Genomic DNA, 112,170 nt, shown 5'->3' with positions numbered 1-112,170 from the left:
CTTCCTGAGCTTGGGGAAGGATGAGGGGGGGCACAGCAAGGCTGGGGCTGCGCAGGGAGGTGTCGCCTCTGGCCAGAAATCAAGGGGAAAAAAAAAAATAAAAACGGAGTTTTTATAATATTTCTGCAAGTGGCACCATTCCCAGTTTACCCAGTGGGGTGACAGGAGTTGGGAAGGGGTAGGGCAAGCAGACTGTCCCTGCAGAGGGGTGGGCATGGATGGGCCATGGTCCTCCTGTGCTGTGGGTGCTGCCAGGGTGGGATCAAGCCCACCCCACACCCGGGAGTGCCATGGAGAGCCAGGGAAGGAGCTGGATCCTCTGGCCAGGCGTCGCCCCCCGCACCGCAGCCAAGCCCGGACAGGCAGCGGGATGTGGTTGGGAAACTGAGGCACGACCAAGCTTGCGGCAGGGCTGCGGTGGGGGGTGTTGGGGTGCCTTGACTCAGCCCTTGGGATGTGGCTGGGGTGCAGGGAGAACTTGGGGTGGCCAGTGCCACCCCCAGGGTGCGCAACCCGGGGATGAGCCAGTGCCACCAGCGTCCCCAGTTAACGAGTGCCTGATGGGGTTTGTTGTCCTTGTCACAGGGACTTTGCTTTCTCCTTGCAGCTCATCACACCTTCGAGGCCATCCCGGTTCTGGGGACGGTCACCGGGAAGGATGCAGGCAACTGGGAGCACTGGGCGATGTGGGGAGCCAGTAGAGCTGGAGATGTGGATGCTGTGGCACCCCAGTTCCCTGCCCCCATGACTCCCCAGTAAGGGGTGCTGGGCAGACTGGCTCCCCACAGGGTGCTGGGGAGGGGTGCTGTGGGGGCACTGCACCCCAGTGTGGCCCAGCCGCTGGCTGGTGAGTGGTACTGGGTGAACTGGGGAGCAGCACGGAGACAAGCACCCTCCAGCCAGGCAGCATTCACTGTCCCAAATGGATCCCAAATACCAGGCCCGAGCAGGACAGGACCCCCGGGGAAGGCATCTTGGGGGGGCATTTTGGCCCACAGACCAAGAGATCCCCCCACTTTCCTCCCCAAACCTCTCTGAAGCCCCCCCCACACACACACACAGGCAGGGTGCACAGTCCCTAGGGAGAAAGGGACAAGGGGACCATGGCAGGAGATGCCCCCCCCCCCCCCCAGTTCCCTTCCACAGCAGTATGTCCACTGGGGCTGGGGGAGGGGCAGCGCTGAGCTATTGGGGGACTCTAACCCCACACCCCCCACAAAGCAGGCCGCCACTTGTGCCCCCACCTCGAGAAGTGTCCCCCAACTGTCCACAGCACCAGCGACCCTGCTGGGGTGGGTGGTACCAGGCACATCTGGGGCTCTGTGTATGGGGGGGGGGCGCTGCACATCTGGTGGGGGCCCCCAGCGGAGGACGGGGCGACGTGGGGACGTACTGCCCTCTGGTGGCCGCCGCTGGGGACTGCACCCTGTCCCTCCCTGAAATGGGGAAACTGAGGCATAAACCCAACCCCTACACCCCCTCCCCGCTCCCTGGGGTCTTTCTCAGCCCCCCCCTTCACCTTTACCCTTCTGTTCTGCTCTTACCTGTGCACTGATGGTCCCCAAACACCCCCAAAGGGTGTCACCACCTGCTCTGGGTGACACTCTGGAGTGCGGGATGATGCTGGGGTCTTTCTGAGGTGGGGCCAGTTTGGCCCAAAAACCTGGAAAGAAAACGGAGAGAGAGGGTCATCCAGGATGTGACGGGCTGTGGGGGCACGAATGGGACCCCGCAGAGCCAGCAATGCCCTTGGGGACACAGCCACCACAGCCCAGCTGACCCATCACCCCCCCACACACCCCAAGCTCACCAGGACCAGCCCAGAGAAGTCAAAAGGCTCAAAAGGAACCCAAACCCTCCTCGCCGTGCTGGGGGAGGAGGGACAGGGGGGTCCCCCTGGTCTCACGGACACAACCCCAGTCAGTGCCAACCACACCGTGGCCACCCGGGTGTCCCCAGCTCAGGGGGACAGAGTGGGGCTAAAGGTCTCCCCGATGCCCATGGGGTGCCAAGGGATGGATCCTGCAAAGGGACCCTGCGGGATGGAACGGTGCTGAGCACCCAGGGCCAGGGGTGACTCCACGGCACAGGGGACAGTGACCCTGCTGCCACCATGGACCCGCACACCGGATCCGTCCCTTTCCTTGGCACAAACCACCCTGGAAGCGTTTTCCCAGCGGCAACCAACTTTCGGGGCGAGCCCAGGGTTACCCGCCGGGCACGGGCACAGAGGTCTGTGGGACAGAGGGTTGGGTGCTGCTATGAGGGATGTCGCCAATGCTCAGCCCCAGGAGGGGCTCGGGGGGGGGGGGGGGGGCACCCTGCCCGCTCCGGGCTGCAGTCCCACCTGGGTGCCCCCGAGGCGAGCAAGCCCAGCCACAGGGTGGGCACCCCGGGGTGATGCTGGCTGTGCCAGCTGGTTGTCCCTCCCATCCCCCCCCTCGCCTCAAAGCAGATGCCATGGGGCAAAGAGCAGGTGGGTGCGGTGCCGACGTCAAGCCCCTGCCCCCACCCGTGCCACCCTCCGCTGCGAGCTTCCCAGCCCTGGGCGGCTCGGCCAACAGCACCGGGATTGGGGTGAGCAGGGGCACCCCGGGACAGGGACCCCAGCTGGTGACACGGTGTGTGGGGGGGTCCAGCTGCTGGGTGAGCCCCACAAGGCTGGGATGGGGTGGATGGGTGGGCAGGGGTGGGGGTTGTGGGGGACCGGGGCGATGCCACCGTCCTGGGGGTGGTGGATGGCGTGGCAGGGGCCCCAGGTGGTTGGGGACACACTGGGGGTGACACAGGGTACCATGCCCAGCCCAGGACCCCAGAGCAGAAGCGAGGCACCCTCGCTGCCCCCGGCAAGATGGGAGACCCCTTCAGGTGCTGGGACAAGTTCCCATCCCGGTGAGTACCAGCAGGGTGGGGGTGTCCCCACCTTGGGGACCCCCAAGGGCTGGGTGGGGAGAGGGGACCACACTGCAGGGCACAAAGGTCCGTCCCTCCGTCCATCCAGCAGCGAATACGACAGCAGCTCCCCCCTTCCACGGTCCAACAGCTTCGCCCGCCCCAGTGGGAAAAGCATCTACAGTGAGTGAGGGCTGCCCCCCAACCCGCCCCCCCCCCCTCCTGTCCCCCACTTGTCCCCTCCCCTGACCCTTCGTGCCCCCCAGACCAGCGCAAGGACTACAGCCAGACCCTGCTCAAGCCCCAAAGCGATTTCCAGCACCACGTTGAGGTAGGACACCCCCAAACTGCCCCGAGCCCCCCAGCCTTGCCTGGGTGCCCCCAGTTTGCAGAGCAGGGGGTGACAACAGGGCACCCGGTGCCACCCGTGTCCCCCTCAGCACCTGCTCACAGTGCGCCTGGAGAGGGACATCCGCAGCGCCGATGACTGCCTGGAGCACCTGAAGGTGCTGGAGGCTCAGGGACGGGTCTGGGGGCAGGACCTCATCCTGCAAGTCAAGGACCAGGAACTGGTGCTGAGGGATGTAGAGAGCAAGGTACCCCCTGGCCAGGGCACCCCCAAAGTCTGGTACCCCCTGGTCAGGGCACCCAGCTTGGCCATGGCACCCACTCTGCACCCAGCGCCCCCATAAATCGGGTGTTCCCCCAGCTGTGGCACCCCCAGCAGCTCTGGCACCCCATAACCCTGGTGCCCCCCCCGCAATGGGCCTCGCACCCCCCTGGCCCTGACACCCGCTCCAGCCATAGCACCCCATTAATCCCGGTACCCCCCCTTCACCCCCACATGCACATCAGCCTTCCGACACCCCCCCAGTGCTGGCACGCCCCCTGCACCCGTAGCCCTGGCACCCCCTGGCCACAGCACCCACCTTGACACCTGCCCTGGACCCAAACCCCCCAAAACCTGGTGTTGCCCCAGCTATGGCACCCCCGTAACCCTGGCACCCCCCGCACTTCGCACTGCCACAGGTCTGGCACCCCCTTGGCCCCGGCCCCAACCACAACCCTGGCACCCCCATAACCCTGTTGCCCCCAGCTCTGGCACCCCCTGGCACCCCCATAATCCTGCTTCCCCCCAGCTCTGGCACCCCCATAACCCTGGCACCCCCACAACCCTGCTGCCCCCCCAGCTCTGGCACCCCCTGACACCCCCATAACTCTTCTGTCCCCCAGCTCTGGCACCCCCACAACCCCGGCACCCCCACAACCCTGCTGCCCCCCAGCTCTGGCACCCCCACAACCCTGTTGTCCCCCAGCTCTGGCACCCCCTGGCACCTCCACAACCCTGTTGTCCCCCAGCTCTGGCACCCCCATAACCCTGCTGCCCCCCCAATACCACCCCATGCACCCCCCTAAGACAGCACCCCCAAAAACCTGGCATTCCCCTGGCTGTACCCCCCCATAACACCTCCATCCCCATTAACCCTTAACACCCCACAACCCTACAGGCCTCCCACGCCCTAGCCCCCCCTTTAACCCTTGCATCCCCTTAGCCCTTCCCTCCCCCTAGCCACTCTGGGGGGGCTGAGCCCCCCGTTTCCCCCCCGGCCAGGAGGAGGTGGACACTTACCCGCTGGGCAGCGTGCAGGGCTGCTCGGCCATGCTGGGCGGCTGCGGCTACGACTCGGTCTTGGCCATCAGCGTGCGGGAGCGGAACCCCCCGGGGACCAGCGTCCTCCTCTTCCAGTGCCAGCATCTGGGGGTGAGCCCTGAGGGTGGGTAAGGGGCGGGAGGCAGCACCCCGGGGTGGGGGGGTTGATGGTGGTGGGTCTGTGCCAGGCAGAGACGCTGAAGAGCAGCCTGGAGAAGCTGGTGAAGCGGTGGAAGGAGGAGCAGAGGAGTCAATATGGGCACAGGTACGGGGGCGCGTGGTTGTTTGCCCCCTCCCCCCAAATTGGGGGGGGTGGGGGTGTCTGTGGGGGTCTCCCTGGGGGTGGGGGATAAGCCCATGCTGCCCCCACATCCCCCAAAGAGTCCCTCCCTGGGGGCACAGACCCCCTTCTGCCTGCTCCCCCCCCTTGGCAGAGATCCCCCCACACTTTCCCAGGGAGTGGACACCCCCCCCCCTTTTGCCCTAGTACCCCAGCTCTTGGCTCAGCCCCCCTCCCACTCCGTCCCCATGGGCACAGACCCCTCCCACACCTGCACCCCACCCCTGGGCTCAGTCTCCCCTCATCCCCATGGGCACAGCCGCCCCCCCCCCCAGGCTCAGCCCCCCACCTCCTCCCCCAAACCCTCAGGCACAGACCCCCATACCCCACCCTTGGGCTCAGATCCCCCTCCCACCCCACCACCCCACAGACACCCCCCCCATCACTCCGTACCCCACCCCCCGGCTCAGCCCCCCCCCTCCCCATCCCTCCTCTCCCAGGAGCAGCCTGGACTCGCCGCCGAGCCTGCCCCCCCCATACGCGCAGGGTCCCTACGTGGCCCCAAATCGGTGGGCAGAGACCCCCGAGCCCGACTTCCACGCGCCCCCCCAGCGTGGGCTGCCCTCCTCGGACTACAGTGAGTCTGTGGGTGGGGGGTGCAGTGTGCCTCAGTTTCCCCAGGAGCGGGGTGGGGGGCGGGGGGCAGGCAGCGGAGCTGGGACCCTCTGCCATCCCCAGGCTCAGTGGACACCCAGCGGATGCCACGGACTGACCCCCCCGGCCAGGTCACGTCCAGCGTGGACCGCGATGTTGTAAGTGCCACCTCACAGCCACCCCAGCTCCGGTGGGGGACAGCTGAGCCCCCCCCCCCCCCAACCAAGCCAGCACCTACCGGGTCCCATCCTGCTCCTGCAGGAGGTCCTTAACCACGTGCTGAGCGACTTGGACCTCTTCATGGTCCAGCTGAAGACAGCCCTGGGCATGGACGGCACCGCCAACGGCAAGAAGAAGAAGATGAAGAAGAAAGGTGGTGAGGGGGGGGGGGCTGTGTGCCAGGGGGGGTGGGGGTCCCATCCAGGGGTCCCAGCCTGGTGCCAGCCCCTCCTCTGCCCCCAGCTCTGCCCTCCAAGGGTGACTACACAGAGTTTTTCCAGAAGGTGAAATATGGCCTCAACCTACTGGTAGGTCCTGGTGGGCTGGATGTGACACCACCACCACCCCCCGCACCCCCCCGGCTAGTGGGCACCCCCGGGGGGGTCCCTGGGTGCTGCACTGCTGGGAGAGGAGTGTGGGGATGGGGGGGCTGTGTGGGAAAAGGGGGATTGCACAGGGATAGGGGGGTACATGGGGATGGGGGGCTGCGTAGGAAAAAGGGGACTTCATGGGGACAGGGGGGTACTTGGGGACAGAGGGGCTGCATGCAGGTGAGAGGCCTTGGGGATGGGGGGGCTGCGTGGCGATGGGGGGCACTTGGGAACAGGGGAATCTGCATGGAGATGGGGGATCTGCGTGGGGATGGGGGGGGCTACCTGGGAAAAAGGGGACTGCGTGGGGACAGGGGGGTACTTGGGGACAAGGGGCCTTGGGGATGGGGGGCGACGTGGAGACAGCGGGTCTGCGTGGGGATGGAGAGGGGGCGCCTGGGGGTGGGGGGATGCTGCAAGTGGATGGGGGGGGTTGTTTGGGAAAAAGGAGATTGCATGGGGATGGGGGGGGTACTTGGGGACAGAGGGGCTGCATGGGGACGGGGGGGGGGCTGCCTGGGGATGGGGGGGGGCTGCCTGGGGACACCCTCTCCCCCCTCCACGCAGGGCCGGACCCACCAGCATGTGCGGGACCCGGACCCCTCCCAGCTGCTGCACCTCATCTTCACGGCCCTCTCCTTCGTGAGTGCCCCCTACTCGGGTGTCCCCCGCAAAGGGGTGAGCGGGGGAGGGGTGGGGGGAGGGGTCAGCCCATCCCCCCCCCGCGGGGGACACTGACTGCCCGCCCCAGGTGCTGCAGCACTGCCCCAGCCCCAGCCTGCCCGCGGCGGTGGAGGCGCCGCTGCTGCTGCCGGAGGCGCTGGAGCTGCTGGAGAAGACCCTGCACCAGGACCACCACCGCACCTGGAAGACCCTGGGCATCGCCTGGAACAAGCCCAGGTGGGGGGCAACCCCCCCCATCCCCCAGCACCAAAAGGGGGTGTGGGGTGTGTCTAGCCTTGGATGGGGTGGGGGAGGGTCACAGCACCCACCTTGGCTCTCCCCCTGCCCGTTGCAGGGCAGAGTACCCCAACGGCAACCTGGTGCCCCACTACATCCCGGTCTTCTCGGATGGGTGGCTGCCCCCTCCCATGGAGCAGGTACAGCTCGGGGGGGGGCAGGACCTCCCGCCACCTGCCTCAGTTTCCCCAAGTCACTCTCAACACGCGACCCCCTCTCTGCTCCCCGCGCAGTCACCGCTCGCCGGCCGGAGGGACAGTCCCGGCCAAGCGTAAGTGCTCCCTCTGCCCTGCAGATGCTGAGGGCTGGGGCAGGATTTGGCCTCTGGCTGGATGCTGATCCCACCCCCCCCCCCATCTCCAGGGCCCCCCTCCCTGCCCAGGGGCTGGTCCAAGCCCTGTATGAGTTTCAGGGCAGGAACCCGCAGGAGCTGAGCGTCAGGGTGGGGGACACGCTGCAGGTAGAACCCGGGGGCGTCCCCCACTATGGGTGCTCCTGGGGAGGATGCCTCTGGGACCCCCACCCTGCCTGCTGGGGGTCCTGGAAGGGGGTGACAGCAGAGTGCTGCCCCCCCTCCCATCACCACACACCTTAGGTCCTGGACCAGCGGAACAAGTGGTGGCTGGTGCAGAATGGCTGGGGGGACAAGGGCTACGTCCCCAGCAACATCGTGGAGCCCCTGGGGCAGGGGCACAGGGGGGGGGACAGTGCCAGCCAGGTGGGTGTCCCCTCTGCCCTCCCTGCACCACACTACCAGGAAGAGGTGACAGGGGGCTACCCCGCTGCCCCCCTCCCCTTGTCCCCCTCCCCAGGACAGCCCCCCCAACCTGCACCCCAACTCCTCACCGGCGGAGGTCACAGCCTGGCTGAAGGACAAGGGCTTCTCACGGATGTAGGTGGATCTTTGAGCCCCCCAACCCATGTGGCTCCATTTGGGGGGGGGGGGGACGGACGACGGGGGGAGGAAGCCCCGCTCACCCCTTTGTCCATCGTACACCACAGCACAGTGCGGTGCCTGGGGGTGCTGACGGGGTCCCAGCTGCTGCAGATGAGCCCGGCGGAGCTGCAAGCCGTCTGCCCCGAGGAGTGGCGGCGAGTCCTCTTCAAGCTCTCCTCCGCCAGGACATCCCTGGGGGTAAGGGACCCCCAGCCCCACGCCCCCCCACCCACCCCCTCCCCAGGGCTCCCCCCCACCCATCACCCTTCCCCTCCTCTGCAGATGGACCCCAGGGATTGAGCCACCGCGCTGCTGTCCCCACCACGCACCCCGCAGGATGGAGCACCCCAGGCACTGCAGGACCCAGGGGGGGGGGGACCCCACACCCCCAACCCACCTGGCCCCCCCAAGACTGAGAGCCTTGGGGGTTAGGGGACATGTCACCCCCAAAACCACCGATGGCACAAGGCTGCTGGGAGCCCCCCCCCGCTGCACCAGAGGGCACGCCTCCCCCCGGGGAGATGTGCTGCTGGGGCCCCCCAGGGAAAGTGGGGGGGGGGGGGGCGGGCAACGGGTGTGCACCCCTCAAAATGTGTAGCGATGGCTGTGGAAAATAAAGAGTGACAGAACCAGGGTCTGCAAGGGGGCCACCCCACTGGGGCAGGGAGGGGGCCACGGTGTGCCACCCCCCTGGGGGCCCTGCAAGGGACACCCCCAGGTCCCCATCCTGGGCACCCCCCCGCGTGTGCAGAGGTTGGTGGCAGCGAGGGGCCCAAGGGACAGGGCTGTCCCCAGCTCACCCTGCTCTGCACCGTGGGGGGGTGGCAGGGTACCAAGCCCCCCCCTCCCCGCCCCTTTGTCAAAGCAGCCTCATTAGCGGCAGGAATGTGCTAATGAGCAGGGCTCCCTTCCCACGGAGCATGGGGGGGGCCCTGGGGACAGCACAGGGCTGCGCTCATGCCCCCCCAAACCCCAGCCAAGCCAAGGCGGGGGGCTGGGGCAGTGGATGACACCCCCACACCCACCAGCCTCCCCACGATGGGCGAGGGGCAAGCTCAGCACCCCCCACCACCACTCCCCAGCACCACAGTACTCGGGGCGGGGGCTCAGGGTGCCACATCTAAAGCACTTTATTGTCTTGGGGGGCTTCACACCAGCTGTGCCCACCCCACCCTGCAATGGAGGGTGCCGGGGGGGCCAGGTCAGGACCCCCCAGCTGCCCTTGCCCCATGCTAAGCCCCTACTCCTTCTTGTTGCCCCACTTGGCCATCTTGTTGTTGATGGGCATCTTCAGGAAGCGGCTGGACTTCATGTAGGCAGCCACCTTCTCCAGGGCCTGGGGGCAAAGGCAATGTCAGAGACCCCTCCCACCAGGGTATCCCCCCACTTCTGGATGCCCCCGGGGGCCAGGGACCTTCCCCAGGGCAGGAAGGTGACGGCCAGGGTGGCCTCACTCACCCCAAAGCGATCCATGAAGTCCTTGAGGTTCTTGAAGGGCTCCAGGCACTTGGGCTCAAAGATGCGGTTCTGCTCCAGCACGTCGAACATCAGGAAGTCCACGAAGGTGAGCTGGGATGGAGAGGGGACACAGTGAGGACAAACCCCCTGCCCAGCCCCCCTGCCCCCCCTCCAGGGTCTCGGTTGTACCTTCTCTCCTGCAAACCACTTTCTGTCCCCCAAGAAGTTGGAGAAGAGCTTCAGCTTGCCCGGGAGCTGCTCCAGGTAGCCCGGCTTGAGCTTCTCCTGCAGGAGGGAGGGGTAGTGGGAGGGGGGAGGCTGGGCACCCTGCCCCCCCCCCCAGCGGACAGCACCTTCCCCACAGGGGGTCCTCGAGGCTGGGGCAGCCCAAGGCATGGCCAGGGAGGACCCCTGGCACGGGTCACCCAGTGCCGGGACACTCACGAAGTCGGGGTTGTAGCAGACCATCACCAGGCTCATGCGGAAATCCATGATCTGGTTCTCCAGCATGTCCACGCGGAGGATCTCCTCCTCCGTCTCACCGCCTGCGCGATGGGGACACAGCACCCAGGGGCATCCCACAACAGCCCAACTCCAACCTTACTCCAACCCCAAGCCGGAATTACCTCCAACTCCAACCATAATCCAAACGCCAAAGCCCAACTCCAACCCTACCTCACCCCATCCCTGCCCACCCCACCTTACTCCATCCCTACTCCAAGCCTACGCAGCACTCACACATCTTGTGCTTGCGGGCGATGTAGCGCATGATGGCGTTGCTCTGCGTCAGCTTGGTGGGGCCGTCGATGAAGTAAGGGAGCTGGGGGACACACCGAGGCATGGGGCCACCAAGGCATGGGGCCACCCGGGACCCACCCCCAGGGCCACCCCCCGCTCAAGACCACCTACGTTGGGGAAGTCCAGCCCCAGCTTCTCCTTCTCATTGATCCACTGGCTCTTGTCGTAGTCGGGAGCTGGAGGGGGGGACAGGGGGGTGTTGGGTGATGCTGTGCCCCCCCCCCAGAAGCCAGAGAGGTTGAGGGTGGTGTGGGGACCCCCCTGCCCCCCCCCCCTACCTTCCCCACAACTGTAGAGCTTGTCCTCGTAGGGCGTCTCGGTGTACTCCAGCAGCAGGCGGATGGCATGGGCAAGCTGGGGGGGGGGGAGGGCGGGGATCAGTGAGACCCCAAAAAAATCCCCCACCCCCCCATCATGGGGAAACTGAGGTACAGAGGAGGATGAGCCACATCCCATCTGTCTGTCCACCCACCCACCCCCCACAGGCAGGGGGGACCCCACAACCCACTGGGTTCCCCCCAAAACAACATCCCCTCCAAGACCAAGGGGACGCCCCCCAGCTCGCCCCCCAGGAGCAGAGAGACCCCCCCAGCCCCCTCCCAAGGCCAAGGGGACCCCCATATCCCCCCTAAGGAGCAGCGAACCCCCCCCCCCCGCCCCCTCCTAAGACCAAGGGGCCCCCCCCAGCTCCCCCCCCAGGAGCAGAGAGACCCCCCAGCCCCCTCCCAAGACCAAGGGGACCCCCACAGCCCACCCCCAGGAGCAGAGAGACACCCCCCCGGGGGCAGAGGACCCCCACAGCTCCCTCCCAGAAGCAGAGAGACCCCCCCGCCCCCTCCCAAGGGCAAGGGATCACCCAGCCCCCTCCAGAAGCAGAAAGACCCCCCCTCAGTCGTCCCCCCCGGGAGCAGGGGAACCCCCAGAGCCCCCCCAGGAACAGGGGGGAGCCCACGCTGGGGGGTCAGACCGTTCCCCCCCCCCCCCCCCCCCAGCCCCACGCTCACGCCGCGGATGTCCCAGTAGCCCAACACCGCCATGGCCGCACGCGCCGCTCCCTCTGCCCCGCCCCCCTCCGCGTGACCGCGGCCCCGCCCCGCCCCTTCCTCGCGTTGGGGGCGGGGCTTAACGGGGCGGGGCGCGGCGGGGCGGGGCTTAGCGGGAGACAGCGCTGGATGTGGCTGGGGGTGGGGGGAGTCGTGTCCCCTGTGCGCCCCCCCCCCCGTCCTGGGTTACGGGGGGGGGCTCTGAGCTGCCTCCAGGGTCCCTGGGGACCCCTTATCCTGGGGTGCGCCCCCACCCCCGCTTTGGGGAGCAGCCCCCCCAGTCCGTGTGGGATCCCTCTTATCCTGGGGGCATGGGACCCCCCCCTTGCAACCCATCCAAGATACATGCTGCCCCCCCTTGAGCCCCACGGTGTGCATGGCAGTCCCCCTTACCCCGGGGGTCTGTGGCCCCCCGATGGCATAGGGGTCCCCCTTACCTGGGGGGGGTGCATGAGTACCCCCCCTTGGATCACCCAGGGTGCATGGGCAGTCCCCCTTATCCTGGGGGGGGGGGGGGCAGTCTGCATTGGGGTCCCCTAGTCCTGGGAAGGGCATGGGCCTCCCCATGACCCCCCCAATATTCATCGGGGGGGGGGGGGATGATGCCGCCTTTGCATCCCCAAGCTGTATGTAGTCCCCTTTATTTTGGGGAGGGGCACGAATCCTCCCTTGAAGCCCCTCGGACTGCATGGGGGTCCCCTTGGCTTTGGGGAGCAGCCCCCCCTGTCTGCATAGGCACTGTCTTATCCTGGGGGGGCATGAGTGTCTCTGTGACCCCCCCCTCAAGCGGCACGGGTGTCCCCCCTTTCAAGCCCCTAATTTGCATGGAGGCCTCATTATTCGGGGGGCCCACATCCCCCATGGGGGTCCCCATTATGTGGGGAGGGGGGGCATGTGGGAATGGCCTCCCCCCACCCCAGGGTGCAGGAGGGTCCAATAGCCCCCTCTTCCATTACCCCCCAGGAGTCACCCCCAGAAGATGGGGGATCCCCCCACAAGGCGGGGGTCCCCGCAGCCCCCGGCAGGATGGTCAGGGCTGTGCAAAGCTGGGGGTGTTCCACAATGTAACCCCCCCCCCCCCAAAAAAAAAAAAAATTACAGCTTATTTATCCCGTTCCATTATTAGCAAAACCCACCCAAGTGTGCCTGCCCGGTGGGTTCGGACAGGTTGCTGGGGGGGCAGGGGGGTGTCACCATCCCCCAGGGATTTAAAAGACACTGAGATGTGGCACCTGGGGACATGGGTTAGTGGTGGCCTTGGCTGTGCTGGGTTAGTGGCTGGAGCCGGCGATCTTAAAGGTCTTCTCCAACCTCAGTGATGCCACAATTCCACAATTCCATGATTCCATGATTCTACGATTCCACAATTCCACAGTTATACAATTCCATGATTCCACAATTCCATGATTCCACAATTCTACAATCCCACAATTCTACAATTCCACGATTCCACAAACTTACAATTCCACAATTCCACGATTCCATGATTCCACAATCCCACAATTATACAATTCCACAATTCTACAACTCCATGATTCCACAATTCCACGATTCCACGATTCCACAACTCTACATTCCCACGATTCTATGATTCCATGCTCATCACAGCAGCTGGACAAGGGGGGAGCCCCCACCCCCCACCCCCGCAACTTATTCAACAGGGGAGGGGGCTGGGGGCGTGGGAGGGGGGTGCGAGGGGAGCACGGGGGGGGCGGGGGGGACATGGGGGGGACACCCCGCTCACTCCTTGGTGTTGCACCACTGCGCCGTGCGCCAGAAAATGGGGGACTTCATGAAGCGCCCCGACCGCATGTAAGCGGAGATCTTCTCCAGAGCCTGCGGGGAGGAATGGGATGGGGACAGGGACCCCGGGGTGTTAGGGATGGGGACAGGGACCCCAGGGTGTCAGGGATGGGGATGGGGACAGGGACCCCGGGGTGTCAGGGATGGGGATGGGGCCAGAGACCCCAGGGTGTCAGGGATGGGGATGGGGCCAGGGACCCCGGGGTGTCAGGGATGGGGATGGGGCCAGAGACCCCAGGGTGTCAGGGATGGGGATGGGGACAGGGACACTGGAATGTCTGGGGTGGGGATGGGGACACCAGGATGTCAGGGATGGGGACAGGGACCTTGGGGTGTCAGGGATGGGGACAGGGACCCCGGGGTGTCAGGGATGGGGATGGGGACAGGGACCCTGGGGTGTCAGGGATGGGGATGGGGACACCAGGATGTCAGGGATGGGGATGGGGACAGGGACACTGGAATGTCTGGGGTGGGGATGGGGACACCAGGATGTCAGGCATGGGGATGGGGACAGGGACCCTGGGGTGTCAGGGATGGGGATGGGGACAGGGACACTGGAATGTCTGGGGTGGGGATGGGGACACCAGGATGTCAGGGATGGGGATGGGGACAGGGACCCCGGGGTGTCAGGGATGGGGACAGGGACCCCAGGGTGTCAGGGATGGGGTTGGGGACAGGGACACTGGAATGTCTGGGGTGGGGATGGGGACACCAGGATGTCAGGGATGGGGATGGCAACAGGGACCTTGGGGTGTCAGGGATGGGGACAGGGACCCCAGGGTGTCAGGGATGGGGTTGGGGACACCAGAGTTTCAGAGATGGGGACAGGGACCCCGAGGTGTCAGGGATGGGGACACCACAGTTTCAGGGATGGGGACAGGGGTACCGGGTGTCAGGGGTAGGGATGGGGAGTGTCAGGGATGGGGATGGGGACAGGGACCCCGGGGTGTCAGGGATAGGAACAGGGACACCGGGGTGTCAGGGTGGGGATGGGGACCCCAAGGTATCGGGGATGGGGACACCAGGGTGTCAGGGATGGGGTTGGGGACACCAGAATTTCAGGGATGGGGACAGGGACACCAGGGTGTCGGGGTGGGGATGGGGACCCCAGGTGTCAGGGACAGGGATAGGGACACTAGGGTGTTAGGGATGGGGACAGATACAGGGACACCGGGATGTTAGGGATGGGGACAAGGACCCCAAGGTGCTGGGGACAGGGGTGGGAACACTGGGGTGTTGGAGATGGGGACAGGGACCCCAGGGTGTTGGGGCAGAGATGGGGACACCAGAGTCCCAGGATGGGGCCAGGGACACTGGGGTGCTACAGATAGTGCTGGGGACAGTGGGGTGTCGGGGTGGGTGACAGCAGGGTGTCGGGGACGGTGACAGTGGGGTGTCCCCGCGTGTCCCCACTCACCTCGAAGCGCTGCAGGAACTGGCCCAGGTTGCCCTGCAGCTCAGGGCACTCGGGGACGAACATGCGGTGCTGGTCCAGCACGTCATACGCCAAGAAGTCCACGAAGGTGAGCTGGGGGGGGGTGTGTGACAGAGGGGTCAGCCCCCACAGGACCCCCCCAAACCCCCCAGCACCCCCCACCTACCTTCTGCCCTGCAAACCATGGCTGGGAGCCCAGGAACCGCGACAGCTCCCGCAGTTTTCCCGGCAGCTGCTCCAGGTACGCTGGCTTCAGCTTCTCCTGGGAAGGGGGGGGGGGCAAAGCTGGGGTGGGGGCTGCCCCCCCAACTCCCCCAGCACCCGGGGGCATCCCCCCCTGACTGCAGCCAGGCCAGGGATGCACCCAGCGCACCCCCCATGCTGGCCACCTTGATTCCCCTTGTCCCCAGTGGGGTTGGGGACAAGACCCTGGTGGCCAGGGGTGGGGGGCCGTCCCCCTGTGCCCCCCCCCCCCCACGGGAGTACTCACGAAGTCGGGGTTGTAGCACAGCCGGGCGAAGCTCATCCGTAAATCCATGAGCTGGTTCTCCAGCATGTCCACGCGCAGCATCTCCTCCTCCGTCTCACCACCTGCGGGATGGAGACACATCAGCCCCTCCACCCCAGAGACCCCCCCTTGGTGCTGGGACCCCCCCCCCACGTCCATCACTCACACATCTTGTGCTTGCGGGCGATGTAGCGCAGGATGGCGTTGCTCTGCGTCAACTTGGTGGGGCCATCGATGAGATAGGGTAGCTGGGGGGGGGGGGGGCATCGGGGGGAGTCAGCTGTGGTGCCCCCCCAGCCCCTGCCCACCCCCCAATTCCCTGTCCATCACCTACGTTGGGGAAGTCGAGGCCCAGTTTCTCCTTCTCGTTGGTCCAGTCACTTGGGTCAAAGTCAGGGGCTGGGGGAGGGCAGAGAGATGGGGTGGGGGGACACCCCCAGGCACCCATCATCGCACCCACAGCAAATTCGGGGGGGGGGGGGAGTGTGCAGCAGGGGGGGTCTCTGCTGCACCCCAGGAGCAGCCACATGTACCCCCCCATCCCAAGCACCCTGGGCAGGTAAGGGGGGGGCCTGAGCAGGGGGCGAGGTCCAGGGTGGGGAGGGGGCAGGGGGTACCCCCCCCTTGCACCCACAGCAAATTCGGGGGGGGGGGGGGGAGCGTGCAGCAGGGGGGGTCTCTGCTGCACCCCAGGAGCAACCACATGTACCCCCCCCCCCGTCCCAAGCACCCTGGGCAGGTAAGGGGGGCGCTGAGCAGGGGTCAAAGTCCAGGGTGGGGAGGGGGCAGGGGTACCCCCCCAGGCACCCATCATCGCACCCACAGCAAATTTGGGGAGGGGGGGAGTGTGCAGCAGGGGGGTCTCTGCTGCACCCCAGGAGCAGCCATGTGTGCCCCCCCCCCCCCCCCCATCCCAGGCACCCTGGGCAGGTAAGGGGGGACCTGAGCAGGGGGCGAGGTCCAGGGTGGGGAGGGGGCAGGGGTGCCCCCCCAGAGCTGGGGGGAGGGGGGCAGAAGGACAGGCTGCGCTGTCACCCTGCAGAACAGGGAGGGGGTCTCCTCCCCAGCCGGTTTCTGACACAGCACGAACCCGGGTGATGAGGACGCGGGGGGTGAGGGGACACGGGGGGGTGGTCCCTGGTTGCCCCCCCTCACCGGGGCCGGGCCGGTACTGCCTCTCCTGGTAGGGGGTCTCCGTGTACTCCAGCAGCAGGCGGATGGCATGGGCGAGCTGGGGGGACACAGCACCCACCGTCAGCACCCACCAACACCCCCCCCGTGCTCCCCAGGACCCCCCACACACTGGGACCCTCACCCCAATGCCCCCCACTCACCCCACGGATGTCCCAGTATCCCAGAGTGACCACCATGGCGGCACCCAGCTCCAGCTCTGCAGGGAGACGGATGGGAACAGGGCAAAGGTGCTGAGCCCTCCCCTTTCTGCTCCCGTGACCGGGCGCAGGCAGGGTGCCACGGTGTCCTGCCAGCCACGGGGTCAACGGCCACCCGCCGCCCAGGATCCCCCACCCCCCTCACTGTGGGGACCCCCCCATCCCCAAAGCCAAGCCATCGGGGAGGACACACAACCCTATGGTGACCACCTATGGGGCCACCCTCCTGCTGCCTCAGTTTCCCTCTGGGGCCACGATACTTCCTACCACAACCCCCCCCCCCCACCACCACCACGCTTAAATTGAAGTATTTTACTTAAATACTTTATTTTTCATGCTTGGTCGTTTGTGGGGGTTTTTTAACTTTTTCCTTTTTTTTCATGGTCGCCATCATGTTTTCCTGGGAGCGCTGGCCACCAGCTCCGGACCATGGTGGGAGGAAGGACCGGGATGGGGGGACGGGGGGACGGGGACAGGGTAACACCCCACCGGGAAGGAGAAGCCTCATCCAGCCCGATCCGGGCCACAAACAGCTCCTGGGAGCATGGGGGATAGGGACAGATGTCACCTCCCCCGGCCCCTCTGCCTTCCTCCCTGAGGTGATGAGGAGGATGGAGCATCCTCCGCCAGGTACCGACCCCTCCAGACAGCACCCCATGTCCCCTGGGCCACCGGGTCCCCATTGCCGTGGCACCCAGCGGGAGGGTGCGAGAGGAGCCCGGGGGCGCGGAGAGCTCGGGTTTGGGTCCCTCAGCTGCTGCTTGGCTTGTCCCCATGTCCCCGTGGGGTGAGAAAACGGACGGAGAGGGGGGCAGGCAATTAAAAAGCATCAGGCTCTGCGTCCTGCTGCTGGGCTGGGTCCCCCAACATCCCCACGGCCAGCACCGGTGTCCCCCAACTTGTCACCGTGTCCCAAGCTGGGAGGTGAAGCCAGGACCCTCCAGCAGTGCCCACACCCATGTCACCTCCTGTAGCATCATCCCCATGCCACCAAGCCTGGCAGGGACCAATCCAGCGAGGAGACACACGTTAAAAAAATAACAAAACAACAAAAAAAGACCAAAAAACCCAAGAAACGGAAAGAACTCTGCAAACTCCGACCCCCACGGTGGCACCGGCAGGGCGCTGGGGACAGCAGCGGGGAACGTCCCCTTCCCAGGGCGGGAGGTAGCAGGAGGGGGACGGCAGCGAAGCCCTGGGGGGATGTGGGGTGACAGAGGGGTCCTGGACAGAAGCTCAGGGGGGGAGTCAGTGGGTGCCCAGGGTGGAGGTGATGGTGAGAGCATCCTCCTCCTGGATGGTCTCCAGCTCCTCGGTCTGCACCGCCTGCGTGATGAGCATCAGCTCCTGGCACAGCGTCTCGAAGCGGTAGCTCACGCGGATGTCGGGGACGTTGGTGCGACGGATGTCGTTGCCCTCCGGACCCTCCTTCAGGTAGTGGGGACCCAACCAGTAGCTCTTCACCTGGGGAGAGGAGCAAGGGGGAAGCTCCCACAGCTGCCTGGCACCCTTGGGTGCTGCCAGCACCCACCACAGTGCTCGGGGGTCCCGGTGGGAACGGGGGAGGTGCAGTACCTTGTGGGAGAAGCCGCTCATCAGGACGCTGTTGCGGGCCAGCTCGCACATGTCGCAGGAGCTGAGCTTCCAGACCTGGGTGGCGATGCTGTACTCCTCCATCAGCGGCTCCTGGGGGGGCACATGGCTCAGCACCCACCCATGGGCCACGCCCTGGAGAGGATGGGGGTCCCCAGCTTCTCCCACCCCCCTGGACCATCAGCATCCTCCAGAGCCTATTGGCATCGCCTCGCTCCCTGCCACCACCAACCCTGGCCCATTGCCACGGCTTGGCTGGTAGCCACCCCATAGCCATTTTGGGGGGGGTCGGTGGTCCATAACCCCCCACCAACAACCAGTCACCTTGGTGAAGTGGAACTGGAGGGGGTCGTCGGTGGAGAGGGAGACCATGAGCCCCCGTGAGAGGTACTCGGGCAGGGGGTTGCGGTGGTAGCTGAGGAAGAGGCTGTTGTTGCTCAGCGGGGACATGGCGATGCCGATCTGCGCCAGGTAGTAGAGGTACTGCAGGACGGGGGCCTGGGGGGGGGGGATGGCAGGGTGAGGGGGGGTCCCAGCCACGCACCCGGCCCCCACGGGCACCCCGGTCCCCGCTCACCTTGCGGAGCAGCAAGCCATGGGAGATGTTCTCCGAGACCATGAAGCCCGAGACGAGGTGATGGATGGGGCCAGCCTCGCCGCAGTGCGGGCGCAGGACGAAGGTGTGGAAGCCCCTCTTCCTGCAACGGGGGGCTGACCGTCACCGTCCGGCCCCCCCAGGAACCCCCCCAGGACTGGGGACCCCGAGGTGGCCTTACCGTCGGAGGTGGTTGAGCACTGTCATGTTGGCGTACATGTAGTACAGGTAGTAGGAGTAGGGGGGGTTGTCCTCCTCCACCCAGTTGCCCGGCAAGGGGCTGTCCAGGTTGAAGATGTGATGCTCTGGTTTGGATTCGTCATCCACACTGTCGAAGCCGTCCACCTGCGGGAGAGACCAGCACAGGGTGGGACGGTCACCGCTCCAGCGGGAGATACACCCCAGCCCTCAAGGCTGGGGGGTTTGGGTGCCCCTGGTGCCCCCTGTCCCCCTCCCCTGGAGCGGGACGTGGTGCTCACATGCTCCAGGAAGAGGTGCAGCTCCGGGTGTTGGGCAGGGTGGACAGTGGCCTCATAAAGAGGTAGGAAGATGTTCTCCAGCATCTCCTGGAAGTTGGCCAACTGCTTCTTCGTCCGGTAGACATCACTGCAGGGGGACAGCACCCGCTCAGAGCTGGCTGTCCTGTCCCACCCCACCCCACGCCACCCAGCAGTGGGGGATGCCCTTGGTTTCCCCACCCAGGACGTGGCCCCAGCTGAGGGTATCTTCCCCCCCCGTTACTCACAAGAGCCGGGGCACCTGCACGAGCCAGCGGACGTTGTTGGAGTGGACGCGGTGGTTGACGGCCCAGCGGGCCAGCTTGTCCCACTCGTCCCGGGAGCGGCCGTAGATGGAGAGCCGCAGCTCGGCGTTTTGATATTTGCTCTCCTCCAGGTCGGACATCACCTCCTGCCGGGGCCGGAGGGGCAAGCGTCACCCCTCGGCCACTGGGAAGGGGGACGTGGGTGGCATTACCACCGCAGGCAATGGAGGGAGATGTGGAGGGTCACCCAGCAGCGCTGCTCACCTTGATGATGTGGGCAAAGTACTTCCCCGAGACGCGGTTGTCCGTCTTGATGAAGATCTCCCGCAGGATGGACTCGCCGATGGGGTTGTACTTGGCATTGAACTTGTCAAAGCGGTGGAAGGTGTTGCGGTCCTGGCAGCGGGACGCAGATGTGAGCCGAGACCCCTCGTCACCCCCGAGCCACCACAACATCCCTATGCAGAGCCCCCTGGCATCCCCCACCCCACCCTGGGACAACCCCTGGAGAAGATCCTCCACCCTGGCCAGAGATGGGCTGGGGGCCCTGCTCAGCTCCAGGACTCGGAGGCATCCCCCCGTACCGCGTGGACATCCAGCGTGTCCACGCTCAGGTCGTAGGCGGTGAGGTTCATGGTCTCGAAGACCTCCTTGAGCGTCTGCTCCTTGCCCTTCTCCACGTGGACGATTTCATCCAGGTGCTTCTTCATGGCCCGCTTGATGAAGCGCAGGAGATGCTTCTGGTTCATGCAGGACGAGGCGTGGATGTGGGTGTCCACCTGCATGGCCAGAGGGGCTGCTCAGCCCCGAGAGCCTCCAAGCGCCCCAGGGTCAAGCCAGGACCCCCCATCACGAGCCGGCGGGTACCTTGCGGATATTGTAGAAGTCGCGGTGGGGCACCTTCTTCTGGGCCGCCAGCTCCTTCATCTCGTTGAGCAGCACGTGCATCTGGAACTTGGAGCTCAGGTACTGCAGCCGGCGGTAGCAGAAGGATTTGCTGCCCAAGGTGGGGAGGGGGCATCAATTTGGGGGACAGGAGGGAGAACAGCCAACCCCAAAAGGCTGGTGCCCACCAGGATGATGGCTCCGGACCCTCGGCACCCCTCCCTGTGCACGGTGACCGTGAAGACGGATGTGGGAGCTGCACCAGTACCATGTGTCATAGCCACCGTCATGTCCTCTGGTGCTGTCCCCAAGGTTCTGTCCCCACCAAGAGACCCCCCGCAGTGGGACCCTTCTCCTTACATGGGCCCGTTGATGATCAAAGCCATGAGGAAATTCATGTCGGCGATGAACTCCTGCAGGTCGGGGTATGGCAGGTCCAGCTCCGTGCTCCTGGGGGAGGGGGACGGGACATGGAGATGGGTCACGTGTGAGGCCACCACCCGGTGGGCTCCCCCCCGTGTCCCTCGCCACCCACCGCAGCCCCCCAGCAAACTCCTCATGCCAGCGAGCGACCCCCAGGGCTCACTTGTCGGTGAGGTCCTGCTTGGTGTAGACGTGCACCACACCATCCACCATCTTCAGCCCGAAGCCCAGGTCGGCCGGCATGGCCTGGGGGTCCCACATCTCGTAGGGGTGCTGCTCCGCAAACGGGGGGTGCACAGGGGCATCTGTGGGAGACACCCAACGAGGCACGCATCATCAGATGGCTCCCCCAAAGCTCCTCCAGCACCCCATGGCAACATGAAGATCCCACCAGCTCTGGCTCACCGGCGGCCACGGGGGTCTCGGGCACTTCCTCGTAGCCGCGGGTCTCCAGGGGTTTCTCGGAGAGCTCCTGCAGGTACCGGGCGGTGGTCTTGCAGAAGCTCTGCAGCGACAAGCCCATGTACTTCTCCCGCAGGAACAACGCCTTCACCACGCTCTTGGCCGCATCCAGAAGGTCCGTGAAGGGCACCTGGGGGGAAGGACACCAAAAAACCACCACCCCAAGGTGGGGTTGGCACCCTGAAGACCCTCGCCCGGTCCTGGGGTGGGTGGGTGGGGGCTCACCCCGCATTTCTCCTCCCCGGAGATGGTGACCCGCTGGAACTCCCGCTCCAGCAGCGCCTCCCGCTCCTTGGGGACATGGTCCACCAGGTCTTCGCTCTGCTCCTTGAAGAGCCTGTGGGTACAGACAGTGGCCGGTGACATGGTGACATGGCCTGTCCCCACCCTCGTGGCCCCCCCCCCGGGAGAAGCGCCAACCCCCACCCCAGGAATTGCATCCAGCCCCAGGGTGGCAGGAGGGTGACGGTGTCCCCAGGGATGCCACCACCAGTTTCGGGCAGCTGGGTGCCACCCATGGCCGCAGCAGTGGTGGCATTGCTGTCCCCCCCCCCAGATACATCCCCCAGCCCCACATCAGCAAAACGGAAAGTGGCGGGGGGGGGGACAGAGAACGAAATAACTCATGACAGAGACAACTCCCAAGCGGAGACAGGAGGGAGGAGGACACGCAGCATCGGACCCCCTGTCTGGGGTGGGGGGTGACAGGGCCAGGATGGGGTCCTGTGCCACCAGCGGGGTGGGACCCCCCCCCAGCTCATCCCAACCGCCCCCACCCCTCTTATTGCATTAACTCCTTCAGTGCCAGCGAGAGCAGCCGCGCAGGGACCTCCCAGCTCTTTGTCTGGGGGAGCGGTGGGGGGAGGCTGGGTCAGAGTGGGGCTGGGGGGGTCCCTGATACCCCCCGTGTCCCCGGCCGGTGGCACCGAGCCGGACACTCACTGTAAGTCGGCGGCACTGTCAATTTTCAAGAAGTCCTGTTTGGCTCTGAGCAAAATGTCGGGCTCAAGTCTGGGGACAAGCAGGCAGCAGCGGGGATGGGGAGGGGGGGGGGGACAGCCAGGACGAGGCGAGGGGAGGGGGGGGAGAGAGGGGCCGGGGAGAGAAAACACCCCATTAATGCCGAAAACAACGAAAAACCACACAGAAACCAGGAAAAAAAAAAAAATTAAAAAGGGGACACCAAGCGCAACACCCACGGGAGAGAGGACACAGAGCTGGCACAGAGGACCAACAGCCCCCCCTGCGGCACCCGGGGTGGGGGAGGGGGCGGCCTGTCCCGTCCCATGGAGGAGGGGGGGGATGATGGGACCCCCACCCCACCCCCCCAGCTTACTTGACGTCCTGGCTGATCTGGCGTTCGAGGCGCTGCCGCCGCTCCTCCAGCTGCTCGATGGGGCTCTCCTCCGGGAACTCGTAGGGCGCCGTCCGCATCTCGCTCTCGGCCAGCGAGCGGCAGAACAGCTCCTGCCCGGATCATCCCTGCCGTGAGCTGTGCCCGGTCTCAGCCCGGGAGGGGAACGGGCACGGGGCGGGGGGGGGCAGACCCCATCCCCCCCTCCAAACCAAGCTGGAAAGGTGGGGGGGGGGGTGGGAGAGGATGGGAGGGGGAAGAATGGAGGGGAGACACACACACCCCTCTCGTTGACACCCGGCTGCAGGGGACCCACCGACCCACCTCGGCGATCTCCTTGTACTTGCCGTCCATGGAGGTGCGGAGATCCACTGGGAAATGCTTCAGGCAGTGGGGGGTCCCGGGCAGGGAACGCGCCGACTGCAGGGGCCGGGACCCCGGCCCAGCCCGCAGCTCTGCAGACACCCGGACAGCATGAGCTGGGGGGGCTCAGACCCCCCGACCCGGGCTGGGGGGGGTTAATCAGCTCCTCCACAGTCCATCCGTGTGTCCCCCCCCAGAAGTGGGATACTGGTCCCCACAGCGGTGATGGGGAAACTGAGGTGGCTCAAGGGAGGAAGCCCACCCCAGCCCCGCCCCCCCCCGGTGCAAAAAGGGGGCTGCTGGCCCCCTCGGTGGGGTAACGAGCCAGCAGCATTAGTGAATGAGGGGCTTGGGGGGGGGTAGGGCCCTCCTGGCATGGCGGGGCGTAGGACACTGGGGTCCCCCCCCATCACACCCCCCTCCTCCCCTTCTCTCAGCCAGGCAGCTCCATCCACCCCCCCACCCCTCTGCCCACCCTCCCAACACCAGCAATGCCCCCCCGCCCCGTCCAGCCTCCTGCTCCCCCCATCCGGTGCGAAAGCCACAACCCTGGGGGGGGGGTACCCCCAAACTGGGAGGAAGGGGAGGCAAACCTCCCCCCCCCCGAGCAAACAAACCTCATCACCCTGACACCCCACCCCCCCAGAGCACCCCGGGTCCTACCTGCACTGAGGCCACCAGGCTGGGGGGGTTAGTGCCCCCCCCACACCCCCCCCCCCATGAAGCAGCCCCCCCCAGCACCCCCCCGTGTCAGGGGACACCCCTGGGTGCCAGCACTCTCCTCTGCACTCCCCGTACCCACCACCTGCACTGCCAAACACCACTGGGGGGTTTGAAGCACTGGAAATCAGGCCCCACTGGTTAAACTGGGGCCACCAGTAAAAGACCCTCACCCACCCAGCACAGCTGGGGGGGGTGAACCCAGGCGTCCTGCCCCCACCCTACAAGCCCTCCACCCCATTTGCTCCCATAGTGCATCCTCCCTGCATCACCCAAACCAGGACTGGGGGGGCAGGGGGTGCCCCATCACCCACCCCCGCCCCCACATTTCAGCCACCCCCTGCCCTGCCTCAGTTTCCCACCACACAGGTACCCGTGGGTGCCCACCCGCACCGGGCAGCGGTGGCAGCTGGTGGCACCGCAGCAGGGCTGGTGCCCAGTGACACCCAGGGTGCCCTGTGCCACCGGGATATGCCTGTCACCCCATACCACCCACCCGGGACACACCTGTCACCCTGTGCCACCCACCTGGGACATGCCCATCACCCTGTGCCACCCACCCAGGACACACTTGTCACCCTGTGCCACCCACCCGGGACATGCCCATCACCCTGTGCCACCCACCTGGGACACGTCTGTCACCCTGTGCCACCTACCCGGGACATGCCCATCACCCTGTGCCACCCCAGCAGCACCCCGAGCCCCCCCCAAGCCGTGCCACCCGGGTGCCAGCCACAAGGTGCCACCAGCTCCCCCTCCCCCCCCCCCCCCCCCCGAGCACCCAGTGCCACGCTGCCAGCCGGGACCACCCAGGGGGTGACACATGAAGCCCCCCCTGCCCCAACACCAGCACCCTGACCCCCGCGGGGTCCCAGCACCCTGCAGCCCCCCCCTCCCCGGCACACAGCGCCCACTGCGCCACCGCTCCGCCGCAGAGGCCCCCCCTCGGCCCCGCGCTGCCGCGTGGGGGGGGTGACACGCAAGACACCCCGACACCGCTGCCTCCCCCCCCCCCCAGCCCCCGGCATCGGCAGGGCCCGCGGAGCAGCCCAGACGCCACGGTGATGGGCACGCCGCCCCGTCGCACCCCCAGGCAGCAGCCCAGCACGCCCCCCCCCAATATAAACAAATATAGACACCCCCCACCCCGCTTAGCACCCACATCCCCCCCGCCCAGCATCGCCCCCCCCGGTTGGCGTGACCGGGACCAGCCCGTGGGCTGCCGGCACCGCGCCGCCGGGGGGGGGACTCAGCGGGGAGGGGGGGGGGCTCAGCCCCGGGGGGGGGGGGGGCTGTTGGGGGGCTCACCTGCGGGGCTGGGGGCCTGCAGGCTGCCCCGCTTCTTGAAGGGGCACTTGGCCGGGGCGGCCGAGGACATGGCGGCTCCGGGGGCGGCGGGGCGGGGGGCGGCGGGGATGGTGGGGGGCAGCGGGGGCAGGGGCGGCAGCGGCAGGGATGGCAGGGATGGCGGCGGTGGCAGGGATGGCGGTGGCAGCGGGGGTGGCAGCGGGGGTGGCAGCGGGGGTGGCAGCGGGGGTGGCAGCGGGGGTGGCGGTGGCGGGGGTGGCCCCGGCGGGGACTCTTACGGCAGCAGGGCGGCAGGGCCGGGCGATGGCCGCCGCTCCCTCCCCTGGTTGATGATTGATGCAGGAAACCCGGGGCTGGACCAAAGTCCCCGGCGGAGCCCGGCCGGAAGCCGGCCCGAGGAAGAGGATGGGGCGGGAGGAGGATGTGGGCGAGGAGGAGGAGGAGGAGGAGGAGGAAGGTTGTCGGAGCAACCAGTCCTGCTGCGCCGCTGGGCTCTGCCCGAGATGGGTGCTGAGAGCCCCCCCCGGCGACAGCCGTGACCCTCCAAGCAGGGATCGTGACCCCCCCAGGCAGGGATCATGCGCCCCTCGGCATGCATCGTGTCCCCCAGGCAGGCACTGTCACCCCTAGGCGTGCATCGTGCCCCCCGAACAGGCATCGTGTCCCCCAGGCAGGCACTGTCACCCCTAGGCGTGCATCGTGCCCCCCCAGGCAGGGATCGTGCCCCCCCCCCCGGCAGGCATCATAACCCTCAGGCAGGAATCATGATCCCCCAGCAGGAACTGTGCCCCCCAAGCAGGCATCGTGCCCCCCCCCCCCCCAGGCAGGCATTGTGCCCCCCCAAGAAATGGTATCAGACACCACCACCTCCCCCCCCAAATGTCAGTGGCACCTCCAGCAACAGTGCAGCCTCCTCGAGATGGGCACTGTGCCCCCCCGACAGGCATTGCCCCCCCCCGCCCCCAACAGGGTGTCACTCCCTGCCCCCCACAGAGATGGGATCAGCCCAGTCAGAGCTGGGGTACACCCTCCCCCCTGGCTGGGCGCTGCACCCCCCGACAGATACCCACCCCCCCAGGACAGGCACCCCCCTCCCCAGGGCAGGCACCGTGCCCCCCAGCACGGCCCGTCACTCCCCCATTAGACATTGTACCCCCAAAAAAAGACCAAGTACCCCCCAAAACGGGGCATCACCTCCTCAGATGGGGTGCAGCACCCCAAAAGAGGGGGCTCACACTCCACCATCACCCCCCACCAGCCCCTACATGGGGGGGGGGGGGGCTAAGCACCCACAGGGGATGTCCCCATGGGGCAACAGCTCAGGGCTTGACCCCCAGCTCCCCCAACCCCCCCCGTTACCCCCACCAAGCTGGGGGTGCCATCATACAGGGGACACCCCCCCCCCCCAGCAGCTGCAGGGTGCCAGGGGGTGTCACACCCTTGTGTCCCGTCCTCCCCCCGCCCCGCGTGTTCCTACCTGTGCTGGCGGCTCCGCTGCCGTGGCCTCGAGTGTTGGGGGCAGGTTTGGGGGGTGTTGGGGACACGTTTGGGGGGGCTCTGGGCTGTGTCCCCGCCGAGCGCCTGGCCGAGTCCCCTAATCCAGCAGCGGAGCAGGGGGGGTATTTTTAGCCGCTGCCAGAGCGGAGGGAATGCCACCCGCCAGGGCCCGTCCCCCCCGTGTCCCCCACCCCATCTTGCCATGGAGCCAGAGAGGGGACAGCAAGGTGACGCCACCCACCAGGGCCCCCCCTGTGCCAGGCTGGGGGGGCACAACAGCCGTCAGGGAGGGGGGCACGGTGGGGACCCCCAGCCTGAGCTCTGGGCGAAAGCCGTGTCCCCTCCCCAGCAGTGTCCGTCCGCCTGTCTGTGACACTGAAGGGGGGGGTCTGGTATTTTAATTAGGCCCCCTTCATTAGCGCCAAGTTCATTAGAAGCTCAGAAGGGGCTTTGTGTCCACAGGGACAGCGGGGACAAGCTGTCCCCATGCCACTGCGGCTGGCAGCAGGGAGCCTGTGGGGGGGGCACACATGCCAGGTGGGACAGAGGGACACCAGTAAGGGGACGTGAAGACCCCAGTGACCCTGTGGGGTGCAGGGATTTAAGGGACCTTAACCCCACGTGCCAGGGACCTGCAGCACCTTTGGGGGGGACCCGACACCCCAACGTGGGGCTGCCGGCGGGTCCCCCCTGCGGCGCCAGCCCTGCACCCAAAATCAGCCCCACAGGACAGGGTGGGGGCACCCCCCTGCCCCCCCGGGTGTGGGGGGACCCCGTGGTCCTGCTGGCCTGGGGAGGGGGGTGCTGGGCCCAGGGGGAGGAGGAGGAGGAGGAGGAAGGCTGAGCCAGGATCCCATTAAAGAGCTCAGGCAGCAGGAGGGTGAGGGGCGGCACCCAGCAGGGCAGAACTGGAGGGCCTCATTACCCACCCGGGGGGTAATTAAGTCCTGAGGGTAATTAGCTCCCTTTCCCCCACAGGAGGAATCCCCCAGTGCCACCATCCCACCACCACCACCCCGCAGCACCCGGGGACCCCTCAGCTCCCAGGATGGGGGGGATGACACACAAGCAGGGGGCTGACCCCATCCCCAACACCACCCCCACACGTGGGGGGACACAGCCCACGGACACGGCTGGGGGACCCCCAACCCCCTGCCCCCTCCCCAATCCATTCTGGGGGACACAGGGTGTCCCCACATCCCCCCCCTTATGTAAAGCCTTGTGCCCACCTCCCTGAGATGCTCCGTCTTTTTTTTTTTTCCTTGAGCCCTAATCTTTGCCATCTTGGGCTAATTGGATTTCCTGGGTCACATGGCAAGATAAAAAAGTCCCCAAATCCCAGGGTCCAAAAAAATCAGGTTATCCATGGGGAATTAAGGGAGAGAGCGGGGGGCAGCCAGCCCGCGAGGACCCACGTACGCTGCCTGCTGCAGGGCACCCCGGGGCCGGGGGAGCGGGTACCCCCCAACTCAGCCCTTTCGGGTCTTCTTCTTGCTGTCCCCCCTCGCCCACCGCCCACCCGCCGCGGGGTGTGCGTGCCGTCCCACGGGAGACCTGGAAGAGCCTGGGGACCTAGAGGAGCTCGAGGCGTTAGAGGAGGAAGACGAGGCCATGGGGAGCGGGGCCAGCACGGAGGACAAGGAGATGGCCAAGAGGTCCAAGGAGCTGGAGAAGAAGCTCCAGGAGGATGCGGATAAGGAGGCCAAGACGGTCAAGTTGCTCTTGCTGGGTAAGAGTGGAGGGGATGTCCCCAGGGGGGATGCGGGAGATGTCCCCCCGTCCCCAACCTGCCATGGGGGACCCCGCTGGTGCTGGGGGGATGCGGCTGCTGGGGATGGGTGAGGGGCAAAAGGGAGAGCCCCTTCCCCGCAGCTCATTAGCCCTCGTTAGCCTGATGAGTGGCCATCAGCCAGCAGAGGTTCTCCCACCAGCTGGATGTCCCCAGGGCTGTGCCTGGGAAGAGCCAGGGGTGGCATTGGGCACCGCTAGGCAGGTGGCAGGGACCAAGGGGACAGCGTGGGGAAAGGGCAGGGACCAGGACAGGACACCAGGTCTCACCTGGCTGCGGCGCATCCCTGGGGGGGGCAGCGAGACCCTGGGGAGCTCCTGCCACCAGCACCCCAAACCCCACTGCGGGGCGTAGGGCGGGAGGGGACAGCCCTCGGGGGACCCCCCACACCCCACCCAGGTGACCCCACGGGGCAGGGACCAGCAGCGGGGCCTTATCCAGGTGGGGGGGCTGGGATCAAGGTGATTAGCACCCTAATTCTAAGCAGCTTCCTGCACCACCCTAAGCCGCTTACAGCACCAAAGCCACCGCCAGCAGCGCCCACGGTGGGTGGGAGGCGCGGGACCCCAAGGACCCACACCCCGGGGGTCCCCACCACCCCTGGGGGTCCACATGTGTGGTCTGGCACTGGGTGCAAGGGGTGATGGGAACATGGGGACAATGGCAGCAGGGGGTGGGGGTGGGCAGGTGGGGTGTCCGGCCAGGGCAGGCGCAGGGGGGCGGTGGGGGAAGAGGGACCCTGGTCCCCGTGCGGTGCCCATCACCGTGGCACCAGGCCTGTGGTCTGTCCCACCCTGGCCAGCACTGAGGTGTCCCCCCACCCTTTTCCAGGGGCTGGAGAGTCAGGGAAGAGCACCATCGTGAAGCAGATGAAGTGAGTATGGCCAGAGGCACCCGGGGGGCGGGGGACACACACCGGGACATCTTGGACAGGGGATGGCAGGACCCCTGTCACCCCCCCGTACGGTGTCAGGCTGGTGGTGGCACCCTGCTGGTTCCCACGGTGGGGTGATGCTGGGAGGGGAAGGGGTGCCCCAGCTTGGGGCTGAGGCTGCTGTGCCCCCCGCCCCCCCCTCCCCCCCCCCCCGCAGGATTATCCACCAGGATGGCTACACGGCCGAGGAGTGCATGGAGTTCAAAGCTGTCATCTACGGCAACATCCTGCAGTCCATCCTGGCCATCGTCCGCGCCATGTCCACGCTGGGCATCGACTACGCCGAGTCGTCCTGCGCGGTCAGTCAGGGCAGTGGTCCCCACCCCCCCCAACCCACCAGGACGTGGGGCTAGGGCACCCCCCTCCCTGGGGCTGGGGTCCATAGCGACCCCGTGTTGGGCCCCTTAGCCCCCTGCCCAGCCCCAGGGGCTTTTTGGGGGGCAGGGGCGATGGGTGGGACGGTGGCGATGGGTGCCTCTTGCAGGACACGGGGCGGCAGCTCTTCAACCTGGCGGACTCCATCGAGGAGGGCACCATGCCCCCCGAGCTGGTCGACTGCATCAAGAAGCTGTGGAAGGACGGGGGGGTGCAGGCTTGCTTCGAGCGAGCCGCCGAGTACCAGCTCAATGACTCGGCCGCTTAGTGAGTGGGGTCACCGCCAGCTGGCGGGGGGGGGCAGGGACGTATCTGGGGACCCCCCTGGCTGCTCATCACTATTCCCAACCCAGCCTGGCAAAATCAGGCTCCTCCTGCTCCTGGGAACACTCCGAAGCAGCCATCCCGGTCCCACCAGGGCCATCCCACATCCCACCAGGGCCATCCCCTGTCCCACCTGGGCCACCCCGGTCCCACCAGGGTCATCCCCTGTCCTACCAGGGCCATCCCACATCCCACCAGTGCTATCCCTGTCCCACCAGGGCCATCCCCAGTCCCACCAGTGTCGTCCCCCATCCCACTGGTGCCATTCTCCATCCCAGCTGTGCCACTCCCCGTCCCACTGGTGCTGCTGAGCCACAGCTCCACACTGTGCCCCCGCCCCCCCCCCCCCCCAGGTCCCCTGCAGCCCCCCAGCTCCCCCAGGGATGGCCCTGCCTTGGAGTACCAGTGTTTGACAGAGCTCAGCACCCCCAAAAAGCCGGGGGGGGGGGGGGGGGGCAAGGACATGGGCAGCCCCTCGGCAGCAGGTCACACCTCCTCCTGTCCCCCCAGTTACCTAAACCAGCTGGACAGGATCACAGCCCCCAGCTACCTCCCCAACGAGCAGGATGTGCTGCGATCCCGAGTGAAGACCACAGGCATCATCGAGACAAAGTTCTCCGTCAAAGACCTGAATTTCAGGTGGGTGGGGGCACCTCCCCAATCCACCCCCCCTCAGCCCCAATAGAGGGGGTGCACCCAATGCTCCAGGGACCACCAACCCCACCTGGACCAGGGATGGTCGGTTACTGCATCCCTGACACTGTGGAGGACAGGGTGCTGGGACCACCACGCAGGGGGTGGCAGGATCAGATGGGTGACACCCCCCCTCCCCCATCCTTGTCCCCTCCCCAGGATGTTTGATGTGGGAGGGCAGAGATCGGAGCGCAAGAAGTGGATCCACTGCTTCGAGGGGGTGACCTGTATCATCTTCTGCGGGGCGCTGAGCGCCTACGACATGGTGCTGGTGGAGGACGACGAAGTGGTGGGTCAGGGTCCCAGAGGTGCCCGTCCACAGCTCGGCAGCTGAGGGGAGAGGAGCCGGGTGCTTTGGGGGGGTTACGGGGGGAGGGGGGGGGCAATGCGCTGGGCCATCTGATGCTCTGGGTGATCCGGGAAAGGGGATGGAGCTGCGGGATGGAGCTGGCTCCCGCCTGTCACACCCTGTGAACGCGTCAGCGCTTACTCTGGGCCACATGGAGCCAAACCGCGGGTGGTGGGCCCATGGATCTGTCCACGAGGAAACCCCCGAGCCTTCCGAGCAGCCAAGGGCCAAGCAGCTCCTGACGCCGGCCCCCTCCCGAGAGCCACCATCCCACCGGGGAACACTTCCAGCGCCAAACCCACCCCAGCAAGCCCAGCGGAGCTGGACCCGAAGCGGGAGGACCCTGGGAGCAGGGAAATAAATGCAAACTGGTCTCAGTGAAGCAGAATCTGGCCCAGAGGCGCCTCCTGCCTGGCTGTGCCCCCCAGGGGGGCAGGAAAGCAGCAGTGTGGGGCAGTTCCATCCTCCTGCTAAGAGGGAATGAAACGATGGCACCAGCCCATCAGGTGAAATCCTGCGGGTGCCCAGCGAGGGATGCTCCGGCAGAGCCGCTGCTCCGGCACCGGGGGAAGCAGCTTCAGGGGCAGAATCCCAAGAGGAGGAACATGGCAGCCCCTAAATGGGGCGTTTCTCAGAAGAAATAAGGGGTGGAGATGTGCAGAGCAGAAGCAGGCTGCCTTCTCCCCTGCCGAGGGGCTGGGGCAAAGCACCCCTGCTGGCATCTCCTCTGGCGGCCGGTCCCGTGGATGCTCCCGGGTCCAAACACCTTTGCCAGGAGCTGGGCAAGGGTCGGGGTCCGCCAGCCCTGGGGCTTGCCAAGGCCGGGCAGCAGCCCAAGCGCTTCCTCGGCCGTGAAGCAGAGCCTGTGTAAGGCACCTGGGGGAAGGAGAGAGCATCGTTATCATCAAAACCTTCAGGAGAGGCTGTAACGCTCCCTCGGCGCAGGATGGGGCAGGATTTGGCCAAAGCTGGGCCCGCAGGTGCCCTGCTCGTTGAAGAAGCTGTACAGAAAAGCTGCTGCAATGGGAAGCTGGACAAAGCAAAACCATCCCTGTCACCCTTGAAGAACCCGCCCGCCACCGTACCATGGTGGGGGAGCCACACAGCCACCGGCTGGACTGAGCACCAGCTGGATGGAGCCTCATCCTCCCGAGGATGCGCCTGCAGCCAGCTAGAAGCTGCTGTGAAACTGGAGTTTTCCTTCTCCCTGCTCCTTCCCAAAGCTGCGGGTGCCAGGGGCCACAGTGCAGCGAGAGCATCCCACAGCACAGCCTGGGTGATGGGGCTGGCAGCTCAGCACCCTCGCTCAGCACCTTCCAGCAGCCGTGCCACAGCGCTGCGAGGCTTCCCGGGATAATTCTCCCAGTGCGATCACCTAATCCTTCCTTTGAACATCCCAGAAGTTGCCAGGAGGGATCAAAGCATGGTGCTGCCCGCAGCTGCTCACCACCACTCCCTACCCCGAGCACCGCCTGGATTTATCCAGGTGTCTCGCACCACGGCACGGGAGATTTTTGGATGAGCAAGGGGGACGCCGGGTGCAGGCAGGGAACAGGCAGCAGGGCCGTCGGCTGCTGCAGCAAACCCGAACATCCCCGGCAGCACCCTCAGGAATCGGAGGGGGGGTTGGGGGTTGCAGCAGCCAAAAGGGGGTTTGTAAATTAATTTCCGCTGTGCCAACGAGCCTGTTTGCTTGCAGAACCGCATGCACGAATCCCTGCACCTATTCAACAGTATATGCAACCACAAGTTCTTTGCCGCCACATCCATCATCCTCTTCCTCAACAAGAAGGACCTTTTTGAGGAAAAGATCAAGAAAGTCCATCTCAGCATTTGCTTCCCAGAATACGATGGTGAGTCGGCTCGTTGACACTCCCCCCCCCACGCCAAGACCCCCAAACGATGGTCTCCAGTGGGGACATGCATGGTCTCGGTGCAGACACAGCATTTCAGCTTGGGATCCTGTCAGGTCCCTGGAGGCAGGAGCAGAGGAGAGATGTGGCCTCGGGAATGTGTTTGGAAGGACTGAAACGGGATAAAGTGGCTTTTTTTAAAAAAAATTGCTTTGCTAGGTGCAGTTGCCACCCAGCCCTCCTTCTCCTCCTCCTCCTCTGCATGGAGATTTCAGGTCTAGCTCTCAAAAGGGAGCCTTAAGCATCCCCTGGTCCTCAGCCAGCTCTGACAATCATCTCCCATGGGAGCAGCCCAGCATCATCATCATCGTTTCCTCCCTCCGCAGGTCCCAACACATTTGAAGACGCGGGGAATTACATCAAGACCCAGTTCCTCGATCTCAACATGCGAAAGGACGTGAAGGAGATCTACAGCCACATGACCTGTGCCACAGACACGCAGAATGTCAAATTCGTCTTTGATGCCGTCACGGATGTCATCATCAAAGAGAACCTCAAGGACTGCGGCCTCTTCTGAGCAGCTGGGTGGCAGGTACCCGAGAAACGGTTATTGAATCACAAAAACAGGGCTGGGGAAGGGGAGGGGGAGGATGCGGCAGAGCCCGCTCCACCGGGTGATGGGACACGGGTCCCCTCGGGCTTTGCCATCAAACATCACCTAGAACCCCTCGCCTGGGGAGCAGGGAAGGGGAGAACGTGCTGGGATGAGAAAGGACCAGGGAGGGCTCGGAGCCAACCACCCCCAGGGCAGGGTCAGCATCCCAGTAGGATCCAGTTCCCTTCCTCAGCGGGCTGGGGTCAGCCCAGTCGCTATTCTCATCATGTCTTGCACGGAGGGTGCGATGAAACCCACAGATCACAGCCCCAGTCCTGCACCCGAGCCGGACCAAACCATTCCAGCTCAGGGCTTCCCATTGCCACTGGTGCCGCCCCAGTTTGCAGCCCAGCCCTGGCTCCCAGGAATAACCCCAGCGATCCCCACGGCACTCCCGTGCCACGCTCCGCTTCACCTGGCCTTTTAGCTCATCACCATAAAGGTTTAATTAGGATTTAATAACCCTAGTTCTTACGCCTGTGTTTGCCTGCTAGCCTGTGTGGCAGTGAGAATTTCATCCCCTTTCCCCGCGTTCCCAGTGGCTCCTGGCCACCAGCTTCGACGCTTTGTTTTTCAGGGAACCTCCAGCGCTTCCCTTGTCCCTGAACAGTATAATAGAGAAGAAAAAAAAATAATAAATAAAGCAGACAGCTTCCCCGCAGGCAGAGGCAGGCTGCGGCAGGACTGGGGGCACAGCCCTGGCCGCCAGCTCCGCATTGTGCGGTGAACAAAGCTGCTCCCTAAGACAGGCTTTGACTGAGAACCCACTTCCAGAATCAAGGAAAATCGCAAACCCGTGCCAGGGCAGCAGGCAGGGGGTCCTGCCTTCTCCCGGGGCCCCAGCAAAGGCTATGGGGTGTGTGTGTGTGGAATCAGGCACCAGCTCTGCCACTGCCCGGCTCGGAGCATCCTTCGAGCCGATGAATTTTTCCCAGCACCCAGCGCGGTGCAATGAAAAGTCGCGTCTCCAACCCCCCCCTTCCCGTGTGTTGCACCCTCACAGCCTTCGCCGCCTGGTTTGAAAAGCATTTAACCCCCCTTCTTCTTTCTTCCTTCCCCCTAGAAGAGGAAAAGACTTCAATTGCACAGCGCCGTTCTGCTGAGCAGAGCCAAACGGATTAACCAAAGCGATAAAAGTCACTCGACGCCCCCTTTTTTCTATGACCTGCCCACCCAAGCCACCTCCTTTCCAACCCCAAGCACAAAGGGGCTGAAGCTGAACCTCGCACTCCCTTTCATAGCCATTTCCTCTTTTTTTCTTTTTTTTAAAAAAAAGAAAGCAAGCCCTGCTCTCTGCAGCGTGTGCAAGGCAGTGTTTATCAATGATATCTGGAGCGGTTTGACACTAAAGAGCCCACAGGCCCCTGTCCCAGCCACATTAATTAATATTAAGCCATCGGTGCGCATGGGGAGAGCTGGCAGTGTCGCTTCCACGGGCGGTGGGGACAGGACCCTGCCTGTCCTTCCCCACCTGGCTTCTGCCCCTTTTTATCAAACCTGAATTCATCCAGCCAGGAGTTTCTGGGGAAGGGGGAGGCTGCACCCCTGGGATCCCACCTCGGTCCTTCGGCAGGAGGAACGGGGGGGGGGGGGGGGGGGGGTAGTGTGCGCACCCCAAGACTTGAGCAAATTCCTCTCGAGGGTGCAGCTGGGGGGGGGCAGGAGCGCAGGTGTGAGGGGCTGGGGGAGGCAATCGCACCTACAGAAGAGGAAGGGGCTGGATAAAGAGGAAATGGGTTCCTGAAAGGTTTTCATTCTGCTCTTTACAGCTGTATTTGCTCTTTACTGTTTGTAAATAAATCTACGCTGGTACTGTAGGTAAGTCCTGTATCCTCGCACTGTTTATGCAGAGATCACATATACGGCTTCATTTAACTGTAGGAAAACAAAATAAAGGAATACGCATGACGTGGATGTCTATCTTTTGTCCCACTTCCATTTCTCTGGGTCGCCTATTCCCAAGCCCCGTTCCTGTGTCCCAGAGCTTCCATCAAGGAATATTTGACATTCTTCGCATTCATTCCGCAGTCTGTGCACACAGATCTCCCAGTGCGCCCAGCATGGAGCAGGGCCACCGCCAGCACCGGTCAGGGTGGATGCACAGGTGCCACCCAGCCACCACCAACCAAAAAACCTTCCCCCCCACTGCACCCTGCCCACCCCAGCTGCTCCCACCAGCGGGGTGCTGGTGCAGTGACCGGGGAGGTCCGCATGGATTTGTTCCGAAGGTGAGTTATCCCACGCGTTAGCGGGAAGCTGGCTAGGAGGGAACCGTTTCCAGAACGGAAATAAAGACTCCCTGCAGCTGCGAGGCCGTGCTGCTCCTCTGACACCCAGCAGCCACAACGGGGTGGCCACTCAGCACCCACAGGCATCCCTCGAGTATTCCATTCCCTGTTTCTACACAAGTGTCTGGCCAACGGGTTACATCTCCATCACGTCCCAGCATCCAGAGCAGTCATTTTCCCATCAGGTTCAAAAAAGGCAGCGAGACTCGCGCTATAAATAAGCGGTAAACGAACCATCTGCCAATAATCCTGATGAGTGACTGGATGCCTGCCGCCTTCCATCTGTGCCAGCCCAACCCCAGCCTTCGGGAGCAGCAGAAGCAGCTGCAGGGAGAGCACCACCACCCGTGTACCACCCAAAGCACAAGCAATGCTCCTGTCCCATTAGTTACGCCCGCTACCCCTCAAAGCGCTTACCTTCCTTCTCCAACAGCACACAAAAGGGGAGAAGACTCCTGGAAAAAAAAATTCAGAATAAAACTAGAGAAAAGGCTAAACTGTTTACTCACCATTTTAATACTGCCAACAACTATAACAGATTGAAACTGTACACATGACAAACTGGGAGAAAAGAGTCTCGATGCAATGGTTCAGCGAAGGAATGTACTGACTGGTTATGAACATTACTACAGTAAAAACAATGGCAAACAGGAATTTGGCACCACATATACAAAGTAAAGGCATGCTTGTCAATACAGTTTGGGAGTCTCTGAACAGAAAAGGCCATGGTCAATGCAGAACGAGGTGCACCCTTTACAAAAATTGCCCACCGGTTTCAACCGAAAACGCACAAGAACCTAAGTGGTTGATTGAGTAGCTCTGTAGCAGCACGCGCTTCCCATCCAGTTTGGAGCTCGGCATTCCACCTCTCCAGCAGACACAGCCCAGGTGCACGGTCACCGCCAAGCTGCCTTTACGCTTACCACGAGGAAGAAATCTCGATTTAGATATCAGCATAAAGCAGGTTCACCCCTAAACCGTAAGCTAAAAAGATTCGCTTCTCCTGCTGCAGAAGCTTCTTTCAAAAGCCTTGTGGGTGCAGGATGGTAACAAGTCACACGTCAGAAAAAGCCGAAGCTATCGCCATAAGAGCTCTAAGGATCCTTTAAGTAGTTGCAGAAATATTAAATCCTGACCATACCAAGTGTTAAAAACAAAGAGTTCCTGCTAAGAGGAATACTTTCTGCATGATCTGGTCACATGTGCATAGTTAAGTGATTATTTTTGTTGTTGTTTTATTTTTAAAACAAGATTTGTTTGCAAATAAAGAAATAAAATTTAGTAAAGTTACAGTTTTCTTGATGGAAAAAACCTTAAAAACAGACTAGTGGTGGCTTGTTAACCAAAGAAAAGAGAGAAAGCTACATATCGAAGGTCTGGAATCCAGCACCTCAACTTCACAACAGCTGTACACATTTGAGATTACGCCATCCAAACGATGCCAGGATGATCTAGTCACACTAACAGTTGTTCCACCTCGACCTAACTTCAACATCCCATATCAATAAAAAAAGGTCCCTAATACAGAAGATTGTGCTAAAGAATGCAACGATTCTGCATGCTGTTTTCGTTTCCCTGGTCCTGTTCATGCTTGCAGCCGGCCCCATGAGGCAGCAAAGAGTCTGGTTCTCAAAACGCCACACCATAAAAACTGGAAAGGAAAAAAAAAACACACACAATAACCAAATCAAAAGAGAGCATTAGTGAGGTGCGAGACAAAGCCAGCCCAAGCTGGTGCGCAACGCTTAAACGCCACGAGCAGCTCGGCTTTACCTTCTTCCCACGCCCCTTTCCTTCTCAATAGAGTCCACATTCCTTCAGGTTGTTTTTAATGATAACATCTGTAACAGCATCAAACACAAACTGCACGTTCTTGGTGTCAGTGGCACAGGTGAAGTGTGTGTAGATCTCCTTCGTGTCTTTTCTTCGGTTCAGGTCTTCAAACTGACACTGGATGTACGCGGCTGCCTCCTCGTACGTGTTGGAGCCTGAAAAAGATAAGATCCCTTACTTTGGCCAGCAGTTCACAGCTGAGATCTTTTAAGTACACATTAAGCTGCTTGCAACCATCTGCCTTATCCAGCTACAAATCCAAATCCACCATTAACCCCTTCTGGTAGAACTTGAGTCTATTCCCAGCTGCTGGTCAGTGACCTTGGACACATCACTCCCGCAATTCCCCAAGCGCTCCCCGCTCCAGCCGCCCTCCCGGAGAGCGCTGGAAGGGAGCATCGCACACTGGCTACAGCGATGCTTCATGCTAGAGACATGTCGTTATAGCAGAAGAGTGACAAACCACAGGAATAAGCAGGTTTGAAGGAAGGACCGTTTAAAAAAAAAAAATCGAAATGCCTCAAGCAGTGACTGGGTAAAGTATCACATCTGTGCAGGGGCACACAGGGAAAGGCTGTGAAACAGACTCCTGCTGAAACACAGACACACCAGGGCAGACAAGTGCCATGCCCAGGACGTGGATAAGTTTCACAGCCTCTGAAATTGAAGTTAAATCGAAGTATTGTCCTAGTAAGATGTGGAAAATATGGAGTGACCTTGATTTGCCGGAGCGCAATACTGTGCTATTCATACTCCAGCCCATAAAACACATGGATAAAGCCTGTTCCGAGCCAGACACGCATGACCACATCTCTTCCGAGAAAATGAGCTATCAGCTAACTGGACAGCCTGAAGATGCTGCCCAAGAGACAGAGTTAAGGGGGGGGGGGAAGAAAAAAAAAAGCTTTTACATTATCCTGGATTGCACAGGCTTTAACCGACTCATTCCTGGTCCTGGTGCCAGGAATAACAGGCAGTTTCATGAGCCCAGCCTTACCCGTGTACTCTGGGTAGCAGATTGTTAGTGGGCTTTTCTTAATCTTTTCCTCAAACAGGTCTTTCTTGTTCAAGAAGAGAATGATCGATGTGTCTGTAAACCATTTGTTGTTACAAATGCTGTCAAACAGCTTCATACTCTCATGCATCCGGTTCTGGAAAATAAAAGAAGGGTGACGCACCATTCCGGAGTTATTAGGGGAGGATGGGGTGTAGGGGGAAACAGGCTTTACTGCTAAGGCCAGACTAAAGAGTCAAGTGTCACCGACTTATCCCCACTGCCACTTCATCAGGAAGAGCTCAGGCACAAGGTCAGGTCACCTCCCCACCCTGCAGCTCCCCCTGCACAGCTCGTTCCTCCAGAGAGGTGCTCACACCTCAGGGAACGGGCTGCAGGGACAGCTCAAGGCTCCTCCCTGTAACCAGGGCCGGGAGAAAATCTCATTTCTGCATCGTGCTTGTCCGTTTCTGGGGCAAGATACTGTAGGCTGCTGCAAGGAAGCGCCCTTCTTCACAGCCCCCTAATAACTGTAACAAGAGGAAGCCAGAGACACGTCCACCCCCGTGCAGGACAGGTCTGCACTTGCTTCCACCTCCCTTCTACAGTGCCACGCAGCCAGGCACTGGTAACTCCTCCGCAACGTACCATTTCCTCATCCTCAGCCAAGACAAGGTCGTAATCGCTGAGGGCCACGCAGAAAATAATTGCCGTCACTCCTTCAAAGCAGTGGATCCACTTCTTCCGCTCCGACCGCTGGCCACCAACGTCAAACATCCTGGGGGAGGCAGAAGAACCGTCTCACAAGCTATGGAGACCACCCTCCCCGGCCCCCCTGCCGCTCACGGGGCAGGGGGGAGGCTCTGCTAAGGGCTTTCAAACAAGCAGGGTTCAGGGGAAAGGCAGGGACACAGCTTTCCGCCAGCAAGGCCGGCAGCTCCGAGCCCTCCCTCCCTCGGGAGGGTGGGTTTTAAAACCGAAATTCTGTGCTTCAGAGCAATTTCAGCAGGAAGGGCTAGATGGTACCTACATCCCCACCCAGAAGTCTGCCGATTCACCAGGGCATGCTTGTTTTGTTCTGTCTCCTATTTCCTTAGCAACAATCCATTTGCTTGACTGAACTCCAAACACCTACACTCGTAGTCAGCTCTTCCAGTTAATTGACACCGTGCCTGATAAAGGATTAGCTGAAACATACTACCTGCATGCTGCTACCAGGACCCAGAAGTAAAAATAAATAAATAATAATTAAAAAAACCCAATGGGGTTAAGAAAGTTTTATGTATTAAAAAAACCCAATCTGTGGGCTACTTAAGTTTAAAGGCTGCGGAGTAGCTTACAGAATTTGTGTATAAAAAAATAAATAAAAATGTGAGTGTCTCTGATAGCTACAACACCCTGTTCACTGAAACGTTTTGATGAGAAGCAGGATTGCCCAGGATGTTCTGATGGACTCCGACTTAATTAAATCAAGCCGGATACAGGTCAAGATTCAAAAGCTATGAAAGTCATAAACATTGATTTGTTACCAGAGCAAACAGGCAGACAAGACAGCAACTGCCCAGGGTGGGCCAAAAGCAATGCGATGTAATGGTGCCAAACAAGGCAGCCAGAAGTGCCGTTCAGCCAGCTCCCATCTTCCATTTAACGTAAACCGTCCCCGTGGACCGCGGCAGGAGAGATGAGTATCTCTGTGAGGATACAGGCTATTTACTTAGCTTGTATCATCTGCCATTACTCTCCGCTGTTAGCGCAGAGACATCTGGAAAGGAATAGCATCCCTGACAGCTCCGCTTCGCCAGGCTAATCCACATTCGAGTCACAGTTACACTACAGCTACCTCGGCCCGTTATTAATGTCTGAGATTTAACATCAAGGCTTCCGTCACAGGAAAGATGGCAGCTTCAGGGTTTAAGATGTATTAATGCTTTCCTTTGTGGAGCAAATCCCTCCGAGACGAGACACCTCGTGTCTCAGGCTCTGCACATGATCAATAACTCCAGGCAGGCTTGGGAAAGAGCAATTCCCCTTTTTGCATCGGGCAGGCACGCCTCCGAGCGCTCAGCCATTTCCTTCACAAGAAGGGTTGTAATGATTAAACTGAATACGCCTGCTACCTCCCGCTCGCTCTTCCATTAGTCAAACGCGATGATTTTTAAGAGAGCAACACACTGCAGCTGAAAATGCTAATCCTAATACATCACAACAAAAGACAAGTTTTTCCCTGGACGAACCAGAAGCAACGTAAACAGCTGGGTGATGCAAACTGTTCAGGCATTTTTGTTAAAAGAGTTCTTAAGTTAAAACACTTCAGAAGCCAAAATGCTACTGTTCTTCCAAAAAAAAAAAAACACACATGCAAACATCAGATTTTATATGCAACACTTGTGGGTTTGCTATAGCTCTTTAAAACTGTTTTCAAACACAAGCTAAAAATAAGCAAACAAATGCTTATTTAAAGGCTCTGGAGCAACAAAGACTTGAAAACATTGCCACAGATGAAGGGAACTCGCCCAAGATACAGGCACTGCGTTTTCCTACATCCACGTTACAGGACACAAATGCCCACGCCACGGGGCTCCGGGCTGTTTGTCAGGAGCAGGCTCGGGATCCAAAGCGAGGATTTTCTAAGGAGCAGATGAAAAGCGGGGAGGAGAGCTAACTGCAGGCTAGCAGCCGCTACGGAGGTTAAAGGGAGCTCGATTAGTGATACGTAAAGGGACACTGTCAAGATCAGGCTCGACACCCGAGCCCTGCAGGGACTGAATTTAGAAGGCAGAGAGGACAGGCGAGTGCCAGCCCCTGCGGTGCCACGCCAAGGCAGCCAGCCCCCAGCACGCCTTCTGCATGCCCCGCTCCTGCTCCGCAGCGAGTGTCAGTCAGCACAGTCATCTGCAGCTTCGTGGAGAACACCATGCAGCCCAGAGCCACGGCTGTGACTGTGGGGAGAGCTCTCATCTCCCGCATCAAAGGGAGGGGTTAAACTCAAACTCAAAATCCAGGAGTCAGTGTCCTTTTAGTATTTTTTTTTTTGGTTTTGATCCTGTAAACAAGCAGTCAAGTACCTGTGTCTGCGATTCCAACATAAAAGCAGCTGAAAAGAACAGAAGAAGGCAAATAAAAGTCAAACCGGTATCTCCAGTGAGCAATGCCAGTAGAGGGGGAGTGCAACGGAGGCAACGAAGACAGTTACAACAGGGCAAAAGGTTTCGCAGCGCAGGTGTGGGACCCACCACCACCAGCACAGTCCACAGGGACAAGCGCTGCCCTTCACTTACTTGAAGTACAGGTCCTTGAAGGTGAAGTGAGTTTCCACAATGCCTGTAGTTTTAACTCTGGTCCGCAGAACATCCTGCTGAGTCGGAATATAGGTCGGCTGGGATATTCTATCCAAGTCATTTAGGTAACTAAACCAGAAGAGACAACACAAGATGCGCTTTTTTTAGTCTGCTGGCTCACCATGAATCTTTTATGAACTGCAGCAGTCAGTCATTACGGAATTTATTCATCAACTTCACGTAGTACAGACCTCGAACGCGCAGTGAACAAACCCCCTGGGGGCCTACCCAAGGGACGACTTTGTGGGGTGTTTTTAACCCTTCCCCACACGACCTTGCAGCGTGTGCTCGGCAGAGCTCAGCGAGCCGGGGAGCGAAGCCCGATAAGGAGCTAGCACGAGGAGCACTGCTGATGCAGAAGCCATGCCAAGGCTGGTATCTCTTGGGGCAATTCAAAGTAGTCAAGGTCTTTCGCATCAAAGCACAAGGCAATATAGCCAGCGGTTCACTTTTAAAGGGCAAGGAGACATCAAAACGAACCGGGAGGAAAGAATTAAGCATCCAGAACTACCCCCAAACCGGGGGGCTTCGTTCACCTCCTTGAAGAGCAGCAAACCAACACCGCACTCGCCAGCTCCTGCCCGAGGAAACCATTTCCCTGCAGCATCAAGGCAACGTGCCCGTTGAGACCCCGACTAACTCCAGCTACAGCAGATTCCCTTTGAAGTTTGGCTCTTGGGCACAGAAGTAAGAGGTATCCATCATTTCCAGCTGCGGCAGAAGTCCCACTCCAGCCAGCAGCACCTCTGAGCTCATTTTTCCTGTTAAGGGGAAAGCAACGGCCTCCTGCTTCCACCGAAGGAGACGAGGATCACTCCAGCTCTGCTGGGAAGGGACCGGCCGTGCCTTTATCAGGAGCAGGATTTAATCAATACAGTACTGTACAACTGTGAGATTTTAGTGGCTCCACACCAGTGCAATAAACTGTGCCCTCCTAGCCAAACATTATTATTACAGATCCGTTGTCAGCTAGGGATCGCTCCTTCCCGTGCGCCTGAAAGCTGTGTTGGGAACCCCAAATTCCCACTCGCCTCCACCACCAAGCAGGCAACGCACTGAGCAACGTCTCCCTCCCGTCAGCTTCAGCATCTCCTCTGGCCAGGACTGCCAGCATATTTGCAGAGCGCTGGCCTATTTTCCAAACCCCAGAAGAATCCAGCCTACCTGCCAGCCTCCTGCCCGTGCTCGCCCGGCGCCGCGGGGCTTTTCTCAAAGAGCTGGTATCTGCAAGCAGTTTTAGCCCAGAAAGGGCCAACTCCTCTCATTCCTCTCACGTTCAGTGGGATAACAGGTTTGTGAACTGCTCTTTGACCAGAAACACAGCACCCAAAACTTACACTTGGCTTTAGCTTCAGCTTGGTAAAACAGAATTTGGAAGGTACATACATTCATTAGGCTGCTGTTAAGAGAGATTACTGCCAGGGAAATAACGTGCCCAGATTTCACCCCCCAACACCTTTCCTACCAGTATGAGTTTAACTGTGATATGGTGGTTCAAAAGCTGACGGGAGCACTACCCAAGAACTGACCCAGCAACTCCTAACAGCTTGGCTTTGATACGGATCACGCAGCTACCCTGCATCACTGAAGTGATAAAAGCACAAGCTGAAGCTGTAAAGCATCTGCTCCCAATTGCCAGCTCTCGGCACCAGAAATTTGGGCAGTGAAAGTGGTATCATCCCTACTTCAGGCTTTTTAGGCAGCCAGCAAAGAGCGAATGGAGTCAGGCAACTCCCATCAAATGAATTGCAAAGTGCCACTTGAAGGCTGGCACGTCAGTCAGGGGAATGAGGGAATGATCAAGCAGTGCTCTAGCTGCAAGCTGCCTGAAAAAATAAGCTTTGCCAGACTAATTCCAGGGAGACACAAAGGGCAAATCCCATGGAAACGCCTAAGCAGCTGGAAGATCCAGCACAGGGCATTTCTCAGTAGAAGCCCAAGCGCTGGAGCACACCAGCTCCTCCAGCCACCCTCGCCTTGCCAGAGGCGGCTGAATTGATGGGCAGAGACAGGAGCTGTGCCCCCCGTCGCACCAGCCTGCGGAGCTCAGCCCATGCAGATGCCACTAGTTTCCCTCTACCACGGACAGATTTAGTGGAACTTAAAAAAAAAAAACCAAACACAAACCCCCAAGACTGGAAGAGCCTGGTCTGAGCCTCCCAGTTTTGAGCAACTCATAACCCACAGCTTACCACAGTCTGTCTGAAAGTTTAAAGATGTTTCTCACAAATATTGCTTTGGGAACTGAAAACATATTACTGCATCTTCCTACACCCCATGCAGTTTGAATCCCTTTTCACGGTCTCCCTTGCCACCAGGCTTCCTTCATACACTGAGGTTGCAACACTTGCTCCCCACCTTGGATCCCTGTGTGCTTCAACACCACCTTGCAAATACAAGCTTGCAAAAAGACAGTTTCGCTTGGTTTCCTTTCTTTTTTTACCCTTAAAATAAGGGTTTGAGTACAACAGAAAAAATAAGCTGACCAGAACCCTACAGCATAACTCCTGTTTCTCTTAGTGACCCTCCAAGCCTTCCCAGAACATCCCGCGCAGGCTGGCACTGCTGCAATATCTGCATGTGCCATGGTCTGTAGCTCCACTCTGATCAGAAAACCCATCAGCATCAGCGTCGTCCCACCTCACGCTCAGACCGCTCTAAGGAACACCAGCTGCAGGAGAGGGATGTTCTGAAGCAGACAGCTTTCAGTCGCTGAAGCTAACAGTGCTCCCCTCCTCCACACGCTCACATGAACCCTGGAATGGTATTTTCCTAACAATTCAGTCATGTTTCCTTTTAGTGCTGGAAAGAATGCTTTCAAGGCCAAACGTGGCTCTGAAAGCTCTGAAAGATTCATACAAAGCATTTATTATGAACGGCTAGCCGCAGCCGGAGCTGGGGAAGGAGGGGCTGTCACCAACACGCCCGAAGGCAGAGCAGCGAACAAAAGCCAGCCTTTGCCATGGAGAGAAGACAAGAGGGCAGAAAGATGCAGGTTTGGTACCCAGGTGGGCCAGTGTTTGCAGCCACCAAACACCAAGGTTTCAAGAAACATCACCACAAGCACCTCTGCCAGTCTGAAAATGCAAACAGTATTCTTCCTACATAGGTTGACAGCTCACACAGAATTAATCATCTCTAGCCAAGGCTTCCTGCAGCAAGAAGGAAACGGGTGAAGACCTGGTGAAGCCTATATTTTAAAAATGCATTTCTTCTGCAGAATGCTAGAACAGTTTGGGTTGGAAGGGACCTTAAAGATCATCTAGTTCCCATCCCCTGCCATGGGTAGGGACACCTGCCACCAGCTCAGGCTGCTCAGAGCCCCATCCAGCCTGGCCTTGAACACTGCCAGGGATGGGGTACCCACAGCTGCTCTGGGCTGGCCTTGCAGCCCTCACAGTAAAGGATTTCTTCCTAATATCTAATCTAAACAGACCCTCTTTTAGTTCAAAACCCCCTTGCCCTGTCACTACAGGTCCTATTAGAGTCTGTCTCCATCTTTCTTATAATCCCCTTTTAAATAGGAAGGCTGCTATAAGGTCTCCCCAGAGAAGTCCGTCTCCTCCCTCCCCTTTAGCTGGATTTTGGCAGATAAGCAAAGTGGAAGTCAAGGTAACAGAGCAGGATCTCCACGAAAAGGGATTGTGCATTAGCTTTATCAATTTGGATGTTCACTTGGGCCAGCTAAAGCCAGTCTGCAGCACAGACCTACAGATGAAAAAGCTCCTTTCAAAACTCCAAGCTGTTCTCTCCAGGTGGTGCTACTCAAGGGGAATCACAAGGCAGCATCAGGAGGACAATGCCCTGCAAGCCAGCACTCAAGAGCAAAGAGGAAGAAAAAACCCACACAGAAATAATCTAAGTTTTATCCAGCATCATGTCAGGGAATTCAGGCCAAAACCACCACCTGGGAACAAGATAAAATATGCCAGAATAGAAAATAGTTGATCAGAAACTATGCTAATTGCCTGTGAGACTGCAGATAATTACCTACAGTATCTGCAGGCTGGTGTCAGCATGATCATTGGAAAAAGTAGCAAAATCAGCAAGTGAAATATTTTAAAAGCATTATTTACTTGTCAACATTTCCAAGTACCAGACAGAGGTAATTGAAGAGATGTGCAAGACAGCAATATGCCTTCGCATCCGCACTGCTGCACCAACCGAGGAGGTTTTTATTCTTCATAGCTATTACACCACGAATTGTGCACAAAGGTCTGAAACGCTTCTTCACGGCACTGAGTCAAGACTGAAGCGGCGAGGCTCAGAGCCGTTTAATCATGTCACAGGTAAAGAAAAAAGGGAAGCTGCAATAAGTAGAAATACAGAAGTTTGAAACACCCCCCCAAACCAGCAGGCTGGTTGCTAGAGGGACATTATAAGATGATGCCTGGAGGAGACGCTGAGTGTTTACACTAGTGCTTGACCATCCACATTTCAGAGCAAGAATTACTCAACTGTTCTTAGAAAAACATGAAAAAAAAGAAAAAACATGCAAAACACTATGATTCCAGGACAGATCATTTGGATTAGCATCACAAGTGGTTATCTTTGGGAGCTTACACCCACCCGTGGCATATGGATTATGACACACCGTTATTACAGTAGCCTCCTCTCCACCCACCCTGCCTCCTGCCGCCAGGGCAGCTCTCCGATGGGCAGGATCCCTGCCTGCACCAGGGGAAACGCTCTGCGAGGCAGAAAACAGCTGGAAGAAAAGTTTTCAAAACCATTTGATGCTGCCCTGAAAACCGTCACGCTCTGCCACAGCGCTCTTGTTCTCGTTGCCACCTAATTTTCACAAGCAATCACCCCCATGTTCCTCTTTTTTTCCCCTTCAGCAGAGACCTCGAGGTCTGATGTGAAGCGAGGCACAGCACCCAGCCAGCCAGAACCAGGCTTGAAACACAGCGCAGTATTGAATTTCAGCTGGAAAAAATCAGTCATCTCTGGTGGGGCATGTATTTAAAACGCTGCTGACCCTGAAGTTTCAGTCCCATTTGTAGGAGATAGTAAAAGGAGCAAGGAAGTGAAATTCCCTCAAGAGAACTGTGCACAAAAGCTGGTACCTATGTCAGGACCACCACCACCAAACAGGATTGCAAGACATCCACCCTTTAAGCATGGACAAGAAGCTAACTGGGGAACACTGGGAAACAGAGCAGGTCCGAAGCCACACGTTGAGTGGCGAGGAAAAAATAGGGACTGAACGCTCCCTGTGTACGCTGGAAGTTGGGGGCTCCGCAGAAAACAGGTCTTCAACTGCATGGGCACACTCTGCGCTAAGGAAATGCTGCAAGTGGGTTCCTCAATCACCAAGCCGCTGGGCTACCGATTCAAAACAACGCTGCCCTAGCGCAACTCGCTGTGGTCTTAGGACAGGAAGCAAGATTCTCTGAAGCACTTACCAGAAAAAACACCACGTGTGTTATTATCAGGCTGAAACCTCTCTGCTACGCGGGTCCGATGCCAGCCCCTGACAGCAATTCATCACAGTAGCTGTGCCTACACGTACCCACACCAGCAACTGGACACGAGTGGGTTGCAGATACAGGAATAACCCTCTGAAATCCAGTCTCTGGAAGGCATTCAGGTTGAGTGGGCACCTACTAAAGCAGGCTAACACTCCATCCCCCCAACCTGCTCTGCTTCTGACCCCCTTCTACCCTGTTTTCTCTAGCCTGCCTTAATTTTCCTTCTCTTTCGAAGCTGACCATCAAGACCACAACACTGAGGTTCCCCATCTTTAGTTTCCGCAAGCTCCACGCAACCACTTATACTTTCTGCCCCAGATGCTCTGCTCAAGAAGTCCTTAAGCTTTCCTTCTCCTCTCCTTTTCATTAAATTATGCCCTCATTCACCCCCCTCCTTCTTCATCCTTTTTTCTCCCTTTGAATCTGGTTTCCTCCTCACATGCCACACAGGAATCTGAGAAAGCCTCCTCTTGTCAACTCACTTACCTTGATCTAAACCCATGATAGCCTGCCAAGGTGTTACAAATTTAGAAAAATTCTTCCTTATTTTCAAGCTAAAATATGCTCTGCACAGAAAGAGCCTGCAGGCAACTGAGCTGTGACACATCTAAAGCTTCTTTTTATAAAGCACTTCCAAACTAATTCTTTCAAAGGCTTAAAACCTGGCTAAATTGAGAGAAGTTTTCAGCTGGACATCAGGAGGCATGCTTAACCCCAAAATCATCCTTTCAGAGTTTCAAATATTTGTCCTACAGAGACCAAGCACATGATTTAGAAAGAAAAAAAGCAACAACTGTTTTGCTCATTAAAAGAAATAGTTTCCCCTCCCTGCACTAACCTGCCTTTTGGAAACAGATGAGGCATTTAGTCAAAAATCTCATTAACCAGCCAGCAGCAGCCTATTTATCAAGTCATAACTTTCCAATTGTTAAGCACTTGCGTGCGTTTTTGAAACGGAAAAATAGGCAGGTTTATAGCCAGCCTGCAGCGCTGCCCAAGTGGTGTCAGGCACCGGAACAGAAGCACATGAGGGCTGTTAAGGAGAACAGCGACGTGAATTATCGATCTGCCAATATCATTGGAAATTGCTGCTCGTTGCAAATTTGGTAGTGTAACCAGGAGCTCAGTTTCAGGAGATGTTACTCCTTTTGGCAGGGATAACGAAGGTGACATAGCCGATCACCTGCTGCAAAAAGCCCTCAACGCAAGCTGCTAAGGTCTTCCCCTAAATCCAGACTGGCAAACTCACCCAGGCACAAGCCAAACAGCAGAACTGACTTTGACAGGCTAAAGCACCAAGTCAGCTTGTGAGCCCAACCCCCTATACACCAGTTAGACTAGGGCTCCTGCCCACCCCCTCAGGAGGGGACCCTCACCACCCAGCACTGCGCTGCTTCCAGTCACACCAGCCCTTTTTGAACATACTGGGTTAGCTGGGAAGAGCCCAGAAGCAGGGAACGGTTTCTTACTATGACGCAGAGTCGTTAAGCTGATATTCTCTGGATCTGCTGAAGCAGGCCTGAACTCCGGCATCTCTCCATAACCGCTTAATCACACCAGCTAGCTCAGTGGTCATCACTCCTTCCTCTGCGCTTCCAGCTAATACAAACAACTGGCGGGCATCGTCCTGCAAGAAAAGGGGAAATCAAAACAAATTAGGACATAGGTCCATCTGTACCTTTACAAATGTTAGGAAGGATTAACATCAGTAACAATCCCAGAGGTTGAACTAAACAGTAGTTTTTAAACTGGGAAACCTCCCTTATAGTGTTGTACAGTACACCAAGAAGGAAAAATTCAGTTCCAAAAGCAAGTTTTGGATGATTACAGGTTTAAAATTAAAACATTTACAGGTTTTTGGAGGATTATAGGTCCTTAAAGTTTGAGGACTTGCCACTTGCTGCAATAGCTGTCAGAAGTAAGGGAGGCCAATTTCTTCATAAAGCATTTCATCAGGAGATGGGATGGATTGATCAGGATTTGAGTGTTTGCCCTAGAGCATGAAAATTTTTTCCAGCAGTCCTAGAGCAGAACCCCACTCTTCTACAAGTTAACAGGCAGATTTTCAGAGTGTACAACAGGCTGACCTACATCCCACACTGATGTTTATTTCCAGAGTGATCAGGCCTGCCAGCATCCTTTCGGGAAACGTAAGAGGCCTTTCGCTATCCCAGCAAGTTCTCAACTTCAGACTGTATCCTCATGACATCGGCTCCTCTCACTTGAGCCCTAAACCGGACTGCCCAGCGTGTACCCCAGCTTGGGCAAGAGTCTGCTCAGCACGCTGCTCCAAAGGGTACACACCTCCCTAGCACAAGCAACAGGCACCTAAATTAACTCAATCAAGGTCTGAAACACCACAACAGAGGTGGACCTCGGTTACGAGCCTCTGCAGGTACAGCACTTGTGGGTATGGTGCTGTGCTGACAGGTCCCTGCTGTGGTTTGCTGCGAGACAGCTGATTTGGTTTCCCTTGGTCTTTTCCTAGGAAAGTGTGGGAATTTGTTTGTCCTTCAAGGTGGATTGGGACACAAGAAAAATCTTAGCACTCTGCTCTCGTTCTGCTTTTGCAAAGCCAGCTAAGCCTGGGCAGGTCAGCTGAGAAATGGATTTTAGCATCTTCCTCCTTCCAGCTGTGTTAGCTAGGCTGAGCTCACCACTCTGCTTCACCAAGCACGGAAGAAAGGTGGAAGGAAACTCCCACAAAGATTTGGAGCAGCAGCTGACGAACAGCCCAGGTTAACACACAAGTGAAGATGTGCCCTTCAGCCAGGATGCTTTATATCGCAAGATAGCTGTAGTTGCATCACAAAGAAACTGAGCAGGTTAGTTCATTTACTGCATATTAACTGTAAGCATGAGGAATTAGTGCCAGATAGCAAGAGTCACGGGCTGCGCGGCCTGTGCCCTGTGCTGACATACACAATTCCTCTCTCCAAGTTTTCGGGAGTCCCTGCCTTCCCAGTCTGTGATTTTACCACCACCACAGTCAAGGCCTCCCGACTTCAACACTTCAAGATGGTAGAAACCGGAGACAAACACTAGTAACAGCCCAAGGAATCAGCAGAACTGGATGGGGCGGGGGAAGCAGGGCCTCAAATCCCCAAAAAACTTAAGAGGACAAGTATGAGTAGTGAAAGCAATTAAAATTTGGCTCAGCTTAAAAATTAACTGGCACAATGCTGTGAAACACTGCTGAAGGCTGATGTCAAGCAACTTAAACCAAAGCTGAGAATTTTGTTAAACATTTGAATAGTTTAGACAAAAGTTTGGGGATTACTTTTTTTTTTTAGCATTCAAACTACTAAAGCTTCTTACCCATAACCTCGGTAAAATACTAGCCACTCTGTACTGGTAACACATTACAGATTATGAAAGGTCTTTCACTATTGTATCTTGTAACAAACACATTTCCGCTGTGAGTGTCACAGACTGAATTTCCAGGATTCATTAACACAATTCACAGACTCAGACTAAGGGAAATACGTGAAATACTTACTGCTCTGGCAACTTCCCCAAAGTCTATCTTTAGCCTTCCCATGGCTCTTATGATTGCAATGATGGACTGGATAGTATTGCTGTAGACAACCACTTTATATTGTTTGCATTCTTCCTCCGAGTAGCCATCCTCATGAATAATCCTGGAAGAAAACCAAGCCATCACTGCCAAGCCAAACCAGAAGGGCACCACAGATTTTTTTTTTATTTCATCTCGTACAAAAATGCAAGTTACATGCCTGCACTCTCACTTACTTCATCTGCTTCACGATGGTGCTTTTCCCAGACTCTCCAGCACCTGAAAAGCACAAAAATTTCAGTTAGCAACCACGTGAAATTAAAAGGAAAAGCAGAATGTACTCTTCGCAGCTCCCACACAGAAGTTGATGGGGTCTGGAACAAGAGACTGTGTGTTGTTGCTGGTAACAGCTCCACAGCAGCCGTGCCAGCCCCTTGGAAGCCAGGTACGTCCTTCGTGTGTTTTATTTACAGATGCTGACAGTCATTATGCATTCATCTGCTAAAAACCAAACAAACACACAACCAAAAAAAACCCAACCCAAGAATTTCTGAATTTCCAGAGTATACTGCTTGATCACTGAGGCTAGCCACCCGGGAGATGAGGCAGGTTTGAAAAACTGGGACGAGGATTTATCTAATAGACTACCATCCCTCTCTTCCAGCTCAGTAACTACGGTCCAAGGCTGCCCTACAGCCAAGTGCATCAATGTCATCAGCTGCTACCCACCATTACTGGGCTGTGCAAGATAAGAGCATTCCCCTTAAATACCCAGGTGGATGCAATTGCAGATCCTAGAGCATTTTCACAAGGGAACATTTAATTCAGAAGCAATCTTATGTGATATACAGTGGAAGGGTAGAAGAACAGAGCTCAAAAGCACACAGAAATTACTCTTGCAGATCCAGGTGAAGCAGCTTAAGACATTAAAGCCCAGAAACACGTTACCATGTCAGAGCAGGAACACCAAAACAGATCTTGCAAGTTCCCTTGCCCACTCAGCACAAAGTCAGCCAAACATTGCCCATAATCATTCAAACGCATTTTTTTTTTCCCCACAGCGGAAAACTAGGTGCGCTCCCACGATCCATTACTAGTGCACAGTGGTAAGCACACCGGTGTCACTCCTGAGCTAGATACCTTTTGAAACGCTCTGGCAAAATTCAAAGATACCTGTCTAGACTTGAGGCAGCAGCTCAGATGCCCGTGACTCAGCACAGGACCCCGGCACAGACCCAGGACCCTGCCCTACCCCTCCAGCTGCCAGCACTGGTTCCTACAGCCACAAGGCAACTTGGGCATCCTCACCTCTGCACACCCAGACACACCCCCACAGAACACAGAGAGCAAATTTTAATGGATTAACAAGCTCTGTTCTCTATCATCTCCCACAACGCAAGGATTATTATTCTGGGAAACTGAGGCTGAAGAGACCCGTGGGTTTAGCTTGGAAATGACCCTTTGCCAGAGGATGATTTCCAGCTGAAATATCAGACCTGCAGGCTGTAGCACTTGGGCATGTCTGCATTGCAAACAGCCTTCCTTCAAAGAAAGGCAGAGAAACCTGGCTTGCCAAACCTCTGCAGACCTGGTGTGTGTGCGTTATCCCCATCTGTCTGCAAAATAACAGCTAGTTAACCCGCTTTTCGCAGCTTTTTCTCTGAACCACAGAGCATTCAGTGTCCCTTTCCCACAGGTACAAGGCAGAAACCACCTTTGCACACCCGTGCAGCAGCTGACACGCTTGCACAGCTCGGTGCAGCAGACTCCTACCTAACTCTGGGACTCTGAGCCATCACATTATCACAGTTTACTGAGCTCTGCAGTTAGCAGCAGCCGAGTGCACTGCCCACGCACACGCCTGTCCCAGCCATGAAGCATGAGAAAGGCACGCACGGCGTTACTGCACGTCAGCAGAGGCGCAGGTCCTGCGTTACTCTACCTCGTGTGACCGCGCCAGGAGTTCGTTGCAAACAAGCCGGACCAGCCACTGGCTTCAGGGCTCCTCAGCCTAAAAGGCTCACTCTGATCTGCAGAACTGGGTTTGCTGAAGGAGATGGAATGAAGTTGAGCCTGTCTGGATTTGGATAGATGACTCGAGATCCTGGATGGACTAAGAAACCCAACCTCCCATTCACATCAAGCTTCCAGGAACCAAATGTCCCAGCCTGCAGAGTCCACACCACGCGGCAGTGTGCTAACCCAGAATGGCAGTGCTACAAGCAAGGCGAGCTTTGTGGGAAGACAAAAATTTTTAGATTATCAGACTAACAGGAAAACCAAAAAGACCAGCTTTGGGGAATGTCAGGCTGTGAGAACTGGGCTGTGGCAAACTTCTCCACCAGAAGAAGCAGAAAAGCTTTCTGGTGCTACCTTAGGGAAGCACAGCTTCCAGGAAAGAGCTTCCCAAGCCTCTTGCAACATCCAGAGGGGACAACGCTGCACTCCAGTGTCATTCTAACATCCCTGAAGCCTCAGGAAGGCCAGCTCCTAGAAACAGCACCATGAACAGGGTGTGGGAGCAGCAGCGCTTCTTAAAAAGTAGAATTCACTTCTTGGTCTTGTGACTTTATGTCATGTTGGCTGAGGAAGCAAGAAACCAAACCCTTGAAGATAAAGAGGTCACTTTGGAGGGATTGTGTTTGTGACAGGTACGAATTATTCCCTTGCCTGGAATTCTGTACGCCTTTTAGCCTGCTTATTTCACATTCCTTCAGGGTTTTTTCCAACATCACTAGTAAAACCCTTTTGACTGATAAGGGAATAAAAAGTACTGGCAGGAACACCAAGGTGCTGGTTACAGCGGTGGCAGAGGAGGAGTACGCAGCAGCCAGATACGAGCAGCTCAGTCACCAGCAGTGAACACACCGCGCCAACCTGAGCCCAGACTTGTCACTCGCAATCAGCACCTAAGGAGGACAATGCAGCCTTTACAGCCATGCACTTGTATTTCCACTCCCAGGTTCATCCCAGTCAGCTCCCAGATGTTGACAAGCATTCCTGCGGATCCACTGCTGTATTACATTACAACAGAAAGTTTCCCCAACAAAGTCGTTTTCAAGCTGAAGGTGCATTTCCTATTTGCAGTTAGCTTCAAACCAAACATGTGGCCAAATATTTTTACAGCTCTTGGTGGCTGAATAGGGCAGATGCAAACCAGCCTCTTCCCATAGTACGAGCTTTCACAGTAGGACAAGTGCTTTCACGGCAGGCTCTCAGGCTGCCAAATGCCAGGAACCTCTAGTCAAATGATGCCTTGACTCATTATACCTATTTCCAGGTGTCTCAGGGTTGTACCTCCATTGCAGAGTGGCTGGAGAAGGATTTCTGCTTCTTTGGATCAATTTGGCACAAGAGAACAGAGGCAACCAGAGAAACACAACAGTGTTGAACCAACCAGTACCCAGTGCCTCTCCTGCACAGCTCCGGGGGGTGCCACGGCCAAGACATACATCTAAGAGCACCGACACCTTTAAATGCTGATTGCTCAGACAGTGCTTGAGTTTCTGTCTCATCCCCCTCAGGGGACTAACACTAACAGCTGCCCCCACAGTAGGAAAACTGTTCCCAAGATAGGGCACATAGTGCAATTTAAATCAATTAGCCTTTAGTTTAGGTTGAAGGGTTACCAGATTAGAGCCTCTCATGACAAAATACTTCCAGGCTGCCATGTTAAATGTCTGCAAACCAAAGAATTTCAACTTTTAAATTATTCCTAAGCATACAGCAATTCCATTTTTTTTCCCTTCCCTCAAGACTTAAAAAGCTACTGCCTCAAGTAGAGCAGGCAGTATAAACTAGGCTCCACCTTCAAAGCTATTCCAGAAGCATTAACAAGGATGAAAAATAAAGCAAGTTTTAAGCAGAATTCCCCAAAATCTGCTCAGATGTTGGGAGTTTACACCTTCCACCCAAGCAAATCCCAAACCACATGACAACAGCAGGGCTCCTGCTGCAGCCTGCAGCCAGCTACAGCAAGACTGTCTGAAACCAGCAGCTTGCAGGGAATATCTTTCCCTTTAGCAGGCAGGTTTTCTTTTGTTATTGCCTCTTCTCCCAGTTGCCAAGATGTCTGCACCTCTCCTCCAGCTGGCACGGATTTTAATAGAGATGGCATCAAGAAGGGCTTGGGAATATCTGTGTGTTCCTGCTATGGCTTCTTGGGTGCTCAGCACTGCAGCTACAGCACTTGTGGTCAGATGTGAAAATGTTAACGCTCCACAGACTCAGCTCTTCCACCCTGGGAGGAGCACAAAATCTCATTTTTATTTTCCACGGCCACCTTTCATATTCCCTGTATTAAGGTGCCATGATTTGAAAGCTTCAGTGTCCCAAAACAGCAGTGTTAAGCCCAGAGTCCCAACAGCAGGAATTCAGAAGAGAGTTTTGAACACAGCCCCTCTGGCTTTTATTTCTCATACTCATATTTGCTGTCATTTCCTCCTTAGATTATCTTAAAATAATCTGCTTCTCCAGCAGGCAATGCTGAACTTGTACTACCTGTCATTTGACTGACAAAACAGTATCAGATACAATTATGCCATGACAACACAGTCAATTTGGTTATACAACACTAATTCAAACCATACTCATTTAACTCCTTCCCTTCTCTTTTCCAACGCCCCCCATGCTTCAGTGGCAGCTTAGCAGAGCAGCGATCCACGCTCTTGGAGGTTGCTCACCCTGTTACTTCAAGGGGACCAGCAGAAGTAGGAAATGGTGACCCACATCCTCTAACCCCCTCTCCTTACCAACACACGACCCAGAACTGGCTCCTACAGCAGACACTACTGGCAGTCACAGCTACAAGGGCCAAGCAGTAAGTCATCACCTCCTCTGGGATGTTATTCCTAAAGGAGTTTTTCTCGACGTTCCAGGTCCTCACTCAGACTCACCCTCTGCTCCTGCAAGAGCCATCCAGACAAGATGCCTCATTAAACAGTCATTTAAAAACGTCTGCCCTCCAGCTCCGTAATCATTTGCTGGGAGCTCCTGCTGGGGTGGCAGCTGCTTGCTGATGAGACGGCCAACATCAGACATGGTCTCATCTCAACCGCTCAAGAAAAAAAATTAAAAAATCAAAACCATTAACATTGCCCATGTCTATTCTGAGATACTGTAGTACATCCTCCCACACAGCATAAGGCTTTTTCAGGGGCCTCTTTCACTTTACACCTCTGATCTTACCCCCCACCCCAGACAAGGTCCACAATCATTTGCATTTTGCTCTTACTTTCCAGCCCTAGCTTCAACATCTCCAGGTCTCACTTCTGTTCTTTGAAGCTCACAACTTCTCTAAGCATTTGCAGATGTCGGCACCGCACAAGCGGCTATTCTCCTTTCTCCAACTCACTGGAGTGGCTGTAAAGGGTTTGCATGAAGAAATCCATATTGTATCTACTTTGTAAACAGCTTTTAATCTTCACCTTTTGTTACCTCCTCTCATGCAGCTTCATTTACTCCGATGCATGGTGTTTATGCTTACAGCGCGGCTTAAACCTTCAGTCAAGTACATTTAGTTGGTGGAGGGGGGGAGAAAAGAGTAGGAATTTAAATGCTACTGAAACAATGCTCCAACCTACAGAAAACTGATGCTTCACATCAGAAATTAAGATGAAGAGTGCAAGTGGATAGAGTTACATTGAAATTCTTACGGACTCTGCAGGGAAAGCACCCAGCCTCCGGGATCACAGGCAGGGACCAGACGGGGAGCTACAGAGTTCAAAACTCATGAAACACGATGCTGTATCTCACTGGGTTCAAAAAAATATGAGAGTCAGAGCATTACTGGGACATTCCTCACTGTAAAAGGAAAAGCAAACCTTTCCTTTTTGCTCCGATTAGCACAGCTACACAGGGATCACATTTCGTCACAAGAAACCAAGGCTGACCTAAGCAGGGATGTTGTAACTCCATGGAAAAATTGTTTCAGAAGTCTTAACTTCTCTTTTTCCCAAATTAGCAGCAAGGAACCTATTTACCCCACAGCTCTGCTTGCACACCCTAGGCACAAAGGACAACTAATCTGTCACAAAGCATTTGCTGCTTTTTGACGTAGTGGCTTGCCCCACTCCATCGATGCACACTCCACAAGAATTTAGTGAAGCCCTGGTACCTCAACACATCCTTCAGCCAGCAACCCCTCCCTCCAGAGACCATCCGGAGCCAGGAGCCCCCGGAGCTTCCCCCAGACCACCCGAATAACACCCCAAGCCCAGAGGGGAAAGCTTGGCACCCTCAGACAGCGCCGAACGCCCTTCTGCTCAAAGGGTGGCAAGCCCTGTGTGAGGTCCTGCAGCCAGACCCCTTTTCCCTCTGGAGGAGGAAGGGAGAGGGGAGGGAGCCCGAGCAGCCTTCGAGCTGTACTAGTCCTGGCCCTGCGACAGCGATGCATACAAAGGAGGGAAATTATCATCCAACCACTTCCCCTCAGGAAGCCAGAGGCTTTCCTGCAGCAGGAGATGGGAAGCCAAGCAGCTTGGCATGTCGATGCGCTGGAGATTACAGGGAAGAGAGCAACAAGCAAGCTACCAAAACACAGCTCAGAATGGGAATTACAAGTCTATGCAGCTGCACTCTGGATAAAATGCTTGCTCTTAAACCAATTACTTCCTAATTCACCCTGCCTGGGAAACAAGGAAGGTAGGTCAAAGACTCACCTACCTCTCCCAAACACAAGCATCCAGTTCACTGCTGAAGATATTAACAAGCTTATTTTAAGCGCTTTTTTTCCTAGAGCCATATCAAAACTGCACTGAAGTGTACTTCAGGTGAATTTTTTTCCTTCCCCACCCCCAAATTAAGGGGAAAAGCCCTGCAGCATCTGAAAGTTTCTGAAGAGAAACCAGGTCACTGCTGAAACAAATTCTTACTAGAGACACAGAAGTGATGCACCTGGAATATCCATTAAAGTACAAGCGAGCAAGACAAAAATTAACAGACTGACATGTTTCTGATTTCTAGCCTCTAGAGGAGAGCATGCACAGCTTGTAACTACAGCAACAGCCCGCATCAGCTCTAAAAATCTCAGCAGGGGTTTGGCAGAAACTTTGCCAGACCATTCCTGAGGCAGGGTGATGCCGCAACCCTTGCTGAACTCTGAAATCCACTGGAATTTCTCAGCGTTTCAAACATCGCCTCTCAAACAGCTCAGGAATAACCCCAGACATTGCACTTGAAAAGCTGGAAGCCGCAGGGCTGAGCAGACCTGGGAAGCCCACGCAACCCTCTCATGCTAAGGTGCTGCTATGAAGTGATGCTGAATCACCTGGCTCTGGTTAGAGCCCACCTGCAAACCCCCAACACCACCAACCTCCCCTCCAACAGACTAAAAAGGGGCCAAATCAACAGTACAACAAAGCCAAGGAGTCCAGCCCCTAAAATACCAGGGGAGGCACTGCAAGCACGGAGGAGGAGCTAGCCAAATCATCATAAACCCCAGTGGATCTCTCCCTGATAAAACAGATGTTTCCTTTTGTCAACATTTATCCAACATCCCACCCTCACAAGTGAACACGAATGCTTCCCCTCGTACATCAACACACTCCTCAGGCAGTTCTCCACAGTGGTGCCCTCCTGGTTTGTATTCCACCTGGACAGGCTCTTGGACACCCCAGACACCCTCCTGCAGCCCTCGTACCTGTGCAACTGCACTTCTAGAAAGCTGAACTGCGAGGTCTCCATCCTCTCTGCCGCTTCCCTCCTGGTTTCCAGCCTCATCAGGCCAAATTCAAATCCTGACATCCCCACCTTCTTGTGTAAGTATTTCTAAGCAAGGGCAAGCTGCCGTCCCTGCTAACAGTCATCCCATCTCCCCTTGTTGTGATCTTTTCTGTCAAGGCACCCGGGAATGCTCTTGCATATCCCAAGGCCAAGAGGGATTCAACAAGCTACAGACTCAAAAGGAGCGAGTGTGCTGCGCTGGGAACCAGGAAAAGGGGGAAAAGCATTAGAGAAAGGAGCAGCAGCGTCGTACCACTGAACCTCAAAAATACAACTACTGTTAGAAAAAGCAACGGGAACCTGGACAGCTTAGGTCAACACTTTTACAAGAATAACCACATACTGGAAAAAAAATATACGAACAAAATAGGGCATATGGGCTGAGTAAAGCTTAACCTTGGAGGTAACAAGAGCCAGTGTTATAAGACAAGTCACCTGAAGTTGTCACCGCCTCTGGATGAAATAAGAACGGAGGGCTGTTAAAGGAATGCCATTTTGAAAACATAACACGAGCTCTAGGATCAATTCAACCACTTTTTGAACAGAACACAGCATCCTGCTCTGCCTGCTGGCTTACCTGGGCTGCCACTCACACAGGTTCCACCCCCTAGAAGGTACCTGGAAGATGCTCAGGCACAGCCACAGCCCCGGAGGAGGGTTTCCCAACACCCAACATGGAGATGAGCGATGCAAGAGCCACAGCTGGGTGGCTCTGGCCAGTCCAGCCCACAAACCGCCCCGTGGTACCCACCACGGAGCTGCGTGCTGCCACTCTGCTTTCACGTGCTCACAACAGGTCACAGGCTCTTTGTGCCACACGCCATTGCGTTTACTTTCCATATGAAACTAATAACATCCTCATATGAAAAAAATCAGGGAAATAATTAGTCTTACATATATCATTCAGCCATTCAATAGGCCTTAAAGCATTGTTGCATAAGCCAGAGAAATTAAGACTTGAAACCATAAAACTGTAAATGCCTCAGTGATGAACGTTAACCCCTGAGCACCCAAGCATTATGTTTTATAAGCTTTTTTTCTTTTTGTCCTGAAACCATTAAGGCATTAACCTTGTTTCACTTAAAAGCCTTTGAACCCATAACGGTTGCCTTTAAAGCTTCTGCAGAGATTTTTACCAGGTGCCTTACAAGAGAAAGCCTTCAAGCACTTGGCACAGTGACCACCTCCACGCAGGGCAGTGCCGTGCCGAGGCCACCGTGCAGCTATCAATCCAGGAGAGCACACCAAGGCACCGGTGCCAGCACGGGGAGAGACTAGCAACCGACTTAATTCCCAGCATTTAACGCAGACATCGTACCACATCGCAGCCTAACAGCAGCGAGAGACTGGGAAACGCTGGGTTCAAAGCGCCAGCTCCACTTCATGCTGCAACGTGGTTAAAAACACCCCGTGACCATTCAGAAGACCGAGATATTCCCAAGGAATTCCACACCAGTCCTGCCGACCACCGGGCCAGCAGCTGGCCACCTGCCAAAGCGCTGCCACCTACACACAGATCTGAGTGACCATGGACATCACCGAGAAATTGCTTAAGGAGTTACAGTAACATGCACAAAATCAGGCAATTACAGAATTAAAGATTTTAAGGAAGTTTTTTCTTGATAGGATGAATGATAGAAACTGGGAAAAGGGAAAAAAGGCTGGTCTTGGAAGGCAGGCAGATTGGGTTTTCCCCCCTTCTTGCAGGGCTGTTGCATTAAGTCTTAACCACCATGTAAGTCTGCAGAAGCACAGCTAAGTGAGAGGACAACTGGTTTACAACCACTTGTAACTGTGAAGCAGACAAACAGCAACTGTTGATGTTCACTCCTCAAGCACCTCACCTTGTTCTAAATCTACAAGACCATAAACGTCAAAGCAACGACTTCAGGAGCAAGTCTCCTGGGGAATGCAGGACACTGGTCCTACAGGGAGTAGGCTTCTGCACCCCAAAGGCTGCAACAGGATGTGGGAGACAGCACGAACATCCTCAACTTTGACAACGTCCCCTTTTTACCTTTGATGAAAAATAATTTCTTGTGCAAAAAAAAACCCACCAAACAAAACCACCCTATTTTCATCCACAGCCACGTTCAAATAAAAGGTCAGACCGAATTTAGGAGAGGGCTACTAACAGCAGCGCTGCCTAATCCCAACTCTGCAGCGCAGCCACCACTGGCACAGGGAAGAAGAGGCACTGTCAGGACTGAAAGTGCTGAGAGCCACAAACCCAAACACACAAGAAAACACTTCCCTGATGGAAACGCAGCTTTCCATTCCCACCACAAAGTGGCCAATTGGCCCAGGGGTGCTAACTGTAAATACTAGCCATGCCGTTCTCCTCCATGAAGCCAGCACCAGCTACACTCATGGTAGGACACCGTAACAACAGCACCAATGCTGGCAACCCGTGTCCTCAATGCTCAGCAAGGGAGACCCAAACTCCCTCCTCCCCAACCAAACCGTTCCAATTCTTTCCAAAATCGGCTGCAAACACCTTATCCCTCTTCAGGAAAAAGCCCCTCCGCTGCAGTTTGAGCTACACAGCGAAGAGCCAGCCTGGGACTTCAGGTTTGCAGTTGTTTTTGCAGCTCTTTGAACAACACTCCTGGGAGTGTTTTAAACTAATTGCGCCTGCTGTTGAGCAGCGTGGACTCAAGACACCCACTGATAAGCAACACGTTGCCGCAATGTGTCTTTTGGCTGAAGATCAAATGAACGTCTCTCCTGGCTGGGTCTCCTGGGCACCTCTTTCTCATCAACAGCTCCTTATGTTCAGACCTATGTTTTTATGTTCTTTACATTCAGACGGAAGTTTAATCATGAGGCGCAGCTTCCAGCAAAGCGCTGCAGTGCATCACAAACGTGGCAAACACCTTCCCTAACCTGTTGTGAGAGTCATCCTGAAGATGCATCCACGGCATTTTCATCCTCCAAATGCCATGGAGTAACACAGCAGTACCAATTGTTCTCGGGCAGGGTTCACACAAGCTGATGCTCTCTGGGATATGGGTTAAAAAAGGCACCATCCGGTCTGCTCGGTTACTGGCATGAGTGGAAGGCAACAGAGAAACAGCCAAGCAAGGCCTATAAAATGGGAGTTCTATCTGAAAGCAACAGATGACTTGGAAGGGGTGGGAACAGTGGGAAGAGGGGTTTGGAAAAGATTTTCATTAGCCTGGTCTCCCAAGTATCAAGTTTCTTCTTGTGATGTGACTGTTTTTAAAAAAAAGTCAAACATCCCCTGAATTTCATGCAGGGACAACAGTCCCGAGTTGTTAAAAACACTTATCAAAATAAGCAGCTGGGTAGGGAACAGACTGTTAGTTCCCCCGCTGAGGGAAAAGCTCATTCCTCAAACACGAGGGAGCTCGTGGTGGACGGAGACCCCAAAACACAAAACCACAGGAGGCTGAGCTCCACCGGCGCCTCGGCTTGCCCCAGAATTCAGATCCTGTTCGGTGTTTGTTTTTAAAGATAACCCAGCCAGTGCCACCCTGGTAACGAGAGAAGGTTAAACGAGGCAGAGAAGTTACCAAACACCAACTGAGAAAACATGAAATAAGAGACAGGCATCGGATCGCCGCCATGGCTGGTACTGCGGGGGAACAAAAGGTGACGGCACGGAGGCGTGGTATTACCCCAGCCTCACCACCCAGTCTGCAAAGAGCATACTAGAAAAATAATCAGCATCTGTCAGTCATTTCAGATGCAAACCCTGTGTAAGTCACTAAGAGACCACTCTTCAACCCTGTCGGTGTGAGGAGCGAGCATCTCATGCATCTGAAGTGGGGAGCATTGTGTCTTTACACCTATAGTTACTCAAAACTTAAAAAAAAAAAGCCATGGTCTAATTAAAAAATTCTTCTTCACAGCACACCCTCCTCTTCCAAGAAAAGTTATTTCAGTGCTCTGCCTCAATTTAATGAAACTTGAACCATGTCCAGAGGGCTCTTGGAGGATAAGATGAAATCCCAATTCCCCAGCCAGTCGCTCCATCTGCAGCTGAGCTGTGTGTTATAAATTATCTGTCCTCAGCTCCCAGCACTGGGCCCAAACACACTTGTCTGTCTGTCTTTACACAAGCACACGATGTGCACGCCACCCAGGTGGCACCAGGCAGAGAAGTCCCATCCCACAGCTGGCTAATGGCATGGGATGTGACATCAGGCAGAAAACAGAACTTTGCACCTACGCAGCACCCAGCGTGGCATGACGGTCTCTTTTTCCAAGCTGCAGTTGCCCTGATTAAATCACAGCTGACACCTCAAAAAACACCGAAGGTTAAGTCACCCTGAAGAATGATTGTTTCTTAGATAAGAAACACTTTGCCTGCCCCGCATTTGTTTTCGGTGGATGAAGGGCAGAACTGAAATTCAAGCAGAAGGCACACAGATCCTGCATCAGATGCTCAGGTGGGAAAACGTGCCTGTGAGCTGCAGCTCTGACACCTGAAGATAGGGAAATACCAGCACCAAGCCAGATACCACCTCCACCTCAGCAGAGGACAAGTGCATTGGGTCCTCTAAGAAGTCCAAAGCACAGCCAAGAAGTGCCACGTCTTCAGAGAGAAGATCTGACCCGTTATCAAATCGTTTCAGGCATTCTCTGCTGGGAAGCGGTCACCAGATGGCTGTGATGCTTCTGCGTGAAGATCACGATGTCTCTGATACCAAGAGCACCTTTCACAACCCGAGCTGGGAGTCAGGCACCCAACTGATCTCATCACAGCTCCCACAGGTTGCCCCTGCAAGCTAATTGGCTCAAGGTATTTAATTTTTGTCTTATGAAAACGCAACACGGGGCTGAGCCCAACTGCTGCATGCGTGAGGAAAAAAGTCATCACGTGGCCATGAGTCACAATACCGACACCGTGTACCTCGGAGAGCTGGCGGGGGAAAAGCTCCAGATCGCTCAGGGATCAGAGAGGACAACAGCTCCCTGCAGGTCCCCCAGGCAGGGTCCCCACGTCAGCTCCAGCTGTTACCAAAACACAACCTCGCCAAGTACCAGCGCTGCCAAAGCTTTGGTGAATTTGAGGGGGGGGGGAAAGGTTGGAAAAAAAAAAAATCAGTCTCAGAAAAAAGGCCTCCAGGAGCAGCAAAGCTTGCAGCTTGCTTGATTAGTTATGTAGATGAAGGCTATTTTAGAACAAACTTATGCTTTTAATTATTTCTGCATGAATTGGCAGGACTGCTTCAACATAATTACACAGAGCATCTAAACCCAGTAAAATTGTAACAGGCTGAATAACGGTGTGTTTTAGGCATGAAGGGCTCAACACTGCCTGCACCGGCACAGCCAGAGCCACAGAAATGCCGTTTGCACAGGCCAGTCCCAGCAGGGAAGCGAAACTGGCTGGATTTGGCAACAGGACAACTTTGCGCATCCTGCAACGAGCTTTGTCACTCAGTGCCACACAGAACCCATCCGAGACGCAGCCCAGCACCACACACCAGGCCTTCTGAAAGGCGCTGGAGAGCGGAGCTCAGGGTACAGGCTAGCACCTAAACTAACCAGGAAGAGTTCCTGCGCCCTCCTCCATTTTGGCTGCTCATCCCAACTGGAAAAATCCCACAGGTCTCCACATCAGCAGAATCACATGCCTGTGCCTGCAGAGCTGCGTTTTCCTGGAGGCAAATTAGGAGAGGCAGTGTTTAGGATGGGGATTTGTGCGAGGACTCCCAGGCTGTTCCCAACCTCCCAGGAGCACTGGCTTTTGTTGGAGAAAGTGTTTACCTGCCAGTGCGAACCGGGGCGTGCAGTCATTCAAACCATACCCAGTTCAAGACAAGCCACTGCTGGCACTTGCACACAAAAACAATTCCATCACACGGGTAGGGGTTGGCACGACCTTGGTCAGTCGCTATTCAGCGCTCAGGTTTACTTTCATAAAAAACCCCAAAGCTGAGGAGTTGCTCAACACGCAGAATTGTGAAAGGGAAACATTGTGAAGTGACTTGAAGTCCCCAAGGAGAAGCAACCACACAAACAGCTCCAGGATTACCCTTACCCCAACTACCCCAAGAGTTATCAGACTGAGATCGCCTCCGCCAGCAGTCAAAACACCTCTGCGACACAAGATGCTGTGACAACGGAGTCAGAGCACCTCCGGGAAGAATGGAGTGTGCAGCTGAAGTCTCCTCTCCTTCCTCCTCTGTCCAAGAAAAGATGATGCTTATAGAAGAGGAGAGGAAGTCAAATGCACCAAAACACTCCCAATTTTGGGTCTGTCACTAATTCACCAAGCTCTCCTAACACCCAGGCTGGGTTAACAGCAGAGCTGGGAAAGAACAGCCACCGTGGGTACAAGCACGACCCTTTTCTTAGCCTACATAATTCTGCAAAGCCCAAACTAGGGCAGTTATTTTAACAGAGCTGGGGAAGAACGTATGGACTCCAAACCTCATCTATAAAGAAATAAATTTCCTCTAAACTTCACCGCATCAGCAGTACCGCAAGAGGCTCACTCCAGTTACATAAACCACCGCATGATCTCTTACAACCAGTTAACAATACCAGACACTACATATCCCAGACCTTTTAATACCATGTTATGAAAAAAAATCCCAAGTGCTTGCTCAAACAATGGAACAAACCTCATGAATTTCTCCACCAGGCTCTGGATGTATTACTGAAAGGACATTTGTTCCCACTGCAGGTATTTTTCTTCTGGCAACTAACTGTTCTGCTCTACCCGCACATTAACAGGGCTACATGTAGGGAGAGCACATTTCAGCCTTCCCTTTGATCACCAGGAATCATTACACTAATTCTTAAAACTAGAAGACCATGACATTTGGGAGAGATTGCAGTTAAGCACCTGCTGGTCAAGGCCAGGTGCAAACCTGATCTGAGATAAGTTGGTGGGGTTTTTTCCCAAACAAGAGTAGATACAGATCACTATTCCAGTGTCACTCTGTGTGGAAGTCCAATTATTCCAGACGAGCTTCTCCAGAGTAACAATGTGCTCAGGTCCTTACCTGAGGACATGCTGAGAAGCACAGCAATCAGGTATTTTGCTGCCATCCAAAGTCAACAGCAGACCAAAAGGCAGCTGCTGCTTGTACTTTTAAAAGCTTCACCTGGTCTCTAATGCATTGAATCCAATTACTGTCCAGCCTTTGGGATACTCCCTCCATTCTGTCATTTGCTGACAAGGACAGGCAGCCTCAGACCCAAAGCCCTTAGTGCCTTCTCAGTATCACCACAAAGAACTCAACACTGCAAAAAAAAAAAACCCAAAGCCCTGACATACAAAAATATGAAGAAATATTCCACCCAGAGGATTTGCAAGGATTGCTTACTAACACCAAAACAAACACCTGGAGAATAAAGTAGCATCTTGACATGCAGCCAAGAAGTTTTCTACATACACACATGATCACCAACCTCAGAGCACCTCTTGCAAGGGTACAAGCGAAACCAGGTTAAATGGAAAAGAAAAACTATTCTTAGGACAAGGACCACTTGGGAAGCAGAATTGTTTGTTAATACACCCTGTTCTACAGGAGACACTCAACACAGTTGTTCTGGTCCTCACAAACTCAATCTGTCTTCCCCAAGGTGGAAATCATCAGTGTAACAAAAACAACCCACAACCCAGACATTGGAAAAGGCAAACCTACGTGGCCAGATGGTCCACCTACCAGCCCACAATGTGCTGCCTGGTCCTGAGCTCACACAAAGCTGCAAAGAAAGGGCACAGGAGTCATCCTGTACCCGGCAGACTTTAGAGACTGGCAGCTTTTGCCTCCTCTGCGCTCTCATTATCACCCACAAGAACTTCTAAAGACCAAAATGTGAACCAAACACAGCATAAGTTCTCTGCTAAAGAGAATCTGTAGTTCTTCTGAAGAGAAATATTCCATTCAGCTCTTCTCAAAATCCACGAATGCATTTTAACTGGAAAAAGTCAAAATACAAGAGAAGTGACACTTCCTTTCTCAGGAAGCCTGCACACACAGCGACTGCAGCGGGGCAACACCACCACCGCCGGTTTCGTACTCCTGCAAGCTCTGCAAAACCAGCTCAGCTACGGCAGAGCATGCCAAACTGAAATCATCTTCCATGCAAAGTCAGATCCTATCAGAGGATCTGTGGCAGCGCCAGGCACAGAGCACACAGCGTAATTAGCATACCCCTGCCCAGGCAGCTCGCACACCAGCGTGGGCACTTCTGGTTCGAGAAACATGGGCACCCAGGGGCTGCTTTCACCCGACTACCTGATAAAAGGACTTAACTCCAGTACCCCATAATAAGCAAAAACCTTAACAGCCAAGCCCCAATGATACAATCTCTCTATTCAACTAAGAACACAAGTGCTCCCTTCCTTCTCTGTCCCATGAAGGAGAAGATGAAAGGACACCTACACCAGCCCAAGGAGCACCTTCTGCTCTCAGAGCCCCAGCCCAAAGCCACCGGGGAGGGACCGTCCCCATGCAGCAGCCCGGGGGGAGCACCGGTAACATCCAGGCTCAGAAGGGTTATTTCAGCAGGCAGCTGGCTCAGAAAAGCCCCCGCCCTCAAGAAAGCAGCACACTCCCCTCACCCCCCCACGGGAGCAGAGCAGGCAGCCACCTCCCCTCTCACCCAAAGAGGGATGGGGGACCCAACGCCGGGTGAAGTGACAGGACCAGACCTGGGGACCTCACATGGAGCTGAGCCTTCGCCAGCAACACAAAGGCAAAGCTGCCTCTCAAGAGTGGCCTTGTCCACAGGGCCCCCCAAGATGACCCAGGGAGACCTCCAGAGCACTGAGTCCTCCTCACACCTCCCCAGGGATCCCTCGGGCCTCTCAGGACCCTCCCCAGCACCCTTCACCACCCCTTGCCATCTAAAGATCTTTTAACCTTGTGGACCCCCTCCTCTCCCCAAAGTCACCCTCGGAGGCCCCTAAAGCCATTCTGAGCCCTGGCAAGGCCCAATCCCCTGCCCAGTGGCTCCTTCACCCTCTCCAAGCCCCAAAGACCCCCAAAGGTCTCAGCCCTCCCCTCTCTGCAGAGCTCCCTCTGCTTTCCCAACACCCCGGTCCAGTCCACTCCCCCCCTCCCCTGCGTCCCGCAGACACACACCCCCCCCCCTGAAACTGCACACACCCTGCGGCACTAGACACCAGCCTCCACCGGGCTCACCCACTGCTCCCCACAAGCCCACTCCTGAGGCCGGGAGACCCTCATTCCCCCCCCCCCCCCCCGAAGCCCCTCACCGCCCAGAGCCCTGCCCCACCACCCCCCCCGAAGCCCCTCACCGCCCAGAGCCCTGCCCCACCACCCCCCCCCGAAGCCCCTCACCGCCCAGAGCCCTGCCCCACCACCCCCCCCGAAGCCCCTCACCGCCCAGAGCCCTGCCCCACCACCCCCCCCCGAAGCCCCTCACCGCCCAGAGCCCTGCCCCACCACCCCCCCCGAAGCCCCTCACCGCCCAGAGCCCTGCCCCACCACCCCCCCCGAAGCCCCTCACCGCCCAGAGCCCTGCCCCACCACCCCCCCCGAAGCCCCTCACCGCCCAGAGTCGTCGTGCCCCACCCCAGCCACCCCCGGCCCCTCCTCACCGAGCAGCAGCAGCTTCACCACATCTTCCCCCCGGGACCCTCCCACCCCCCGAGGCCCCTCACCGCTGAAACCCTCATGCTGTAGACCCCGGCTCCTCCTCACCGAGCAGTAGCAGCTTCACCTCATCGCCCCCGGGGATCCCCCCCAGAGCCCTCCCACCCCCCCGAAGCCCCTCACCGCCCAGACCCCCTCCGCAGCCGCCCCTGGCTCCTCCTCACCGAGCAGCAGCAGCTTCACTTCCTTGGCCGCCTTCTCGCCGTCCTCCCGCAGGTTACGGTCGATCATCTTGCTCCGCTCCACCGCCGCCTTGTCCTCGGCGCTCAGCGTACAGCCCATGGCGGCGGCGGGGAAGGCCGGCAGGCGGCCCGGCCGCCGGCAGCGCGATGGGAGCGGGGCCGGTGCGGGGTTGCGCCTCTCGCCTGCCTCGGCCCGGGCGGCTCCCTGAGGCGGCGCCGGATATCCGGTCACCCGCCCGCGGGGCACGACGGGAAGTGCAGTCCCCGCGCGGCATGCTGGGAGCTGAGGGCGGGGCTTCCGCCCCGGCGCAGCGGGGCATGGCGGGAGCAGAGAGTAGCGCCTTACTTCCGCCTCGGTGGAGCGGGGCATGATGGGAGACGGGAGGCGCGCCCTTCTTCCGCCTCGGTGTAGGGGGGCATGATGGGAACTGTAGTCCTCCGGGGGTCGCTGGGGCCTGCGGCTGCCTTGGCCCCACAGCGGCCTCGGCCCCCCCAGCACCCCACGGCTGCCTTGGCCCCACAGCAGCCCCACAACAGCCCTGAAGCAGCCCTATAGGGGCCCCACAGTGGCCTCGGCCCCTCCAGCAGCCCCTCAGAGGACCCCCAGCAGCCGCAGCGCCCTGAGCAGCCCCGCACTGGCCCTGGTCCCCCAGCGGCCCTGGCCCCCCAGCAACCCCACAGTGTCCCCGGCCCCCAGGCAGCCCTACAGTGCCCCCCCAGCAGCCTCAGCCCCCCCAGCAGCACCCCAGCAGCCTCTCAGCAGCCCCAGTCCCACAGCAGCCCCACAGTGGCCCTCGCCCCCCAGCAACCCCCCAGCAGCCCCCCAGCAACCCCAGCCCCCCAGCAGCAGCCCCACAGCAGCCTCCCAGCAGCCCCAGCCCCACAGCAGCTCTACAGTGGCCCTGGACCCCCAGCACCTCCCCAGCAGCCCCACAGCGACCCCAGCCTCCCAGCAGCCCTACAGTGCCCCCCCCAGCAGCCCCACATTGTGTTGCCAGCCCCACGCCCACTGGCCCTCCGCTGCCCCAGGGGTCTGGGCCTGGGGCACCAGGGAAGTGAGGGGCCAGGCAGGGGGCCAGGTTCCTGGGCTGGGGAGGGGGCTCAGGGACAATGACAGAGGGGACAACCCATTGCAGGGGACCAGAGGAGTGGGGCTGCCCCACTCCCAGCCCCACTGCTGGCTATACAGGGCCTGAGGACCCCCTCCTGCAGAGACCCACCACATCAGGACAGCAGTGACCCCAAACCCAGAGCCCCCTGGCTCCCACGCTTTGCTGGGATTGTGCCCACCAACCTGCCTCCCTCCAAACCCGGTGGCCCTTCCCAGCAAGTGCCATGGGCCCCCCACTCCCCCACGGCGGCGCAGACCCCCAGCGAGGCACTCAGACCAGCTGTCCCCTTGCAGCCATGTTTGCCCCCAGACCCCCCCCAGCGCTACAGCTCCAGCTTGGGAGAGGCGACCACTGGCACGAAGAGCCCGTCGCCACCACGCCGCTCCGTCCCCTCCATTGCATCCTCATCGATCTGCCCTGGGATGCGGAAATCCACAGGGGCCTGGTCCCGCTTGGGGCTGGGGGTGCGAGGCCGGGGCTCGGCAGGACAACCGGTGCCCTGGAGGAACTGGAGGAAGTTCTCCTCGATGGAGCCTTCCCGGCTGGGCAGCCGCAGGTCCTCCTCAGGCGGCTGCTTGAAGAAACACGTGAGAAGCCGGCCCAGCTCGCCCCGGATCTGCCGGTTGAGGCACCCATAGAAGAAAGGGTTGGAGGTAAAGCAGAAGTAGCCCAGCCAAGTGACCACGGTCTCGGCCGCCGGCCCCACCAAGGGCTGGGCGCTCAGGGCGGTGTAGAGGTGGAAGGAAAAGTAGGGCAACCAGCAGAAGAGGAACTGCCCCCCCACGGCAAGCAGGATGGCAGCTGCCTTGCCCCCCCCGAACGTCCTCTGTGGGGTGGTACGAGGGGCTCCCGAGGTGGTGACCATGGTGGAGCGGCTGCTGAGCGACTCGGAGCGGCGTCGCGGTGTCTCCATCCAGGTGGGAAGGGGGCCGTGGTGCATGGCGGCCACCCGCGCCACCTTGAACATGCTGCAGTAGACCACCACGATGATGATGAGGGGCAGGAGGAAGTAGAAGGCGGCAAAGAAGACCACGAAGAACTTGCAGTAGGGACCGCGGCTCCATTGCAAGGAGCAGCCGCGGCCAGCGGGCACTGGCGGGCGGTCAGGGGACAACCAGCCCAGCACGGGGACGAGGGAAGTGGCCACGGCTTTGAGCCAGACGCCGACGAGGACACAGGCCACCAGCCCCACCGTCATCCTCACCTCATAGCGCATGGGGTGCACCACATAGTAGTAACGCTCCACATTGATGGTGGAGATGGAGAGGATGCACATGCTGATGAAGCAGACGCTGAGGAACAGGTAAACACGGCACATGGCCTCGCCGAAAACCGGGCTGTCGAAGACGGCCGAGCCAGAGAGCATCTCCAGCGGCATCAGCGTGAGGGCGGCCAAGAAGTCCACCAGGCAGAGGTGGAAGACGAAGACAAATTTGCGCAATGCCGGCGTCTTCACGATGACGGTCATGACAGCGGCGTTGCCCACGATGGCTGTCAGGTCGATGAGCAGCATGAAGAAGAGCCCCACCGATTTAGAGGCCACATCTTTGGGTTTGCCGTCAGCTGTGCCGTTGGGGGGCATGGGGCCTGGGGAGGGCTGGAGCACCCGTGCCCCCCTAGAGCCGTTCCAGCCCCACGGGACGGGCAGGGAGGGCTCCATCCTGTGCCACCACGCTGGTGTTCACCGGCCCATCGCCCATCCTCGGGGCGGCCAGCGCGGGGCGGCCGGGCATCGCCAGGGGCTCACATCCTCGCCCACCCTATGCCTGCTGCCGGCCCCAGGTGGCGTGGCGGTGGCACTCAGAGCACCCAAGGGTGCCCCCCGGCCCCGCTCATCTCCCCGCTCCTCGCTGCCAGGCAGCACTGGGCACCTGCAGGGGAGGCAGAGCTGTCAAAGGAGGATGACCCTGGGGGGACCCGTGAGCTCAGCTGTGACCCCCAGATGCAGCCCCCATCCCCCCCCGGACCCCTCCATGCCACCCCCCATCAAACCCTTCTCAACCAAAAGCCTGGTTTCCCCCAAAAATGAGCAATTCTGGGGCTAAGCCCCCCAAATTCCAACATTTCGACCCAAAACCCCCCAGTGGGATCCTCCACCCAGAGCCTCGGGGCCACGAGGGGTCGCGGGGCACAGGTGGGGGGGGTCACCGGTGCCCTGGACTCCTGGGTTCACTCCTTGCGCTTTGGGGGCTGTGCAAGACCCCCCCACCCCGAGCTGGGCCCTGGGATGGGTGCTGCACCCAAATCCACCCTAATGGGGTGCCACTGGCTATGGTGCGGTAGGGGGGCTGGGGGCCACCGCGGAGCCCCCCTCCCCCACGGGTGCTTCCCCAGTGGGGAGGGGGACCCCATCCCCTGCACCCCGGGGAGCCCTGGGGGGGCTGCGCTGATGGAAGGGGGATGCAGGCAGAGGGTCCCCCCTTCCCCTCCCCGCCGCCCTCCCCTCCCCGGCGCCCAGGGGTGATGCCGCCGGCTGGGACCCCCCCCTCCCACCTCCGGGGGGGGTCCCCCGCTCCCCCCAGGCCTCATCCTCGCCCCCGCCCCCCGGACATCACCCCAGCGGGGCGGCTCGACCGCGGCACCTACCCTGGGGGGCTGCATGGGGCCGAGGGCGGGGGACCGGGGGGGCGCCCCGGGGCGGGGGGGGGCCCCGGGCCGGGCGGGGATGCTCGGGGCCGGGCGGGGGCCGGGGCGCTGCGGCGAGGGATGCTCCGCCACCCGCCCGGCTGCTGGGTCCTAAGCGCCTCCCGCCAGCGCGCCGGTACCCCCGGCCCCGGCCGCCCCGGTCCCGCTGGAGCGGCGGCACCCGGCGGCGGGAGCGGCGGCTGAAGCCCGGCTCTGCTCCCCCGGGATGCGGGATGGAGGGGGGGGGCTGGGTGTCCCCCCCCCGGTGCCTGCCCCGCGTGGTGCTTCGGGCCTCAGTTTCCCCAATCGCCCCGCAAAGGGGGTGGGGGGGGTCGCTGGAGGGGGAGGCTGGGAGGGAGCAGCCTTTTTGTGGGGAGACAAAGCGGGGGGCGGGGGGCGGGGGGGGGGGCCGGCCCGGGAGGCACCCGGGGGGGAGGGGGCAGCGGGAGGGAGGGGGGCAGGTGTCAGATCCGCGGGGGGGGGCACAGGGTGGGGAGGAGGACGGGTGCAGGGGGGTGCACAGGACTGGGGGGGGCGCTCAGAGGGGTCGCAGAGCCCCCCGGCTCTGCCCACTCCCAAGCCCAGTACCCCTTCCCTTGCTACCAGTTCGGCAATGGAGCAACTGGGATCGGGGGTAACGCCCCCCCCCCCCCAGTGCCTCAGTTTCCCCAGGGCATACGGGGGGCTCCCCACCTCCTCCCGGGGCCGGCATCACCCCAAAAACCTGCACAAGCCGCGAACTTCCCCCCGCAGTGCCGGGACCCCTGTCCACGCGTGCCTGGGGGGTCGGGGGGGGGGGGGGGGGGTCGAGCAGCCTCCGCCGGGGCGCGGTGCGGGGGGAGGAGGGGCAGGCGGGCCACGCGTGTCCGTGCCGCAGGGCCCCCCGCGTCACGCGCCCATTGCTAGGTTACGACGGACCCAAAAATAAACCCATCCAAACCAGATTAGAAACGCGGGACCTGGGATGAACCGGCGCCGGGGCCCTCCCGCCCCGCACGCGCCAGGGACCCCCGTGGGCGCACCCAAGCTGTCCGGTGTGTGCCCCCCCCCCCCCCCCCGCCTCCATCCCCTGCGTGCTTCCCGGGCCACGTGCAGCAGCTGGGAACAGGAATCGATCCCGCTGCCCGGGGTGGGGGAAACACCTGGGACCCCCCCTTGTCCTGGTCACTCGTGGGTGCCCACCCTACCCCAGCCTGGATGCCCACCCACCCCGAGTGCCCACCCACCCCACATCCTGGATGCCCACCCCCCATGAGTGCCCACCCCCCACACACCCTGGGTGCTGGATTCCCAAACCCCCTAGTGCCCACCCCACGCCAGCCTGGATGCCCACCCACCCCGAGTGCCCACCCCACCCCACCCCCATCCTGGACACCCACTCCCCCTGAGTGCCCACCTTAGCTGCCCACCCACCCAAGCTCACACCCCACCGGCCCCCACCTCTTCCCTCCCTCCCACCAGCGTTCAACCGCGCTGACACCCCCCCCAGCACCCCGACGTTTCGGGGATCCCTCGCAGTGGGGGGGCGCAGACCCCACAAGCCAGGAAGGAGCTGGCTTCGAGGAGCATCACCCCCCCCCCCCCGGGTGTCCGCAATGGTAGCAGGGGGTCTCCACACCCCCTCGCCCCTGCACACAGGGTGCATCTTGAGAATGGGGGGGGTCCTGGGGGGGTTTCTTCTCCCTGGGGAAACTGAGGCAGGGCCCGCGCGGCGCCGGTGACAGCAGATCGATGGCTTTGCTCTTTCCTGCCACCGGCGCATCAATAATTCAGCCTTTGGGGGGGGGGGGGGGGGGGGAGGGGGAGGGGCGAGCCGGACAGGACACAGCCTCATAGACACCCACCAGCTCCCCCTACTCCCCCCCGCCATGCCCTCCCGCAGCGGGGGGGCAGACACCCCCCAGCCCAGGGACCCCCCCAGCTCCTCTGCTCCCCAACTGCCCTGGCACCGTGCCATGCAGGCCCCCGAAAACACATGCCCAGGGGGTCCTTGTGTGGCCCCAAACCTTGACACCCCCCACCCAGCTCCCCCCGGGGTGGTCCTGTCCCCCCAAAAGGGGCTGGCTGCTGGCCCCCACCCTACAGCCCAGCCAGACCCTGGGGGGCTCGGTGTGGTGGGTGCTGGGGGTGGGGGGCTGCCTTGGCATTATGAGGCTTATGGTGCCCTAGCACCCCAGTATGTCAGCACCCCAGCATCCTGGCACCCCAGCACCCTGGTGCCCAAGCACCCCACTATCCCAGCACCCTGGCACCACAGCAACCTAACATCCCAGTACCTCAGCACCCCACCACCCTGAGACTGCTGGCACCCCATCATCCTGGCACCCCAGTACCTATTAACTTGGTACCCCAGCACCAAGGCTCTATAGCACCCCAGCACCCCGGCACCCCAGCACCCCCCTGGCATACCCATACCCCAACACCGCAGCACCCTGGCATACCCGTACCCTGGCACCCCAGCACCCTGGCATACCCATACCCAGGCACCCCAGTACCCCAGTGCCCTGGCACCCCAGCACCCTGGCATACCAGCACCCCCCTGGCATATCCATACCCCAAAACCCCAGCACCCCAACAGCACCCTGGCATACTCATACCTGAGCATCCCAGTACCCCAGTACCCTGGCACCCCAGCACCCCAGCAGCACCCTAGCACACCTGTACCCCAGCACCCCAGCACCCTGGCACAGCTGACTGGCTCCTCCAGCTGTGCCAGCACATCTGGAGAGCCCCGGCCTGCACGCAGGGTAAGCATGTCTGCACGTGTGTCTCGTGTGCCTGTGGCTGGCTGGGGGACACACGCGTGCCCACATGTATGGCAGGTGCATCTGTGTGCATGCACACGTGTGTGAACCTGGCGTGTTTCACATGCAGGTGATCGGGGTGCACACACGTGTGCGTGTCTCCAGCGTGTGTGTGCACACACTAGTGTGCATGCCTGTGTGTCTGTGTGTGGACACTGCACGCGTGTGCTCCCATGCAGCCCACACGCCTGCAGCCAGGCAGCCGGCACCAATCCTGCCCAGCACGCTGCTGGGGGCATGGTGCTGTGCCAGCTCCCCCCAGGATGCCTGGGACCCACGCAGGTCCCCCCCAGGGTGGCACAAGGACAAGGACACCCAGATTCCCCCAGCAGGCTGCCAAGGTCAGGGTGTGGGTGACGCAGCCGGGGCACCCTCGCTGCGGGGGGGTCTGGGTGCTGGGGGGGGCCGGGCTGGCAGCGGGTGCTGGGCAGGGATTAGCACCCGGATTAAAGTGGAGAAATTGAGGACAATCAAAGGACAAAATTCACTGGCAGCCAGCAGTGGGGAGGGGGGGTGACGATGGCAGGGGTTGGGGGGACAGCATGGGGTGGCCCCCAACGAGAGGGAGCGCACGCTGGGGCGCAGGGAGCAGCGGGTGGAGGGGGGGCAGGGTTAGGAGCACCCTGGGGACACCCCGCTCCATCTGGCAGGGGGTCCCCTCTAATTACTGCCCACCCCCACCCCCAATAAAAAGCTGCATCATCTCCGTGCGGTTTGTTCCAGCTCCTTTCCCTCAAATTCCAGACCCAAAACCCAGCACAAATGGTTCGTGGCTAAAAATACACCCGGGGCGCAGTGCCACGGCCACGCGTTGGGGGGGTGGGGGGCACCCCCCCCGGCTGGGCCAGCGGCACCCAGGGGTGCCCCTCCACAGGGACCCCAGGAGGGACCTATCCCCTCCATCCCGGGGTGGTGGTGGGCTGGGTGGGAGGTCGGAACAGGGGGATTTGGCCTGGAATGGGGGGTCTGGGTCAGTGCCGTGGGTGCGGGTTGGTGCCGTGGGTGCGGGTGGGTGCTATGGGGTGCAGGTGGGTGCTGTGGGGTGCGAGTTGGTGCCGTGGGGTGAGAGTTGGTGCCGTGGGGTGCAGGTGAGTGCTGTGGGGTGTGTGTCGGTGCTGTGGGGTGTGTGTTGGTGCCATGGGTGCGGGTGGGTGCCATGGGTGTGCGTTGGCAGTGTGGGGTGCAGGTTGGTGCTGTGGGGTGTGTGTTGGTGCTGTGGGGTGCAGGTTGGTGCCGTGGGATGTGGGTTGGCGCTGTGGGGTGCGTGTGGGTGCTGTGGGGTGTGTGTTGGTGCCGCAGGCGAGGGCTGGTACAACCAGTGGGCACCAGCACAGTGGGAGGGGGCAGGTGCTGGGGCAGCACAGGAAGGTTTGGGCTGGGGCTGGGGCAGGGGTGACATGGGGCGGGGGTGTGGGTGGGGCTGGGGCTGACACGGGGATGAGGATGGGGATGGGATGAGGATGTGGGCAAGGACGAGATGGGATGGGGAAGGGTATGCGGATGGAAAAGGAGATGAGGATGAGGACAGGGATGGGATGGGGATGAGGATGGGGATGGAAGTGGAATGGATGGGATGGGATGGGGACAGGGATGGGATGGGATGGGATGGGGACAGGGATGGGATGGGATGGCATGGCATGGCATGGGATGGGATGGCATGGGATGGCATGGGATGGCATGGCATGGCATGCGATGGGATGGGATGCAATGGGATGGGGACAGGGATGGGATGGGGACAGGGATGGGATGGGATGGGATGGGGTGGGATGGGATGGCATGGCATGGCATGGCATGGGATGGCATGCAATGGGATGGGATGCAATGGGATGCAATGGGATGGGGACAGGGATGGGATGGGGACAGGGATGGGATGGGATGCAATGGGATGCAATGGGATGGGGACAGGGATGGGATGGGGACAGGGATGGGATGGGATGGGGTGGGATGGGATGCGATGCGATGGGATGCAATGGGATGGGATGCAATGGGATGGGATGAGGACAGGGATGGGATGGGATGGGATGCAATGGGATGGGATGCAATGGGATGGGATGGGGACAGGGATGGCATGCAATGGGATGGGATGGGATGGGATGTGATGGGATGCGATGGGATGCGATGGGATGGGATGGGATGGGATGGGATGGGATGGGGTGGGATGGGATGGGATGAGGACAGGGATGGGATGGGGATGAGGATGGGGATGGAAGTGGAATGGATGGGATGGGATGCAGTGGGATGGGGACAGGGATGGGTTGGGATGGGATGGGATGCGATGGGATGGGATGCGATGGGATGGAATGCGATGGGATGGAATGCAATGGGATGGAATGCAATGGGATGGGATGGGATGGGATAGGATGGGGACAGGGATTGGATGGGATGGGATGCAATGGGATGGAATGCAATGGGATGGAATGCAATGGGATGGGATGGCATGGAATGGCATGCGATGGGATGGGGACAGGCATGGCATGGAATGGCATGGAATGGCATGGGGACAGGGATGAGATGGGATGGGGATGAGACGTGAAGGGATGGGGTCAGGGATGGGCCGGGCCGGGGAGCGGCGCGCCCGGGGGGCTCGGCCCACCAGGGGTTAAGCGGGCGCCGCTGCCATTGGTCGCGGGCGACGCGGCGGCAGCCAATGGGCACGGGCCGTGCGCGGGGTGCGCCGCGCCGGGGCCGCCCCCAGACCCTGTCCCGGGGCCGCGGGTGCGCGCTGCAGCCGGCGCGGGGCTCGGCTCGGCTGCGCTCGGCTGCGCTCAGCCCGGCTCGGCTGCGCTCGGCCTGGCCCGGCCCGGCCCGCCTCGGCTCGGCTCGGCTCGGCTCGGCCCGGCCCGCCTCGGCTCCGCCCGCGCGCCTCGGCTCGGTTCGGCCCGGCCCGGCCCGGCCTGGCGCGGCCCGCTCAGCTCCGTTCGGCACCGCTCGGCTCCGCCCGGCTCGGTTCGGCTCCGCCCAGCTCGGTTCGGCTCCGCCCAGCTCGGTTCGGCTCGTTTTGGTCCGGTTCGGCTCGGCCTCCCCTGGCCGCCCTCCTCCGCACCGGCCCGGTACCAGGCCCCGGTAACGCCCCGGGAGGCAGGGGGCGGTGAGCATCCTCCCGCGGGCTCCGTCCGCAGCAGCGCCGGGGCCGGGGGGGCCGGGCGGGAGCGGGGGGGTCGTGAGGGGCCGGGGTGCCCGGGGGGAGCAGGGGGGCCGGGGAGGCCGTGAGGAGCTGGGTGGCCCGGGGGGGTCGTGAGGAGCTGGGGTCCGGGGGGGCCGGTGCCGCCTCCGCAGCGCGGGGGGGTGCGGGGCGGCGGCAGGTGGGAGCCCCGGGGCAAGCCAGGACCCGGGTGGGCAGCGGCCCACGGGCACGCAGTGACACGGGGTGACAAAGCCACCCGTGCCGTGACACCGGGCGAGGAGCCAGCCCACTGCGTGCTGTGGCAGCGGGTGGCCGGAGCCAGCCCATGATGTGCGTGGTGACAGTGGGTGACCAAAGCCACCCCACAACATGACACTGCGTGACCAAAGCCACTCTACGCCGTGACACCGGGTGACCAAAGCCACCCCACACTGTGACACTGCATGACCAAAGCCACTCTACGCCATGACACCAGTGACAAAGCCACCGCACACCATGACACTGCGTGACTAAAGCCACTCTACGCCGTGACACCGATTGACAAAGCCACCCCACAGCACCTGCTGTGATACCAGGTGACAACGCCACCCCACACCGTGACGCTGCGTGACCAAAGCCACTCTACGCTGTGACACCGGGTGACCAAGCCACCCCGCGCCGTGATGCCAGGCGAGCAGTGAGCCCAGCGCATGCCATGTCACTGGGTAACAGCCCGCCCCACGCTGTGACACTGGGTGAGCAGTGAGCCTGGTGCCTGCTGTGACACTGGGTGACCAAAGCCACCCCCTGCCACCACACCGGTGACCCAGCCACCCTGCACCGTGACACCAAGTGAGCAGTGAGCCTGGTGCCTGCCGTGACACTGGGTGACCAAGCCACCCTGTACCGTGACAACAGATGACTGAGCTGTTCTGTGCCGTGACAGCAGGCAAGCAGCAAGCCTGGCACTTGCGGTGACACCGGGTGACCGAAGCCACCCTATCCCACATGCTGTGACACTGGGTGACAAGGCCACCCCACTCTGCAATACCGGGTGTCTGAAGCCGCCCTGCACCGTGACACCAGGTGAGCAGCTGGCCCGGCGCATGCTGTGACACCGGGTGACCAAAGCCACCCTGTGCAAGCCAGCCCCGTGTGCCGGTGCCGTGTCCCCTGCACCCGTGTGACACCGCGGGGCAGAGCGTGGCCATGGGGGCCCTCGGGGGGCCGGGGGCCCCGCTGCTGCTGGCCCTGGCGCTGCTGGCACCCTGGGGGTCTGCGGGTGGGAGCTGCCCCCCGCGCTGCATCTGCGCCTCCAACATCCTGAGCTGCTCGCAGGCGGTGCTGAGCGCCGTGCCGGCACCGCTGCCCCGCTTCACTGCCGTCCTCGACCTCAGCCACAACAATGTCAGCCGGCTGCGCGCCGACTGGGCGCCGGGGCGCCTGGCCCACCTGCACGCCCTGCTGCTCAGCCACAACGGGCTCTCCTTCGTCTCCACCGAAGCCTTCAGCCACGTACCCCACCTGCGGCACCTGGACCTCTCCTCCAACCGCCTCCGGGCGCTGGAGGAGAACCTCTTCAGCGACCTGGCTGAGCTGGAGGTGCTGCTGCTCTACAACAACGAGATCTCCGCCGTGGATCGCACCGCCTTCGACAACCTGGGCCGCCTCCGCAAGCTCTACCTGGGCCAGAACCGCATCGCCCGCTTCCCGCTGGAGCTGCTGCGGGACGGCAGCCGCCTGCCCCAGCTCGCCCTGCTCGACCTCTCGGCCAACCGCCTGCGCAGCGTGCCCGTGGGCGAGCTGCAGGCGCTGCCCGCCTGGCTGCGCGACCGCCTCTACCTGCACGGCAACCCACTGGCCTGCGACTGCCCGCTCTTCCAACTGGTGGCCCGCGGCCACCGGCGCCGCCTCAGCGCCGTGCTGGATTTCCAGGAGGAGCTGCGGTGCCACCTGCCCAGCGCCCCGACGCCCGTCGGCATCCTCGCTCTGGCCGGCCGGCAGCCCCTCAACTGCAGCGAGGCGCGGGAAGCGGTGCTGGAAGCCCACCTGGGTGACACCGTCACCCTCAGCTGCGACACCCGGTTGCGGGGGGTGCGTAGCCGGCACTGGGTGACGCCGGGAGGCGAACGGGTGCTGGAGGAAGGGGGGAACGGCAGCGCTGCCCTCCTGGCCAACGGCAGCCTGCAGCTGCGGGCGCTGCGCCCCGAGGACGCCGGCACCTACGCCTGCTGGGTGGCGGGTCCCCTCCTCAACGAGACCCTTTACGTGGAGCTGCTGGTGCACAACTTCACCCTGCACGGTCCCCACGACACCCTAAACACCGCCTACACCACGCTGGTGGGCTGCATCCTGAGCGTGGTGCTGGTGCTCATCTACCTGTACCTCACCCCCTGCCGCTGCTGCTGCTGCCGCAGCACCGACAAGCCCCCGGCACCCCGCGACGACAGCATCAACTCCTCGGTCCTCAGCACCACCCCCAACCATGCCCGTGTTCCCGGGGAGCCCTGCCGGTCCCGCTCAGCCTCCACCGCCAGCCCGGGGCAGAACGGCAGGTTCAAGGTCGGGGGGACCCCCCAGCTGCCCCCCCGGCACGGCCCCAAGGCGCAGAGGAAGGTGTCGGATCCGGACTCGGTCAGCTCAGTCTTCTCCGACACCCCCATCGTGGTGTAGGGGACCGTCCCCAGGGACGCCCCCTGTCCCCACTGCCGCTGGGACCCCTTCCCGACGGATGCGCTGCGGGCAGGAGGGGCAGCCCGGCCCCCCCCGCCCCCGCCACATCCCCAGCTTGTGGGGGGACGCGCCATTGCCCCCCTGGACTGAGCATCGCCGCTGGCCACCCACACTGGCTTCCGCCAAGGTCACTGCCACCGCGCTGGCACCACGAGGGACAGGGGGTCTCCGGTGGGAGCAGCGTGGCCGCAGAGCAGGGGGGGCACCGGCCCCGCTGCCCACCGGGTGCCGAAGGACTGGGGGTGACAGTGACAGTGCCGGCTCAGTGGGTGCCCCCCAGGGATGGCAGCAGCAGGGGCACCCCCAGGCACTGGGAGGGGGGCACCTGCCCCCTCCCCACGGTGCCAGCCCCTCCCCGTGCCCCCCCGGCATGTGTATCGTGAAGCATGAGTCCAACCGAGCAGCATGTGCCACCCCGGCCAGCGCTCGGCTTAGGGGGGACACGAGGGGCATGTCACCCCCAGGGTGCAACTGCCCCCCCCAGCCCCCGCCCCGTGCAGCCCACAGCCACAAGCAGAGCCCCCCCCCCCCCCCCCGCAGGGAGTGGGATCCTCGGGGGCTCCGGCACCCCAAATGGGGGGTACCCCCTGCACCCCCTGGCCCTGCGCCCCAACAGCCCAGCCTGTGTCCCCCATGTGTGTCCCCCCAGGCCGTGTCCCCCCCCCCCGCGCTGGCAGCTGCCCGCTGATGCCTTGGCCAAAATAAACGTGTTTCCCCGTGGTGCCTGCGCAGCCCTCGCAGTTCCGGGGTGCTGAAGGGTCCTTGGGATGGGGACCCCTCACTGGGCAGGGGGGGGTCAGGGACAGGGACAGCGCCACCACACCAGCCTGGCGGGACCCCCCCCCGACCCCCCAGGATGGGGAGCCAGGCTGGTGGCAGGGGGGTTAGGCTGCATGGGGGCCCCTGCTGGGCTGGTGTCCATCTGGGGCACACGGGGGGGGGGGCTGGGGAGCAAGGGGTGTGGGGGAGGAGGGGGGGCTCACGCTGCCACCCTGGTCACCCTCCCCAGTGCACCCACCCCTGGGCCCCGCCGACCTCCTGCCTGTCAGGCTGTGCTAGAAGGGGGCCTAAACACCACCCCCCCCAGCACCCCAGTGACCCCCTCCCAGCACCCCACTGGTCCCCCCAGCACCCCACTGACCCCTTCAGCACACAGTGACCCCCCAGCACCCCAGTGACCCTCTCCCAGCACCTCGGTGACTCCCCCCAGCACCCCAGTGACCCTGGTGACCCCCTCCCAGCACCCCACTGACCCCCCCAGCACCACACTGCCCCCCCCCAGCACAACGCCCCCCCCCCAGCCCCCAAAATAGCATGGGGACCCACAGGACACAACCTGCTCCCCCCCGCCCCTCCATTACTCAGCTTTTTCTTTCTTTCTTTCTTTTTTTTTTAAAAAAAGAAACAAAAAACAGCAATAGTAATTCTTATAAATATCCGCGGCCAGTGGGGGGGCCCGGGGGGGGCCCGGTGGCCGGTCCTGTGCCAGGACCCCCCCGGCCGCGGCCGCCTCCGCTCCCGGGGGCTGGTTTAGCAGCAAGAACAGAACTGAGAGTCTTGAGGTATTTTTCCGGAGGTTGGATTTTTCCTTCTCGTTTCCTTGGGGGTGGGGGGGAATTGGGGTCGGTTGTATTTTTTGTTTTTCCCCCCCTCCTTCCTCGGCTTTTCGGCATTTTTCCAGCGAGGGCTTCCTCATGCCCGCGGTGGAGGGACGTGGGGGGACACCCACGCCTGGTGGGGGGTGGCCCCGGTGGCCCCTCCGTTAATGGGCTTTGGACTGCGGGAGAGAGGTGCTGGGTCAGCGGGGGGGGGGGGGTGGGGGGTGGGGGGGCAGAGACCCTGGGCCCCACCGTGTCCCCCGACCATGTTAGGGTGTCCCCACAGTGTCCCCCACCCAGGGTTAAGGTGGCCCCAGAGGGAGCATCACCCACCATGGATGAGCGTGGCCCCAGAGGGTCCCCATCCCACACCCCACACCCCCCCAGGGTTAGGGTGGCCCCAGAGGGAGCATCACCCACCATGGATGAGTGTGGTCCCAAAGGATCCCTATCCTCCCATCCCCCACCCCCCCTGCCCCCAGCCCTGGGTTAGGGTGGCCCCAGAGGGTCCCCATCCCCCCTCCCCCAAGGGTTAGGGTGGCCCCAGAGGGAGCATCACCCACCATGGACGAGTGTGGTCTAAGAGGGTCCCCATACCCCACCTCCCAGGGTTAGGGTGGTCCCAGAGGGTGTCCCCCCACCAAGGGTTAGGGTGGCCCCAGAGGGTCCCCATACCCACAGCCCCCAGACTTAGGGTGACCCCAGAGGGAGCATCACCCACCATGGATGAGTGTGGTCCCAAAGGATCCCTGTCCTCCCATCCCCTCCCCCGCCCCCAGCCCTGGGTTAGGGTGGCCCAGAGGGTCCCCGTACCCACAGCCCCCAGATTTAGAGTGACCCCAGAGGGACCATCACCCACCATGGATGAGTGTGGTCCCAGAGGGTCCTCACCCCCCCTGCCCCCCCAGGGTTAGGGTGGCCCCAGAGGGTCCTCATACCCCCCCCAGGGTTAGGGTGGCCCCACCCCACCCACGACCAGGATGTCCCAGGACCCAAGACCACCGTGTTCCCCCTGCAGTGTCCCCTACCCTGTGCCAGGGGGACCCACAGGGTCCCCATGGTGTCCCTCACCTGAGACGCGGGTACCCCCATGGCATCGCCCACCCAGGGTCAGGCTGTCCCAGAGGGTCCCCACGGTGTCCCCTACCAGGGACATGGGTGTCCCCAGAGGGTCCCCACTGCATCCACCACATCACCCAAAGACCCAAGGCCACAGTGTGCCCCAGGGACCCCCACCCAAGGTTGGGGGGTACCCAGAGGGTCCTCATAGTGTCCCTCAGCTGGGACACAGGTGTCCCTCGAGGGTCCCCATGCCACCCCCTACCTTGACCCCCAGCGTCCCCCTGCTCTGAGGGCTGGGGTGCCCTCAGGCAGCCCCAAGCCCTGTCCCCTGTGGGTGCTGGTGGCCCTGGGGGGTCCCCCCCATTTCACTGCTGGGTGCTCACTGCAGGGCACCCCAACACCCGCCGCCACCCCCCCCAGCTCAGCAGGGACCCCCCCTCCCATCTCAGCCCTACCTTCAGGGCGCTCCGCTTCTCCTCGAAGCCCAGGGGGGTGCCTGGCTTCTTCCTGCGGACGGAGCCCCCCAAGTCGGGGGGTGCCGGGCTGGGGGGCGGCGGGGGAGCAGGCAGGGGGGGCGCAGGCTTGGGCTTGACGGGCCGGCAGTAGGTGGCCGCGTTCTTGCGCTTCTTTACCTCATCCTCGGAGATGCAGCGGGGGGGCAGTGGTCCCCCCGGTCCGTGCAGTGGTGAGCCTCGGGGGTCCGCGGCGGCAGCGGGGGGTCCGCGGCACTCGGGGGGGGGTAGGCGTTTCACTCGCGTTGCACCGTTGAGGACGGCGGTGGAGGAAGCAGCCGGGCAGCCCGGCGGGGGGGGTTTCGTCTTGCCGGGGAGGGGGGAAACCTGGCAGCTGGGGGTTTTGCTTTTGACCCCATCCCCTGAACAGGTCCGTTTATAGGGGGGGCCGCCAGCGGCGAGGGGGGGCTTCCATTTGCGGGTGTCCGGATCCATCCCGCCGGCCACTTCCCGGGCTCGGGAAGATTTGCTGGCCTTGGTGGAAGGCAACTTGCTGAAGGAGGGCGAGGGGATGTTGGCGGGCAGGGGGGAGGTGATGGACTGGCTGCCCCCCCCCCCCGCACTCGGGCTGGCTGCAGGCGGCCGCGGCGTGGGGGGACCCCACCGTGTAGTTGAGGCTGGCGGGGACCCGGCCCTCCCGGGTGCCGGGGGGGGCTGCTGCCGCCCCCAAGGTCCGTGGGGGGGGGGAGGAAGGGGGGGCGGCAGGACCACAAGGGGGGGCGGCAGGGCTGGGGGCGGCTGGGGGTGTGTGGAGAGGGGGCTCAGCTGCTGGAGGGATCTTCCTGTGGGAAGGGAGGGGAAAGGTGAGATGGGACCCCCCCCAAATCCCTGCTCCCATCCCTGGCCCTCCCACATCCCTCCCCCGGTTCAGGTGGGGAGGGGGTGAGACAGGACCGCCCCCAGATCTCTGCTCCCTGCCACATCCCCCCCAGTTCAGGTGCAGATGGTGAGACAGGACTCCCCCAAATCCCTGCCCCCACCCCTGCCCTTGCCATGTGCTCCCCAAACCAGGCAGGGAGGGGGTGAGACAGGACCCCCCCCAGATCTCTGCACCCTGCCACATCCCCCCCAGTTCAGGTGGAGAAGGTGAGACAGGACCCCCCCCAAAACCCCTGCTCCCATCCCTGACCCTTCTGTGTCCTCCCCAAACCAGGCAGGGAGGGAGTGCGATGGGACCCCCCCCCCAAGCCCCCACTCCCATCCCTGCCCCCCCCCCCCCATCCTCATCCTCCCCAAACCAGTCAGGGAGGGAGTGTGCTGGGACCTCCCGCAAAGCCCCCACTCCCATCCCTGCCCCCCCACCATGTCCTCCCCAAGCCAGGCAGAGGGGGGGTGCGATGGGACCCCCCCCCAAGACCCAGCTCCCACCCCTGCCCCCCCTAGTTCATGCCACGCTGGCACCCCCGGAAGGGCAACCCCCACGCTGGGGCTGGGTGGCTTTGCACTCTGGCCCCCAGCAGCACCCACTGCCCCCCCCCAGCTGCTCCCTGGCCCCCAGCAGCACCCCCAGCACCCCCCGCCCCCCCGGCTGCTCCCCCCTCACCGCCACATGTGGGAGCTGAGGTGCCGCTCCAGCATGGAGCCCAGCGCCGAGCAGAACCGGTCAAGCCGCCGGTTGAAGACGTAACAGCCGGGGCTGACCAGGCGGCTCCCGAAGGTGCAGAACTGTGGGGGACCCCCACCCAGTCAGCATGCCCCCCCCCCCCCCCCCCCCGAGCATCCCACCCAGTGCAGGGCCCTGCGGGATGCAGCCGGGTGGGTTGACGGGGGGTGGGTCAAGGGTCCCTAACCCACCCCGGGGTCCCCTCACTCACCGCCTGGGGCCGCGGTGGGCGCGTGGGGGGGCGTGGGGGCTCCTCGCCCCCCTCCTCCTCGCTCTCCTCGCTCGACACCCGGCTGCCCCCCTTGGGCAGGGGGAAGGGGAACACCCCCGTGCCCCCCTCCCTAGAGGCGGCTGGCGCATCCTCAGAGTCACTGTCAGAGGACAGCCGGGCCCTGCACCAGAAATTGGGGGATGGGAGACGTTTGGGGTGCCCCGTATGGGGGTGTCACCATTCCCACCCCCCTCCCCAGACGCTGGGGTCCTTACCTGGGGAGCAGGCAGTGGGAGTGGGGCAGCTTGGCTCGGCAGGGGGGGGTGCTGGGGGGGGCCGGTGGGGAGCTGCGGCAGTGAGGAGGGGTCCTGCGGTGGGGGTGGCAGTGGGTCCTTTCCGGGGGGGCTCCTCTCCTTCGGGGCCTCGCCCTTGCGGGAGCTGGCCTTCAGCTCAGCCACCAGCACGTCAAAGTCCTTGGCTCGCCCCTGCACCTCGCGGCGCTGGTGCACCGAGTGGATCTGTGCCGGGCGACAGCGGCGACGGGGTCGGCGAGGGGGGGGGAGTGGCGAGAAAACACCCGCCGGGACCCCCCCTCCTCCAAAAGCCTCTGGGCAGGATGACGGTGGCCCCTCCGCTGTCCCCCCCACCCCCGGGCATCCCACTACCTTGCAGGTCAGCAAGCGGGTGCAGATCTTCTTGGTGTCGGGGTTGAGCACGCCGCACTGCCTGTTCAGGTCGCACTCCTTGCCTGCGGGCAGAGGAAGGCAGCAGGATGCCGGGGGGGGGTCGCAGGCGTGGGGCTGAGCTCTGTTTTGGGTGGGGGGCAGCAAATGCTTTGCCCCCCCCCCCCCCCTCCATGTCTGGCCCCGGTTTTGGCAGGATGAGAGTGGCGGCGGCGGGGGGGGGGGGGGCTCTGGCGGCAGTGGGGAGGCACGGCCTCACCGGGACCACCGCTGGCTGGCTGTGGGCCCCCCCTCTTCAGGGGTCACCCCAACCCACCCCGGCCAGGGCTGGAGATGGAGGCCCCCCCTCCTCAGAGCGACAGGCTGCAGCATCCCCACTCGGGGGGGGACACACAGCAGCCCTGAGAGTCATCCTCTGTGGGGTGGGGGGTCCACCACCTCATGGCCCCCCCGTGCCCCTCCCCGGGGCGAGTCCCCCCGCTTTTGCCCCCAGCCTGGGTCCTGCTAATGGCATCGCTCCCTGTCCGCAGCATCTGCCCGGCTCCCATGTCTGGGGGGGGTTTACACACGCGAAGGGGGGGGGTGTTTGACCCTGGCTCACACTCTTGCCGCACGCCGCCGCCGCCGTTCCTCCGGGCCAGCCGGCACCGCGGGCAGGGACCCTAAACCTGCTGGGTGAACGGAGCTGGGGTCAGGGCACGGCTCCCCGGGGTGTGGGAGGGGAGGTGGGCGATGCCCCCTGGGTACCTACCCCGCTGCTGGGCCCAGCCACCGCAACACCGGCACCGGGATGCCGCATGGGGATCCAGTGCCGCGCGGCACCGACCTGCCGCCCCCACCCCGTCGCCGGCAAGGAAAGGGGGACTCACGCGCCAGCTTCTTGTGGGATCTGGGGGGCGGCTTGGAGGCACCCGCGTCCTTCTCCCCCGGGGCAGGCGCGCTCTCCGGTTTGCACCCGGGGCCGTCAGCGGGCATCGCCGAATCCCCCCCGACCGCGGCCGACACTGGGGGCTCTTTCGGCACCGCAGCGGTGGCGGGTTTCCCCAGGGGTTCCTTGGAGTTGGTGGGCATGGCTTTGGGGGGCACCTTGATCCCGTGCCCGTCCGGTTTGGGGATGCTGGGAATCTTCTCCAGGTTGACTACAGGCACGAACAGGCTGGGGAGAGAATTTGGGGAGGGGGTGTCAGAGCGGCCCGGGCGGCGGGGGAGGGGCAGAGCCGCCCGGGCCGGTGCCTCACCAGAGGTTGTTGTCCTTGTCTGGCCGCTCGGGCAGGGGCTGGACGCGCCCACGGGCACCGGGGTGCTTCTCCCGCAGCGCCTTGGCCCCCCCGGGGGTCCCGCCGGGGGTCCCGCCCGCCTGCCCGTTGACGGCGACGTGACACTTGGCGGCTGCGGCGCGGGTGTAGAGCTTGCTGAGCGGGCCGTGCCGGCGTTCTGCCGGGATGGCGGGGATGGAGCCGGGGAGGGGGGAAAGCCCAGCGTTAGCCCATGCCGGGGGTCCCACCGCCAGGAGCCCCCCACCCTGGGCTGCACCGGCACAGCCAGCCCCGGCTGCCTTCCCGCATCCCTCCCAGTGTCAGAGGGGATGCTGGGGGGGGAGCCATGCCCGGAGCCCCCCCGGCTCACCGCAATGCTTCTGGAAGGCCTGGGGCTTCACCACCTGGCTGCAGTGGTTGCAAACCACCAGGTAAAACTCATCGTGTGCCGGGCAGTGGCCGAAGATGTTCATGTCTGTGGGGCGAGAGGCCGGTGAGCCGTGGCTGCCGGTGCCGCGGGAAGCGCCGCAGCCCGAGGGTCCGGGCTGGAAGCCAAGCACGGCCCCAAAACACCGGGTTTTCACCCCAGAAGGGGGCTTACCTTCCTTAATCAGGGTCATGGCGTCCAGTTTCTTGCCAGCGCTCTTCCCGCTCTCCTCCAGCTCCAGGCCTGATCCTGCCAGGGACAAAACGCCATCAGCAGCAGCCGGCACAGGGATGGTCCCGTTGACCCCCAGCCCTGGCCAGCATCGGGGGCAGCCACCGAGTCCCCACTGCCGGCAGCACCACGGCTCCCGGCACCATTAAACGGGCTAAAATCAAACCAGAGAGACGGATCCATCCCGGGATGGGGGGCAGCCCCCTGTGCCACCGCCCCCAAGGTCCCTGTCCTGCCACCCACGCTGAAAGCCCACCACCGGTGGGATACCCTGGCCTGGCTGGGATGGGACACCCCGGTCCCCACCCCGCCACAGCCCCGCAGCCTCACTGGCCGTGCCCAGCGTGTCCTGGCCCCAGCCGGCGGCACCAGGCTCTGCTGTGGGGGGACTGGTGTCCCTTGGGCCAGTGGTGATGGTGTCCTGGCCAGCTGGGCCATACTGGCTGCCCAGTTCCATCCAGCAGTGCTATACTGGGCACCCAGGGCTGTCTGGCTAGGCCATACTGGGTGCCCAGTTCCATCAGCAGTGCTAAAGTAGCACCATGGCTGTGCAGCTGGGCCATACTGGGTGCCCAGTCCATTCCCAGTTCTATCAGGCCATGCCATAGCAAGTGCCCAATCCCATCCAGCAGTGCCACTGGGCACCCAGTCCTGCCAGCTGTGCTATACTGGGTGCCTAGTCCTTCCTGGCCATGCTATAGTGGGTGCCTAGTGCCATCCAGCAGTGCCATACTGGGTGCCCAGGCCTGACCAGCAGTGCCATACTGGGCACCCAGCCCTGACCAGCACTGCCACACTGGGCGCCCAGCTGTGTAGAGCCCCTTCCAGCTGTGCCGGCAGCCTGTGCCGTGCCCGCTGGCTGCCTGGTCCTGTCCAGCCAGGACATGGGGCACTGGTGGGGCAGTGCCCACCCTGAGTAGCTGGTGCTGGTGGCCACTGTGCAGAGCCCACTGGCACACTGCTGAACTCCCAGTACAGGGCACCTGGTTCCCAGTGCCCTGGCTGGGGTACCCAGTGCCACCTGCCTGGTCTGAGGTAATGATGGCAACCGGTTCCCAGTCTTGGCTACCCAGTTCCTGGTGTGGGCTACCCACTGCCCACTGCACCCAGGGGTATCTGGCACCTGGGGTGGGGCAGCTGGTAATTGGCTCCCAGTAATGGGCGTAGGGTTCCCAGTGACCAACTGGGCTGCCCGGTTCTCGGTGCCCAGTGCAAGATGCTCAGTGCCGGGTTGAGCTGCCCAGTGCTGGGTCCCTGGTGCCTGGTTCCCAGTGCTGGATGCTGGGTTTGGCTGCCCAGTTCCCAGTGCCCGGTTCCGAGTGCCAGGTCTGGCTGCCCAGTGCAGGGTTCCCAGTGCCTGGTTCCTGGTACCTGGTTCCAGTTTTGCCTGCCCAACACAGGGCTTCCAGTGCCCGGCTCCTGGTTGCCCAGTTCCCAGTGCCAGCTCTGGCTGCCCAGTGCAGGGCTCCCGGTGCCCGGTTCCCATTGCAGGCTGCCAGTTTTGGCTGCCCAGCTCCCAGTGCCAGCCCTGCCTGCCCAGTGCAGGGCTTCCAGTGCCCGGCTCCTGGTTGCCTGGTTCCTGGTGCCAGCTCTGGCTGCCCAGTGCAGGGCTCCCAGTACCCGGTGCTGGCTGCCCAGTTCCCGGTGCCAGCTCTGCCTGCACAGCACAGGGCTTCCAGTGCGTGGCTCCTGGTTGCCCAGTTCCCAGTGCCAGCTCTGGCTGCCCAACACTGGGCTCCCAGTGCCCGGTGCTGGCTGCCCAGTTCCCAGTGCCAGCCCTGCCTGCCCAGTGCAGGGCTTCCAGTGCCCGGCTCCTGGTTGCCCGATTCCCGGCTGTGCTTGCCCAGCGCAGGGCTCCCGGTTCCCGGTGCTGGGTGCCCGGTTCCCAGTGCCAGCTCTCACGGTCCAGCGCAGGGCTCCCGGTGTCCGGTTCCCATTGCAGGCTGCCAGCTCCGGCTGCCCGGTTCCCGGTGCCGGGTACCCGGTGCAAGATGCCCCGCTGCCGGTGCCCGGTTCCCAGCGCGGGTCGCCCGCCGCCGGTGCCCGCTGCCCGCCTGCCGCGCGGCGGCGCTAGGACCGGGGGGCGGCGGGCGCGGCCCCGCTGGCGGCAGCCCCCCCGCCCGCCGCCGCCGCCCCTCACCCGGCTCGGCCGGCGGCCCGGCCCGCTCCACCCAGGCGCTCCAGCTCTGCCCCGCGAACTCGTCCAGGCTGGGCAGCCGCCGCTCCGCCGCCATCGCCGCCGCCGCGCGCCCACGCGCCGCCATCGCCGCCGCCGCCGCCGCCGCCGCGGGAGCGCGCCCCCCCCCGCCGCCGCCGCCCCCGCCCCGCGCGCCCCCGCGCATGCGCCGCGCGCCCCCGCCCGCCCCGCGGCACCACGGGCGGTGTAGTCCCGCCAGCCTGCCCGCCCTGCCCGGGGCTGCCCCGCCACCGGGACTCCCCCTCGAGGGACAACCCCGCCGCCCCGGAACACCCACCCCCCCCACCCCCCTCCCCGGCACCGGCACGGGACCCCCGCCACCGGGACCCCCCAGCTCCGGGCTCCCCCCCGGCACCGGCACGGGACCCCCGCCACGGGACCCCCGCCATGGGACACCCGCTCAAGGGTCACTCCCCCGCCCCGGGACCCCCCCCCGGCACCGGCAGGGGCTCCCGCCACGGGACCCCCCCTCAAGGGGTATTACCCCCGACCCGGGACCCCCGACCCCGCCCCGGGACCCCCGCCCTGGGACACCCCCTCAAGGGACACCCCACATCCCCGGGACCCCCCACCCCGGGACCCCCGCCCCGGGATCCCCCCGGCAACGGGACCCCCCCCTCAAGGGACATCCCCCTGCCCCGGGACCTCCCCCCGCCCCGGGATCCCCCCCGCCCCGGGACCACCCCTTAAGGGACATCCCCCCGTCCCGGGACCTCCCCTCCGGCACCGGCACGGGACCCCCGCCACGGGACATGCCCTCAAGGGACATCCCCCCGCCCCAGGAGCTCCCCCCGCCCCGGGACCACCCGTCAAAGGACACCCTCCCACCCCGGGACCCCCGCCCCGGGACACCCCCTCAAGGGACACTCCCCTCACCCCGGGACACCCCCCCCCCCCACTGCACTGGCTCGGGACCGCTGCCCTGGGACCCCCGCCACGGGACACCCCCACCTCGGGACCCCCACCACCACGGCCGATCTGCGGCGCTCAGACCGGGGGTCCATACACCGGCAGAGGGGCTGGGACGGGGGGTCCATAGATCCCTATGCGGGGCTGGGGACCAGGGGCGCGTGTACCGGCATACGGGCTGGGAACCGGGGGTCTCTATACCCCTATAGTGGACTGGACAGCCAGGGGTGACATATACCCCCTAAACAGGGCTGGGGGCACGAGGTTACCCCTGTTTGGTGCTGGACAACCAGGGGTTATATACACCCCCTATAAGAGCTGGGGACCTGGGGCTCACCCCTATATAAAACTGGACCCCCAGGAGTAACGTATACCCCCTATATGGGGCTCAACAGCCAGGGGTGACGTATACCCTGTATACAGAGCAGGGGATTCGGGGGTCATATATACCCCCTATACAGGACTGGGGACCCCAGGTTGTCCCCCTATGGGACTGGACAGCCAAGGGCAGTATGGACTGCCTATACTGCCTATATAGGCACCTATATAGGGGCTGGGGACCCCGGAGTTATTCCTATATGGGGGCTGGACTCCCAGGGTTACATATACCCCAATACAGGGGGGACAGCCAGGGCTATATATGCACCCCATACCCAGCCGGGGACCCAGGGCTTATACATACCCTATACAGAACTGGACATCCAAGTGCTCTATACCCTTCTATAGAGTTGGACAGCAGGGGTTACCCCTATAGAGAGCAGGATGCCCAGGGGTTATATATAGCCCCTATACATCAGCAGGTATTCAGTGTTTAATTACTCCCTGTACAGAGCTGGATACCCAGGGTTATATACAGCCCCTATATAGAGCTGGGCACCTGGGCTTGTTATATTCCCCTATACAGTGTTAATATACACTGTTAAATACAGACATTTAGGTGTTAATATACATCCCCTACAGAGAGCTGGCCATCCAGGGCTTCTACACCCGCTTTGGACATAGGGTGTTATCTATAGGAGGGCAGGACACCAGGAGTTACCCTGTGCAGAGCAGAACACCTGGGGGGGCGGGGCGGGGCGGGGGCACGGTTATATATAGCCCCTGTACAGAGCTGGGCCCCTGGGACTTATACGTATATATCCATATAGAGCGCTGGACACCCAGGTATCACATACACCCTTATATACGGAGCAGGACATCCAGGGGTCGTACTCCCAAGAGAGAGCCAGACACTGGGGGGTATATGCACCCCTATCTAGAGCTGGTACCCAGGACTTTTATACGCCCCCCTACAGACGCGGACACCCCCGAGTTACACGTAGAGCCCCCCTATACAGAACGGGACACCCAGGGTTACGCAGACCCCTATACACTGCCAGGCAGCAGCAGTTAATGCCCCCTACCCAGGGTCACGCAGACCCCCTATAGCATCCATACCCCCCGACACCCCGTCCCCGGGCTGGCGGCCGGCGCGAGGTCCCGAGGGACAGGCGGGACCCCCGGGGGACAGGCGGGACCCCCGAAGTGGCTACTGCTTGTCGATGGCACCCTGCTCAGCCGCGCTGTCACGGGGTGCCGCCGGCGCGTGCCACGACGTCTCCTTCAGCACGAACCAGCAGTTCCCGGCCCACAGCAGGAAGTTGATGAAGCCGAAGAGCTGGGGGGGAGAGGGGAGAGAGACCCCCGGTGCGGGGCACCCACGGGTGAGCCCCAGTCCCGGGCACCCCGTGCTCCTTGTGCGTCCCATGTGCCCCATGCAACCCATGCACCCATCACGCCCGATGTGCCCCGTGCACCCCTTGCACTCTACACACCCCATACACCCATGCCAGGGGGTGCATCACCACTGCCCACCCTGGCGTGGGGGTCCCCGATGGCTGGGGGGGTCTCATGGGGGCGCAGGTTGGGTGCCACAACCCATGGCACCAACACAGAATCCGCACCGTGGCCACGGAGCCCTCTCCTGGCTGAGCTCAGGAATCCAGCACGCGTGTGCACACACAAGGGCTTGCGGCATGAGTGTACACGTGTGTGCGCCTGCATGTGTGTACGTGCCTGTGTGCATGGCGTGTGCATCCTTTTCACACGAACACATGCGTGTGTGAATCCCTGTGCGAGTGTGCATCCGTGTGTGTGCATCCCTGTGAGTGTGCATCCCTGTGCCAGTGTGCATCTGTGTGAGTGTGCATCCCTGTGCAAGTGTGCATCCCTGTGTGAGTGTGCATCCGTGAGTGTGCATCACTGTGCGAGTGTGCATCTGTGTGAGTGTGCATCCCTGTGCGAGTGTGCATCCGTGTGTGAGTGCGCATCCGTGTGCGAGTGTGCATCCGTGAGTGTGCATCCCTGAGTGTGCATCCCTGTGCGAGTGTGCATCTGTGTGAGTGTGCATCCCTGTGTGAGTGTGCATCCGTGTGTGAGTGCGCATCCGTGTGCGAGTGCGCATCCGTGTGCGAGTGCGCATCCCTGTGCGAGTGTGCATCTGTGTGCGAGTGTGCATCCCTGTGCGAGTGTGCATCCATGAGTGTGCATCCCTGTGTGAGTGTGCATCCCTGTGCGAGTGTGCATTCCTGTGTTAGTGTGCATCCCTGTGCGAGTGTGCATCTGTGTGAGTGTGCATCCGTGTGTGAGTGTGCATCCCTGTGCGAGTGTGCATCCGTGTGTGTGCATCCCTGTGAGTGTGCATCCCTGTGTGAGTGTGCATCCATGTGTGAGTGTGCATCCCTGTGTGAGTGTGCATCCCTGTGCGAGTGTGCCCCCGTGAGTGTGCATCCCTGTGCGAGTGTGCATCCGTGTGCGAGTGTGCATCCATGAGTGTGCATTCCTGTGCAAGTGTGCATTCATGTGCGAGTGTGCATTCATGTGCATAGGCTTGGCAAGCCTGTGCAGGCATCAGCACACACATGTGTGCATGTGTGCACACACGTGTGCCCCCGCCAGGGTTGGGGGCTGCCTGGCTCTGCTTGAAGCACCATAAATCCCTCCCCCAAGCAAATCAATATACGTGCCCACATGTGCACGACTGTGTAGGTGCCCGCGTGTGCCCCCGTGCCCACGTGCAGGGCGCCCGGCTCTCACCACGGAGATGTTGGCCAGCCCCATGGCCGGCGTGGCGCCGGCGTTGCAGACCACCTCCTGGCCCTGGCAGACCCCCATGGCGGCGATGAGGCTGGCGGGCCGCGTGGCCGCCTTCACGTCGGTCAGCCCCTTGCCCCACGCCGCCGCCGCCACCAGCCAGAAGAAGGCGAAGCAGACGGTGATGCAGAAATCCTGCCGGGATGGATGGGGACATGGGGACGGTGGGCTCAGCCCCGGGACGGAGCGGTGCAGGATTTGCCCCCCCCGCCCAGGGATGCAGCTGCCTTACCGCAAAGGGGAGCTTCTTATTTTCGCTGTAGAGGGAATGAAAGCGCAGGTAAAGCACCAGAGCGGCCATGGCGTAGAGGAAGCAGAAGACCCCCAGGGTCACGAAAAATTCAGCAGGAGCAGAGAAATCGCCGATGAGGTGCAGGGTGCGGGTTTCTGACTCCTCCTCACAGTCCGGCATCTCAAAGGGGATCTGGTATAACCTGGGATAGCGGGAGGGGGGGAGTGGAGGGGACAAGGGGGTTGGTGGGTGCCCAGGAGCAGAGGGGACAAGGGGGACGGTGAGTGGCTGGGAGTGGAGGGGACAAGGGGGATGGTGGGTGGCCGGGAGCGGAGGGGACAATGGGGACAAGAGGGGGTGGCTCTGCCAGCCTGAAATAACCATGCTGGGGTGGTGCCCCAGGGATGGAGGGCATGGACCCGCTGCCGGGTCGGAACTGGATCCTTTGCCGTGGTCCCGTGCCCCAGCATGGGGCTGGTGGCCAGAGGAAGGAGCTAAAACTGTGGTTCGCAGGTGGCCCAGCTCCATCGTCACCATCCCTGATTAACGAGGATCCCTTATTAACAGGGATCCCCCCAGGTGGCGTCAGCACTGGAGCTGGGGTTGGCACCCCCCCTCTGGGGTTGGCACCCCCTTGCCCACAGGCACCATGGCCACGGTCCCATGGGGGTCCCGAGAGGGTTTAACCCCAACCCAGCACCCCACATCCCCCCCCCCCCCCAACTTGCTGTGGAGCCACGGCAGGTGCCGGGATGAGTTCTGGGGGGGGTCCAGGTTCGGTGCCCCCTCACCTGAAGGGGTACCCGAACTGGACGAAAATGGCGCTCATCTCTTTGGTTTCGCTGCTGCATCTCACCGTCACCCCGGTCTCGCCGCTGAAGGAGCCGCAGGCCCCGAAAGCAAAGATGGCGAAGAGCTACAGGAGAGGAGCAGCGGGTCAGGGGGGAGGGGGCTCAAGACCCTGGGTACCCCCCCACCCTAGGGTGGGATGCACCCAACCGGGGGTTTGCACCCCGCGGCGCTGAGTCACGGAGGCCGCGGCGGTGCAGGGCGAGCTGCCACCCCACAGCTGTCACCCTCGTGCGCCAGCACCGGGGTGGCCACCGGCACCGGGATTTGCAGCCAGGGGCGAAATAAGGGAGAGGTGGGGGGTGATGCTGGGGGGGGGGGCGCGGCAAGGCCAACCCCCACCTGAATTCTAGGCAGGGTGCTGAGTGCTGGAGCAGGTTCCCAGCAAACCAGGAGCATCAGCACAGTGGGGCCCCCGAGGTCCCCCTGTCCCCATTGGTCCCTCTATCCCCATCGGTCCCCCTGTCCCCATCGGACTCCTGTTCCCATCAGTCCCCCTGTCCTCATTGGTCCCTGTATCCCCACCAGTCCCCCTGTCCCCATCAGTCCCTCTATCCCCATCGGTCCCTCTATCCTCATCGGTCCCCCTGTCCCCATCAGTCCCTCTGTCCCCATTGGACCCCTGTTCCCATCAGTCCCACTGTCCTCATTGGTCCCTGTATCCCCATCAGTCCCCCTGTCCCCATCAGTCCCTCTATCCCCATCGGTCCCCCTGTCCCCATCGGTCCCTCTGTCCCCATCGGTCCCTCTATCCCCATCGGTCCCTCTATCCCCATCAGTCCCTCTATCCCCATCGGTCCCCCTGTCCCCATCAGTCCCCCTGCCTGGGGAGGTGCTGCTGCTGTTTCTCATCCCTCGCACCGAGCGGCTCTCATCTCCAGTGGAGGGTGCCGGGAAAACGCTGATCCCAAACAGTTTTCTGGCAGCTCATCCCGGCTGAGCTCACGGCTTCCCGGGGCCAGCTGGGTGAAGCCGAGAAGCCGAGCGGCCAGGCCTGATGCCGTGGGGATGGGCAGGCCCACGGGTAGCACCAAGGGTGGAAACAGGAGCATTAGCGGCTGCCCCAGGGATTTTCCTCCCTTACAGTGTCCCTGCCAGGGCCTGATCCTGCTCGGTGGCCCCACTGGCAGGGGGTGCCCAGTGCCTCCCCGGGTGGGATTACCAAAGCAGAGAGCTGTGGGACGGGGGCAAAAGCCCCCTCAACCCAGCTCCTCCAGGTGGGAGATGCTCAAATGGTTCCAGCTTCATGCCTCTGGGCTGAGCGCCCCCCCCGTGCCTCAGTTTCTCCAGTGCTGGCACCTGGGTGCGGGGCTGGCTGGGACCCCCCCGGCCACCGTGCTGCAGAAATGCCGCCCTGAAATACAATCCTGGAGCCATTCATGGCACGGCCAGGATGGCGGCGGGGCGCGCAGGCGCTTGGCTCCCCCCAGCCCTGGGTCCCCCCTCCTGGGGCCCACCGACCCCCCATCCCCCTCCCCATCCACTTGCCCCCATCCCCCCTGAGCCTGTGGGAATGATGGGGACCCAGCACCCCAATGTCATCGTCTCCTCTGGCATGGCCAGGCAAAGCCACCTGCTCAAGGTCACTGGGGGGGCCGTGTGGCCCGAACCCAGGCGTCCGGGCGGTCCCGCACCCCACGTCCCCCGGAGCCCCCCCAAGATGGGGTCCCCATGCCCAGGGCTGACAGTGTGTGTGTGGGGGGGGGTTCTGTGGAGGGGCAGGGGGGGGCTCCAGGGTCTCCTGGGGATTTAGGAAAGCAATGGGGCACCCTAAATCTGGGGGGGGGGGGGAAAGTGCTGGACAGGGGTCCCACGGGACCGGCCCCCAAGGGTGCTGGGGAAGAAGCTGTGCCCCGGGGGGGGTCCCGGTGCCGGGATCGGGCCCGGGATGGGGGGTGCACCGCGCGGGGACTCACCATTCCAGCACCTTGATGAAGCCCAGGGGCTCCTGGAGGCGGCCCCAGCGCACCCGGCCAGGACACGGTCCTGCGGGGAGAGAGCAGCGGGAGCCGGGGCACCGGGATGGCATCGGGGGCTGCTCCGGGGAACCGGTGGGCTGCACCGGGGAACCGGGGGGCATGCACCGGGGAACCGGGGGGGATGCACCGGCGGCTGCCACGGGGGGAGCGGGGAGGATGCACCGGCCACGGCGGCAGAGCAGTGGAGCGCTGCACCGGGACACCGGGGGCTGCACCGGGCGGCTGCAGCGGGGGGCTGCACCGGGACACTGAGGGGTGCACCGGCGGTAGGACCGGGACACTGAGGGCGCACCGGGGGCTGCACCGGGACACTGAGGGGTGCACCGGGGGTCGTATGGGGGGACCGTGGGCTGCCTCGAGGGTTGCCCCGGGAGTTGCCCCGGGGAACTGTGCCGGGCCACCGCGGTGCCGCACCGGGAGGCTGCCCCGGGCACCGGAGAGGGGGGTCGCACCGGAACCCTACCTGGAGCCGGGGCGCTTTGTCGCCGGCCGCGGGGGCGCCCGGGCTCCGACATGGCCGGGCCGGGGGCGGTCGGTGGTGCCTCCGCCGCCCGCTGGGACCGCTCCGCTGTCGGAGCCGCCACCGGGAACCCCACCGCCCCCGGGGCGGGCAGCACCGCCCCGCCCCAACAGGGCCCCCGGTCCGCCCCCGGCCACCCCCGGGACAGCCCCCCGCCCCGGTCCGCCCCCGACCCCTCCGCCCAGCGTGGAGCCGGCCCGCAGCGGGAGGGGCAGCCCTCCCCGGGGGTGTGTGTCCGTCCGTCCGTCCATCGGGCTGTCCGACCCCCACTCAGTTCTCCCGGTGTCCCCTCAGCCTGTAACGGGACGGGAGCCCGTAACTGGGCCGGTAACGGGACTGTCGGCACCGCACCGGGAGCTGGGTGCCCGGGGTGCCGCCACGGCGCCGGAAGGCCCTGGGGTATGCGATGCCTCTGGGCCGGGCACCCCCTCCCCCGTCCCCCCGGGCCGGTACCCCGCCCCGGTGCCCGCGGGCGCGCCCGCCCGCGCCGTGGCCACGCCCTCTTTCCCTGACCCCCGCTGAGATATGACCACGCCCCCTTTCCCTGGCCACGCCCCTCCCAGAGCTCCCTCCAATCCCCGCCGGCATGCACTCCGCCCCTATCCTCTTCGCCGAGCCCGCCCTCCCCGTTTTCCTTATTGGCTCGCTGGGCGCCGATGCGGACCAATGGCCAGGGCGGCGCGGGGGGAAGTGGGGCGCGGGGGCGGGGCGGCGCCTGCGCGGTGCGGGCCCGCTGGCCGGAAGCGCGGAGCAGAACCCGGCGAGGGCAGAGCGGCGCTCCCGCCTTCGCCGCCCCTTCCCCGCCGCGACCCCCGCGTCCCGCTGCCGCCGCCGCCATGTTCCCTCACACGCTCCGAGTACGACCGGTGAGTACCCTGCCGCCCCCGCCGCCCCCCGCCCCCGCCCTCCCCGCCGCCCGCGGCCTCCGGCTGAGTCACGGGCCTGCGGCCGGTCACCACCCTCCCTGTCCCGGTAGGCCCTGTCCGGCGCCTCTCGTCGTGGGGCCGCTCTGAGGAGCTGGCGAGGACACCGCGGCCCTCTTGGGCCCCTGCCAAGGGCCCCTGCCCGTCCCCGGCCCCACTCCGCCCGGTCCGTGGGGACCCCCGCCTCGCTGGGTACCGGTACGGCCGTCCGGGTCGGGGCCGTCCCCTCTCTTACGGCGGCTCTTCCTCCCTCTTTCTGTTTCCTTTTGGGGTTTGGAGAGCCCAGTTGTGTTAAATACGGGAGAAGTGAGGGCACGTCCCGTGTGACCGGGAATTTCCAGTGCTGAGAGGCCCCGAGGCCCCAGCTGCGGGGGGGAGGCTGTGTGGGAGGGGGTGGTAGTGTCTCTTAAAGCTGTAGTTTATCTTGTTAAATGTCTTCTGGAAGCTTTTCAAGAAGTTTTAAGAAGGCTTTTGGAGAAGTCCCTTGGAGGGTGTTGTGTATGGGTGGAGGCCCTGGGCACAGCACTGCTCTTGCTCGCAGCACAAGGGCTCTGGGGAGGAGGTGCAGGGGTCTCCCGCCCGGTGCGGGTGGGCTGGGAGCAGGCGGGGGAAGCCAGGCAGGGCTGGTGTGTGGGGAGGAGGTGGGTGGGATGAGGTATCGAGACAGGAACAGGTCTGCGCCGGTAAAACAAAATTCTCCTGGCGCTGAGAGAAGGCGCGCTGTTTGGAGTGTGAAGGCAGTGTGCTTCCAGCATCCACAGTGTCGAGTGTGCCATGAAAACCAACTCTTATCCTGAATCCAGACCCTGCCGCGAGGGTGACGGGCTCCAGCGAAGCCGTGACATGTTCCAGCTGCTGCTCCTGTGTTACCTGTCCCCGGCTGGCATCGCCTTTTCTGCCATCACTCTTGAATAACGAGCTGTGTTTCTTGTGAGCCATCAGTTTTGTGCCCTTTACACCGTCTCTGATGTCATTCTTTCAGGGGTGTGAACACTTTTTCTCCGGAGGGAGGCTGTTCCAAGTGGAGTATGCAATGAGGCCCATAAAGGTATCGTCAGCTCCGTCCGGTTGCCAAACTGATGTTAAGGGCTCTTTCAAGCCCGAAGTCTGGGTTTCATCAGAAATAAAACAGTCAAGTTCTGTTTGTTTGGCTGTGGTCTTGCTCTGCAGCGAGGCAGGGTTTGGCTGGCTCCCAGGGCAGTACGCAACACTGAATGGGTGCTGCTGCCTTTCTCCATAGGTGCCACTCCTGCGTGCCACTGCTCTGGCAGCTCTTGCTAGCCTCTCACCTACAGCTTGTAGTAGGAGAGCTGCGTGCCAGCGTTTGATTCCATCTGCCCAGCCGAACCCCCCTGCAGCTCTGCTCTTTATGGGTCGTGAAGAATCAAAAGCCATCGATTTCCCCCAAATGCAGGGGAATGTTCCCCCCCCGCCTCCTGCCAACCAATTTACCCCCAAACCAAACACAATCCAGAGATGTAAATCCCTAAATGAAACCTACTAAAAGCTAACATTGAAGCGAGGGGTGCTGAATGCCTGTGCACCGTTATTCTGCCTGCAAAGGTTTTGCGCTGCCAGCACATCGTGCACTTCGTGTCCATAAACACTTGCAAAGAGCAGATGAGTGCTCTGCTTTCTCTTCACCTCCCTGAGCTTAATGCAGCGTTCCCTTCTGGTCCATGGGCTTTATAAATATGGAATAACTTAAACAAACACAAAGTGGCAATTCTTCTTTTGCTAGGTCAACTTTCCTTTTCTTAGCTTGCCGCTGTTGCGGCTTGGAGTGTGTCACTGTTTGCTCGGGGTGAATTTGAAACCCTGAAGGCAAAGGTTGTTACGAGCAAACAAACCTACCTCTGCGGAGCTAAATGGTCTTTCTGGGGCGCGAAGTGTTCTTGATAAATGTTCTTGTTTCTGGGAATGTGGGCACTGATTGCGAGTAAGTTTAAACTCGGGGGAAGCTGGTCAAGTTTTGAAGTGAAGAAGCCCCGAGCAGGCCTGTGTTTGCACAGGGGGAAAAGAGGGTACTGGCTTTATCTTTCTTGTATTGCTTTAGCTCATGGGGGCAGTACTTAAAGGAGGGGGCAAAAAGTAATAATGTTTATTAAGGCATTGGGAAGTAAAAACTCCCAGAAGGATGTCGGTTACCATGCTGACTCTATTATTACAAATATATCTACTAGCATAGCAATCGTACCGAAGCTGTCTGGCTTTTTCATTTTTCCAGGTCAGCCCATGAGCTTACCAACAAAATTGCTGCCGCTCGGGTGGCTCCTGGGACACGTTACATGTGGTGCCCCTGCGTTAGGGGTGTAGGAGGAGTTTTTACTCGCGTGCTGTAGCTTCATTAACAAAAATACACATCTGAAATGACACCCGTTGTCCCTTCTTCCCTTGGGGTTTGTGCGCAGCTGTGGCATGCTGCATGCTTAAAGGACGGGAACGTTGGGCAATGCCTAAAACCATGGCTGTCTCTAATGGAGCAGGGAGATTCCTCTCTGCCAGGCCTGTGGTTATAGGGGTAGCTACCTGGGGAAGCCTGCTGCTGCAATTAGGCCATGTAGCCTGATTGGGCTATTTGGAGTCAGTATCTCCACACCACAGCTAGTACAGTTACTCCAGTAAATTCCCCAGTGTGGCAAAGCTGCAAGTGCTGGGAGCAAGGTAGGGGCCTGACACCCCCTGTCAGCTGTGCTTGTGGCCACGGTGACACTGCGGTGTCCTGCAAGACCAGGGTAAAACCTGCTGCGGTGTCAGCTGTAGGTGATTAACTGCTGCCTGGAAAATGGTACCTGCACAAAACGCTTTTATTCCTCTTGTAAAGTTTGCGGATATGAGAACACTTGGGAGAGAAGGAGCTAATGAAAAGAAGAATGCCAAAGCCAGAAGTGCAGATGCAGTCAGAACTAAGGCCGTTATGTGAGATCCTCCTCTCTCACTTTAAAATTTAATTTCTGTCTTGCGAAGGAAGATTTGCCAGGCCTTTTAAATTCATAAGGTTTTAAGCTGTAAAAATTGATGTTGGCTGGGGAAGAGATTAGTGATTTGCAGCAGCCCCGCTGGGTTCTGATGAACTAATCAGCTGAGAAGCAGCAAGAGTTTAACCTTTCCAGTTTCCTAGTTCAAGTCGTATCATTTAAAATTTGGTGTGTAAAGCCGTAGAGTCTTGCGGGTAGGTTTCTGTGTTGGTGATGCAATTGTCTTGAAAACAAAATGGCCTACAAACAGTAGAAGTCAAAATTGGCATCGCATCGTTTATATTTATGCGAGCTGTCGCGGCTAGACCTTGTGTCGGGTGAGGTGGGTGGTAACTGTGCGGTGGTTTTCAGCTTGGTTCCACGGCCATCGGGATCCAGACCTCGGAGGGCGTCTGCCTGGCTGTGGAGAAGAGGATCACCTCCCCGCTCATGGAACCCAGCAGCATTGAGAAGATTGTAGAAATCGATTCCCACATAGGTAAAGAGAAAGATGTGAGCTTTGGGTGCCCCTCTGGAGGAGCCCTGGGAGCATCCCTTGAGTTTTGGATATGATTATATATATATATGTATGTAATAACACTCTGTCCCCTGGGAGTTTCAGAAGCAGCGTTTCAGGGCTAGCTTTCCCTGCGGACAGCTCTGCTGAGCCGAACGGGAATGCTCATCCCTGAACACCAGGTTCTGGTACACTGGTTTTCCAGGCTCCAGGCCAGCAGGACATAGTTACAGGAGCAGGAAGAGGCAGCTGAAGCACCCCCCTTCCCTGCCTCAGTGACCTCTCTCATGAAAGCTCATCCCAAATTTAGATCTGGGAGGGCAGGGAATTACTGCAAAAGGCTTGACTGGAGGCCAGTTTCTCTGGGAGCACTAATGTTAGCCCGTGCCCCTGTGCGCAGCAGCCTCTGCACCAAGAGGGGGGCCACGGCAGGCTCTTGACCAAATATGTCGCCTTGAAAAGCAGGAGACCTCCAAAATACCCATGTTGCTGATGACATGGATTGTGGAAGGAGCTCTCCAAGTGTCTGATTTCCTCCTCCGGTGTGCTTGCGATACAGCCCCTCTCCTCCTGGCGCAGGATCTGGGCTGGAGGCTCCTGCTGCATCCCCCCCCAGCTGTGGCTTAGCCAGCCCTCCCCATAGAGGGTACAAAGGCGTTCCTCTTCAAAACGGTTTCTGCATTTCTGTCCGTTACCTTCCCTTGGAAGGCCTCAAATGTGTTGCCTTTAACCAGTTCAGGCTTGGAGTGGGTGGCAGGTGTGACTGGGATAACTGGGATCTGCCTGCCCTTCAGCTGGGTGGCCATCCTTGCTCTTGAGCAAATCTGTTTCAATCCCATCCTCTCCAGCAGGCTGCGGTGCGGCACTGCTGTGCGCTGCTGCGCAGGGCCACACGCTGCCCTGCAGCCTTTTCTGTTTCACTGCGGGCTTTGGGAGGTCTGAGGGAAGAGCACGTCACAAATAATCAGTGAAATGACTCGTGTTTTCCCTCTCTGATTCCAGGGTGTGCCATGAGTGGCTTAATAGCTGATGCAAAGACTTTAATTGATAAAGCAAGAGTGGAGACTCAGGTAAGACTTGACATCTCTCTCTTCTTAAAACACCAGCACCAGTCTTGGGGGCATCTCGGAAGTCTCTGGCACGGGAAGATCGTTACAGCGGAGGAGCTGGTGTGGAGTGGGAGGCTTGCGGGGAGTGTAGCTTTCCTCACGGGGTTTTTGCAGGACAGGTGGAGCCTCGTGCATATTCTTTTCCTCTTTGGTATTGCACGTTTGGTGGGAATTTTACAGCAGGGTCTCCAGTGGTCTCTTAGCCCTGGCAGATGTGCCTCGGTGAATGTGTAGGACTGCGTGTTAGAACTTTGCTTTGACAGAAGACTGGTTATATTGGTTATGGTTTTGGCCCCTTAAATGTAATTGGTGCCTCAGCTGCTCGGAGGTCCCAGGTACAAATCTCTGTGCTGTGGTAAAGACTTTCCCAGTGGGGTTTCCCTGCAGGGCAGCACTCCTCGACCCCCTGGAGAAGTGGATAACCCCATCACTTCAGAAACAGATACTGGGATGAAGTGCTCCAGCCTTGTATTTTCCTTGTTGGCATCTCAAGACCTACCTAGGTATCCCAAGCTTTTCTGGGGGATCCCTGCACAAGCCTCCCAGCTTCTGCGCTTTCCACTCTCTTCCTGGTGCTTCTGTTTTGTGGCTGAACAGGCCGTGCCCTGGGTGCCAGCAGCCTGCCCAGGCGCTCTGGAGGGAAGGTGTCTTTGTGGCTATGCAGGGCATCACTCCAGCCCGCCCTGTGAACAATCCAGGATTATTGTTATTTTGGGAACAAGGTGATAGTTTGAATCCTTATTAATTTTTTTCCCTTGCAGAATCACTGGTTCACCTACAATGAAACCATGACAGTGGAGAGCGTGACGCAGGCTGTGTCCAACCTGGCGCTCCAGTTTGGGGAGGAGGATGCGGACCCGGGGGCGATGGTGCGGAGCTGGGGGTGCTCTGGGGAGGTGCTGTTGGTTCTTCTTTGACTTTGCCCTCGGCCTTGCCTAACCTGTTGGCTCCTTTCTGTTGCAGTCTCGTCCGTTTGGCGTTGCACTGCTTTTTGGAGGAGTTGATGAGAAGGGACCCCAGCTGTAAGTTTGGCTCTCTTAATCCAGACCAGCTCTGGGAAGAGGCAGAACCTCTACTGAAACTTCCCAGGACATTTTAATGGCTTCGTTCTGGGATTGTACTTAAGCCAAATACTTGGGGTTTATCCCATTATGTACCTGACATGTGTGTTAATGCTTTTAAACCCTTCCTTTCAAAGCATGGGTTGCAGCAGCCTGAGCACTGGCTGTTGGTTGGGGCTTGAAGAGAACACTGCCATGTCTTCACCAAATCCTTGGGTTTTTAACATGGTTTTCTGGGCAGGAGGGAGGTGTTAAAGCTCTCCTCATCCCCAGTATATTCTTACCTTTCCCTAAAGGACTAGCAGAGCCACTGGTAACATAATATGTGGAGCCTGCTGTAACATTCCTTGGGGAGGTGGTGGAGCGCTTGTAACCTGAACTTGAGCGCTCAGCCTCTGCTGGTGGTGGGAAGAGCCAGCCCAATAAGGTCTCCCCACCGTCTCCCTCCCAGGAGCAGCAGCAAAAACGTGCTGGGTTTAGTGAAAAAAAAAACAACCAAGGGGTGTGTGTGTGTGTAAAATAAAAAGGAAAATTATTCTGCTCTGAGCATGGAGGGCTGTGTCAGGAGTGTATAGCTCTCCCAGCGTAGCAGCCCAGCAGGAGTCTGCTGGTGGCTGTGGTGCCCCTCAGACCTAGGTCTCCTCCTGTGTGGACCTGTGCTGATGGCAGCAGCAGTCCCCTGAGGCCACCAGGTGCGGGGAGGAGGCTGGGCGCAGCGTGGGGCTGGGGAGCTCTGGGAGCACCGTGGGTCTGGTGGGAAAGCCCTCGGGGTGCCGTGGGGTGGGGTGCAGCGGCTGTTCATGCACACCCGTGTTCCTGCAGGTTTCACATGGACCCTTCGGGGACGTTTGTGCAGTGCGACGCCAGAGCGATTGGCTCCGCCTCGGAAGGCGCACAGAGCTCCCTGCAAGAGGTTTACCATAAGGTAAAAGGCTGGGTTGGGGCTGATATCTCACAAGCTACAGAGGTACCTCACGACCTACATTTCTTCCCGAGGAGTGATTCATAGGACTCCTCCTGCCCTATAGAGGAGGTGTGTGAGCTAGTCCTGCCCTATAGAGGAGGTGTGTGAGCTCGTCAGGGTGGGACTCGGTCCTTGGCAGTTGATCCTGTGATTAGGTGTCAGCGCTGAGCTGCTGGATGAGGATCTCTACGATGAGGAGAGTACTACTACCAGCAGCTTCCCCCCAGGGCTGCAGCTGGAACACGAGACCGGTGTCTGAGATGACGGTCTCCGCCTCTAGCGGGTGATAATTAAGACCATGTCAGGAAGTACTCTATAAATAAAAGAACTGCTGGTCAGCAGCGGGGCTTGGTATGGATGCAGCCTGAAGCGTAAGGAGCTAAAGCAAGCGGCTTCGTTTCACCAGATCTGTTAAGCCAGTGAAGTTAATGGATTTTACGCTGCAAGTACTGATCCTATTTAATATCAAATACAAACTTTCTTCCCTCCATGAGGAGGGAGGTGCCTGGTTTGTGTAGTGAGAAACCAAACACTGTAATGAGAAGCATAATTGATGGTGTTGATTGCTGTGAAGACTTCCAGCCTAAGACTTAATAACCTAATTTGTTCACTAGCAGAATTGTCCCAAGTTCTGGGCTCTCTGGCTTGTTTACTGTCTTCCAAGTGCAAAGTAACTGCAAACACAGCTATTGTCACTCTCCGAATGTTGCATTGCCCTCTGGATCTAGTTCCCCCTCCTGCAGGGATTTAAATGATTAAAGCATGAAGGCTTCTGCCAAGAGGGAGTCCGGCTTTTCGGAGCTCCTGCTGGAGTTTGTTGGGAGGAACTGCTTGACAGACAGTAATGGTGAAGAGAAGTGGGCCCTTGTGTCCCGATCCTGACAGTAAGGTTTATGTGCCCAGATTAACAGTTCCTAAGCTTTGTAAAAAGTTACACAGAAGCAGAAAGTCACCATCCTTGCAATTGTCACTGTCCTGCCCAAACAGTGCACTTTGATCTCTTGTTGATGCTGTAGATAACTTGATAAGCTTTTCAATTTGCTGCCAGCGACAGCTTGAAGGATTTGAGAAGAGCAAGGGGGAGAGCAGCACGCTTTCGCGGTCAAAGGGGAAACGTCCAAGCACTTCCTTGAACGTCAACAGTGCAATTAATGACTGATTTGTTTTACAGTCGATGACGCTGAAAGAAGCAATCAAATCTTCCCTCGTCATCCTGAAACAAGTTATGGAGGAGAAACTGAATGCAACCAACATTGAGGTAACTGTGACCCCGTTAGTGGCGTGTGATGGCAGCTTGCAGCGCTTGGCGCGGAGCAGGAAGCTGCGCTGCCTGTAGGCTTTGCTTCCTCGGTGCAAATCCTGCTGGCTGCACAGCGAGTGTCTTGGTCGGTAGGGTCTTGCATTTTAAACATCCAGGTGAGAAAGCTGCCTGCTTGCTTTCTGGAGAGGAGGCTTGTCTCTGCTTCTGGAGCAAGGGGTGAGCCGGCGGAGCCGCTCGAGGTTTCCCAAGCCAGCGGCTGGCTGGCTGCAGATGTTCTGGCGCATTCGAGCTGCCCGTTGTAGCATGTCATGTGTGGCACATTGGGAAGGTTGGAGCTTTCTTTGGACTTGCAGAGGTGTGCAGCCTGGCTGATCCATGAGTGCTGGCAGCAGTGATTCTTGCGGGGCTCCCTGGATGTGGGCTGGAGCCTCTGCTGACCTTACACGGGCCGAGTCAGCCAGTGGGAGCCTTCCGTGCCAGCCAGATCGCTTTTTCTTCCCCTGGGTTTAGCCATTCTTTTTTTCCGTGGTACTTGTAATATTAGAAGGAATGAAAATTATACAGCTTCTGGACTTGCTATATTCAGTCTTGGGTCAGGGCCAAAAATCTGTTGGACAGGAGGACCAAAGAGGTGAAGCTTGGTGAAGCCTCCGGGTGTGAATATGCTCCTCTAACCTCTGGCACTTGCCCACAAGTGGCCGGGCTCGCAGAGCTCAGCTTGACCTGGGCGTGCAGTGCTCTCGGAGACCCCCACAGATGTAGTGGCACCGCTCCCCTCAAGCCCTGCTCGTTAGACTTCCAGTGCTCCTTTTTAGGCAGCAAAGGTAAAAACCCTTCCAGTTTGTTAGTGATAATGCATAGATGATGAGCAGGGCTGGCGTATAGAGTTTGCTTCTATTTCTGGCGGGTTATGAGACACTAGACCTTTTCAAATCATGTCATTCCAGCTCCTGAGCTGCTCTCCTCCCGTCGTTGTCCTGTTCCTTTCCTCTCAGTGCTGGGAACCCATTTCCCAAACAGCCTAAAAGTGTGCACCCCATTTTTTTATTAAATAGCTGCTGCTGGGGACCCTTCCTGACATGATTAACTGGCTGTCTTTGGGGGAAAGGGCCAACAGCATGCTGAAAACTTAGACGCTGTCCAGACATGATGCTGGCCAGCTGAAATCTGCTTCCCCAGATGCTCTCCCAACCTGAACTGATCAGTTCTCTCTCTATCAGCTTCAGGTCTCTTCTGGAAGATCTGCATACAGTGCGAATAAATTGAGGCAGGGGAGCGTGTACAGTATCCTTATGTCATGTCCCCGTTTAACAGGGCTTAACTGTGCTTGGCAAAGCTCTGAATGTGTTGAGGAATCATATCAGGGTGAAGTATGAGAAGAATGCGCTGAGGATTAAAAGGTCTCTTCTATTGACTCAAGTCACCCTTCTGGCTGAAAGTCTTCTACCTGAAGTAGCTGGTTTGCTTTCCAGCCTTTTAGAAGTATGTGGTGGTCAGGTTTATTTACTCTAGCTGCTTCCACCTCTTGTATGGGGTTTTCCATCTAGCAGCAGAGAGAAAGGGCAACGTGTGGTCATGGAAAGAGTTAAATCTGTTGCCAGCAAGGGTCAGGAGAGCCTTAAACAATGTTAGGCTTCTAAATTAATTACTTCCCTGTGAAGCCTGTAAGGGAATAGTTGAGGGAAGCTTTTGCTTGCAGGGAGAAGGTGAGGCACAGGTTTGAGTGGAGTACTTGGCGTCTCTGAATACATGGTTTGGGGTTAGGGTGCCTATATGTGTGTCGCTGAGTCCATGTGGGTGTAGCGTCAGGCCAGTGCCCATACAGGTGATCTGAGGGGCCTGAAGTGGCATCTGTAAGTGTCTCTGACATGTCTGAGAATGCCAGGTAAAGCCTGGGCTGTCTGGGGCTCTCAGGCTGTGTTTGGGATGTTTCTCCTTGTGAAAGGCTTCTGGGTACCCTCCCTCTACCACAGAAGCATGTCCTACCATCTCGTGCTGTTTTCTGGGTGACCTTGCAAGCAGAGAAGCGGATGAAGAGCTCTGGGATTTGCCAGGACCCTCCTGCAGCTTCAGCTTATTGCAACCAAACACTTCAATCCCTTAAGAGTAAAGATACGTGCCTGGTGCCAGGGGGTGGCTGCAGGCGAGGTCTTGGAGCATCCCAGCTAGCTCCTGCAAGCTCGCTGCCTTGCCTGCCCGCGGCAGCTGCCTGTATCTTGGGCTCTCGTACCACAAGCTAGGCGCGAACCAAAGTCCTACTTACATTCCTTTTCCAGCCTGGTCATTCTGCAAGTATGTCTTGTTCTGGTGCACGCCCTGTGAAGTGTCTCAGCTGTCTGCCCTGGATGCTGTCTCTGCTCTTGGCAAAGGGGCAGGGTAGAGCGTGTTGTCCCCCAGCTTTGTCCCTTGGGCTTTGCCTTGGAAGAGATTTCCTTGGCCGGCTTGTACAGGGCACTAGGCTGCTGCAAGGTGCACCGTGGCTTGCTTATTGTTGGTATTTGGTGATCAAAAGGCAGGTTTGCCTCTGCCTCTGTTTCCCAGAGCTAACCCCCAGTCCCCTCTTGAGTGTTTTGCTGTCTTGGGTCTCATAAGGCACGTAATGGGCCAGGATTTGTGCCTTTGGTTAGTTACCGGAGGAGGAGAGGCACTTCTGCTGAGGGCACGGTGAACCGCCCCTCTCTAAGGAGTGTTTGATGAAGAACTCGTGTTCACAGGGTCTTTTTCCTCAGCAAGCAGAAGCAGAGCCTGCCTGTTCCCAATAGACGTTCCCTGCTGCTGCTACTATGAGGAGACTGAGTCAATTAAAAGCTATTTCTGCAGCAGGCAGCTATTTTAGGGAATCAAAGAGCATGTTACGGAGTGGAATGATCTTTGCTGGGCTGGCAGATCAGGCAGCTGAGAAGGAACAGCTGCTCTGTCTGCTGCGGCTGCTCTCTGTTCCCTGCCCCATGCTGTCACTTCACATATGCGGGCACACTTAACCCCTTGCTCCTTCTCTTTCAGCTTGCCACAGTGGAGCCTGGGATGAAGTTCCACATGTACACAAAAGAGGAGCTTGAAGAGGTCATCAAGGATATTTGAAAAGGAGAGAGAGACTCTCTCAAAGGCTCGTTCCCCCGCGATCAAAGCGAACTGACTCTCGGTTCCTTCCAGTACCTGTGATTTTGTTTTCCAGCAGCATCTGTAATTGCTCTTCTTAGAAGGCTCTTGAGGTTTTTTTACAGTTTCTGTACATAACTGATCTCTACAGTAAGAGGAAATGATAATAAATCATTTTGTTACTCTATCCTGGCTTCCTCATTGTGGAGGTCTGAGGCGAGGGGGCCATTTATAGCTAAAATCAGGGGCAGATGAGGGCAACATCTGCTGCAGAAGCTGGTGCTGGGCGAAGCAGCACCTGCCAGGTTTGTGGTGGTGCAGTGCTGGGTCCGTGCTGTGGCAGTAGCAAGTCTCCCTCTCGTGGAGAGCGCGGTGATATCGCATCAACAGATCGGTGTGTAATTTCGCCCGAGTCTAGAAAAACGTTAGATTTTTAGATCTGCTCGTACCTGTTCGGTACATTGCCCTTGTCCTGCTCCAGCGGTTTTAGTCTGTCCTGATTACCTGGAGCTCTAACTCCTTTCCAGGGAGGACATCCGTAACCAGGCTTGGATTTTGCATGTCCTTTTAGCGGAGCTTAGAAATACCTGTAAAGGGCTGCGATAGACCAGAGCCCGCCAAACAGGAACAGGTCTGTGGTTAATGGGACATTAAATTGTGCAAGTACCGCTTGATTTTGAGGGTAGTCTTGTGACCAGCAAACTTCAGCTTATCTACTTCACAGGGCTTGGTGCTCTTCTTTCTCTGTCCCCAGCAGACATCTCTATCCTTGGCCTCAAAATAGCATCTGAGCGTTAAAGATCGGTCTGGTAAGGGAATAAACTGAGATTAGTACAATGTTTTCCTACGACAGCGTGCCTGCATCAGGGGCTGGAAAGGCAGCTCTGCCGTGGCCCCTGGTAGCCTGCCCCGTGCTGGCCTGTGAGCGCTGGCAGGCAGCAGAGGCTGCTCCGCTCTGTCCTATTTTGAGAAATTACTGGTTCACCCTGAACAAAACAACGTTGTCTGCCACGGAAGAGATGGACGTGGCCTGTGCTGCTGCCGGGAGGGGGTTTGCCTGGTAAGTGGGGACGTTTCCAGCATTACGTTTGGCTGGAAGGAGTGACTTCCCTCTCAGTTCAGCGCTAGGGATGCTCCACCAGGCGTTTGATCGCTTGGCAAAGCCAAACAGTCACAGCAAACCTCGGCTGATCTCACACCTGCCAGCCTTTACCTCTTCCGGAAGGGAAAATGCCAATCCTATTAATTTTTTCCTCTCTTGCCGTTGCCAGACGTGCAGGAAGGGAAGCCAGGTCTTCATGGCTGGAAGATCAGTCCTTGGGTAACCTCAGTTTTCAGAACAGCCGAGCGCCGCCTTCTCGGGAGTTCCTGCTGTGAGCTCCCCCTCTTTGCGTCTAAAGGAAACAAACTGGATCACTGGGCGATGCCCCAGGTGGTGGAGAGTTGAACACACCACCTGTACCTGCAGGTGGAAGAGCAAACAAACCAGATCATCGGTGGACTTTACCCTTTGGGGAGATGGTCTTTGTTGCCTGGATGGGGGGAGCCAGCCCACCCCTGCCCCTGGCTGTCGGTGGGGAAGCCAGCCTGCCTCCAGCATCGCCTGCGCAGCTTTGGAGCGTGGTACCTGCTCTGGGTGCCACTCCTTGTCCCCGAGATGAATCTGCAGCAATGAGGGTGGCTCCGGGGCGGAAGCTCGCCTGTCCTGAATATCCAGCAGGCCGGGATGATGGCCGGGGCACCACCCTGAGCATCGCCCGCATCAAACCACCCTGCAGGTGGAACGGGGGCTGCTCTCAGCTGCTGCCTTTATCTTCATCTTTACCATGCTTCAGAGCTTTAGATCATCCCAAAGCTTGCTCATATTCCCTTCAGGAAGGAGACAGGAGTATCCCAGCTGTTGTAACCCACCCTGCCCCATGAAACTCTGCCGTTGCAGGAGGCGGTGCTGCTCCCGGGTTTGTTTGTGCCCTAAGAAACACAAAAAGCCAATTCTTCCCAGCGCTGTGCTCCAGTGGAAAATGGTCCTTTGTGCCCTGCCCTGGCACATGGTTGCGGGTGGCAGCGTCACATGAGCGTGGTGCCCCGCGTGCCCTGTGTCCCTGAAAATCGAGGCTTTGTGCTCCTCCTGATCCCTGCTGGCAAGGGGGAAGCCCGAGCCCTTTCCAGGCTGACCTGGGGGGGGGGCACAGCCCTTCCTTCTATCTTCC

At 60.1% G+C, this 112,170-nt stretch overlaps 11 protein-coding genes across 13 annotated transcripts; 4 read left to right on the top strand and 7 right to left on the bottom strand.

Moving 5' to 3' along the window:
* Positions 1 to 2,816: 2,816 nt before the first annotated feature.
* EPS8L3 (EPS8 like 3) lies at positions 2,817 to 8,649 on the top strand. Its single transcript, XM_055819951.1, has 18 exons — positions 2,817 to 2,892; positions 3,002 to 3,075; positions 3,159 to 3,223; positions 3,333 to 3,488; positions 4,505 to 4,654; positions 4,732 to 4,808; positions 5,324 to 5,460; positions 5,562 to 5,635; positions 5,739 to 5,850; positions 5,940 to 6,004; positions 6,635 to 6,709; positions 6,819 to 6,967; positions 7,086 to 7,298; positions 7,397 to 7,487; positions 7,623 to 7,745; positions 7,840 to 7,919; positions 8,030 to 8,162; positions 8,247 to 8,649. The coding sequence occupies exons 1-18, from the start codon at positions 2,852 to 2,854 to the stop codon at positions 8,262 to 8,264; spliced, it is 1,833 nt and encodes a 610-aa protein (XP_055675926.1). The 5' UTR covers positions 2,817 to 2,851; the 3' UTR covers positions 8,265 to 8,649.
* A 421-nt stretch (positions 8,650 to 9,070) lies between these two features.
* On the bottom strand, positions 9,071 to 11,354 carry LOC101919606 (glutathione S-transferase Mu 1-like). The gene is made up of 8 exons (XM_055819726.1): positions 11,225 to 11,354; positions 10,499 to 10,574; positions 10,332 to 10,396; positions 10,161 to 10,242; positions 9,867 to 9,967; positions 9,612 to 9,707; positions 9,423 to 9,533; positions 9,071 to 9,300 (listed from the first exon to the last, which is right to left on the bottom strand). The coding sequence occupies exons 1-8, from the start codon at positions 11,255 to 11,257 to the stop codon at positions 9,205 to 9,207; spliced, it is 660 nt and encodes a 219-aa protein (XP_055675701.1). The 5' UTR covers positions 11,258 to 11,354; the 3' UTR covers positions 9,071 to 9,204.
* A 1,281-nt stretch (positions 11,355 to 12,635) lies between these two features.
* Positions 12,636 to 16,479, bottom strand: LOC129785755 (glutathione S-transferase 2). The gene is made up of 8 exons (XM_055819725.1): positions 16,344 to 16,479; positions 16,165 to 16,240; positions 15,344 to 15,408; positions 15,176 to 15,257; positions 14,992 to 15,092; positions 14,668 to 14,763; positions 14,484 to 14,594; positions 12,636 to 13,099 (listed from the first exon to the last, which is right to left on the bottom strand). The coding sequence occupies exons 1-8, from the start codon at positions 16,377 to 16,379 to the stop codon at positions 13,004 to 13,006; spliced, it is 663 nt and encodes a 220-aa protein (XP_055675700.1). The 5' UTR covers positions 16,380 to 16,479; the 3' UTR covers positions 12,636 to 13,003.
* Positions 16,480 to 16,708: 229 nt separating this feature from the next.
* Positions 16,709 to 25,025, bottom strand: AMPD2 (adenosine monophosphate deaminase 2). Its single transcript, XM_055819696.1, is given in 19 exon segments — positions 16,709 to 17,666; positions 17,669 to 17,864; positions 17,976 to 18,086; positions 18,318 to 18,491; positions 18,571 to 18,691; positions 18,770 to 18,933; positions 19,068 to 19,194; positions 19,334 to 19,497; positions 19,616 to 19,747; positions 19,936 to 20,130; positions 20,219 to 20,348; positions 20,597 to 20,686; positions 20,823 to 20,964; positions 21,065 to 21,251; positions 21,347 to 21,458; positions 22,064 to 22,132; positions 22,458 to 22,588; positions 22,800 to 22,930; positions 24,867 to 25,025. Coding segments are annotated over 19 exon segments (2,736 nt in total). The 5' UTR covers positions 24,937 to 25,025; the 3' UTR covers positions 16,709 to 17,376.
* Positions 25,026 to 27,709: 2,684 nt separating this feature from the next.
* On the top strand, positions 27,710 to 34,975 carry GNAT2 (G protein subunit alpha transducin 2). Its single transcript, XM_055819718.1, has 9 exons — positions 27,710 to 28,092; positions 28,984 to 29,026; positions 29,244 to 29,385; positions 29,571 to 29,728; positions 30,296 to 30,424; positions 30,638 to 30,767; positions 32,527 to 32,680; positions 33,067 to 33,272; positions 34,399 to 34,975. The coding sequence occupies exons 1-8, from the start codon at positions 27,975 to 27,977 to the stop codon at positions 33,255 to 33,257; spliced, it is 1,065 nt and encodes a 354-aa protein (XP_055675693.1). The 5' UTR covers positions 27,710 to 27,974; the 3' UTR covers positions 33,258 to 33,272; positions 34,399 to 34,975.
* A 1,146-nt stretch (positions 34,976 to 36,121) lies between these two features.
* Positions 36,122 to 68,522, bottom strand: GNAI3 (G protein subunit alpha i3). 2 transcript variants are annotated; one of them, XM_055819717.1, is made up of 9 exons: positions 68,274 to 68,522; positions 51,016 to 51,058; positions 50,762 to 50,903; positions 48,732 to 48,889; positions 41,729 to 41,857; positions 39,099 to 39,228; positions 38,454 to 38,607; positions 37,397 to 37,611; positions 36,122 to 37,274 (listed from the first exon to the last, which is right to left on the bottom strand). In XM_055819717.1, exons 1-8 carry the CDS (start codon positions 68,389 to 68,391, stop codon positions 37,421 to 37,423), a joined length of 1,065 nt encoding a protein of 354 aa, XP_055675692.1. In that variant the 5' UTR covers positions 68,392 to 68,522; the 3' UTR covers positions 36,122 to 37,274; positions 37,397 to 37,420. The 2 variants fall into 2 exon arrangements, with proteins under 2 accessions (XP_055675692.1, XP_055675691.1); XM_055819716.1 differs by lacking the exon at positions 68,274 to 68,522 and adding an exon at positions 55,675 to 55,834.
* Positions 68,523 to 69,712: 1,190 nt separating this feature from the next.
* Positions 69,713 to 72,274, bottom strand: GPR61 (G protein-coupled receptor 61). Its single transcript, XM_055819714.1, has 2 exons — positions 71,990 to 72,274; positions 69,713 to 71,274 (listed from the first exon to the last, which is right to left on the bottom strand). The coding sequence occupies exon 2, from the start codon at positions 71,061 to 71,063 to the stop codon at positions 69,726 to 69,728; it is 1,338 nt and encodes a 445-aa protein (XP_055675689.1). The 5' UTR covers positions 71,064 to 71,274; positions 71,990 to 72,274; the 3' UTR covers positions 69,713 to 69,725.
* Positions 72,275 to 78,064: 5,790 nt separating this feature from the next.
* Positions 78,065 to 81,533, top strand: AMIGO1 (adhesion molecule with Ig like domain 1). Its single transcript, XM_055819713.1, has 2 exons — positions 78,065 to 78,430; positions 78,532 to 81,533. Exon 2 carries the CDS (start codon positions 79,145 to 79,147, stop codon positions 80,606 to 80,608), a length of 1,464 nt encoding a protein of 487 aa, XP_055675688.1. The 5' UTR covers positions 78,065 to 78,430; positions 78,532 to 79,144; the 3' UTR covers positions 80,609 to 81,533.
* A 698-nt stretch (positions 81,534 to 82,231) lies between these two features.
* ATXN7L2 (ataxin 7 like 2) lies at positions 82,232 to 90,550 on the bottom strand. The gene is given in 13 exon segments (XM_055819699.1): positions 82,232 to 82,445; positions 83,784 to 84,398; positions 84,400 to 84,622; positions 85,384 to 85,505; positions 85,655 to 85,835; positions 85,930 to 86,004; positions 86,006 to 86,172; positions 86,320 to 86,402; positions 87,207 to 87,493; positions 87,576 to 87,771; positions 87,964 to 88,068; positions 88,195 to 88,269; positions 90,392 to 90,550. Coding segments are annotated over 13 exon segments (2,268 nt in total). The 5' UTR covers positions 90,516 to 90,550; the 3' UTR covers positions 82,232 to 82,430.
* Positions 90,551 to 92,182: 1,632 nt separating this feature from the next.
* Positions 92,183 to 98,171, bottom strand: SYPL2 (synaptophysin like 2). Its single transcript, XM_055819723.1, has 6 exons — positions 98,013 to 98,171; positions 97,487 to 97,556; positions 95,513 to 95,638; positions 94,722 to 94,923; positions 94,433 to 94,624; positions 92,183 to 93,014 (listed from the first exon to the last, which is right to left on the bottom strand). The coding sequence occupies exons 1-6, from the start codon at positions 98,062 to 98,064 to the stop codon at positions 92,886 to 92,888; spliced, it is 771 nt and encodes a 256-aa protein (XP_055675698.1). The 5' UTR covers positions 98,065 to 98,171; the 3' UTR covers positions 92,183 to 92,885.
* A 605-nt stretch (positions 98,172 to 98,776) lies between these two features.
* PSMA5 (proteasome 20S subunit alpha 5) lies at positions 98,777 to 110,147 on the top strand. Of its 2 annotated transcripts, XM_055819720.1 has the most exons (9): positions 98,777 to 98,935; positions 99,975 to 100,040; positions 102,322 to 102,448; positions 103,469 to 103,536; positions 104,337 to 104,444; positions 104,539 to 104,597; positions 105,459 to 105,561; positions 106,772 to 106,858; positions 109,865 to 110,147. In XM_055819720.1, exons 1-9 carry the CDS (start codon positions 98,906 to 98,908, stop codon positions 109,940 to 109,942), a joined length of 726 nt encoding a protein of 241 aa, XP_055675695.1. In that variant the 5' UTR covers positions 98,777 to 98,905; the 3' UTR covers positions 109,943 to 110,147. The 2 variants fall into 2 exon arrangements, with proteins under 2 accessions (XP_055675695.1, XP_055675696.1); XM_055819721.1 differs by lacking the exon at positions 109,865 to 110,147 and having other exon boundaries at positions 105,459 to 105,669; positions 105,701 to 106,837.
* The last annotated feature ends 2,023 nt before the right edge of the window (positions 110,148 to 112,170 follow it).

The sequence above is a fragment of the Falco peregrinus genome, chromosome 16, assembly GCF_023634155.1.
Source record: "Falco peregrinus isolate bFalPer1 chromosome 16, bFalPer1.pri, whole genome shotgun sequence".
NCBI classification, from domain to species: Eukaryota; Metazoa; Chordata; class Aves; order Falconiformes; family Falconidae; genus Falco; species Falco peregrinus.
Note: the sequence above shows the minus strand (reverse complement) of the source record. Positions and strands in the feature narration are given on the sequence as shown.

Coding starts and splice junctions, on each gene's coding strand:
- EPS8L3 (XM_055819951.1), top strand. CDS start 2,852: ATGGGAGACCCCTTCAGGTGCTGGGACAAGTTCCCATCCCG. Junction 4,809..5,323: donor AGGAGTCAATATGGGCACAG/GTACGGGGGCGC, acceptor CTCCTCTCCCAG/GAGCAGCCTGGACTCGCCGC. Junction 6,005..6,634: donor AATATGGCCTCAACCTACTG/GTAGGTCCTGGT, acceptor CCCTCCACGCAG/GGCCGGACCCACCAGCATGT.
- LOC101919606 (XM_055819726.1), bottom strand. CDS start 11,257: ATGGCGGTGTTGGGCTACTGGGACATCCGCGGC. Junction 9,968..10,160: donor CGCCCGCAAGCACAAGATGT/GTGAGTGCTGCG, acceptor CCCATCGCGCAG/GCGGTGAGACGGAGGAGGAG. Junction 9,708..9,866: donor TCTGCTACAACCCCGACTTC/GTGAGTGTCCCG, acceptor TCCCTCCTGCAG/GAGAAGCTCAAGCCGGGCTA.
- LOC129785755 (XM_055819725.1), bottom strand. CDS start 16,379: ATGGTGGTCACTCTGGGATACTGGGACATCCGTGGG. Junction 16,241..16,343: donor GATACTGGGACATCCGTGGG/GTGAGTGGGGGG, acceptor GTGTCCCCCCAG/CTCGCCCATGCCATCCGCCT. Junction 15,093..15,175: donor CGCCCGCAAGCACAAGATGT/GTGAGTGATGGA, acceptor TCCATCCCGCAG/GTGGTGAGACGGAGGAGGAG.
- GNAT2 (XM_055819718.1), top strand. CDS start 27,975: ATGGGGAGCGGGGCCAGCACGGAGGACAAGGAGATGGCCAAGAGGTCC. Junction 29,729..30,295: donor CTCAATGACTCGGCCGCTTA/GTGAGTGGGGTC, acceptor CTGTCCCCCCAG/TTACCTAAACCAGCTGGACA. Junction 30,768..32,526: donor TGGTGGAGGACGACGAAGTG/GTGGGTCAGGGT, acceptor GTTTGCTTGCAG/AACCGCATGCACGAATCCCT.
- GNAI3 (XM_055819716.1), bottom strand. CDS start 55,819: ATGTCTGATGTTGGCCGTCTCATCAGCAAGCAGCTGCCACCCCAGCAG. Junction 50,904..51,015: donor ACCATCGTGAAGCAGATGAA/GTAAGTGAGAGT, acceptor GTTTTCTTCCAG/GATTATTCATGAGGATGGCT. Junction 37,612..38,453: donor CTGCTACCCAGAGTACACGG/GTAAGGCTGGGC, acceptor TATCTTTTTCAG/GCTCCAACACGTACGAGGAG.
- GPR61 (XM_055819714.1), bottom strand. CDS start 71,063: ATGGAGCCCTCCCTGCCCGTCCCGTGGGGCTGGAACGGCTCTAGGGGG.
- AMIGO1 (XM_055819713.1), top strand. CDS start 79,145: ATGGGGGCCCTCGGGGGGCCGGGGGCCCCGCTGCTGCTGGCCCTGGCG.
- SYPL2 (XM_055819723.1), bottom strand. CDS start 98,064: ATGTCGGAGCCCGGGCGCCCCCGCGGCCGGCGACAAAGCGCCCCGGCT. Junction 95,639..97,486: donor TTCATCAAGGTGCTGGAATG/GTGAGTCCCCGC, acceptor TCCTCTCCTGTA/GCTCTTCGCCATCTTTGCTT. Junction 94,924..95,512: donor CAGTTCGGGTACCCCTTCAG/GTGAGGGGGCAC, acceptor CCGCTATCCCAG/GTTATACCAGATCCCCTTTG.
- PSMA5 (XM_055819720.1), top strand. CDS start 98,906: ATGTTCCCTCACACGCTCCGAGTACGACCG. Junction 98,936..99,974: donor ACACGCTCCGAGTACGACCG/GTGAGTACCCTG, acceptor TCATTCTTTCAG/GGGTGTGAACACTTTTTCTC. Junction 105,562..106,771: donor TGCAAGAGGTTTACCATAAG/GTAAAAGGCTGG, acceptor TTTGTTTTACAG/TCGATGACGCTGAAAGAAGC.